Source organism: Blennius ocellaris (genome assembly GCF_963422515.1).
Source record: "Blennius ocellaris genome assembly, chromosome: 3".
NCBI lineage: Eukaryota > Metazoa > Chordata > Actinopteri > Blenniiformes > Blenniidae > Blennius > Blennius ocellaris.
Window position 1 is genome coordinate 5624992 of NC_137652.1, and position 144179 is coordinate 5769170.

General features: G+C 41.3%; 9 protein-coding genes across 9 annotated transcripts; 5 read left to right on the forward strand and 4 right to left on the reverse strand.

Annotated features, from left to right (window-relative positions):
* Positions 1–3145: 3145 nt before the first annotated feature.
* Positions 3146–9815, reverse strand: plrg1 (pleiotropic regulator 1). Its single transcript, XM_080521182.1, has 15 exons — positions 9681–9815; positions 9372–9478; positions 8512–8645; positions 8360–8413; positions 8176–8269; positions 7449–7539; positions 7256–7354; positions 7075–7167; positions 6077–6226; positions 5882–5983; positions 4689–4791; positions 4464–4572; positions 4054–4193; positions 3739–3932; positions 3146–3647 (listed from the first exon to the last, which is right to left on the reverse strand). Exons 1-15 carry the CDS (start codon positions 9696–9698, stop codon positions 3588–3590), a joined length of 1548 nt encoding a protein of 515 aa, XP_080377308.1. The 5' UTR covers positions 9699–9815; the 3' UTR covers positions 3146–3587.
* Positions 9816–12662: 2847 nt separating this feature from the next.
* Positions 12663–16503, reverse strand: fgg (fibrinogen gamma chain; the record flags this gene model as incomplete). The annotated part of the gene is made up of 9 exons (XM_080520993.1): positions 16434–16503; positions 16294–16341; positions 16002–16185; positions 15693–15777; positions 14530–14660; positions 14036–14169; positions 13410–13594; positions 12977–13254; positions 12663–12847 (listed from the first exon to the last, which is right to left on the reverse strand). The coding sequence occupies exons 1-9, from the start codon at positions 16494–16496 to the stop codon at positions 12663–12665; spliced, it is 1293 nt and encodes a 430-aa protein (XP_080377119.1). The 5' UTR covers positions 16497–16503.
* Positions 16504–25399: 8896 nt separating this feature from the next.
* lrata (lecithin retinol acyltransferase a) lies at positions 25400–27590 on the forward strand (the record flags this gene model as incomplete). Its single annotated transcript, XM_080520674.1, has 2 exons — positions 25400–25954; positions 27268–27590. 2 exons carry the CDS (start codon positions 25400–25402, stop codon positions 27418–27420), a joined length of 708 nt encoding a protein of 235 aa, XP_080376800.1. The 3' UTR covers positions 27421–27590.
* Positions 27591–28351: 761 nt separating this feature from the next.
* Positions 28352–30000, forward strand: LOC308149039 (lecithin retinol acyltransferase; the record flags this gene model as incomplete). Its single annotated transcript, XM_080520675.1, has 2 exons — positions 28352–28837; positions 29845–30000. 2 exons carry the CDS (start codon positions 28352–28354, stop codon positions 29998–30000), a joined length of 642 nt encoding a protein of 213 aa, XP_080376801.1.
* Positions 30001–39491: 9491 nt separating this feature from the next.
* Positions 39492–41696, forward strand: npy2r (neuropeptide Y receptor Y2; the record flags this gene model as incomplete). The annotated part of the gene is made up of 2 exons (XM_080520995.1): positions 39492–39578; positions 40563–41696. Exon 2 carries the CDS (start codon positions 40587–40589, stop codon positions 41694–41696), a length of 1110 nt encoding a protein of 369 aa, XP_080377121.1. The 5' UTR covers positions 39492–39578; positions 40563–40586.
* A 7708-nt stretch (positions 41697–49404) lies between these two features.
* On the reverse strand, positions 49405–60673 carry LOC308145533 (PDZ and LIM domain protein 3-like). The gene is made up of 8 exons (XM_080516997.1): positions 60541–60673; positions 60208–60367; positions 54021–54172; positions 53594–53678; positions 53286–53473; positions 51700–51827; positions 50676–50787; positions 49405–49873 (listed from the first exon to the last, which is right to left on the reverse strand). Exons 2-8 carry the CDS (start codon positions 60298–60300, stop codon positions 49684–49686), a joined length of 948 nt encoding a protein of 315 aa, XP_080373123.1. The 5' UTR covers positions 60301–60367; positions 60541–60673; the 3' UTR covers positions 49405–49683.
* A 2616-nt stretch (positions 60674–63289) lies between these two features.
* LOC308148623 (uncharacterized protein) lies at positions 63290–110550 on the reverse strand. The gene is made up of 27 exons (XM_080520306.1): positions 110508–110550; positions 105126–105270; positions 94736–94791; positions 91951–91977; positions 91703–91827; positions 89746–90171; positions 87621–87747; positions 87228–87403; positions 85166–85232; positions 83076–83126; positions 82762–82972; positions 82440–82554; positions 80141–80212; positions 77848–77904; positions 77212–77261; positions 76189–76364; positions 72021–72100; positions 71732–71778; positions 71278–71392; positions 71013–71141; positions 70506–70700; positions 68256–69299; positions 67238–67708; positions 66791–66871; positions 66467–66504; positions 65830–65936; positions 63290–64573 (listed from the first exon to the last, which is right to left on the reverse strand). The coding sequence occupies exons 3-27, from the start codon at positions 94743–94745 to the stop codon at positions 64512–64514; spliced, it is 4059 nt and encodes a 1352-aa protein (XP_080376432.1). The 5' UTR covers positions 94746–94791; positions 105126–105270; positions 110508–110550; the 3' UTR covers positions 63290–64511.
* Positions 110551–130900: 20350 nt separating this feature from the next.
* tlr3 (toll-like receptor 3) lies at positions 130901–134370 on the forward strand (the record flags this gene model as incomplete). Its single annotated transcript, XM_080520996.1, has 4 exons — positions 130901–131341; positions 131457–131651; positions 131820–133675; positions 134133–134370. 4 exons carry the CDS (start codon positions 130901–130903, stop codon positions 134362–134364), a joined length of 2724 nt encoding a protein of 907 aa, XP_080377122.1. The 3' UTR covers positions 134365–134370.
* A 3554-nt stretch (positions 134371–137924) lies between these two features.
* Positions 137925–142696, forward strand: cyp4v2a (cytochrome P450, family 4, subfamily V, member 2a; the record flags this gene model as incomplete). The annotated part of the gene is made up of 11 exons (XM_080520997.1): positions 137925–138117; positions 138202–138314; positions 138931–139016; positions 139184–139374; positions 139461–139530; positions 139615–139741; positions 140025–140198; positions 140830–140932; positions 141381–141515; positions 142234–142413; positions 142521–142696. The coding sequence occupies 11 exons, from the start codon at positions 137925–137927 to the stop codon at positions 142694–142696; spliced, it is 1548 nt and encodes a 515-aa protein (XP_080377123.1).
* Positions 142697–144179: the final 1483 nt, after the last annotated feature.

Sequence of the window (144179 nt, forward strand, 5' to 3'; positions counted from 1 at the left end):
ACTGAACACACCTCCTGGCAGGCGGCGCGCCCCACGCTGATCGGCTCCATCTGTGAACCTGATTGCTTCAGATTTAATCAGGCCGACAGATTACCTCCGGTGCTCAACTGCTGGCAGGTGGCGCATAACGTGTCTGACCTGCTGGAGATCATAAAATGAGCTGCAGAGTTTGAGGAAATAATGACAACTCCGCATCGCGTTGAAGTTAATCTTGAGTAACCTGCATCTTATTTCATCAGGTGGGAAAGTGGTGAGAATAAAAAGCACATCAGGTGGTTTCATGAGATTCGTGAGTTTGGGCAGGAATCACATAAAGTGTTATAGTGGCTCCCTCTGCTGGTTAATATAATTAAAATTACTATAAAAGATGCCCAGCTCTCTGGTAAAAAGTTCTCCACTTCAAATTTTCCCACCACAACCTTACATTTTGGGTATAACTCTAATTTTTGCACGTGTCTGTGTTCCCCCATGTGGACTGACATCTCCAGGTACCTTCTATTGAACCTCTACACTGAAATGGATAAAGCAGCATGTTTTTGTTTTTTTGTTTTAAACTTGCAAACGTGCAAGAAACAAATAGAAGAAGTTCATTGTGGATTACTTACTACTAGTCATTTAATAATCTAACTAAGTTATGCACATTAAAGAAATTAATATAAACAGCCAGGGTATGACTCACTTGGTAACATTTATATGACAGAGGATCACATTTTTCAGCTGTGGATGTGTCTGAAATACTAAAGTACTGTAGTACTTTAGTATTTCAGACACATCCACAGCTGAAAAATTGTTTGTATTGTAATACAGCCACCAAACAGTCATCTTTTTCCTCCTCAGATTTTTCCTCCTCAGATTTTTCAGTGCATTCCTAAACTGAATTTAAGTTTAACCCGACATGTTTCAAACGGCTGCCATTATGATGCTATATGATAGGCCTATAAAAAAATTTTCTGAGCATGAAAGGGTGAATTTAACTTTTTCCTCTTTTTTTTTTTGCAAAACAATTTAGTGCACCAAGAATGTAGAAATAGGAAGTGTCTCCAGACAAAGCTGAAGACATAAGTTTATTTGCTTTTCTTATATTCCTACTTATTAATCTCACTCACAATTTAATTCAAGTTCAACAAATCAGTTTCACACTCGTTAATTCTTCATATGTATTTATCCTGGTAAAAGTATGGAACCCGTGATAATTAGTCCTGTAGGACTCAGTGGTAATAATGCATCCTCCCACTGGTGCCGGCAGGTAAAGTAACCAAGCAACAAATGCAACCTGAGTCGTACACCTGAGAAAACAAACAGCAGAACCATGCTGGTTCCCTTTTGTCTGCTTTCGTTTGTTCAGTAACTGTAGAAACACCAACTCTGAGGCGTCTCACAGGCATTTCTTAGACATTTTAAAAGAATAAATCATAAAAAAGCAACAAGAAATGCCTTCTCATATCATGCTGTCCTACCAGTGGGACAACCAGGCTCTGGTGAAGAAGGTGTATGAACGGCTGAAGGATGATGGTCTGCCTGTGTGGATGGATATCGAAGGAGGGGTGACGGGGAACGTCAATGACGCGTGAGTAGAAAGAGTCCAGCTAAAAATAATCCATATTCAATGTTTAACTAACTGTGTCACTGCACTCTTTGGTTGGGAAGGCTGCTGGACAAGTTGATCCATACAAGCTGAAGAGTTTTATAAATACGTCATTTTGTGTTTATTATTGGCACCAATGGAGAGCCAGACTTCCATCTGGTCCTCATTGACCTTGAGGTATATTATGTGTTAGTAAACTTACTGAGCTTCTACAGTGGATGCTACTCCAGCCATTGTCTGAAATAAAACTGGGAGGGAGACATCTGCAGGGAGGAGGAATCCAGACTCCTTCTCTCTATTCCTGTTAGTGTGTGTGTGTGTCTATCCTCAGGATGGCTGCAGGAGTGGAGGAGGCTGCCGTCATTTGTCCCTTCATGACTCCTGCATATCAGGCGTCCCGCAGCTGCAAGAAGGAGCTGAACTACGCAGACACGAGGGAGGTCGTCATCGTGCCCACCATGGTGACCAACGACTGGGAGGCCAGTGAGTGGCTGGGACTGATCACTGCCGGCCTGCTGTGGGTGGACTTCAGGTGGAGCAACTCCCCCCCCCCCGAACATGGGCCTGTAATGCTGTCCCCCCCAAGTGCTGACAAATGTTTGCATCTTGTAGGAATGCAGAGGAGAATGAGGAGCAGTTCGACTCGTGCGTCAGGTCTCTGGAGGAGGAGATCATGTTTAACGTCGGTCACCTCCTTGATATCGACGAGGCTCAGAGAGACGGCGTGGACGAGCCAGAGCCGGAGAAACCTCGTCTGAAGAAGAAACCCGGACGAGGGTTCCGTCATGCTCTCACAAAGCTCTACATCCAAGATTCAAGTGAGCCGGGGGTGGGGGCTACTTTATGCTGAACAGCTCTTTGAGGGTTATTCAAAAGTTATAGTTACGATTACTTAAACCTCTGTATGGTGGCTCGTGAATTAGATGGCTGCACGTCACATCATGGGGAAAATATCAAACTTATCCTAAATATTATCTAGAGTAAACATATTTTGTTGTACTTGCTACTTCTTTATAACGGGAGTGTGACGACTGCAAGTTGTAGAAAAGGAAGGAGCGAAAAAAAACCCCAACCCATTAAACTCGGATGACTTAATTATTGTACCAAACAAATGCATCTGCATGTTTTACATAGAATCATTTCCAAACTAAACCTTTAAAACAGGGGAAAGTTGCTCTGATGCAAACTGCTGGATTATCCTGTTCGGCACAGATAACACCTCGGATTATTACTTGTAGAAAAGACGTCGCGTTCCAGACGTTCGCTCTGGTCGACTTGTTAGCGGCGTCGATAATGTGCCGGCCTCTCCCGTGTCGATCTGGCAGGGGAGCAGATTATCGAGCCGGCTGAGGACAGCAGAGGCACCGTGGAGCTCAGCGAGACGCCCGGAGATCACACTTATTGGGAAGAGATTAAGGTGAACGGCTCTAAGTACTACAGGAACGCCGGCACCAGCAGATACCTCGGCAAGTTCACACTCATCTGCACTGTTCCACGTGAAAAATGTGGGTCTTTATTGAAACGGAGCTAAATAAACGTCACACTTAAAAGCCAGAAATTTGTAAAAAAAGGCGACATTTGCTTCTTTGTCTGTACAACTGGAAACTTTGTTGATTTAATGCAAAACATTTCATTTTCAAACGTTTTCATCCGCAGGCTTCGACTGCAGCAGGGACGAGGTCCACTCCGAGGCCCGACCCTCTGAAGCCGAAGAGTGGCTGCTGCTGGTGGACCAGACGGACCAGAGTCACCGCAGAGCCGTCGTCATCAAGAACAAACAGTCCGGGAGGTTCCTGGCCGTTCAAAATGGCCGCTTCGTTGGACTAGCGTCGTACGACAAGGACTGCAGATGGTATTTAGAGTAAAACCGACGATCGGGAAGCAAATCTGCCGTTTAAGTAATTGAGGGGGAGTTTGCTTGATGGATAAAAACTAAACTTTTAATGTGTTTGCAACAAAAGTTGGTAGAAAATGTGATGAAAGAAAAAAAAACAAAAACCCTCTAGAATCTTTTTCTCTTGAGGATTTCTGGTTTCCAGTTGATCGGGTGACTTTCTTCAGTCTGCAGGAGAGAAAAGAGTGGTCAAAGATCTTTCTGCTGCAATTACTAAAAAAAAAGTAAAACAATCCCAATAAACAATAAAATGACTTACAGCCGTGTCGTCTTCTTTGTAAACCTTGATGGTCTTGTCGGCCTCTGCTGTGATGAGTCGGCTTTCCGAGTTATCGAACAAACACGCGAATATTCCCGACTCGCTGTCCAGAGATCCGGGCTGCACGGCGGCGTGGATCCGCTGGAAGTTGTAGCCCGTCCTCCAGTCCCACATGTGGATGGTCCCGTTGTCGGCTGGAGAGGGGAAAGAAAACCATCGTACTGTCATCAAGCGTCACGTGTCAAACACAACTTAATTAAAAAAAATATACAAAACACAATAGTGGACAGTTTTCTTTCTTCCTTCTTGTTTTACCTCCAGACACTAAGACGCCGTCAGAGTTCACAGCCAGAGTGTTGATGATGGCGTTGTGGCCCGACAGGTTCTGGATGAAGTTGCCGTCTGGGAACATCCACTGCTTGATGTTATCGGCGGATCCAGAAGCAAACGTGTATCTGTGGAGGACAGAATACAGATTTATAATAGCGCAGGGGGGTCGACTGGGCTGGATTGATAAAATAAAGAACTTTTAAATGTAAAGCTTTTCTTTGTTGTGGCACAGAGTATATGTCATGACAATGTTTATATTTGCACAAAAACAAACATTTCGCTTGGCAGTTTGGCAGAAGTGAAGCCTCTTGCAAACCAGGTTTGGGCCACGGGCCTCATGTTTGAAAACGTGTGTGTGTGTGTGTGTGTGTGTGTGTGTGTGTGTGTGTACTCACTGTCTGGGGTGCAGCACAAGAGTTCGGACGGACTTCTTGTGGTTGGTCAGAGTGGCTCTGGTTTTCCCAGCGATCAGATCCCACAGTCTGATGGTGGAGTCGTGGCTTCCTGCACAAAGCCACCAACAAACCAGTCAGTGTGGCTGCAGCTTTAACGTGTCGCCATGTCGCTCTGTAGTTTTACTAAAACGTGAGGCGCGTCTCGAAGACGCAAAATGTACTGACCCGTGATGATTTGTGGTTCTGCTGCCTGGCATCTCACTGTGGCCACCGTGTTGGTGTGACCTGTGAGCGTGTGCACGTTGGCTTTCGTCCTGATGTCCCACACCTGAACACGCAGACGGAAAGTGCGGTGAGTGAAACGATTAAACCAAACAGAAGCTCCATCAACGTATCGGCGACTTTCTCTTATTCGGCAAAACTTTGTATTGTAGATGTTACTGTCGACACTCCGCTACTCAGAAAATATTAAATATGACCTGCAGCATAGAAAAACATATCAGAGCTGAAAAAATGGGGTCGGTAAATACAGACAACTTTGAGACAAGATGCTCATAAAAAAAAAAAAAAGTAATGTTTTCTATGTTTTTATATTGATGCTTCTTTTGAAAGAGCATCCATGACTTTCCTCCACCTGCCTCTAGAGGGCGCTCACATGCCACAGTTCATGTCCTTCACCAGGAGCTTCAAGCAAAAGCCAGACACTCCCAACACCATTTTCAAAAAAGAAAAACTGCCAATTTCAATAAATTATGTACTTCTGATCGCACTCATGAAAAGATGAAGGCGGCAGAAATTGACCCAAAAACTGCAGCAGACAAGCTTTCACATGGTTCTGAAGTTAAATAATCTGTTTCATTGTTTGGATAAAAAAGATTTAAAGATCGAAGAGCAGCCATAAACGGAGGACAATTTTTTAGGGCATTTGACTGTATCAGTCACCGGGAGGCCTCACAAATGTAAAAAAGAAGAAGAAAAGTGGGACTGTTCCTGTTTCATGATAAAAGTTAAAAAAATGAGGTTAACTTAGATGACTTTTTTTAATGAATTTTACCCCTTTGCACTAAAAGAAAGGGGAAGATTTGTAAGTTATCTTTTTACCGAGATCAGGCTGGACTCTATGTGACCACTGTAATAAAATAATAACACCATTGACCCTCAAACTGTCAGCGGGTCTGATAAGTAAAAAAAAAAGAAAAAAAAAGTGGATTCAATCGATTTGACAATAAACAGTAATAAGTCCGATCTTGAATATATTAAAAAAGCATAGTTAAATATGTAGGACTTTTTCATTATATTGTTCTTTATATTTTGACGTCTTTTATTTCCGAGAGGGGATGAGTTCAAGTTCCCCGTCTTGTGATAATAGTTTACACAGTTTGGTAGAAATGGTCAACCAGATCACAGATGTCTCTCACCCTCGCCGTGGCGTCTCTGCTGCAGGTCACGAGCACGTCGATGGTCGGATGTAGATCCAGATCATACACGGCGCTGAGGTGTCCGTGGTAGTGCCTGATCACCTGCGAGCACATAAGAGCACTTTCTCAGGAAACCCGAACCAATGGGGGGGGAATTACTGAAGGTTCAGTATGGCGGCTTGGAACACTGCATACCTTGTTGTACTCCATATCCCAGCATTTGACCTGCTTGTCCTCTCCACAGGAGAAGAGGTACGGGCTGCGGGTGCTCACCGCCACGCCGCGCACCGTGCTGATGTGTCCCGTCAGAGAGAGCTTCAGCTTTCCACTCGCCAGATCCCAGATCTGTCAAAAAAAAAAAAAAAAAGAGGCAGCCCTCAAGTAAACCAAAGAGTGTCACGGACTCCCTGTATTCAGAGTGCCACCTAGAGGTCAAAGACTGCACCTGCAAACACTAGAAAAGCTTTGGATAATCCTGAAACTAAAAGAAATGCGTTTAAGAGCAAAGCATCACTGCATCAATAGACCAGGTAAAGAGGTTCAGTCCTCAATGATGTACAACACAATCAACATTGTTAGAGATGCTGGGATCACGTTATGATCTCTCTCTACGACTCCCTAAACTGTTGCCTTGAAGTTATTATTCTATTATCATTATTACTACATTCAAACAGGAGCTTTCATGCTGACAAACACACAGGCTGGGCTCTTCCGTCCACACATCTTTAACATGTGTGGAAAGGTTGAATGATGTCTTTAACATATAAACAAATATAGAGACTCAAAATCATCACACATAAAACAAATATCTGCCCAAAAAGCAGCAGGAGTTTCTCCACCGTGTGTATTTGCTATGATGTGCTGTTGAAACACGTCACGTCCTGCAACTGGTGTATTTAGAGGTTTTTAAATCGGTCTGTGTCTGGAGTAAAATCTAATCCAGGAAACAGTTTGCAAGCAGACGAAGCTTGTTTTAAGCACAATAAAGCCAGTTTAAGCATTTCCAAAAACTGTCATGACAGCATACTGCACACTAAGAATTTTATATTGTTTAAGCTTGTGTGTTTTGTCTTTTTTTTTTTAATTCATAAAGATGAACATGTCTGCATTTTATCTGCAATTCATTTAGACAATATTTACAAGAACACTTCTGGCATCGATGGATGATAAAAGAGGATTTTCAGCAGATTCACCTTGATGGTTCGATCTGCAGACCCTGTGACAAACCACTGGTTCCCCGGCTCCACGGCGATAGACCTCACCCAGCCAAGGTGGCCGCTGATGACCTGCCAGAAAAAAAATGAGCAGCATTAAAAAAAAACAAGTCGGGACACTAATGCAGAGATATTCTTGCAAACGAGCCAGTCTTCTGACCCGAAACAGTTTCCACGGTGGGTGCCACTGAGGTTTGGGCATCGTTGGAGTTCTCCGCATGAGCGCAGAGTTTCTGGTGGCCCCTCCCTCCAGGAGAGACTGGAAAACAAAAATGCAAGCTTTTTTGTCGCGCAATTCTTCGCCGTTAAATGAGTCAACAGATCCAAGTGAGAGAGGAAACGTGGCGGCCCACCACTGCGGTCGACGGTGGGTGAACTCTTTCTGCTCCGCCTGCGTGTCGATGGATGTCTGCAACACTGGCTGCTGTGCGAATGGCGTCCTGCCTGGAATTAACAATATGGGGGGGGGGGGGGGGGGGTGGGGGGGGTTACACGTAAAGAAACGAGGAATTAAATTAAGGATAATACTTTAGCTTTTTACAACACAAACTACTATTCCACATGTGTCAAACTCAAACCCTGCGGGCCAAATGTGGCGTACAATTTGTATATGATTGTTCATTAATGTGTGTTGTTCCGATCAAATGAATAAATATTATATTACCCGTGAAGATTGCAGAGTATAAACATCAATGCAATTTTCAACAATCCCAAAATGTCCAGGAAGAGAAAAATGGATGCAGATGAAAGGATGTTTCATGAACGACGGGAAGGAGAACACATGTCTGTACTGTTTGTCTTTTGTGTTCTGAGGCGTGTCGGTTGTCAAGGAGACAATATAAGTCCACATTTTGACACCAAGCAGAGCGAACTATGCCAAAGTTAGACTTAACACAGCAACTAATATTTGTAATATGAATAAGTAAAAAAGTCAGTTATTTAAAATTGAGTAGTTACGTTTGTTTTACATGATATTTGTTTACATTTAGTTACATTTGGCCCTATGCTGATGTGGCCCTCGGTGGAAATGAGTTTGACACCCCTGTATTAGACTTTTACGTTGCATGCCGACACGTTTACCTGGCCTGTGAAGGCGGTAAAGCCAACGCCATGGAGTGTACTCCTGCCTCACTGGGATTCCTGTGCATCTTTGTCTCTGCAGTCAACGCCACTCCTGTGCAGCAAAAAGTAGTTAGAAAAACCGAAATGATGCCGATGCTGCTCACACAGAGGCCGAAAAACAATTCATATAATCAGTATTTACCAGGTCCAGAGGGATAAGCATGTGTCCCAGTGATTAAGTAATCTGGATCGTCCCCTAAAGCAGAAAGTAGAAGTTTATTACAACACATTCTTAAGACAGTATTTTTTCCTCCTAAATATGAGATGGAACGGGACACTATGTTATTTACACACCTGGCTGAGCATAGTCGCCGGCCCCTTGCAGGTGAGGTGGAAGCTGTGGTCTGCCTTTCGCTTCCTTCAGGATCGGCATGTGCAGAACTGCACTATAATCGGCTTTTAATTTCACACCAACCTTCAGCTTGTGGCTGTAAATACAGGAAACAAATGGTGCGCCTTGATCAAAACCCCCGTGAAGCTCATTTTGGTTGATGGAACCAGAACTTTTTCAATGTATGGAGCGGTGCTAACAGAGCCTTCGGTCAAGTTCAAGAGGAAAAGCTGTTTCAGAGGACAATATTTGAAGACATAAACGGAAAGTTTTTATTTATATTTTTTATGCTCACTCTAACATTTGGCCATTTCCCCCCTCCGAGTTATCATGTTGCTCCATTTTCCATCTAAATTAAACACCTTTGCAGTAAAAATACATCAGTCTGTCACTGTATTTGGGGTGACAAGATTTTTAGAGTGGAAAGGTATACATGGCGTTAATGTTTACAATATCGTTTTAGACTTCTGTATATAACGAAAGAGAAAGTGTACAAAAAACATTTATTATGTGGTTTGTGTGCACTTTTTTCTATGCCATGGATTGTTTGTTTGTTTGTTTAAGTTGCTATGTTTGTGCTTAAAATATTATTCACATCGTCTGTCACCACGGAAACCAGTGGATCACAAGATGACTTGATCCACCACACCACTCCTTCCACCATTTGTCTTGGTCGTTGAATTAATCCATGTTGCAATGTTCAGGTTAAATTGTGTTCTGTTGGTTAAAGTTCCTGTGTGTTGGCGTGAGTTTAGCTGAGAGTGGAGTAATGAAAGTAATCAAAGCAATGTAGAAAAGTGCGATGATGATGATGATGAGTTACCTTTCTTCATCCTGAGACACAGGTTTCGCATGGTCGGACACAAACATATCATGACTCCTTTTCAAAGACCTGAACACCAGGGTGTGGACTGAATGCTTCTGCACATCCTGCGGACCACATTAATACAAACACCATATTAGCCAGCACGAAGAAGACACCGCCTGAACGAGTTAGAATGTATATCATAATACAATAGGTAAACAAATAGGTTAAACTAAGTAAGCGGCTCCCAGGAAATAGACGGCGCCGGCACGCGTGAGCTCGGCGGGAACGACAAGCAACAAACTAGAGATGTTAAAAACGTCTCACCTCAGTCATTGTGCTCATAAAAGTTATCCGCTCTTGTCGCAACTCGTGATATTATTCCTATTTGCCGTGTAAATCGCTTCGCTAAACTCGCTATTCTTCACAAACGTAAAGCCATGAGCACTGGAGAGCGGAAACGGAACCCGGAAGTAAACATCACAAAACAGTGCCACAGATTAACGAGCGCCCCGACAGGCGCGGATGTGTAACTACAACCAGTCATGAAGTAATGCAAGTGTTCCGTTTTTCACCTATAGAATGTCTCGCACAAAAAAGTAAACATTGTGAATATTGACTTTTTAATATGCACATACAGAGAGGTTTTTTTTTTCAGTGGTTGTTACAAATATGTGACTGTTTCACCTTTTGTACCACATTCTGTTTACACAACAAATAACATTGACTGTTCTCTATCGAATCCAAAAGTTAACAGAGATAGTGGAAGGTTTTGGTACAGCCAAACATTCTCTATTCAGGCCCAAAACCAACCTTGTTCTAATGGTTTAAAAAAATCTGTAATAGAATTTTGTATTGAACCGACTGAAGAGGATTCTGAGAATGAAGAGTAGGAAAGAGTCGAGGTAATAATATCGATATTACTGTTTAGTTTTTGAAAAGAATTTCCCTCCAGTTCCCAACAGCACGGTATAAGTGAAGTCCATTTACCATTTGTTAATGTTGTCCAATTCATTAAAAGTGAAGTTGATACGGGACTGTTTTATTACAAATGACCAGCCCTTATTAACAGCAGTTCAGAGTCTCCCATTGTAATGATTTATCAAAAAGTGGCCCAGTTTTACTGAGTCATCCAGTGACCACAAAATAAAAATTACGAGAATGAAACATTTATCTAAATGAACACCACAGATGCTTGGTCACTAACCTGAGTACTGTCTGAGTACTATAGTGCTCCCCTTCTGGATCTCAGACGGCAGGAGAGCACACACCACATTAGTGAGGCAACAGAGCCATGCCAGCTCATTGGTACACTTGTTTAAACTGCCTCATTCAGTCAGTTTATCGACAGTAAATCAATGTGGAGAGATTTAATCACATCCTTTAAACCAGGTAACAACTTGGGTAGAAGACTTTTGCACTCGTTGGAGGAAAGAGAGCTTTGATTGATGTTAGAGCAGGGGGAGGCTTGCCATGATTAATTAAATAACAAAGCTTGGAAAGAATTTTTCTGGATTCTAAGAACAAAAGGTGGTAAAACACAATTAGATTTTTCCACCGTTTATTGGGTGAGCCTCAAAAATGAAAATCGGATCAACTCAAACCCCAAACCACTGAAATGACAATTCATTGTTAACTCCGTGCCTCCAGGGAGGCTTTAGAAAACATGTTTTAGATAGTTTATGTGGTTAACTATATAAAAGGTTTTTTTTGGGGGGGAGGATGTTATGTGTCTGACATCAAACCAAATAAAGTGTATTGATGTTCTGATGCATTCATGAAAATATAAGCGAGGTGGAATTGAACCTTACGGCAAGGTGATGGAAGCAAGGTCTGATGATGCGTGGGGACAAGTACAACCAGTGCAAAGCAAACAAAGTACTGTGCAAATGCGGATCAAAATAAACATGACAACCATGATGTTTTGAGAACACTACCAAAAGAACTTGGCCACAAACGGTTTTGGTGTCCTGAAAAGCTGACCGCACAGTTCAGTCTTACAAAGTGCAACTCCCTGTGAAGGGCTTTATCAGGGCAAAAGCAGAGCATGCTTATAACGTCAAAGCTGGCCCAGTATGCAAGATGAAATGTGAAGTTTAACTCTAATATCAGGATGAGGAAAACGAAACTCCAACAGCATTAAAGTATAAAATATATAATAAATGCCTTGTGATTGACTGGTAGCCTGTGCAGGGAGGATCGTGGCTTCATGTACAGCCAGCCACGATCACCATCGGCGACCTTGAATCCTGAGCTCAACCTGCCGCCGCAGAGGATGAATGGATGAAATGATGAAGGTTGATGTAAATTAGAACTATCAATTCTGTTTGGGTCACATGCGACACACTCAATAAATTGCTATTTTAAACTCATAAAGAGATCTTCAAACCTTCAGCCAGTGAGTTTCTATAATTATAAGTGTCTAAAAAGATCACTTATAATTTAATTTAAACTTTTAAAAATTATACTGGGATAAGGGAGCCTTTTCGGAAAGCTTTTAGACATATTGTGAAATCTGACATTTTAATGATTGTTTGATTCTAAGGAACTATTAAAGCCACATTTATTCAGTTACATATCTTTTAAATGTGGTATTTTATTACCAGAAGAGGAGTTTGACGTGGCCAGCTTGCTCTTATTATTCAAAGTAGCTGTCACATTTCAATATGTTATTTTCCCAAGCTGCTGTGCTTAAAATGTTGTAATAATGATCGAAATGCCATGCCATGCAAAATGTGATACAAGAAAACAAAGGGCCAATTTAACAAGTTGACATTTTGTTGTACACATATTGATGCTATTATACAAAAAATGAAGTGGAAAAAGCATAAAGTTATATGACAGTGTTTATTTAGTTTACTGGACACATGTATCATGACAAAGAAAATGAGGCCAATGAGTTGAGTCTATTCAGACATGTGTCAGGTATGAACTTCATTCGTTCAACCACTTTCTTCTGTTTAATCTCCATGTGTGTTAATAAAACAGCTGTTTGCCACCTGAGCTTTATTGCTGTTGTGAGTCCAGACTGAAGAAAGTCCAATGAAGTCATGACCAAAAAAATGTCGTAAAGAAAAGATGTTTATTTAGTGCAAAAGAAAAAAAACAAAACAGCACTGAGGAGGACGGGAATTTAAGATCATCCAGATCTGATCACCCTGCAGAGTCAGATTACTAAACCGTGCCGAGATCACAGAAAAAAAAACACATCATGAAGTCAGAAACTTTTCCATGGAGGCGTTTTATTGGATCTAAAAGGGGCTTGAGGGCTGTCATAAAGCAAACCAGGGCCGGCCACGACATCTGCTTTTAATGATCTCCGAGTCCTCCAAACTGTTTGGCACCGGCCTGCTGTCCACCTGCTGTGAGGCGGCTGAGAGGAATGATCTTCATCGTGGTCTCCTTCAGGGAGTACCAGCGGTTGTGCCATGTGACCCAGATGATGCCGTTGTCGTAGCCGAATTCACCCGCATCCTTCTCCGTGTACCTTCCACCTGGATCAACGGGACAGAGCAGGTTGGCATCTCGCGCCGATTCACACCCACGGCTCGGTGTGTTTTGTGTGCCTAAGGCAAACTGCACCATAAAGACTCTGGTGTTGGTTCATAGCCAACGGGTCTTACCCAGGTAGTATTTTCCGTTCAGGTGTGCAGCATGACATCTGTTCATCCACCAACCGGAGCCGTCCTGCAAAGCACAGTGGCCATCGTACTTGTCGTTGTCTTTGTCGAAGGTGCTGAACTGCATGCCGTTGTGCGACGTGTAGAACTTGTCGCTCGGGTCGTCTCCAAAGTCGAAGCCGTCGAAGGCGTCTCCGGCGTCGCCGCCAAAGTAGAAGCCGTAGGTCAGACGGTACATGTCGGCTTCCGAGCCAAGTCTGAACATGTTGTAGTCAGCATACCTGTAAGAAAACATATGACGGAGGCATCGGGGGGGTTACAGTTTGGATAACCCCCAGAGGACAACCTCATTATTGGAGGAGCCTGTTTGCTTTGTCGGCAAATCCCTCTGACCCCTTCTTATGTAATCAGTTTTAACATATGCGTGCGTATGTACTTTTTGTTGCCCTCCCAGTCTACAAGTTCTATCCTCAGCACGGTTGGCATGGTGTTGGTGGCCGTCAGCAGGTGGATCTTCTCGTTGCCCAGCCAGAACTCGGTGGTGTCGTCTGGGGAGAGATACCCAAAGCCGTTCTTGTACTGGTTCCAGTCCTTGTGGAAGTTCACGCTGCCGTCCCGTCTCTGTGGGCATGAGGAAGTGGCCGGAGTTAGGATTCACTGGCCTCGAGTGCGCCCATATAAAAAGAGTTTATGGAGGGGCTCCGTGAAAATCTTAAGCAGAATTGGGAGTTTCAAAAGGAGAGGTGACCATAGTTTTCTCGTTGCCTGATTCAAGTTCTCTTAACGTATATCTGCACCATATGTAAGGAATCACAAACTTGTTTTATATGAAAGCAAATTTCATCCGATAAAAGTAGAATATTGCTTTAAGCAATCAGAGGTCCTGTGGAAGGTCTCGCTTTTCAATGTTTATCATGAATCATTTAGTACCCAGGTTTACTAGCACAATAATAGCACATCATACATCCTTATGTAATTATTTTAAAATAAACAAAATTAAAAAAAATTACCTTTAGTGTGAAATGAATCAATAAAAAGGCTGGCACATATCTAATAGCATACCCTCTGTAGGACTGTGAAACCGCGTCCGAAGCTGTCAATCTCACAGTAGACCAGGAACTGCTCCTTTGCATTCAACGGCTTCACATAGTAAATTCCACTGGTAGTGGCGCCTTTGTTTGCAATATCCTGGCAATCTGATGGAACAAAAGTCACAATAAAAATCAGGGTGAAAAATGTGTGTTTGACTGGTATAACGAAGGCATCTGGTGTTAAATGCAGGCATAATGAGTCATGTTCATAATTTCCGCTTGCTGATTTGAATAGTTTAATGATTATACGCGCTGAACATTTCAGTCTCAAAGTTTTAAATGTGTGGGATGTGTTTGCTCTGCACTGATGCCTCACATTGATTTTTGTCTCTGTGTAAATACTCCACAAGGACACATTTTGTGTAGATGAGGCAAGAACTGAGAAGCTGCTTGGGAAATAGGAACGAACGGCTGAGGGTCACACGTTGTTGTTTTTTTTTTTTTTTTTGTATTTCTTTGCGTTACCTGTTCCTGTTGTAGTTTGGATCTCCACAGTATCTTTGCACGGTTCAGTGCACTTCTGCTGCAGCTGAACGGAAAGCTGTTTCAAGTCTCCCATTCGCCTCTCATTGGATTCAATTAGATTTTGAAGTTCACTAAAAAGAGGGAAAGAAATATGAACTGTAGGCACCATCTCCTGAGTGGATAAGTTCCTGGATTTCTACACAGACATCAGAAAACCATGACAGCTTTCAGAGATAAAGAAATAATAACCTTCACATTTATGGAAAGAAAAAAACTAATGAAAAAGTGTAGCATGAAAAAAGGAAAAAAACGACTATGTGAAGTGGTGAGGCCAGCAGAGGTCAACAGGGGGAAGATGTGTGGGCGGCAAAAGAGTCCATGACCTCTGTTCAGGTTGGAGTGCATTGACCCGAGTGTGTGGGCAGCAACGGCACCATGTTGGCAAAAAAAAAAGGCCACTTATAAGTACAATCCTGACTCATAATGTGACGAATAGTAAAAGAGCCTTCCAACTTTTATATCAACCATCCTATCACTTCATAGTGGACTTTTTGTTTTTAACTTGCAAGGAAGCATTTCAATGTCACACCTGGAACAAAATACTGAGTTTAAGTTGTAGGAGTGCATCAACGTTCACAAGCTTTTCTCATGAGCTGTTGAGAAGAAGTTTAATGAGGTTTCAGGGAAATGCAGATTACCAAAATTACTTTTTTCCCTCCTCTGAAAATCTCACTAAACATTGGGAACTGACACTATTCACTGTCTGGATTTATACTTCTATGGCCAATGAGCCACTTTCTGAACAATATTGCTGAATTGATTCTTCAGGTGAAGAAAGGGAAAGAGGCCTGTTTAACTGCATTAATTCTCTATATCAAATGTAATTACAATATTGCGAATTGTTGTTTGAAAAATTTCAAATACATACAAGCTGATGAACTTTATTTATGGGAATACAGTTTTCTTTATTTACTTGATAAAAATGTTGCCATAAAAAGTCCTTATTGAAGTCGTCGGTCACAATTTGTCTATCTGTAGTGAGGATAAAACTTTGGTGGCTTTCACAGTCGTGAACTATTATGTACAACTAATAAACGACATGAAAACCACTCTTCAATTTCCTGATACTGCATGGGAGGATGTTTCGTTTGTTGTTAACTTACAATATTTGCTGTTCTTGTGCAATGATGGTCTTCTCAAATCGAAGGACGTCATCCAACATACTTGTTGACTTTTTGTAATGCGCGTCTGAAAAGAAGAAAAAAAAACAACAGGCAGTTTAGTTTATATATATGAAAAGTCTATGCGTACAATTTTATTCATAGTACACATTGGAACAAATACCAACTTATGTGTGTTACAAATATATTCAAAAAAAAACTACAAACAAAAAAATAATGCAGTGGTTTCCAGACTAGTGTTGATGGTGATTGTGAGGTGATGAATTAGTGGCACCAACTGAAGTCCGTTACCTGGCTGGCTCTTTTGAGCTGAAGTCGTTGAGTCTTTCATGTAGACAATAGTTTCTTCCGCCTCTTGGGTCAAATTAGTAATCGTTTCTAGTGCCTTTTGCATCGAGTCCAGTTCATGGTCTGCTCTGCTCCAATAATTCAGCATGTAATCGGCCACACCACACGTAGTGGGACATTGTTTCCCCTACAACAAAGCACAAAACTAATTCAACACTCCACCAATGAATGTTCATGGAAACATAATTCCCACTGCAACACTGTACGAGATCATAGTCTATACATGCATACTTACAAAGCCATCATTCGGATTGCATGTTGCAAGGTTGTCTCCTCTGATTTGCTACACGAAAATAAAATAGATATTATAATATCTATTTGTTTTAATGTTCACAACAGTTTTTTGAAATAAGAAATATATCGGGGGTGACTTACTGCTGACGAGAAGGAGAAAAGTAACAAAAGTCCTCCTGCTGTTGCAAGAAGTGATGGAGCCATGTTGTGCTTTTTGTCTCTGCCTGGACTGACGGCACTGCGCAACTCTGCGGGATATTTATATGACCAAGGTCCTCTGTGCAGCCCCTGATAAGTGGCTCAACAAACAAACACCCCGCTGACTTTGTTGTGAAAAACCTATGACTCAAACGTCTGACAGTAGTCATTTCCCCGATCTGGCAGGGTCAGTCAATGGCTATGGTTTAGCTATCAGGAGAGGGTTGTGTGCTAAACATTGTACATTTGTACACATCTCCATGTCGGTAATGATGACTCAGGTTTTCTTAGTCCATATTTGCAGGTGAAGCACACAATGACATGCCAGTTTTAGATTGCTAATAAAATGGAGATTATATTCAAGCTAAAAGAGTGAAGGACTCTTGTTGGGATTTGTCTTTTGATCATGAAATTGACTCCAGCGGTACCCCTCTTTTTCTTTTTTTCCTAACTAAAAATGTTAGAGCTACTTGGGTGAAGTTAATAGAAAATGTAAAACTTTAATGCTACAGTGTTGTTGTATCATGGAAGTAGGGCATTTAAGTAGAAGCACATAATAGAGATCCCTTCCTCTGAAAGAATTTCTTGGAAAAAAAAGCCAATGGTGGCTTTAAAACAACAATAAAGGTCAATGTCTCAATAACGTCTCATGTTCCTTTGACCATCATTTACAGCTTGACAATGACATTACAAATGTAATGTGAAACTGGCATTGTTTTATTTGAAATCCTGAACTGAATGGAGCAACCTGTTATAAGATAAGACAGGACTGAGACTGATAACACGTTGGAGGAAAAAAAGGAGATCAATCCATCAAGGATGTTGGTTTTTAAACTGATAATATGTCACCGGATGCCTGTCATCTGCTTATTACATCTTTAACTGAGAAAAAAAGACATTTAACTGTTGATGAGGTTCAACAAGTGGTCACTGATCTTGAACTTACGTAAAGAGTTATGGAAACATTACTTATGGAAACATTTGTACATTTTTTCCCTTCACTCTTTCCTCTTTTCAAGATTGTATTGTGTATATAATTGTGCTTACATACTTTCTGACTAGTCCTTGGGCCACACGCACAGACACACGCACTGATATTGAGATATGTTTCATGCAACAATGTATTCAACCTGAATTTCACTGCTGTCAGACATTGGATGGGCTGCAGATGACATGAGATCTACAATAAATGCTTAACCGTGTTTCTTCCAGTCAGTTTTATGGGCCGTATTAAAGGGCAACTATGAACCCATCCATCCATCCATTGGCTACCGCTTTATCCGGGACCGGGTCGCGGAGGCAGCAGTCTGAGCAGAGTTGCCCAGACTTCCCTCGCCCCAGACACTTCCTCCAGCTCCTCCGGTGGCACCCCAAGGCGTTCCCAGGCCAGCCGAGAGACATAGTCCCTCCAGCGTGTCCTGGGTCTGCCCCGAGGCCTCCTACCGGAGGGACATGCCCGAAACACCTCCCTGGGGAGGCGTCCGGGGGGCATCCGAAATAGATGCCCGAGCCACCTCAGCTGGCTCCTCTCGATGTGGAGGAGCAGCGGCTCTACTCCGAGCTCCTCCCTGGTGACTGAGCTCCTCACCCTATCTCTAAGGGTACGCCCAGCCACCCTACGGAGGAAGCTCATTTCAGCCGCTTGTATCCGTGTAACTATGAACCATTTGAGTATTATTTCTGTCGCACACTGGGTGGCGGTGTTGAGTCACTTCAACACCAGTGGGTACTTCACCTGGTTTCCTCAGGTTTGGTCAGACTGGGTCTGGAGGGTGAAAGGATTACACCCTCTTATCAGGCTGACAACACATGCAGTGTTATTTTACTCCAGTTTATTCTGTTATTGGCTCAATACACCACCTTGTAGTGCAAACTTGTATTATAAATGACACAAAAACATCACATACCTTCAATGCAATCTTCCTACTCTTTTTAATCATTGTGAAATATTGATGGATTTGCACCAGTGGCATTCTTCTAAGTTTCTTGTACAGCATCCTACCTGCATTCACCAAACTGGACTTTATATGATCTGTTGTCTATATTTAATTCTATTTAATTGGTTTATTCTATAAACTTTCTGCCTACGTATGCTGCTGATCTTGAGTAACATATTTATTTGCATGAGAAATAATGAGAATGGAAAAAGCAATAAAGACCTTGAACCTTTGTCAATATGGGTGATGGTTTTATTTATATGTGTCTTGCATATGTCTATCTCATCTGTATTATAAATGATTTTTCCTGCAGTCTGACTTTCTGGGAGCACAAAGAGGCAACGTTACGGGCTTACTTAGTTAGAACAACATGTGCAGCTGACGTGTTGTTGACTGAACTGAAGCCAAACACTCTCCGAGGCAGATCAACAAAAGAAAGCAGAGAAAGAAAATCCTAAGAGAGCGAAGACATGGCATGAATATTGGCAGCATTCTTTGTCAAATTATCAACAGACTGCTTGAACTTGTCATTGAACTTGGCTTTAAAGAATGTTGTTTTTTTTTTTTTTTAGAAACTCTTACTCAGATGTACCTTCATTTTTATCCAGAAAGAAAATGTCCATGGTATTGGTGCAGTGATTTTATATGTAGAGCTCCAGCAAAAGAAAGTTTCATAGAAATCTCTGACCAAGCTAAGTGATTAAAACTAGCTAAATCCCAATAGTTATATGCAGACATTATGTGGGGTTGTAATTGTCTACATTATATAATCATAATGGCACCACAAATTGGCCTTGAGAATTTTTATGTTCGCTGAGGCTGCAATAAAATCATCAGTGTCTATTTATCTGTCTGTCTGCCTATTAGCAAGATTACGTCAAAACTGCAGAACAGATTTCGTTGAATTTTCTACCACAGATAGATATTAAGCCATGTGAGATTCCATTAAAGTTAGGAGGTGGTCTGGATTCTGGATCATGATTTCATTTTATAGGCTTTAACCGATTATGTCAAAACTACATGTCGGATTTTGACCAAATTTCTGAGTCCAAGTCAACGATTGGTGGTTGTCAGAAATCTCTGATTGCTGTTGTGCTTATTACTGTCCCCACCCTACCATAGTATGGTACTTCCAGCCTTGCATACAGTCTGTAAAAAAATCACAATATGATAAGCTGTGAGTGGAGGAGAGCTGTGAATGACACTGTTGCTTCACAACAACAAGATCAGCTTTGACCTCAAGGCTTTAAAAAATGTTTTAGATGTTTGAGTGGAATATTCCTCCTTAATACAACTGCATTCTTGTCAAGGTAACTGATCTCTAAATTGGTCATGGGTATGAGGTTGGCATGTGATTTTCAGTCTAAAGCTATTAGCCAGGTCAGGGACTGGTTAGCTGTCCAGCATGACCTTTGTCTTTCGCCTGCAAATACCTGGAATTGACTACAATCCCACCCACCTTCCGAGGACTAAGATGGCATAGATCAGAAATGGAAACAAAAAAAACCCACAAAATTAACTTTACAACATCACTGACATCATCAATCAATTAAAACAAATGGGGTGAATAACAGTGAGAGTGTTAGTATCGAACAGTTTTGGACACAATTGCTGCAGGAGTTCACTGTTTCTTATTCTGGTAAAAGTCAATGTTAGGAATGCAGGCTACTATAACACGTTCAAGGGTTTCTTTAGTTTTTGGGAAACAATAATGCCTGCAAACAAACTGGCACCTTTAAAAAAGTCGGGTGACTACAACAATTTTGTCTTGTTGTTTGCAAAGTGTTTTAAGCTATACCGACCTTCAGTTTGCCCCTCACATAGCAACAAATCAGTGTATCTGAAAAGAAATTACTTCAGATGTTCAAAGTACTCTCAAGGTTTATTAACAAAATATGTCCTGATCTTTAGATCACATTGTTGGAGGTGCACGGATTCCATTCAAGAAACAGATTAATTGACTTTACAATCCAACGCTGAGGACCTGAAATACTAAATGTATAATTTATCGGCAGTTAAAGCTTAAGTTAAGATCCCTGGAGTTAGTTTTACTTCACTGAAGGCCACTGTACTGTGGCTTTGTCCTTTCAACATCTTCATGTGCATCACAGTTTGAAAAAGGATGCATTGTTTGACAATGAATAATCTGTGATTATTCTTCAAGGTGCTGCTGGAACGCACACCCTCTTTATGAGACCAAAACAAACAGTGGAGATTCATGTGATGAAATAGGTTCATCTGTTGGCCTTCCGTTGACACTGGATGATAAATGGTACCTTGACTACCTCTGTGTGACCTGGTTTTATTATGTGGAAAGAAACAGTCCCTGGACAGATATAAAGCCTCGCTGACCTGAGAATGAACTGCCAGGCCCGTGAACCTAAACACTGCTGAACTTTTGCTGAACTGGCCTCTTTGTGTCGAAACACCAGATGGAAAGTGTCTCTATCTTTCTGAAAGTGCAAATGAAGGAGCAGGCGTTCTCTGATCGCACTGTGTCCGGGATGTTTAAGATCTGTCTTGCCGTGATGTGCTCAGACGCTGATGCCCAGGTTAACATTCCTGGAGCTTCTTTATCAGGAAGCAATGCAACAGAAAACCATTTCAGACTTTCTGGTTTTTATTAAGTGCCGCTGCTGACATTCCAAAACACTCACTCCATAAAGCGAGGCGCTGCGGTATGGCGCTGAACTGATTTCCTGAAAATATTTACATCTCGTAGAAGTATGTTCATGTGGCTGTAATCAACTTAAGTTTCAGGGCTGCAAAAACAAAGTCAGCACAGTTCAGAGGTCCGAGTGGGAATTACATTTAAAGAGCCTTGTTAGGGTCTCCTATCGGTCACAACTATAAGTCTGGAGCAGTTTGACCATGGTGTAAATCTCCCCAGGATGAAGGGGGTTGGTGCAAAGGTTTGTTTTAATGCCACGCCAGGGTTCAGCCTGCGGCCACAGACGGTAAGTCGGCTCAGCTGAAAATGGTGTGATCTGGTATAAAACATACGACGACATTCAGTTTTGTATCGTCGCGTCGCAGATGACAGGAACGGATATAAGCAGTCGTACGAATCATGTTTGGGCTTTCAGACCTGTTCAGTCCTGATCTCTGGTTGCCTCCAAAAGAAACGGTCGTTTGATACAGATGAACATGTTTCAGTAGATGGAATTCACTCAATTGTCGTCTCTCAATCGGAAGGTTGCAGGTTTTATACCCCATCTCCACCTGTCGAAGTGTCCTCGAGCAAGACACTGAACCCCAAATCGACCCCAAGAGCTCGATTGAGTCAGAATGTCAGCTGCTTACATCGGGGTGTGAATGTGTGCGAATGGGTGAATGTGATTAAGCGTTTTGGGACCGGTCAAACACTTGAAAAGCACCCTATAAGTGAAATCCATTGACCATTTATATGGCACTTGAGCAGCCCCCAAAAGAGCTTTAACTATGTTCCTCACATTCACACATACCGATGAAGATGGCGCATTCCATCCATCGGGAGGAATTCAGAGTTTTGTGGACAGTGGGAGACGTGGAATCAAACCTGCAACAGGCACCTTCGGCATTAAGAATGAAAAAAATACATAAATTGTACATTCAAAGGATGCATTTGTTAGGATTTTATCTTCTCCTATTGTTATTGCAGATGAACACAACAAAAAGACCAGAACCAACACTGAACAGTTTGTGCAGCTCAAAACCTTTTTCTTTGTGAGTATCTAAAGCCATGAGATGTCTGTTGGCTTTGGCTTGTCCCTGAGGAATTCACATCTTCTCTTATTGTTTGCAAATATGTATTTTTAACAGGTTTTAACAGATGATGATGGTTGGACGATAGACGACATTCTGGGGACTGAGGAGCAAAAAACAAGAGAAAAATCTCTATTATCTTCACTGGTATTAATCAGTGTAAACAGTAATAATCACTTCCTGATGAAGTGTGGGAAGAGGGATCATCACAGGAGGGCTCATCCTCGTGTAAAACAGTTATCTAAGGTTAAATAAAGGATTTCTTGATGTTTTTCACATTGTGATAACGCGTTCTTGAGAGCCAAATTCCAACCGGGATCTTGTAGAAGTCACAGTCTGGTAAACTGCAAATGTGCTCACCTGGTGACAGTTGAGTTAACTCATGACGGTTTATTGTGTGTTGGTTTATTTTATGATTTTATGATTCACCAATAAATCCCTACAATTTCACTGAAAAACACAGTTTTTTCAATAAGTAATAAGGGATTTCCATGCATTACAGTACTGTACATGTATTTTATATACAGTATAAGGGATGTGTTATAGGATCATTTACTTAATTTCTTTCTACAAAAATTTGTGCCCAATCCTTTGAAATTGAAATTGATGTTATAATGAATTTATGTGAAAGCAAGATATGGCATATTTGAATTTAGCAAGTTTGCAATAGGTCACTCCTGGGGCAGTAATTTCAACTTTCTTTCAAGAAGCCTGTTAATTACATATATATAAAACCAGAACGCTAAGCCTGTTAGAGATGTGAGGAATTTATGCAGTCAGCATGAAACATTAACACTAGTGGAGAGGGTATAGCCCTGTCTCATATGCAGCGTAAAAGCATCTTTAACTAAAAACGAGGGTGTCAGATGGCTTTCACGACCTCGTGTTTCCATTTTGCATCAGTCAAGAAAACAAGCTCCTGTTGTGAGTGGAAGATTGCAGGCAAATTGAAAATAATCACAATGTAGAGGTTCATGCACTATTGCTGAATTTGCTCCAGCTTTAACTGCATTTGAAGAGACTAGTCTTTAAATGATGCATAATGATATAATATTAACTTAATTCAGCAAGGGGTCAATTGGTTTTAGCACACCCACTGTACAAACAGTGATATGAGCGCACGATCCTGCCTCTGCTGATAATTTATGAGCGCAATTAATTTCTTGTAATGAAATGCACAGCATGGAGCTATATGCTCATTAATCACACACACTTCTTCAAATGTGGGGTATGCTTTGTGGGGCAAACCCACTTTCCCATAGACAGAAAAGCAGCTGCGCTATAAGCTGGACGGCGGCAATCATCTCTCCACTTTATAAGAATGTGGGTCAGCAAATGCGCTGTTACAAATGATCCAGAGACACAAGATCAAAAAGGCTGCAATGTTTCTCACAGTGTTTGCTCAGTGAAAAGATGTACAACTGAGGGCTGAAGGATTAAGGTAATCTTGTCAAAGAAATGCTTCAGTTCATCTTATGCAACCTCAGTGAATGTGGACAAAGTCTTTTATCATGGTTGATCCAGAACAGGCTCAGCAAGCCTTTATTTTGGTGCTTAATTAGCCTTAAATGTCTGAAGTAGAAGTTACATGTTGAAACATATTGAAATTAGATAATTAAACAAAATGAGAAAGTTTTCAACCTCCTCTAGATTTAGTTAAATGCAGTGAAACATACAAGGCCATTGATTGAATTTCTGTTTAAAATGCATCTGTTGAAAACAGATCTGAACAAGCACAAGTTTAAAAAGTAGTACATTTAAAAAAGTTTATTGTCGAAATAAATATAAATTATTCACAAAAAGAAATCCCAGCTATAGTGAAAGTGAATATGTAATACTGTTAACTGTATGAAGAAAATCTAAATCGGGAGAAATAATTTCCTCATTGTGATCAATAAACTGTCTTTTTTTGTATCAGTAGATGTCATTTGTTTACATTCTATTGTGACATTAAGGGATTGAAATAGGACTGTGAGTTTTCTTTACTGTTTATGGATGAAGTTGATGAAATACACGTTTTATAAAAAAGGTTTTAAAAAAGTAATGACAATGTTTTGGTGGTACAGAAAGGCCTCACTGAGGGGATTATTACAATAGGCGGTGTTGCAATGATGAAGGAACCCCTTTCTTCAACGACAATATGTCAGGGTTTCCCTAACTCGAATGCTTGCTTGTGGTTGCTGTGTCGTCACTACATTGAAGTCTTCCATAGATGGTTGAAATTTGATTTATGACAAAGGCACAACTTGAAATCCCCTCTGATTGTAAAGACACATTGGGGATCTTCCTGCCACCCGCTTGTGAGGCAAGTGAGCGTTTGTCTTCCACTTAATAGGTCGGTTTGTTACCTTGTCCGTCTATATTTTTCCTGACCACTGGCCCACATGACATGCTAAATCGATGAAATGTTTTGGATCATTACAGAGATGTAAGCATTTCCACCATGTCTCGACTTCACTGTTTCTGTCAGTTGTGCTGTTTGTGATAGAACCAATTTCAGTGTAAAAACTGATAAAATCCTTTTTCAGATCAAGCTTGTACTGGGACCGGCTCACTGGACTCGCATTGATATTAGTGGTGTGATATTTAAAGGGTTTTGCAAAGGCTTGGCAACGTTTGTGAGGGGACACAATGTGCATATTGCATGGCGCAAACATCATGCATGTATCTTGGGGATACAGCTTTTCAGTCAGAAATTAATTATAGTTTATTTCATCTTTTCAATGGCTACTTGTTATTGTTGTTTCCCCCCCCCCACGAATGCTCTGTAAACTCAGCTGTTATGGAGAAAACAATTAGGCTTTTACGGTGGATTAGAAAGCTCACGTGCCTATTTTCATTTACTCAGCCTCACGTGAAACACTTTACTGTTGAGAGGTCAATAAGCCCGTCATTAGCATTTATAATCACAACGAATTCCCTCATATGCATCTAATTCCTGTCGCGTTTTGCATTTCTGGGGAGTCGAGGCAAAGCGGGTTAAGTGAAAACAAACGCACATCTGTGCACCAAAGGGGCAGAAATGCGGGAGGAAATATTCTCAAGATGCTCGGGAGGTCAATAAAGGACAACGTGCACGTGCACACGAGCCCCTGGCGGCCAATCGTGTCCTCGTGCCTGATTTCTCCTCCTAGTCCATGCGAGGATAAAAAGAGTGCGACTGAAGCACTTGTGGAAACTTTTCTCCTGGAAAAAAAAACAACTAAAAACCCCCCCTAAACTCTCGCCATGCTGCAGCTGTTGACATTCCTGGTGGAGAAGCTGTTGCTCCTGTACAAGTTCAAACTTTTCGAGCCCACTTGGTTGGATGGCGAGAACCGGGAGAACCGGGAGAACCGGGAGCCCCGTGCGCACAGCAGCGGGGCCCCGCCCGCCATACGCCGGGGCGACCTGCTGGAGGTGCCCCGGACCCTCTTCACTCACTTCGGCATCTATTTAGGAGACAACAAGGTGGCCCACCTGATCCCCGACATCCTGCCCGTGCTCACCGACGACAACAAACTCACGGCCTCCGTCATCACCAACACCAGACTCATCTTGGGCTGCGCCTTCAGGTGCGCCACGGTGCGCGTGGACACGCTGGAGGACTTCGCGTACGGCTCCAGCGTCCTGGTGAACCGGATGGACAGGGCGGCGAAGACGCAGCCGTTCTCCGGCGACACCGTGGCCAGGAGAGCCGAGAAACTCGTCGGCGCGTTTCCCTACAGTCTGCTGTGGAATAACTGCGAGCACTTTGTGACCTACTGCAGATACGGATCCGCAGCCAGTCGGCAAACAGAGAAGGTAAAGCGTCTTTCAACGAGCGCACACGTTGGCGATAAGCGTCTGCTCAGCAGGCGTCACGCTGCTATCTGCAAATTAAATCGAGTGCATGAAAGAAATTAATATACCCTTTAACTGTGTACTCACCAACAACCACTGCACTATAATGGCTTAAAATGAACTAATCGACACTCACCTGATTAAGTCTGCAATCAGTTGACATGTCTGTGTGAGGCGTGAAAGTCAATGCAAATAATAATGTTAATAATAACACAGTTATATTGTGCTGTATTTAAAATGGGTGCGTACATAAACCAACATTGTACCATATGAATACAGTGAAGAGTTCTTCACTGTTTTCATATGGTACAATGTTGGTGAGGTTCATACTTCACAAGAAGTCTTACCTCTGAGGGAGGTCCTGGAGTTCAGATATTCCTCTCACCAAATATGTAGATCCTTATCAGTTTAATGACTACCAGATTCCTGCAAAACACCAATTTCTTCGTATTTACTGCTGTTCCTGATGCAGAGTTCACTTTCTGTTTAGGAAGAGGTGTGTTCATAAACAACTCTGAAAATCAGATCAGTAAATCTCAGCATGCATGAACATGGGCTTATAGGGCTCCTAATCTAAATGAGCCCCATGCAGGTTGACCCTGGACCTAAGTGTTTTCACCAAGTGATGGAGTGAGCCATAGTGCTTATATCTGCTTTATTCCAATTTACAGTGGTAATCCCAGTTGAACCTGTCCAGATACATTTTCAAAGTGAAAAGTTGATGAAAAACTCCACAATGTAAGATTACGTCTGGCCCAGGATTGTCAAAAAATATTAGTATAACTTATACATAATGACTATCACATCTTTCTCCCTTTGTTAAGAGCAACTAGGTACAAATATATTCCGAAAAACAAAAAAACTTGATATTTAATGCAGCTTTTGCACAGACTATAATCTTTGACACAGAGATTCTCTTCTTTCTTCTGTATGCATGCATATTTTTGCTTTTAAGGCTGAAAAAGAGGTTCACAAAATCCCAATAAAAGTATTCTAATCTCTAGAAAAAGTGGTAGCTTTCACTTGAGCAGTTTCCTGCAATCAGCTCTTCAGTTCCAGGTTTTTGTTGTGTGATTCCTGCTAATTGTGTTGAAAGAGTCCGACCCACAAATCGGGTACAGCAGTTACTTTCATGTAAAAAAAAAATTTGCAGTTCATATCTTGTTTAACCAAATCGATTTTGACCTTGACAGCCCTGGTCGGACGCCATGTATCCTGCAGCAACTAAACAACGTAACCAAATAACCACCATATTTGTTTTCCTCTCCATGCAGTTCTGTGAGTGCCTGAAATCAATCATCCGAGACCAGCGCAGTGTCATTCTCACCAGCCTGCTTGGATTTATCTCCATCGTCTACTTCGGATTGGCCCCTGCGACCACACTGCCCACAATTCTTGTTCCCTTCACCTTGTGGATGGCCGGGTAAAGGGGGCGGACTCAAGGAAATGAACTGAACTTTGGCTTGTCCAAGAAGAAAAAGACCAGAGTCTATCCAGCCGGTGTCTTCTGCTGTACAGCTGTCCTGAAAATGAACGTGCAGACAATGTTGAATGTTGAATGCAATGAACCAGTTCTCTCATAAACGTGTGTGGGAACACATGAAATCTTTGATTTGAGATGATTTATTTTTGCTAACATGTTGTGTGTCGAGAGAGGACTAAAACAACTCAATGTGTACAGAGATTATTTTACAGTAGTATATATACTTGTTGTAAAGTTGTGTGAATATGACAGTTATTGAATAAATGTATTTTTACTGATTGCCTTGTGTGCGTCTCACTACATCCACACTGCAGAGGGGGCGGAGAGGAATTAATAAAACTGATAAGAAAAGATGTGAATAGAATTAATGAGATTGTGTGCTCACATGCACTGCATACTATTATTCCATTTTGGGCACACTCCCAAAGTGATGAATGAATTTGGGATGAATTGGCCACAATTTGGCACCAAATTCACAACGTTCTATTTCTAGCGTGGTCTGTCATCGCGAAATAGCCCAAATAGGCCCAAAACATGCTGAATAACGATGATACGAACTCAAACAGTGCCAAATCAGCCGCTGATTAACAAAGGTCATTTAATTGGGGTGGCTTAAGACCCACAACCTTTTCAAATGAGGATTTAACTTGTTGCCAAGTCAGCCTTCTTAATGAGAAGCCTTGACCTTAATACTCCACAAACAAGGAGTTTCAACATCCAGCGACCACAGCAAGGTGATTAGAGAAAGCTCCTTTATTATTGTCAAAATGGAACTAAAACATTGGCCAATGTTTAATCCTGCAAGCCACACCAGATCCGCCCACTTCCAGCGTGGATAAAACGCTCAGGTGCGAGCTGCGCCGCACACTGCCAACATGTTCCTCTACCAGCTGCTCAGCTTCTTCTTCGCGGCATCCAAGAAAGAGGAGGATTCCAAATATGACCTGTCTCTGTACAAACGCGGCGACCTGCTGGAGGTGCCCCGGACACTATTCACACACTTTGGCATTTACTTGGGCGACAACCGCGTGGCTCACCTCATCCCGGACCTCCTGCCCGCGCTCTCCAAGAATAAACCCGCCATCGCCAAGATGGTGACGAACAACCGGCTGCTGCTGGGGGTCATCACGAAGGTCGCCAGCGTGAGGGTGGACTCGGTGGCGGACTTCGCCTACGGCTCGGATGTTCTGATCAACCACATGGACAAAGTGTGCAGCCAGCCCCCTCTGGACGGCGACGAGGTGGCGCGGCGTGCCGAGAAGCTCCTGGGATCCGTCACCTACAGCCTCCTGTGGTACAACTGCGAGCACTACGTCATGTACTGCAGATACGGCATGGCCATCAGCTACCAGACGTACCAGGTGGGGTACCACGCTACACAGCGTTTCACACAAAAGGACATACTCAAACTTTAAATGATATTTCTTTACTGACTGATCACATTGACGGCATCGACAATTCTAGAATACGTCTATTTGCATCCAGCGAGGATATAGAAGAAGTAACTAACTACCTCAAACTGAAAATTGTGGGCCACATTTGACCTGCTGGTTGTCACAGAGCAGCCTGTGAAGGGTTAAATAGTAAAAGAGACTCAATCTATGCATGTAATACAACTCCTTTGTTTGTATTTTGAAGACAGAAACTATTTGACCAGTGTCAGAAGTTCATGTGTGTGTGGGTGTGTCTTTACTTATTTCACTGTTAGATGATCTTTTGAATTACTTTTATCATATCAAAAGGGGATATGGCTCATTCATATGGAACAGTACTATTTAAAAGTAAACCCTGGTTAAATTCTCTATTATTTTGAGTGTCTCTGTGGTCCTCGAGGGAAAACAAATCATTATTAAGAACAGATGACCATAACTTTTAAAATCACCCTTGTCGGAGATGAACTGTTCTCCTGGTTGTGTGAAGAAACAAACATTTAAAAGGCTATATTTTATATAAGTTTGGAGAAATGTGACAGATTTCCATTAAAAGATGGAGCCATAATTTTAGAAGTTTGATTGTGAACTATCAGAAAAAGGTCATATGCAACAGCTCATGCAACAGTTCATGAGAACACTGCGTGTGTTCACATGAACTTGTGAGGCAAAAATAAAGGGTTTTAAATCTGTGGCAATGAGGACTCTTAACTTTCAAACTCAGACCGACTTAACATGGGGTCATATGACAATACATGACCATTTGCTCCCTCCAACCTGAGGTTAAAGTCAACCAGAACGTTTTTTGTGAGGCGGGTAGCTCCACCTAGTGTTCATTTGTGCCCACAATAATGTGACTTTATAACATCCATTCATTAATTTCTTGTTGCTTAAATCATCATCTAATTCTCTCTCCCGTTTCTTTCCTCCCCTCCCAGTTCTGTACATTTGTACGAAAGCTCCTGTTCAGCAGAATGAGTGCGTACCTGACAGCTCTGTGTGGAGCGTTGGCCATGCTCTATGTGGGCTGCATGACGCCGCTCATGCTTTTATCCACCGTGCTCATCTCCTTCACCATCTGGATGGCCGCTTGAAGAGTCACGACAAAAACACAAAGACTCTGGTGGAAAACCCAGTTTCTCTCTGTGGAAAAAAAAAAAAGCATATGGGAAACTTGCACATCCACTCTTGTAAAAAAAGAAAAAAAAAGAAAAAGATGTTATTCTTAAATTGTAGATTGTTGAGAATGTTCTGATTGTTGTTTTGTTTGTGTGTGTTTTTTTTTTTTTAAACGTGTATTATCAGACTTGTTTCACATTAATTTGCCTTGCACCAAATAGCTGTGAAGCTATGAGATGAATATATTGGTCCTTTTATTCATCATTAATGCTCAACTTTGCTCTAAAATTCAGCAATATTTCCATTTAGCAGTAGCAGTTCATATATTATGAATGGATTCAGACCGCTTTGGCTTCATAGACTCAGATAAAGTTCAGCTGAGATATTGCAAAGAAGATATTTTGTTATGCACACATTCTTTTTACGTGGTGGAAAGTCACAGGACTTTACAACCACCCGGAGAAGTAGTCAGTGTGAGACCACTCTCTCATCGTGCTGTAGGTGAAACGCTGGCTTGGACACAGTGCAATACATTTATTCTTCTGTGATATAATTGTGAGAAGCAGTTGTCTGTTTGCTGCAGTTCATTAAAACATGTATTTCTACCCGATTTCCCGTCCTCGTGTGAAAGATCAGACACTTCTATCATCTTGTCGTCTCAGCAAAAGTCATGGTTATCAAACACTTGTGAAACTCACTGGATTAAAGCAGCTGGTTAAATCAAAGGATCCACGCATGCTGTCAGATAGTGATTAAAGCTACTTCCCCAGCACCCCCCCCCCCCCCCCCCACACACACACACACAGCTGCTTACCATTTGCACAACTTTGCACAATGTCACAAAAAATGTGTCTGAAAGCTTAATATCTCATATTTATAAGCAATTAATTTTACTTAACTTGCTTTAAGTTTGAATGCATTTCCCATCGTTTTCACTCTCTTTGCTTTTTCATCTGATTTCCATCTATCTTTGTGTCACTTCATCTGCACCTCGTCCGTCAAAAACATTCACATTTCTGGACTCATCGCAGGCTTGACCGTTTACACAGTTGAACACAAACTTTGGGAAAAACTAGTCACAGACAGTCTGAGACAGTTAAGTAGTTTGTTGCTAATCCTGCAGAGAATGTCGTTGCAACAGCGACAGCGCCGGCACACAATGTGGCTGAGCTGCTTTTCAGCAAACTGGACAATGTAAATAAAAAGGTCTTTCTCATATACACACACGTATGCACATGCTCATGTGCACACATGACAGGAATACAGAGGATGCATAATGGTGATTACTCAAAATGATTAAATCTATTCTTTTGAGCAAAAGAAAATACATTTAAAATGGTTTCATGAGTCAAAAGAGACACTCAGTGGTGAACAAAGAATACTAATACACGCCAATAAATCTTCATTATAGTTTGTTTTGGTCCATCTGTCTTTGTCAATGTGACATCTATTTCTCTGGAGTCTTGCAAAGGATATATTTGACAATCTTGGAAAACAAGTAAATAAAGCCCCAGTTGAATTGTTCTAGCGGTCAGAAGTTACAATGCTTTTGTACGTACAAAACCTGAAACTTAAAATGATAGAATCAGAGAGAAACATAAAATCTCTCCACATACATTCCCACTGATGTTCAACGCAGGCCTGCAGAAATGCAAGACCAAAGAGAAAACACAGAAGTATAAGGACAATTACAAGCTGTTATTTATGTGGTGGCTGTTCGGCAAGAGCTGAGTGCAGCCGGGACACTCTCAAAAGGCTTTGGCGTAGAAATCCCATCTTTCACGTGGCATAATGTTCATGTTTCCAGTTTATACGTGTTATGAAAACCAAATGGACACCAGCATCAATTAGTATTCGAAATGCTGAAGCAGGTGTCAGAGGATGGCTGAGAGAAAGATGGAGGTGGTAATTCACATTTGAAAAGACACCATTTCACCTCTCCACCATCTCCATGCCAAGAAGCCAGATAAGCGGGTTGTAGATTTACATATTATGGGTTCATAATACTGGTTATGTTTACATTTCTATAAGATGAATTAATTGATATTTACCAATCAAATAATTCCATAATCCTATATTTTATATGAACACCAATCACAACACTGCAGGGTTTGATTTCACACTTTGCTTCTTACACGCCATATCATCAGCACCCAGGTTCGACATGTGCATGGTTGCACAAAATAAAGAAAATTTTTAAAGAAGGATACATTTTTGACTTTTGCACTTGAATTATAACAAACTGTGAGGATGCAGCATTTCTAAAGTTTATTGTGTCATTTGCTTGGTCTGTTCAGGGCTCGTTGGCTTCATTGACAGTTCAAACTTTATTTAATCTACTAATAATCTTTGTTTTAGCTGCTTGATTAATATACAATCACCAAATGGCTTTAAATAGCGTCCAAACCAGGGTTTGTTTCATTGGCACCAAATGTGATGAGTATGAAAACAACATTTTGCATCATGAAGAGTAATTTAAACTATTTATTTTGATTATCAGCGGCTATCAACTTTCATATGAACTTCACTTATGCGGAATGAAGTTTAAAGGCTTTGTCAGAAAAACAGCAGCAGTGAATCGTATTTAAATAAGAAAACAACTTTAAAATGGTTATATATATATATAGTGAATCCTCCTCCATGTAAAAAAGGCAAAAGCATTGTCTTCAAAACAGAGCTAATGCTCCTTTATTTACATCTTATTATTTGGTTTATTAGTCCTTGAAATGGAGCTTGATTAGATTGTTTGTTTCCCACATAAGTCACAGGTATTTTACCATCATGCACGAAAAAAAAAAATCCACATTCAGTGTCAGTTTGCCTCTCACGTGAGTAACACAGGTAAACACTATTGCTCAAAGATTATAATTGCCTTTCCGTTACACCTGGACACGGATCATACAGAGAAGCACATACTATCAATTCAAGAGAAGCTCGTCTAATGGATTGAACCCCCACAAGTGGCATTGAGCCGTGCCGAAGTGGAGTCGCAGGACTGAATTCTCTCACATCAAGAAACAAACACTTTCAAGTCTTAACTTTGATTCACGAGTGAGAATTGGATTTTCCACACAGCTTTCTCACACATGGTCAGGTGCTGCTTGCAGAGCCAGCAGTAACACGTCAGGGTGAACATCACATACACCTGCTGTGTAAAAGCAAGTGTTTTGTTTCCGTGAGAAGAAAGTATAGCCAGAGCACTCATGGTCAACAAATAAAAATAAAGACAATTCCCACTATTCGTGAAGGCAGATGGCACCGCTGATGCTTTTTTAATCTAAAGTATATCACTTGGATAATTGTTTGACATAAATGATGGCGTTTCACAGCTGAGAAAATATGCGCTGTTGAGATAAGCTTTCTCCTCTCCTTACTGTAGGCTATATAGTTTATGAAGGCTCAAAGAAAAATCCATTTTAAACATACCTAATGTGTAACAATTCCCAAATCATTACAAAGTCCCCATTAATAAAATAGAATAAAATTAACTAAAATAAAATTTAATTAAATAAAATGACCTAACGCTTTTGGAAGCAATTTCCTTGAAAATCATTGAAAAAGATTCTGGTAACCTTTCATGCAAATTCACCTCTTTATCACCTGAGTGTATAAGGTTGTATTAACTGTATAAAAAATAAAGTCATGGCTGTGGTCTCATGGTCACATTGCATTTCAGATGGATGAGGGACTGGACACTCTCAGGTGGGAGTTCATAGAAACTCTTCTCTATAAATAGTGATAGTAGAAAACACAATTTGAACCCACTTTAATGTATTGGTGGTGCAGACAGCTGTTTACGCCATCCATTCATCCATTTTCTATCCTACTATTAGTTTCTGGGGGCTGGATCCCATCTCAGCTACCAGTGGTTGAATACAAAATACACATTTGGGCAAATCCACAGTTCATAAGTAAACATAAAAATTGAACTACAATGAGTGTTTCTGCAGTGTCAATGGAAACGAGAGAAAATGAGATGTTAAGAGATACATGAGTGTATTTTTACTCATAATTAAGAACAAGGAGGCAATTTAACTGTATTTGTACTTGTGGATAAATATTCACTCGTCTTTACACTTTTGCTACTGTGACACAGTTGTTATTAAATACTTCAAACTATATGAATTCTGAGTTTTTCAGTGAAGTTTAGAAAAATCAGCGGTCAAAGCCCGGAAATGTTCAAGGATGATGACAGCGACTTTATGAAACAACATCAAATTTCCTTTTTTAGTGATTTTTATTGAAATGGTCGAGCCATAAGTCTCTCATCGTGTCGGCAAAGATGAACTCACCCAATGAATGAGATAATGACTATGTGGGAACATCCAGTGCTTTCAGTCAAATTTACATTATTCTATAACCGTCTTAATGAGCCTGCATAACACATCGTACTTCACGGCGCGTCCTGGCTCTGGCCTTTGCAGTATAGCTCTCGCCTGGAGGTTTGAACGTCTTCATTTTAACACGGTCAAGCACAGTGCAGAACCTGCGAAGCTCAACTTACATCAAGATTAACTGTAATTGTTGCTTCACGTATTTCGTCTTTGAGGCATAATGGAAGTCGTCTTGTTGTTCTTGCACATCTCTTTGACCATTCCTATCAAACTGTAGAAGTCGCACGATGCTCTGTTCAGACTGACGCTGGGCACTCATGGTTTCCCGCTGCCTTGTTGGTCTCGGAGGGTTAAACCTTGGCACTCCGACATCTTTGGGGTTAGTCAACCAGCTGGCCGGTTACACAAGCGTGAGCTGAGTGTATGACACATCTGAACACTGACGGGAGCTTCATTGGAGGCTGAATGAGAAAGTGGGACAGCTGGGGCTGAACTGGAATCATAATAACCTTATTTAGATTCACCGTGGACTCTCTCAATGTACAGATTTCGACTGAAGTAAACGCCTCCAAAGGGGTCAGACCTGCTTCGCCATGTGAATAGAGGATTCCTTTCATCTCGCCGCCGGCCACCGAAACAAATGTAAACCTGTGAGCTGATTGAAAAGATTACAGACAGCAATGTATTTACACAGTTTTTGTGCGGATTTGAATATTTGTTTCGTCACACCCTTGATCTCATTCCTTTCATTTCCTGTCACCGCCTGGACAAAAGAGGAGGCGTCTTTAAATAGACTGTTCATGAATGGAATGATGTCAATGATATTACGGCATAGGTTTTGAATTTTGACAAGCTCACATGACGTAAAGTGACAGAACCAAAGCGAAAATATAGGTCAGCGAATCCAAACTCCATTCCCATTTGGTTATTTGGTAATAAAACAGTGTGGTGACGTCTTGGGTTCACTTTCAGCCTCCGGGCCTCTCATCATTCATCCTGTGTGGGTTTTCTCAAGGCCACCACCCAGTGTTTTAGGTTAACTGCTCAATCTAAATTGCCTGTAGAAGTGTGTACGTGAGTGTGTGTCGATGTCTTTGTGTTTCACTTAAATAGATATGGCCTTCCTGATTGCTTGATGGACACTAAAATTAAGTTTCATTACATACAGTACTGACATTTGGCCCTCATAACCTGTTGGGTTTTTGCAGCGAGGAACAACTGAATTTAAGTTCATACATTTTTTAAAAAATGGATCCATATTAAGTAGCCGCAGGCATGCGGGTTTAGCATATTTAATGTATTGTGCCCTTCAGAATGGTTAATGTGCCGTCAGCTTCTTTAGACCTAATCCAGGAAAGGAAACACAAAACAAAACAAAACAAAACAAAACACACACACACACACACACACACACACACGCACACACGCACACGCACACGCACACACACACACACACACACACACACACACACACACACACACACACACACACACACACACACACACACACACACACACACACACACACACACGTTCCATTCCATTCAGTCATCGTAATCCTCTACTCTGAAGGTTGTTGGGTTCATCTAGTAAAAACAAATAAATAAATGGCTGTATGATAAGTTCAGGAAGCAAAAAGAAATCAATTTAATCACAGTTCAGTTATAGTTAACAGTTGACCATCTTTTCGGGTAAAAAAAACAACAACTAAGTGATGCAATAATCACATAATTAGGACTTTTAGCTTTCTTTCAATTTGATTACATCCGATTGGAACACTTCATCAATGTGAAAAATTTGTCATCAGTCTCTATTTCTCTCGTGATTTTCAGAAACCAGTGTTGACAAGACAAAAACTGCTCTGACGTTGATGTAGTATATGTAGTAATATCTGTTTGATAACATAAAAAAGATGCATCAAGGTAATGGACATGCTAATATTTACGGTAACATGAATGTGAAAGTTGCTGAAATCTCAAATAAAATTCATTTCCAGCAGCTGTTTTCATCGAAATGGTGCTTGAAATCCTTTTTAAGTGCAAGAGACAAGACATGCAGACAGACGTGCTGCTGTGCAGGTGTCGGCTCATTTGCAGGTAAATAAAAACATTGTTTGAAAATTATATCTAATTAATAGTATGTTTTTGCACTCACGAAAGTTACCAAAACTAATCACTGCAACACATTTGTTTTGTTCATGCTTTGTATTTATTTACATTGGAGCCCCCCCCCCCCAATCACATGAATGGGGTTAACAGCACTTCTAAAAATGGAAGAAGTTGGATGTTATTGTCTCAGTGTAAATGACTCCAGTGGGAACAATTGCATCAGCAAACTCTCCCTTTGTTTACTTTCCCTTCATAAATTATATTAATTCAATCTAGTTCCCCTTCATTATTCCCCGGTCCTGTAACCTGCATAATATTATTTCTTCAATGTAAACAGGAATACATTTTCTCTCCCATATATCAAAATACAGTCAACATTTACTCTTGGCTTGGCTTCCAAGCATTGAGGGGGGGATTCTCCACATGGCTGCTGGTTCAGGGTTTCCTGGTTTTTGTCATTACTTCACCATCTGTTGCACTGTGAGCAAAGTGGGCGTCGGCGGAGGAGGCTGTTTGACAGTAACTCAATTTGTAAAAGCAGCACGGTGTCTTGGTTTATTACAGTGGTAATCAAATTATTACAGGCCTAATGTTTTGACAAGGACCAGCTCCATAGTGCAAATGTAGACACTCATTGTCATAATCCAGAATGGGATAACATAGCAAAGGGAGATTTTTTTTTTGAATCAGATAGTGGTGGAGTAAAAGAAAGCTCCAGTTGAAAAGATTTTATGGGAGGATTTTCTAGCCTCTTTGCATCGTATTACTCTGTGTTGTTTGATGTCATTAATTGAGCAATGCAAAGAGAAAAAAGTTAAGGTGAGCTGCTGCTGGGTGGTGAAACTGGAAACCATTCCCCTCATGACATCACTGCATCTGTTCAAAGTGTTGTTCTCATTTTAGTTTAGTTCATCTAAAATGACATGAAGAATAATTTTATATCAAATATTTGCCTTTGCTTTAGATCAAAGAAATAGGAATTCATGATTTGTTTAGTTCATTATATTTTTAATATATCCTTAAAAAGTTGAAACTTGATCATGATATCGACCCCAAGGCATTTCTTAACTCTATCCTCTAGAGAAAATATAATGAAATCACCCCCACAAATAAAATGTATTTTTATTTGTGGGGGTTTATTTAAATAAAATAAAAAATAAAAAATAATAAAATAAAATAAAATAAAATAAAATAAAATAAAATAAAATAAAATAAAATAAAATAAAATAAAATAAAATAAAATAAAATAAAATAAAAAATTTTTGTCTGTCCAAATCTGCAGAAACATCAGAAATCCTCTGTGACGGTGTTGGACTAATGTTACCAGAAAGATGTATGTTGCTGTTCAAGTCACAATACTTCTCAACTTATTATGATGAAATAAAATAAAATAAATTTTTATTTGTGGGGGTTTATTTAAATAAAATTAAAAATAAAATAAAATAAAATAAAATAAAATAAAATAAAATAAAATAAAATAAAATAAAATAAAATAAAATAAAATAAAATAAAATAAAATAAAATAAAATAAAATAAAATAAAATAAAATAAAATAAAATAAAATAAAAAAATGTTTTTTTGTCTGTCCAAATCTGCAAAACATCAGAAATCCTCTGTGACGGTGTTGGACTAATGTTACCAGAAAGATGTATGTTGCTGTTAAAGTCACAATACTTCTCAACTTATTATGATGAAATACCCCCCCCACCCACACACACACACACACACACACACACACACACACACACACACACACACACACACACTGTAAAGAGCTTGCTTTCATGACTGCTACTCCCCCTGAGACACTGTTGCCCTGTGCAATCAAACCACAAACACCAGTTAGTTCTTCCACTTAATTTTAAGGTACATGGATCATCCCCTGGCCTGGATCTGGTTTTGTTTCGGCTCATAGGTCAAATGCTTACAACACAGCATTAAGTCTCATGACAAGAGTCAGGCACATATCACTGTTTGGACAAGTTATGACTCAGGCAATTATGATTTCATGTTAATGATAAGAGCTGTGTGAAATGTAGAAATGAGGGTCTGGATCCCATTACCTCTAATATATAATTTGTTAATCCCATCCCGTGTACTTCCTTCCAAATAACCGTCTCTCAACATTGACTTGGAAGGCTCACTCTTGTTTCAAACATATAAAAGAAATTAACATTCATCACTTCATCTCACTGTGCTCATCGTCATGTATAAATGAGAGGTAATATAGATATAGATTTTTTTTCATTACATAAACCACTTTGAACTCATCTCACAGGTTGAGGTGATGAATAGTTGAGTGTGTTGGGATTTTTTTTCTTTTCATCTGATTGAGAGATTTTGTGCTTTCATTTCTATTAACTGTAGATTACTGCTACTGCATGACGCAATGCTGAAAGCAGTTATTATTGATTTTGAAGACGTGTCTATTCTTTTCTCTTCTGTTCTATTGAGTCATGGATTTCTGTGTGTAACCTATGTATAAATACATAACCCCTGTTTTAGTGGTAACCAAGATATTTTCCTCTCAGAGCTCCACATCGCATCATTCTGGTCTGCAGTTGCTCCCTGTCAGCTCACAAATTACAACTTGCATTGATTTTAGTATTGTCAAAGCATTTTATTATTCCCCTCAAAAAAAAAAAAAAAAAAAAAATCCTCAGTCCCCAAGAACAGTCTTTCACCGAGGATGGACAATAAAATGTGCTGCACCTCCATCGCTCATGACGCACATTTTAGACTCAGTCCAGAGGCGAGGTGCATTGATGGAGCCGCTATAAGACACGTCTAAAAGGATGCGTGTCAGTGGGAGACGCGTTTCCTCTCTTTCTCCCCTCCCGCAGCGCTGCAGTCGAAGCGCTGGCGGTGAAAAACGGACGCTCTGCGCGCGCGGGTCCCTGTTGCTCCTTCTCCCGTTACGCACGCCTTTCCTTCCCTGTGAGAAGCGGAGTTTATTCCCTTTCCCCCCCGTTTTTTTTCCCTTAAGACTGTTTTTAATTAGTTTCGCTAGATACAACTTGAAAAAGAAGAAGCATTCCAAAACTTTTTTTCCGTAACGTGGGAGGAATGTAAAAAAAAAAAATAAAATAAAAATGGACTTTTGGCACTGAGGTAAGTGGAATCTCCAGGATATTATTGGGTTGTTTTGTGGAGTTCCATTAAAGTTTAATTTAAGATGACAGAAAATCTATAAAAAAAAAAAAAAAAAAAAGAAGTACAGGGATGCACAGATTGGAACAAATGGATGAAAGAGGATGATTTCCAAACTGAATCAGAGCATTTCCTCACACTGAGGACTTCAGGATGCTCCGAGGTGCAGAAAGTCTTTCCTGCCTGCAGTCAGTTCATTGTGTAATACTCATTTGACAAGTGTCTCTGGACATGCTCGTTATCTAATTGTGCATACTGTACTTCAACATGTTAAACTTGTAATTTGACATTTTAAATCTTCTGAACATGTATTTTCCGTCTTTTAGGTATTTTTGAAATGCTGATATTTGAATACTTTTTTTGATGGATCAGTAATGTATTCATTTTGACATTTAAGCATTTTCCTCTGCAAAACAAGCATTTTCAAAATCCACCAGCTCATAAGGAGAACCAGTCATCTTACCTCAATAGAACCACATTTAGTTTGTTTCTTATTATGAGTTCTTGAGCTTTATTCCTTTCAAATGTGAATATTGTTACAATTTGTTGCTATGTATTGCACCTCTTGGAGACATGAAGAAATCTGGGGAAAAAAGGGATATTGAACCTTCCGCTCAAGAGGATTGGTATAATCACTACTCACACTATTCAGGACTGACATTCAATTAAAAACATGAAACATTAATGCTTGTAATGATTGTTAGTAATACTAAATAGCTGATTTATCTATAGATTGCAGCATATCTGAATGATGTTATGTGATGAATTCCTTCTAATGTTCGCAGCTTAAGGTACACCTGCACACTTTAATTCAACAATATAACTTGGAAAATCATTTTCTGACAGGATATATTTTTAAATCTATTAGCTTAATATAGGCAAAGAAATATTTTATGATGTGTCAGAGTGTGCATTTCTCAAGCTTTCCTCCTTGGTTCTTTGCAGACTGACTTATGGGGACGGTTAACAATGGATAGCGAGCATCAACTCAACATGACTCAAGTGGAAAATCCTCAACTTAAAGTCAAATCCTCCAACTGCTGCTCGTCAGCAGGAACAATAAACGACGAGAGCTTCCTGAAGCTGGAGGACAGCACCAAGCTGGTCGGAGTTCAAGTTATTCTCATCCTTGCTTACAGCATGATCATTTTGTTCGGGGTCATTGGGAATTCCTTGGTGATATACGTGGTGTACAAGTTTAAAAACCTACAAACCGTCACCAATTTCTTTATCGTGAACTTGGCCGTTGCCGACCTGCTGGTGAACATGCTGTGTTTGCCTTTTACTCTGGTGTACACGCTGTACGGCGAGTGGATGTTTGGCCAGGTGTTGTGCTACTTGCTGCCCTGCGCCCAGGGCATGGCCGTGCACGTGTCCACCATCACTCTCAATGTCATTGCCCTGGACCGACACCGCAGCATCGTCTACCACATGGAGACCAAGATGTCCAAAGACATGTGCGCGCTGGTCATCGCCATCACGTGGGCCGTCAGCTCCTTGTTGGCCCTTCCCCTCGCCATCTTCAGGGAGTACGGGTCCTTTGACCTCTCTCCGGACGAGTCCATCCAGGTGTGCGCGGAGAAGTGGCCCGGCAGCACCATGAACGGCAGCATCTACAGCATGTCCATGCTCCTGCTCCAGTACGTTCTGCCCCTGAGCGTCAACTCCGTCGCCTACATGCGCATCTGGAAAAAGCTGAAGACCCACGCGGCGTACAGCCGGAACGACCGTCACCAGCGCAGGAAGAAGACCACCAAGATGCTGCTGACCGTGGTGGTGGTGTTTGCCGTCAGCTGGCTGCCTTTCCACGCCTTCCAGTTGGCCGCCGACATCGACAGCTCTATGCCTTCCATGAAGGACTTCAAGCTGCTTTTCACCGTGTTCCACATCGTGGCCATGTGCTCCACTTTCGTCAATCCCATTCTGTACGGGTGGATGAACAAGAACTACAGGACAGCGTTTCTGTCGGTGTGCAAGTGTCACTGGCCTTTCAGTGGCGTGTCGAGGAGCTCAGAGGGGAGAGACACTCAAAAAGAAGACGACAGGCCATGTACGGACTGCAAACTGACCAACGTCTAACACCTCATTCACGTTTTCAGTTTGGGTTGTATGATTGTGAAAGTCACACAAACACCAAACCAATGAAACGGACTCTATTCCAAACTGTAACGCAGTTTTATTGAAATGTGAACGCAGTGTGGACCATGGATAGGATGACAGGCTTCACTTCACTGGTGTGTTTAAGAAAACCATTTTTAGCTTTTTTGAAAAAAAAAAAAGAAGAAAAAAGAAAAAACATGTTACAGCACAACTCATGACCCAGAGGCTTATTGATGTTAAAGAAGCTATAGAAAGTCTGTTTTTAATTTGTAATTTTTTGCTTTTAGTGCTTCAAATTCTCAGTGTGATGACAAAATGAAGCTGAACTGGAATGCTGTTGTATAATTTTAGTTCTGGCTATGTGAGATAGTGTTAATGCACCTCTTAATGCACACACAGAGATGGCTTATTGGCACGTATTGTGGAGTGTGTCATCATCTTCATTGCGATTGTTCAAGCAAGACACTGGAGAAAAATGCATCTGTATGAACATTAAAGAAAAGGCTCATAAGAAGCTACACCATCAACATTTCATTCAGAAAAACGCTAAATTGAATGAATAGTTATTCACAGCTTTTGTGGTTTTGAGTCAAACCGTATTAATTGTTGCTGCAGTTGGCGTGTCATTCATGTTCAGGCGACTAATTTTATGTTAAATGATTGGAAACATGAACTTGGGTAACAGTGAATCATCTCATAGACCTGGAATAATATTATTTCTTCAAAAATAAACACCTGAATCTCCCTAAGTAGCCAAGATTGTGTTTGGCATTATTTAATCTATTCTATCTTTGCCTCCCATGTAAAGATGATTAACACTCAGCAGACCCACTTCTGAGCAAACCTGTAAATAGCAGTAGTAATGTCACGAGTCAAGTTGTTTTCACTGAAATGTTTCTTTCTGTTCTACTATAATTGCTGTCGAAATCTTTTGACCCTGCCGATTATGGAAGATATGATTCTCCTACCAGTTTCTGCTCAGTAGAATACATGTTGATGAAAAGTCTTTGTGTGAAGTGACATTATTAAATTGATAACAGAAATGTGTCAAGTCGTGCTTCCGAGATAAACAGATTATACATATTTTTTTCCCGCGTGATGTGGCTATAATTCAACTCCAATTTCTGGTATTAATTAACCTGTTGACCTTGATAGTAACTGTGCGTCAGCCTTGAACCTGCTGTCGCAGATAAGAACGTTGCGTTTCAGTTTGAAAACAGGATAAAATCAAAGGGATAATTTGATTGTGTTGAACACAGCGCTTGTTAAATAGGTTCTTGTTCAAGTTTAAATTTGACACTCGCGATTTGTATTTTGTATTGCAGCCAACAGAGATACAATAACTGCGCCTACCTTAAATTACACAGGTAGGAAACAACTAACGGCGCCGTCATTCTTTGAGCAAATCATGTTCGTCAGCCGTGAATTGTAGGAAGAGGACTGAGCCGTTTGACCTTGCCGTCTCCCTTCATTTCAGGAGTCAATTATTTTCTATACCTGCACATTTGACTGGTGTGTCTTCTTTTTTTTTACGCAACCCTCTCTTCTTTGCCAAAGCCACAAAAAATCTACTCTGTGGAGAGAGAATATAATGAAATCATCCACCTAGATAATTACAAATGATGACCTGCTGCTCCAGAAGTCATTCTTAAACACACCTTTTCATTCGGGGTGGAAGTTATATAGAACATGCTGCACCAAGGCAATTTGGAAAAGAGATTTATTCAAACTACCCTGGGTGGTCTGAACAGTGCGTGGTGGAAATGATAAATGCCAGCATTTCAAGCAAATCAAGCAAACTAATTCATATGCAACAGGGGGTCTGTGTCTGTCCAAGCCGGTACGCTGCCTCCTCTGCCGTCGCTCCAGCCGTCCTCCCTCTCCAGTTCTCCTCGGCCTTTAGCTTTATGCCTAAAGTGTCCAACCTTAGCTTCTCCTCTGATCCGTTCATTTAAAATCCTGTCCATTGGCTTCACCCTCCCAGAGGAAATCCCTTCTTCTCTGACACATCCAGCTCAGCCTCGAGCCTTTGAGGCAGGCCGACTGTCGCAGAATCAAATATCATAGCATGTAAGCCTTCCCTTTCACTTTTCCGAGTGTAACAATAATAATTCCAAACCCATTCAGATGATTAACTTTTAAGATTCAAAGAGCTATCCCATCTTGTTTCTTGCTCAATAATTTTTTTTTTTTAATCAAACTGCCATTGTTTCCTTGCTGAACATGTTAAATGTTAATGAGGATGAATTTCACTGATTTCCATCTGCAGGGTGCACGATGATCTCCGGAAGGAACGATTATGATGTCAACACTATAGAAAGTGGCAACAGCGTATTAAAAGTTAAGAAGGACAGAAACCGAATCTCAACACCCCAACCCTCATGCAAAACACAAAGTTGAGTGTGTTTATTCACACGAGTACAATACGAGTTGATATGAAATATATTTTTGAGGAGCGCAGGGATTTAGCGGCCATGACTCGCGGAAATGTACAGGCTTTGTATAAACCTTGTTCAAACGTGCCAGGGTCTCAATATTTTGCAGTGGGAGCTTCTGTATTTGAAACAAGGCTTTAATCCAAGGCTAAACTATTCCAAAGAAGCCATATTGAATTGGCATACTTCAATATTTGTGGTCATCACAACAGGGATTGCAAGTTTAAAAAAAACAAACCCCAAAACAAATCCAAATAAAACAGAGATCGCTTAAATAAAACCCACATTTCATCAAAACAAAATGCCTACTTTGAATTTAATGACTGTAACGTCTTTTTAAAAAATTGTTGGGACAAAAAAACCAAAAAAAACCCCACTGAACAATATTTAAAAGCAGCATTTTAGAGACTCGTGGTCTTCTAGGAGTGATAACGATCAGCCCCACGGTTCAGTTCAAGCTTGAAGGGAGTAAATAAACAGAAATGTAAACATTTCATTACCTGCATGAAATCACATCATTACAGCAATTCAAGAATCCAGAGAAACCTGGTTAGAAAAACCAATACTGGATTGACCGTGGGTGACCGGTGAGACACGCCGCGAGGGAAACGTTTAAATATGTGGTTTTAATAATTAATAAGTTCATTTCAATGTACTGTATTCTTATTGGCAGGCTACTGAATGTAATACCCAGTTGGTGTTGATTTTTTTTTTTTAAATTAAACACCACATAACAATACTATACTCTACATCATTTGTGCACGTGCAAGTATTTATGTATGTATTTCTTTGTGTCACCTTGCAGTACCATAATGTGAAATTTATATATTTTTTTAATCAACTCACATTTCAGCATCAGTAGCAACATGCAAAATGTTGATCTACAAACTTTGAGTTTCATCAGATGCAGCCGGAGATCTCCGACCAGTGGGAGAAACCTTCATCACACACTCTGCGTGTGCTCAAGGCTAAAAACATCTGGTTAGTAAAATGAAATCCCAGCAGCTTTGAAACAGCAGTGAGCACTGCCTCTCAAATGCACTATTCTTGCTTTGCGGACCGGAGAGAAAATGTGTGTTTTTAAAACACGTTTCTTAAGAGTCACGGACACAATACGACACGACACCGAGACCCGAGCTGAGACATCAGTGATGACGATGACATGAAAAGCTCATTAAACCTCAAGGCATTCGCCTCAAAGCCCCGTTGTCAGGTTGAGTGTGTAAAAACATCCATAATGCAACAGCTGCAGGAGAAACCTTTTTAACCACTACACAGAAATTTCGCACCAGGAAGGTATTAAAATATGCTTTATTGCTGAGATTGTGCTAATCTTTGGTCGGAATTGTTTGTTTTTGCTAACATAGAGACATTTTCATCACGTCTACTCTGCGCAACATCAAAGAAAAGGTTTGAAGTTTAAATTTAAAAGTTATTGTGGCATGATTTTATTATATCAGATGCAGCACCACTCAAGATGACATTGGCCTGGATGTGGCCCTTGAACTAAAAATATGTTTGACCACCCTGCCTTAATCGTTTTTATGATTGACCACTTCATCATATCATTCCGCAGTTAAACATTGGAAATCTTGAGATATAATTAAATATAACAGTACGCTTTGTCGTCTGGGCTTCAAATGTTTTGCTTGGAGCCTTCCCAGATCTCTGATCACTGATTTCCCAAAGCATTACAGTCAAGTCACACCTCAATAGGTCAACCCGTTGTTCTGAACATTACGACTTCACAGCAGGGAAAATACAAAATCAGGTGGAAGCAGACAACTTTCTCCCTCCCCTCCCCTCCCTCACAGTTTGTCTTTGTTTTCGACGAACACTGTAATCATGACCGTTTACTTCTGCAGTGATTACACCGGTGCTCGGATGTTGTAGAGCCCTTCCTGTTGACCACGACCTCACTGATTCGCTTTGTGTGTACGTGAGGAGACAAGGGATTGCAACATTAGCTGCAGGTCTCCATTTTTAGTCAGTCGCCCGTGCTGTAATCAATAATGGTTTCTTAAACTGTCTGATGCTATTGAGCTGCTGCTGCAGTCGCAGCCCCCAGGATGAGGATGCAGACTAATTAAGTACACCCAACAATAGGTTTGCACTAACTACATTTCGCCTGTGCTCCGTTATGCTGGCGTTCATACAAGAAAGCACTTAACTCACTCCCCATTTCATGGCGTTCCATCCATATGTATTAATATTTCATTGGTGGTATATTTGCGTGGCGAGTATTGATTTTGTCAGTTGTGCGTCTGCTGTGTAATAATTGAGCCAGTCGGGAGCCTGACAGGGTATTCGTCACACAAAAGGCTCAGGGAGCTTGACATGATGGATCTGTGGCCACTCCAGTTTAGTTAAGTGGCTTTCTGTTGCCGCGTGTGACACTAATGTGGGATGGTCAATGCGGAAAAGGTTTGGCAATATCAATTACGCACTTGAGAAAATCTGCTGAGGAGTGACAGACACTGTGCTCATGAGCAGTGGGCGTTACTTAGAATTAGTAGGCAACTTGATGAACGTTATTACTTCAGCGCTTCTTGATTCAACTCGAGCAAAATCCGGGTTCAAACAGGTCACCAGGTCATCGCATCCACACCCGAAGAAAACCCACACACGCGCAGGGAGCACATGCAAACTCCCAAAACTCTCGCAGTTTCTCACAACTTCACTTAAAACTACTGGGAACTATTTATCTCGGTATGTCTCTCAATTTCTTCATGATGCTCACATAGTGTAGCCTTGCTGTGACTCGAGTTGAGCTGTCAACGGTGTACATGCTAGTTTGATCTGGTTGAGGGAATTAATGATCGTTAAGATATTCTGAACACTTTTAAGCTCGGCTGTCGCGCAAAACGCAGCACAACAGATATAAACTATAGCAATGTACAGACAGTAAAATATAGGAAAATAAAGTTTTATTCAACGAGGCACTTACTTCACAGCTAATGACACCCTATTCTCAAGTCTGATAGTAGTCAGGTGAAATATTCACACTGAAAAATGTTAACTTGACCACTTCCCAATAGCAGATGAATTCACCCAAAGAGAATTCACTGGCAAACATTTGTGAATGAGAAAAAACCCCAGCAATAAATGGTCTTATAAAATTTAATCATAAAGGCTTTTATCAATTCTTTTTTGTAATTAAAAAACTGTAATCACCCAAAGGCTTGGGGGATTACATTGTTGCTTGATAATTCTAAATTAAACTAAGATAATTGCCTTCATGTTAAGATTTAAAAAAAAAAAAAAACAATATTTGATGACTGCAGTGAGGTGTGAAAAAGGTTCATTTGCAATCTATTAGCCTCAGATGTCATAATTCAGATTATAACAGGTGGAAAAAAAATAAATTGCCTTTTTCAGCCCACATGGAATTAAAGTCCAATGAGCTTATACAGACATGGCTTGAGATCCCCCGTCCCCATACTTTGCAGTCCCATGAATTATCGATTTTACAAATAATGGTAGGAATATGGTAGGGGAAATTATTACAAATTACTGTCTTGCTGGATTTATATGAGGTAGAAATGATCAAATACAGCCATACTAATTGAAATAAGAGACATACTGTACAACTAAACCTTATAATCAGTCACCATATCCTCATAAATCCTTGAGGATGACATTTCTGCAGAAGTTACAGTGATTAAAGCTGCCACTTCCTGTTTTAGTAACTTACATATACATAATTGTTTTCCAGATATAACATCTATTATGTGTAAATGTGAAACAGATGTCAAATGGCTTATAAATATAGTTTGCCACAACAAAAGGCAATATATGGCCTTGAGGCGTAACAAGTGAAGTCTCAGTTCTACTGTCTGAGCTCTGATGTTTGTTTGTTTGTTGTAATGATTTGTTGGCATTTTCTGAAAGATGCGAAAGTGTGAAGATAAATCACAGAAGATAAATGGAGCAACTGCAGATTCAAAGCTTTGTTTTGGGTGATAAGTGCTGTTTGAAATACAAGTTGCGTTGACTCAGTGACTGATTTTCAACATGATCTATTTTCGCTCATGTCTAAATGGATGTATTGCAGTGCCTTTAATCACTTGTTTCGTCCGTTTTGCTTGATTTCATAATGTTTTTAAATCGAACACAAATTCCCCACGTGTGGATGGTAGAGATTTATGTGTCTGTATTCAATCTGAATCTTGCAGTGATAGTAAGCTGATAGTAAACTGCGTCTTGACCACATTGGTCGGTGTTCGTGGCGCGGCAGCGCCCTCTGCTGTCTCAACGGCACAACAGGCGACAGAGAGTCACGCGCTCCAAACTCTGCACAGAAAAGATCTGAGATGAGGTTTATACTTATTTTTAGAGTCAATGTGGCGGGATCCAAGGGGAAAAATAGGATTGGCGATGCAAGTATATGGAATCCAAACATTTCAATGACAATATTATCTACCTCAAGACTATTACCTTCTCTTGTCTGAGACACAAAGTTGGAGTTTAATCCTGGTAAGTCTTAATGTGCCAGGAGGAAGAAAGAGGGATGAAAAGAAGGTTTTGGATCCGATTAGTCAGTACATGCACACGCAAAACATTTTTCACGTGATTCGTATGAGCAGATTTGCTCATGTGTTGTTTGCTGTTCTCCCACGTGGAAATAACCTATATAAACATATATGTTTTAATATAGGTTTTGAATATATGTGACATATATAAAATTGGCCGGTTTCCTATATTTTATGCACATATATGTACATATATGCACATAAATGTACATATGTGTACATATATGTACCTATATGTACATAAAATATAGGAAAACAGCCAATTTTATATATGTCACATATATTCAAAACCTATATCAAAACCTATATTAAAACATATATGTTTATATAGGTTCTTTCCATGTGGGCTCATTCCAAAATGTTTGAATGAGCCACAATCACACTTTATCACATCGCATTGGGGGTAATAATGTATTATTATTATTATTATTAAGGCGATATTAAAGTGACTTGTACTAAAACATTAAAGGAATTGGAAACGGTAAAACAAATTCACTCTTGAACCTATTTCTCACTCATTTAGCTGCTTATTCACTCCGAGTAAATGTCAACAAATATAGAGTGACGACTGTTTAACACCCACATGCTTCAAGGTGGAACATTTTTTTATCCCACAGCAAATGAGAATCTGCAGATATACGTCATTCATTCTTTAGTTTATTCAGATTGTTTTTCTGTTTCTCATTTGGAGCCTGCACTCAAACAGACGTCCGGTACAACTTGAATGGAATTTTTTATTGGAAATAAAACAAATTACAACAAGTTTTGGGGCCCTTTTTTTTTTTTTTTTTTGTACATTTTTTGATTTATTTATTTACTTTGTCCCTTCAAAAACCAGACTGCTCAGTTGTTACCAAAACAAAACTTCATTTTGTGTCATTTCAGATCAGAACATCAGGCTCATAAATTCAGAAAGCCGATTCAAATATTATTGCACACAGAGCACAGAGTGCTGATGACGTGGGAGGCGTGTGTGTGTGTGTGTGTGTGCGTGTGTGTCTAAGCAGAGGGAAACGTGGTGATGAGGTCGTGGCCCTCCGGTGGTCTCATCCTGGCCCGAGCATGAGCCTCGCAGTACAGCTGCCCCTCCACGAAGAAGTAGCCCTTCTGTTTCAGGTTGACGTCGCAGTCGGAGCACACGAAGCAGCCGGGGTGACGGTATTTGTCCCGGGCTTTCACCACCGTCCCACTGTGGCACAACAAGGAGCCAAAAGAGACACGCCGAGTGAAACATCTGGAATTTTGATGGCCTCATCAACTCACACGCTGTCTGTCGTCTCTGGGCAAAATGTGACCACAGTAGATGCTTTTATTTGAAATATCAGGTCATGTCTTTCTTAATGGCCAAGGTTATCCACTTTTTTTTTTTCCGCTGAAGGTATTAATAGCACCTCATGCAGGCAGCCCCCCCCCCACCAGTGATATTGAAGAGTCAAGAATCCAAAAATATAAGTCAAAGATTCTAGATGTGAGGTGACTGAACTTGAATCAGCTTGGAGACGGCGCTGGATTTTTTTGTCGTTGTTGGTTACTCAAATACCGAAACTAATTATTCTCATATTCACTCAAGAAAATTACATTATTAAAAAAGGTAAAACATTTTTGGATATTTTTTTTAAATGATCTTTTAAAATGTTCTGTTTTCAAATGTTGCATACTTTGCATGCATTGATGTGGTTTTATCATTGTGTTCTGGATTTTTATGCTTCTATGTCTACATATATACACTATATTGAACTTGAAGGACAATGCCATGCATGATTATAGGATTTGAGTACAATGTAATTTAAACAATGATGAAATAAAAACAAAACAAAACACTTATATAACAGTGGCGACAGTCCAGCAATAGTGATCTACTATTATCTCTGTACGTTACCATTGATGGCGTTGCTGCAGCGGCCTGCATTGTTTTCAGTGATCTTTATGGGTCTTTATGTTTGGGAGGATTATAATGAGAATACCACATGCTTTGCTCTATTTCTACTCACACAATCCCATTCCCACACTTGTCGCAGATGGGCAGCTTCTGCAGGTTTCCTGTCGGCTGACTCAGTTTGGTTGTCGGGGCTTTCACTGTCCGAGTCACAATGGGACGAGTGCCTGAGAGAGAGAAAGAGAAAGAGAGAGAGAGAAAGAGAAAGAGAAAGAGAAAGAGAAAGAGAAAGAGAAAGAGAAAGAGAAAGAGAAAGAGAAAGAGAGAGAGAGAGAGAGAGAGAGGGGTAAGTAATGGAAGGTGTTAACTCTCAAAGAACAAGGCCTCTTCAGCTATAAATGGCACTTATTTGTTGCTGAAAAGCACATTTCACCTTTAACGGAACACAATAGTTATATTCAGGAAGAAGGATTCACAAATATATTCTACAATTTCTATCTAAATGTGTTTTCACGCAAACAAAATTCAACACAAACAAACAAAAAGTTCGCAGATTTGTGAGATGCAAATATGCATTTGTGTATTTTGTACTTGTAAAAAAATGAGGAATGTCTTGTTTTCAAAGCACCGATCTTGCATTCACGAGCTGGTTTTAATCTCCACCAAAGCATCTGGACTGACTTGCTGCTGCTGCTTGAAAACTAACCAACATCTGTAAAACGTCTCACATCAAACTGATGTTATTAAATTCTTCATTGGTTACCCAATCGGGTTGACAAGTCCACATAGTGGACTATGAATAGCTTGGCTCCATTTTACAAATTCACATTCATTTATTTATACTTTTTTTTGAACAAGACGCTTCGCTCCTTAAATGAGACTTTTACAAATCGCTGTTCTTCTCAACTTTCCTCCTTTGGATGTGATCTTTCAACGTGTCACCGAGGCCATCTTTTGTACTCATTAGAGACCATTGAACGACATGCTGTGAAATCAAGGAGAAGAAATCTTCATTAACGCGTCTCCTGAATGGGCACCGACACTCAAGGCAGAGAGCACGACTCTGGCCTGCGAGACGCTTTAAAAGGGTTTTTAAAGGAAGTGCGTCGCCGTCGGAACGAGGGAGGAGAGGAGCTCACCATCGCTGTCAATGAAGTCCTGCAGGGCTTTGAATGAGCCAGACTGCCGAGGCTCCGTGTGGTCGTCCTCGTCCCTCTGCAGCATCCGGTACACATCCGAGTCCTCAATGTTGGTCAAAGGCCGAGGACTGAACTCAGCATCCACACACACACACACACACACATACAGATTCAGACACATATAAATGCAGATTATTTTGAAGGTGCTGCAGCAGGTTAGAGACCTTATTATGACAATTTCAAGCTGTTTTGCCCTGAAAGTGTGTGTGTGTGTGTGTGTGTGTTAAATCAGCTGAGAAGAGCCAGACGGAGATTATTCAGCTCAATGAGCCTTAAAAAAGGAGAAGAAATATTTTTTTTTTTAAAAGACAGAGAAAAAACTCATGAGAATAAGACACACAGAGGAAATGATGCAGATTAGAAGAGCTAATCCAACTGAGATTTACAGGCCTGCTAATTATGACGTGACCCAGTTCATAAATATAGACGTGGTGAATTCAAACATCAGCCTGCTGGTTGAGATGAATGGACTGCAGAGATTGTTGAAGTCGGTGAAGAAGTGATTCGGAGAAAGTAGATTTGGTTTGACATGATTTAAGTCCCACTCCGAAGTTGCAGTTAAGCCGCAAAGAGATTATTTCCCGTCCGCTGGACTGATGGATGTGCAGAGTGAAGCGGCATGAATCGGGCAATTAAAGCCACGTGACCACACTCAAAGACTGAGTGCTGATATTTTACTGCAGTAGCTCACATCTGGGACTGACTGGCTGGATCATTCACCAGATGAGAGAAGTAGATCAAACAGTAGGTAAAACAAATAAAGGAAACCAAAACTACACTACAAACCGTACTACAGCGTCTTCTGAAAACCGAAGTATGTTAGTTTACAAGAAAACACAGCGAGGGTAGAATACTTTATGTATATATAAAAAAAACCTGTAGACAACTACAGTACAGCAGTTCTGGGCCATCAGATGTTAAACATTTCATTTTGTAATGTTATTATGTTTAATTTACACAAAACAAAGCATCATGACACACTGTGTGTTGCAAGATGAATGTATGAATGCATGTGTATGTGTGTGAGTTTATATATATATATAACTTGTGTTTTCAGTGTATATACTCTGTACACTGAAAAAAGAAAATAGTTTAAAAAAAGTTGGACCAACTTAATTAAATTATTTCAATTCAAAACTTTTAAAAGAATCGAGTTGTGTGAAAATCTAATCCATTAAGTTAAATGCATTCATTTAGATGTTACCGACTGAACCAATTCAATTAAGTTGGTCCAACTTTTTCCAACTATTTTCATTTTTCCGTGTACACAATATATATACACACTGAAAAAGTACATGATCCTTTTTCAGGGTATAGCTATGAGTTGAAATACGTTTATTTATGTTTTCCATTTGTATATTTGCATTGGGAAAAATGGAAGACGTGAGTTGAATCAGCTAAACTGTTTCATGGAGAAGGTTAGTTTTCAATAAAATATAACTTTTTCAATGGACAGGAAAACACTTTTGTAATCATCCATCCTGATTGTTATCAAACTGATTGGTGCACTCAGTAGTGCTGATCACCTGGCGGGCTTTTGGTGGACCAGCCCTCGGATCTGTCCCTCCATGGCATCCTGGATGTTGCCGGAGGAGTAGAGGCCAATCGGAGTGTTGTAGGCAGAACTGACAACCTGGCGCTTGTCATCCAGGTTCGCCGCCGCAACAAAGGGCTGAGCTTTGCGGTTGTGAGCAGCGCCGATTGGTTTGTACTCCTGAAAGGAGGAAAAAGGAAGCGACGGCACTGTTGAGGAAAAAAAAACAACCCAGAAAAAAAAAACCAACATCGACATAAAAGGACAAACTGCGAAGGAACCACCATCAATCTCTCGTACCTGCTGCTCTGCTTCCAGGTTCAGCTTATATGGGAGAGCTTTACCGTCCTCCACAACTCGGGGCGACCACATTCGGGATTCATTCCTGGGAATTGCAGAGCAAACGCGCTGAGGTGATGACCTTTAACGTGACTGACTGGCAATTGCTTCGTTCTTAAGGTTGAGTGTTGAATCCCCACTCTATAAACTGTCAAAGTTTAGCTCTTGGTTACATGTTGACCTTTTTCCCTGGAATGCCACGCAGGAAACGTCTCATGCATGTGTTATGCATGTGAATTCAAGCCAAAAAGCTACAAATCAATATGCACGTCAAGACGTCACACACTATAGTATGTCCTCTGGACACAACTTTTTTTTTTTTTCAATCTTTGGAAAAATAAAATCCTCTCGTTTTCACCATTTCTTTGGCTTTTGTTGGGTTTCTAACCTTTCAACCGTCAGAGAGAGGCGACTGGTGGACTCCTTTATCACGTTCTGGGCTTCAGAGTGCAGCATGTTTCCAGCGGGGACGCCCTCGATGGCCACGATCACGTCTCCGGGGCACAGGTTGGCGTTGGAGGCCTTGCTGCCGGGAGTGATCTGTGAGGGACGGCAAGAAACGGACGACATGAGAGAAGCGAATCGTGCTGGAATAAGGCATTAAAAACAATATGTTGACAAGGACGTTTCACTGCTTTGGCGCTCTCATTCCACGATGCAAGGTCATGTGTTTGCACGTTCCCCATGTGGACACGCCGGTGGTTCTTCCTCCTCACAGGGTTGAAGGTTTGATCAATGAACAGTGAACTGGAAATAGCGGTGACGGATCTGTGATCGGTCAACATTCAAGATTTATTTTTAGTTCTGGCCACAAAAGAAAAAAAAAAAAAACTAAAATGAAAAACGCCTCCTCCTTCTCATTTTCAGCTGACTGCTCTAACCTCAGGGGGTCATGGGAAGTTTGAGACCTAAACGGTCAGGAGGCAGAAAAAGCTGAAATGAGTCGAGCCGGTGGGGAAATAAGTGCAGTTTATTTTTGTTTTTGTTTTACTAATTGTATTGATTTTGTAAGTTGCCGCAGTGATTCCTCAGTCAGTGTACAGGCACGTTCAAACAAGGTTTAATCCTGCAGGGGGATTTCGGTTCCAACTAGATATCACATCATCACACTGACATTATAAATAGGCTCCTGCTTTTGAAATACAAGAACATTTCTCTGTTTTAAATATCACAAGTTCTCTTTGCATTAGTTCAGTTACATTTTGTTTACTTTCCAAGGGTTGTTCGGGTTCCTTTAAAATGCCTTAAGATTACTTAAAAAAAAAAAAAAAAATACCTACAAGTTATGTAAATAGAGGATCTTTTGTTTTGCCTGTTAGATCAGAATATTAAAATAATCATATGGTTATTAAACACCTTCAAAAGGACATTTGCTTCAGTTTCTAGATTATTGTTAATCTTCCACACTGGAAGTCAGTGCCTGAACATATCAGTACCGTAAATCAAAAGCCTGAATTGTAGTTATACTGAGTCAAATAGTTTACAAATGTGTTGTGATTTCACAATAAAAGTAAACGTACGTCAGATCTTGATAACTTCCTGGCCCCCCGAAAATTATTATTTTCTGTCTCATTAACATTAATTTGAGAACTGCTCGTCTGATTTAATACACAGATGGATAAATCATCCCGTTTTTCCATATTCAAACGAATCAGATAATAAATCCTCCTTAAACTTTTCAGGCCAACATAATTAGACAGATGGTGAAGCATCTCGTCTTGTTCTCACCGGTTCTTCATCTCTATTCACACCTTTCAGGGGTTTTTCAACCTTGATGACCAAAAGAGCCGTTTTCACGATTTTCAACCAAATCTATTATTTCTGGAGCCGTAAAACATGTTAATTATCTGGCACAAAGAAATAAATGTCTAAAAATATTGATCTATATATAAGAAATATTGCATTAATGAAGTGCTGCCTTATGTTTTAGTACATTTTTAACTCTTGTGGCTATTTTTAAAGATTTTTTTTTCCTCCATGTGTTTTCCCACTTTAGCCATTTTATACACCTTGACTGTTTTAATCTTTTTGTTTTTTTTTTGCTGTTTATAGCTGCTCTATATTTCCCAACATTCAGAGCGGTTTTAGCTGTAATAAACATTTTTTCTTTTCCCCCTTTTTTCTAGTTTCTTTATTTTCTAATTTTTATTTTTCTTCATTTACATTTTTTTTCTCGTTTTTTACTTTTTTCTTTACTTCTCTTCATTGAATTTTTTTCTCATTTTGTTCTTTTTCCCTTATTTTTTTCCTTTTTATTTATTTCTATTTTCTTCATTTTCAATTTAAAAACCTTTTTCTTGTTTTGTTGTTTTTCTCTTTTTTTCTTTTTCAAATCTTTTTCTCCATTTTCCCTATGTTTTTTTTTCTTTCCACCCTCTTTTTCCTTCTATTCATCATTTCAACGGTACTTTGCTCTTTTACCTCATTTATCCGTTTTTATCCTGCAGATTTGACATACTTTTGAAAATCTGCGTGGATCGCAAACAAAATAAGATATAATAAAAAGTATATTTATTTCCGTAACACACTGTGAAAGCTTCAGGGAGCCACTACAGAGGAGCTGAAGAGCCATGTGTGGCTCCAGAGCGGCAGGTTGCAGGCCCCCCGACCTAAAGGTTCAGGTTCCTGCAGAACAGTAGCAGCTCGGACAGCGCTGCCCAGGCTGGCGTCTCTCGGTTTGAGTCGCATGCCTCTTGTCATGGAGATAAACAAACATGTTCCTCTTCCCACTAAATGACAGCATCCAGATGGAAAATGTCTTCGGTTGGCCAGGAAGTGATTGGGATGATGAAGAGCTGCCAGTGGGGGTCACAGAGAGTATCTGAGAAGGGAAGCTTCACACACACACACACACACACACACTGTATACGCAGGGTATGAATGACCTATGCGCGGTCGTATTGCATTACTGGACATAGCTGCACGGAGACCCTCCATTGAAACGTAAAATGAGGTCATGTGCCTATAAATAACAGGATGAAAGCGCCGTAGGGATGCGTCATGCCGCCGAAGACAGAGCAGTGATTTACAGGGGAGCTGCTGTCCGTCTCTGCGTTTCACTGCTCTCGCGTCGGTCGACGACTCTGCTTTTCTTTTTGTTTTTTCCTTTCTGTTTTCACTTCAAACAGGCTTCTGTCCACGTTTCTTCTCCGTTTGACTGTTCCTTATTTCCACTCATGCCTCCCATGTGTCTTCAAACTTCATCCAAACGTTAATGGAGAGTAGTAAAAAAAAAAAAAAAAAAAAAGTATTTAAAGTATCAAGGAAGTACAGTGCAGAAGGAAATATCTCTGGCAGGCCTGAGATGTTTTCCGATGTGTAACAGCTGTTGCATTTTGAAAGTTCTTCTCATCAACAGATTGACCTTTGGATTCACTTCTTTCAGGATTTATATCACCAGAACTGTGATTTACTGGCATGTTTGTTTGACTTTTGGACTTTATTTAAACTAAGAATGCTTTACTGTATGACAGAGTGTAACTGTCCACAAGGCAGAGAGAAACATCGGAGAGATTAAACCGAGGAGCTCTAAATAATATCTCAAAGTTGAAAAGACTATTTTGATAAAAGTGGATTTAAATGTTTTCTCCGACTAGAAACGTCTTAATTCTACTGTAACAGAGTATTATTGACTGCGCAGAAGTGCAACAGCGCACATGACGACTGTTTAAAGCCTTTCGGATGACAGACAAGCCTTATTGTCGTATGCAAAGCGTGACCTTCACCATCAGAGACAACAAACAGAAGTCTGACACAGGAGGCTGTTTATTTCAAAGATAAGGTCACAACAACTGCATTTGTTCCTTCATCTCCCATCTGCATCTATTTTAACGAGACCGGGGGCATCAAACTCACTTTAGTGCAGTGGAAGAAAAAAAATCCCACAGCTCTCCATAGAGTTGGAGCAACAATGCGAGAGCATACAATAGCCTATAAACTTATTTTTTTTATATATATAAATGTTTGCAAAAGCCTGTTGCTTCTTGGGCTGTATGATTCCTGAACCTCATGGATTTCATACTGGCTAAAATGCTAACGAGCTTTCGTAGCATCGTCTTGCTCCTGTCAGCTGTTCAGTGTTTCACGGCTTTTTGTTTCTTTATTTTTCTAAAGGATCAGCAAAGCAGCCACCGATACAGCTCACAAAATAACAATGCAACGCACGACAGGCATATTAGTATTCGCGGTTGCTTTTTGTGTATTTTCACACTATGCAAGGTCACCTCTCTTCACCTCGTGGGCCTTATTATCCACTCAAACATAATCTACGTAAAAGTGGAAACAGTGACGACCACAGACTGCATCACAGACTCAATTCAAGGTAGAAAGATGCTTTTTTAAAGCTTGATCTAGTAACTTGGGTGACTCAGCTGAATGTTTTTTTTTTTTGGTTAAAACAAGAGTATTTGAAGTCCTGGCAGGGTGGAGTGTTTGTTTACAGTGAGTGAGTCGCCTCCAAAATCAATGCAAAAATAAAACCATGAACTTAAAGGCCATAATTGTCATACATGCTCACGTGTGTCCAGTTACATGCAAATATCTGCACATTATACACTTTTGAAGAAACCAGCGAGGATTTTGAGGTGTTTTTTTTGATGACGACTGTGGTGGTTATCGATTTTTAAAAATTGGTATTAAAACAGGGGACTTTACAAATTGTTCTCAAATTTATGTTTTGGTAGAAATGAATGATTCAATATAAGTAAGATCAAATGCAAATGCATATATTTACATGCATTTTTTATTCTTTTTATTTATTTTTGATGTATTTAGTCGAGCCTGCTGGCAAACGATCGTAAAAAAAAAAAGAATCCAAGAGCGGTGAGATATGCGTTTAACGTCTAATGAAGTAAAACCTTGTTGTCGGAATGTTTGCAGGGTTCCCCTTTAAGGCTGCAGCCTGCTGCTGAGGACGAAGATGATAATCACTTGTGTTTACTCTGAAGCCGCTGGGAGCGCCGGCAGGTCACGGAGGAGGATGTTCCTGACCAAACATGGCAGTGTGGAGAGACTCTCAACTCAATAAAGCTTCAATGCCACTCCTCGGTTCGTTCCATTAACATCTCCTCCGTTCATGTGTCTTGTGAACAAAACCAGAACTTTTCGTCACTTTAAATAAACTTGATACCTCTTCTTTATGTCACAGTTCATACTGCATCTTTTCCACCTCCCTTTGCGTCCATCCAAGTCTTCTCTCATCACCGTTCTCAAGTTGGACCGCCAAGTGTCCTCTGACACGACAGCTGTGAGCGTCCAGCACCGAACTATGTTTTTTTTTTTTTTTTTTTTTAACTCAGTAGTTCCTGAGGTGTGTTCCTAAATATAGATGCGTGTAACCCAGCAGAGCTCTACTCATCTGACCCCGGCTGACTCTGGGGACTCCAATGAGTCAAAACACTGATGGAGACACTCCAGACTGGGTGAGGATGGAAAACGTCTTGAGCTCTGTAATCAAAGAAGTTGCTTGGGAATATTCGGACGAAAGGAATGAAAAACCTCCTAAGGATTCGCTGGAGACAGGAGGACACTGACTCTGTAGCCAGCTGCCTAGCTGGCCTAGCTTAGCACAAAGTCTTAAAGTGATATTGAAACTTTTCATCGAGCTGCAGAATCCCAGTCGACCTGCACCTCTAAAGCCAAGATGATGCGTGTTTGAACAGAATCAGCCGAGGTATAAGCTGGTGACCGACACCGTTGCTCCTCTTTCCAGTTTTTCCAAAACGTTTGTTTTTCGATCCCTGTGCTCTGCCTTTGCGTTTAGTTAAACTGGTCTCCGGGCCGCGTGAAGCCGCGGTTTACTGTCTCCTGAACAGCTGCGGTGTTATAATAGACATATCACAAGAGTGTGCTCATCACTCCAGTCCATGGTGTGGACTCACACACGTCCTCTAATATGTGGAGATTCTTATAAGTGTGTCTCTAAAGATTGTATTGTCTTCATTTGATCAGATGTCTTTTTCTTCTTCTTTCAATCATGTTATTATCATTTGCATTATGTGCATTTCAGGAATATTTTCAATACTGCAAAAGTAAAATTAATGAAATGTGTGTGTGTGTGTGTCGTGTGTGTGTGTGTGTGTGTGTGTGTGTGTGTGTGTGTGTGTGTGTGTGTGTGTGTGTGTGTGTGTGTGTGTGTGTGTGTGTGTGTGTGTGTGTGTGTGTGTGTGTGTGTGTGTGTGTGTGTGTGTGTGTGTGTGTGTGTGTGTGTGTGTGTGTCAGGGCACAATGTAAGCTGCTATTTCTATCTAAGCCTCTTGCATTTACTGCGGCACAGGTGCTTCATACCAGCGCAGAATGCTTCTAGAATGAAGCCTCCTGGAAACACACTGTCGACCCTGAAGCTAAACAATGTCTGGACCAGAGGGGACACGCACACACACACGCACACACGCACGCACGCACGCACGCACACACACACACACACTTACAGTCTCAAATATTAATCCAAGCAGTGGAGTTGCCATCAGAGCTCAGATCCTGCGATATGAAGTGGAAACTAAAAGAAGGGCTGGAGAGGAAGTTGGTTTCCTCTTGTGTACACAGACATGGTGACGCTCGCTCGCTCACTCACTCACCCTGGAGATGGTCAGGGGCTGGTTGAAGTCCTTTCCTCCACTCAGTCTGAACCCCCAGGGGGCCGGCCCGTCCAGCACCACATTAACAGGCATGGCCCTTCAGTCCCCCAGCTGTCAGGACAGCCGCACTGGCAGTAAAGCGCTCGCTGCTGGGATCACACTTAAAGAGCAGGGGAGTATCAAAGTGATGGAGACTTTGAACAGAGGGGGAGCACAAGAGGGGAGGGGGGGGGGATGTCTAGGGGAGGGGAATGGGCAGACCACACCCCAACAGTGAGGTAATTGGTCAGATTTTGGGAGCTGACTCAGTGTGTACCACCAGAATCTGCTCACCTTAAACTGTGCAGCACTTTTCCTCTTTCTTCTTCTTCTTCGTCGTCTGAAGATCAGCCAGTGTTTTGGTTCGATCAGTCAAACCGTCACGTCTGCCTCTCGCGGCGTCCGATGACATGGATAAAACACACTGGAGATCTAAAGCAGCGACTTGTCAAGAGCAATGCCTCTCATCTCGGCTCACAGTCTGGCTCCTCTCGCTCTGGTTGACGGGTCTCTGCTGCTTCTGTCCTTATTTGGTCTGGAGGCGAAGCTGCTCTCGGAGGGCCTCCAGGTCCAACAGGCGCATTCCAGCCACTATTGATCGATCAGGAGGGCTCCACATCCTTCCAGCTTCTTTCTGGATTGGACTTTGCATCGACCATAATCTGTATTTGTTTAGTTTGGACTGCTTTCTTTCTCCTTTAAAATTAGTCATGCTTCATTTTCTTCCCGTCTTCCTCTTGCTCCTTCTTTTTCTTTTTCATACAGAGCTGTCCTGCAGCTGGATCGGGGGATGCGTGCCTTCCGTGTCTGCAGAGCCTCAGAGCTTTGAAAAGCACCAAATGAGCTGATAAAGTATTAAACGGCTCTGTGTCAACAAACGGTGACCACGGCATTGACATCGGCCTCGTTTTCATCATGTAAACTGAAGGAAGTAACCAGAACATACACCGTTAAATACACTCAGCCCAGTGAGGCATTTCTGTGTGGATCAGGTTTGTTTTGGTTGTCAAAGTAACTCAAGGTACAACCTTTAAAAAAAATTCTAAATACTGATAAACTGTAAATTGCTGCTAGTTTTTACTTCTTTGCAGCTCTCACGAGTTTGACTTCAAGTGAAATCTCATTAAGCAAACATGTATTGGTTCATGTTCTGATCTCAGAGTGGCACTGGAATGAAGGATCAAGGAGGAGGAGTTTGCATGTTCTTCCTGCAGCAGTCGTCCTCGTACGCAAGCTTCTCCCTTAAATCCACAGACGTGATCGTTACCCTGTCGTGGATGAAGTCAGTATAAAAGATGGAAATGACTGAAGTTGATCATGTTTATGCGTTAATGGTGAGGTTTTCCAAGTGCGGGGTGTTTTTAGAAAACATGGGAGGGTCAGAGGTTCCATTTTTCCCAGTAGGACTTTGTCCCCTGTAAATTTACCGGAGAGTAGAACTAATAAATTAATACAACCCATTGTCATAGGAGTTAACCATGAAATAGGCTTCAGTACAAAATAAGTAGAACAGATGCAGACTATATATGAAGATATATATCAGACAGCACAACAAATTGTGCTTTCATTGCTTTCAGATTTCAACAACATCTAACACCATCCTGTAAATCAAAAGGTCTTATTAAATCTGGCAGACAATTGAAAAAATTCAACCTGAAGAGAAATGGGATCTAATTCAAATTTTGTTCTTGCGGTGCCATGCATCTGTATGTACATTTGAGAACATGTTATATATTTTTTTCTTTGTAGGACTGCGTTGAAAGAACCATCTACTCTCTTTACTGGGGTAAAGTTTGAGTCTGAGATTGTGGGGAAGCGGAGGTGTCATCTAAGAAATGTCCCAAAATGCCCATGGATGATAAAAAAGGGTTACGTTTTTAACATTGAAAATGTCGCTGAAACACCTCTTTCTTGTCCTGCATGTTACCACCACCGGTTGACTTGTGCAACTGGAAACACATGTTAAAAAGATTTTCTCTGTTAATCCCAACAAACAGAAATAATTAAAAAGTATTTCGTCTACCAGCTGGATTTTTTTTATTAGCAATACAGCCCCATAAAATCATCCAACAAATGCTAAGATATTGTAGAAATACTTAGGTCCAAGAGTGTGCATTAAAGTTTGATATTACCATGAATAACATAGAAGATTTACATTTTCATTACACGTATAAACAAACCAGGAGTCAAATTCACACCTTCATTCCAAATCTGTTGTATCAAAGGCAGGCGAGCGGCCTTCTGGAGGGTTTGTGATCATGTTCTCTGCACACTTTCATACACTTTCTTGGTGTTTTCTAGACTACATATGCATAAATTATTTATTAGTGATATATATATATTTTTTTGCATCACAGAGGTTTACATACACATGGCTATTAAATGATTGAGCTGGACGTAAGGCAGCAGTCACCAACTCAAATCTACCTACAGTAACTTCAGTTTAAATAGCTCACAGACTCATAGCGGAACTAATCACTTGAGCCAAAGTGAGAAGGGAGAGAGAGAGCGAGAGAAAACAAAACAAAATGCCTATAAGCCCGGCTACAACAACAGCTTTCAGAGCTGTGGAGATTAGCACCACCGATGAGGAAAGAAAGGAAACCAAATGTGATGGCGGGTGACAAAAAGCTGACTTTATAAAGCAAATAAGCAAGTGGATGTTGGCCATTTTAAAGCTGTCATACAAAAGACTTACAAAAACACACACGCACACACACACACACACACACACACACACACACACACCAGCTGAAATAGTGAGTGACAGGAGCGAAGTGAAGGACAATGAATGAGAACACAACGTTAAGGTGCTTTAACATTTGTTTTGTTGTCAGTGTCTATTTTTGGTGAAACACAAGATGACAAAAAAAAATAAACAGAAAAACCAGATAAACATGGATCATGATGAATATGACATGCCAAGATAGAGATCGCCAAATTATTCCACACAAGAATACACAAGTCACTCTGAAGACCTGATTTTTTTTTTTTTTTCTTGAAATAAGACCAAATGTCTTTTTCCGAACCCCCCCCCCCCCCCCCCCCCCAACTCCATTACATGACTGAAGTTCTTCACAAAACTCTTCTTCACGTATCTAAATATTTTCGATTCATTTTGTTTATTACAGCCTATTGAATCATCATCTGTCGCTCTGTGAACCTATGCAGACAATGACACACGACGATAACAGAACAAATCTCTCAAACGTAGGTAGGTGCTGGTAAAATGTTAAAAAAAAAAAGAAAAGAAAAAAAAAGCAACACGGTGTTCCATATTCACTAAAATCATTTTACAGCACGGTGTGATCAGTCTCCGTCCTCTAATAAATATGAATGTCAGCAACACTTTCTACATGCGTCTACGAGCCCTGAAGCCCCCAAGAGTAACGTGTCGTGTGTAAAAATCTGAGGTGAGGCTGGAAACAAAGCTGATCTGTGTTCACGTTTTGTTAAAGTGCATCAATCCTAATGTGAAAATGACACAAGTTGAAGATGTCCTCGTATTGTAATCGTACAGCGGGTTCCGATGGCCGGTACAGCAGTGATACTGAACGTGTTTGAAACGGTTACGACTTGATGCTCGTCCAAAAACCTTTGCGAGACACCTCACATTGGAAACATGCACAGTCTCTTCCACATGGAACTGTGGGGAGTAGCGTGGTTTTACCTGGCACAGTGAGGCGAGAGGTTGGCCCCGAGTCCCCCGGAGCAGCTCACACAACTGTCCTGCTCACACAATACTGCTTTTATAACATTCTGCATTCTTTGGGGGGGGTGTTTGTCACTGAACACAGAAACACGCCGTAAGAAGTGCGAGAAAACTTGAAAAGTGGCGGAAAAACAAAAGAAAGAAAGTGGTTCTGGTGATCTCATTGCTCTTAAATATTTAAAGTAGAAAGGAAAATGTCACTGAAGTCCAACAGCATCTTTCCATCGCAGTTAAAAGATAAAGGTCAGTGACGGGGGGGGGTACAGATTTGGGATTTTTCCTTGATAGAAAAAAAAATAAGAGTAAAAAGATACGATTAAAAATCAATATCGTTTCACTGAAGTCGTCCATTAAAGAATGGCTAGTTGGAGCTAAATAGTCTGTGTGAAGCCGACGAGCCACACGTATACACACACGCACGCACACACACATATACACACACACACGCGCAAACGATGTGTGGCAGGTTTCTGTGGGTGTCCTGTGGCTGCTGTGCCAAAGGCGATGGACGCGTCAGAGAGCGATGTGGAGGAGGGGGAGGAGCCTGGAATTATTATAGCTGCTTCACGTAGTTTCCTGGAAAGGTTCCAAACAATTTGCTCCTTCGAGAGGTCCCTTCACGAGAGGGAGAGAGGGAGGGAGAGAGAGAGAGAGAGAGAGAGAGAGAGAGAGAGAGAGATAAAAGGAGACCGTCAGAGCTTGAAACACGGGCAGAAACTTGGCTGCAGCAACTGTAACTATTACCGGACAGGAGATTCTGGAAATGAGCCAAATGTGGAGATCAAACACGATTTGAAGATGTTTAAAGTGTTTCACTTTGCCGTAATGGGGTTGTTGGAGTTCAGCATTGGTCAAAGAGTGGCGGTGAAATGACACTTAATCTGCGACTGGTAATTTTTTGTCTAGTTTATAGCGCGACGGTGTGAGGAGGCCAGGCTGACGTGGGGCTGCTGATACAGATTTTTTTCACAGCTCAGTTTCAACCGGGGACAACTGGACTGACACTCTGTTACTGGGCTGGGGCTTGCTCTTTTTTAAAGTGTTGAAGAAAACCTATCCTGGCCTGAAAAAAAAAAAAAAAAAAGCTCTTTTTGACGAGGTGGTATGTATATTTTAACCTTTTTCAAATTGAGAGCTTTTTAAAGGTTATGGACTTATACAAAGGAATATGTGTTTCGGTTGTCCTGAAGAATAAAAGGCCAGAATTTATTGACATAAAACATTTCTATATCATAGTGTCTCCATTCTATATTGTCATTTAATTTGTACTGATATGAAAATGTTGTCGATTCATAAAGAACTGCAACAGAATTAAAGACAATTTGAGATCTTTGTGGTACTATTTTAAGAACATGCCCCGTGACTCAAACAGTCACAGTGGACGAACAACATATTCATACTCGAAATTAAAGGAGGCCTTCAAGGAGGAGTTTGTTTCTGAATGATACAAATTCACAGTGTCAGGTGATTAAATAGAAATACTAAAAAAAAACAAGTAAGAGTTCAAGCCACAAACATCACATGGTGAAGAAACTACTCCCATGGGAAGCGGCACCTAGTTTCTATACTTTCACAATGTGGAATGGACTTTCTGCTAAACCTCTCAGCTATTTTGAATCAGGGCCTAAAAGAATATTGTTTACAGCAGTAAACACAACAACTTAAAACAACTCTGTTGCTACGGCTTTCATGTATTTTTCTTTTTTCTATTGCAGTTGTTTTAATTGACAATTTGTTCAATTTCCCATCACTGAACACCTGCACGCTGCCTTTTTAATGAAACTTGAATGGAACATGACGGACAATGTTCATTTTTGTCGACGTGGGGTAATTTTTTGGAAAAATCCGTTCCAACGAAAAAGAAATCTCACCAACAAACCAGCCATCGTCACACTTCTCCATCACGTCAACGATGTCTCCCTCCCTCAGCTCCAGCTCGTCGTCGTTGCGAGGCATATAGGTGTACAGAGCCTGGAATCTAGATGATGGATGAAAAGTGATTATTTACCATAATATATGGACATAACATATATTGTGCATCAGTAATGTTTTTCGTTATCTCGACAGTATCTCAGCCTTCATACATTTTTCAACAATGACGATATTAATAATTCATCTGAATCTTTAGAATCCAATAAGAACAGATCGGATAAAACACTACGAGCACCGACACCTGGTAGTTTGTGGGACATTTTTTTAAACATTTTTTCTCAAAGTTGATGTTTTCAAAGCAGAAAAATAAGTCTATTGCATCAGTCTCCAAAAATGCAACACCTGTGAGGCATTCATGAAACCTTCAGTGGCCTATAGACCAAAAAAAAAAGAAAAAAGAAGTGCATGAGTGACCAGTGTGGTCCGATCAACATACAAATTAATGTAGCTCACGCTGGTGTCTGATATTAAACTCATGCAGATCATCCACATTGCCCATGCTGCTCATATAATTATGGCTGATCTGTGTTCATTTAAAAAACAAAAACAAAAAAAGTGAAAATGAATGTCACTTACGGCTCTCCTCCACCGTGGAGTGCATCCTGAACTAATCGCTGAATAAAATAAAGAAAGAAAGAAAGAAACAGACAATTAACCAAAATGGAAAAAGAAAAAAAAAAAAAATGGAAAAGAAATTGTGAAACTTTTGTCAAAAGTTTGAGTAATGGACTTGTTTTTGGTATTTGAAATGACAACATTTGCTTCTTAAAACGTATGACGGGAGTATTGTGAAGATGTAAGGCAAAGCGTTGAGTGATCAGTTATGAATGAATGATTTTTCCTTCTCTCAGAGACAGCAGTGCAGTGGGAGCATGGTTGAATGAAGGCATGCCCTCCTACCCTTCGACCTCTAACGGGTGACAGGTAGGACCTCCGGGTCAGGATGGGGCTACGAGGAGGTTTACCACCGACAACCGGATCCTGCTTCACAGCAGAAAGACCAGAGGCGACACGCCTATAACCTCACACGGCGGTTTATAAGCCGAACACGTCCAACAAAGTCTAACGACATGCTGTAAAACAACATCCATCAACATGCCGACGGACCGGAGGACGCCGCCCGCACTTGCTTATTTACAGTCACTGGGGCATGCGCCATACGTCACTCTGCTGCTACTCAGGCATTAATACGCTGGGTTAGTGTACCACACACTTATTCAAGTTGTTGATTTAGTTTTTAAATCGTCCGCTTAATGAAAATCCAAACATTCTTCAGTTGTAGCCGTCAGACCAAATCTCAACCACACAATTCTGATCGCAACCAAAAGCCACCGCCGCCACGTTTACCTTCACCTTAGGGGACCTGCGTCCTGGATGAGGCGCGGCGTGAGGGTTCGGGGGGGAGCGTGGCGTGGAGGGGGGAGGAGAGACAGGTTTAGGGGGAGAAATGGGAGGAAGGGGAACAGGAGACTCTGAGGGCGTGACTGAGCGAGGGAGCGAGGGAGAGCTTGCGGGGTGAGACTGGAGGAGGAGCGGGGGGGGCGGTGAGACAGCGGGGGAGAGTGGAGGCAGAGGGGATGTTGAGAGCTGCGGAAGGGACGGAGGCCGAGGGGAGAGAGGGGGGCAGGGGGGCAAGGCGCTCCGGTCAGGCTGCTTTGACCGGGAGGGGGGCGACAGAGGCGAGGCGGAGGGCGGAGAGGGGGGGAGCGCAGAGGTCAGCGGCAGGGGTGTGGATGATGAGGTGAGACTAGGGTGAGGAAACTGTGTCAGTGTGGGAGTGGGAGGAGGAGGAGGAGGAGGAGGAGGAGCGACTTCAGCCTACGGGGGTAAAAACATACACATGAATACTGAAGCTGAACCACATGACAGGTGAACTCTACAAAGCTTGAAATCGTGTGTTGATCGTGTATTTGTATGTCATTGAACCCCAAAAGGGACATGGAGGAATCCCACCAACAAAGTCACAAGAGATGAAATGAATGAAATCTAACTGCAAAAAGCAAAGAAACATGCCAATAAAAACACCAAACACCTTCCCTTGATTTAAAACTGTAGAAATAGCATAAGACTATTATAATTGAATTACAATCCAGACTCCAATAAGTTAGAAACACTCCTCAGCATCTTTCATCATGCGGGTTGCATACTGTGATGAGGCGAGTTGTAATTTAATCTTGTTTACTAGTATAATAAGCTCCTAATATGGCTGGAAAAACCCATGAACGGTCATGATTTTGTTGCTCTTTAGAGATAAAATACATCAATCCAAGTGTAATTTGTCTAAGATGAACACACTTTCCTCAATATCCCCTCCAGGTACCCGCAACAGTGTCACACACGGGATGCAGCGCACACCATGCTCTACCTGTGGTCTGAGTCTCTCATCTAAAGCGCTAACGTCCATGTCTTTGTCCTGACTAGCTTCTTCCTCTTCCTCAATGAACAATTCAGTGTATCCCTTTGTTTTTCCCGAGGGCGGTCTCTGAGCACCACTCAAAGGTTTTGACTGCTCATCCCGGGGGACGGACAGGGGCTCCACTGTTTCAGGTTTGTAAACCTGCAAATCTAACCAAAGGCTGCCGGAGTCGCTGTGCGACTCCGCTGCTGGGTGTTTCGCCAACGGCTGAGGCGGCCCGTCGGCTTTCTGCCGAGATCTTCGGCTTTCGCAGTCGGTGGACATCTTCGCTGGAGCAGAATGTACCGGAGGCGACCTGGAAACGTTGCGGTCGTCTGTGGTGCCGGAATCCTCCAGAATCATGGACAGCAGCTCGTCGTAAGGGTCTTGCACTTGGAGTGTGATGTTGGGTGCATTCCTGACTTTCTCTGCATGCGTGGTGGATTTGTGCGGCTGTGGAGAGCGCCTGGCCGACTTTGTTGGCTCTGATTCTACGCGGGACAAAACCTCTGACGTGGCGGGCGCTTCAGTGATAAATAACCCTCCGCCACTAGTACAACTAAAGAAAGAGGCAGGCAGTGGAGGCATGAATGATGAATGAGGAGCGGGAAGAGGAAGAGGAGAGGGAGGGGGAGGGGGAGAAGCAGGTAGAGAAGGAGGAGGAGGAGGAGTAGGGGAGGTCGGTTGAGAAAAAGGCAGCGCCAAAGGAAAGCTCCTCTCTTGAAAAGTGGGAGTTCTGGACACTGTCTGGGGTGAGAGGGTGAATCTCTTCTGTGACAGTGCAGGTGAGGGCGCTTTCGGCTGGTGAGTGGCGTGGAAAAGTGCAAAGTCAGCGGGGAGCGGAGGCGGCGTGGGTGGTGCTGGGGTGGCGGCGAAGGACCGAGCCGGAGCCGAAGGGCCCAGGGTGAGGGAGAGCCACTCGGAGGTGATGGAGTGGAGGTCGAGCTTTCTCGGAAGGGGATGAGGTGAGGGAAGGTCGTGGGTGGCGGGAGGTGGAGGTGGGTGATAGAAAGGCTCCAGGAGAGTAAAATGAAAAAGGAGTAACAGAGGGTGATTTATCAAAACAGATCAAAGAAAAGCAAGCGTGTGAGTGTGTGTGTGTGTGTGTGTGTGTGTGTGTGACTTCTCAAAGATGAACAATGCAAACTTGCATGTATATTCACATACATTCATTCTGTATTCAAAAATGATGCAATCAGTTTGAACACAGTGAATGGAAGGGTGTGCACAATACACATCTAAAAAGTTGAAACCCTAACATTTTAAATATGAACTTTAAAATGACAACATATCAAATGCTGAAATTAAGAATAATTTATTGATTTTGTGAAACAAAAACAAATTGTAATGTAATGCATCTGGTGTGATACCACCATGAATTGGGTTACTTTGAGACTGGTCGGTCACATGACTTGCTATAAAAAGATGACTGTACGAAGGCTGACTATTTTAATCTTTGTCCTATTTTTCATTTAAATGTTGTTCAAAATGTCTATCTCCTTCCGTCAAACCCCACGTTTAAACACTGGCATAGCTCCCCTGGAATTGAAGGGAGGTTTTGGGGGACTTTGGATGTGGAATTCTAACAATTCATGAAACACTGCCTTGTTAAGTATTTCTAATTCTAATAGTTTTAAGCTTAAAACACACCAGCTGCAGCTACATGGGAAATAAATAATGTTTTTGAGCCCTGATCGGTTTGAAATTGCATCATATAAACATTTATTTGATTGTTTAGTTGAAATAATGAATGCAATGGAGGAAGTAGTGTAACTCTTCACAATGTGTCAAATCAATGAGAATGGCACATCAGATTGTTTACATTTTAAAGGCTTGACTGTTATGTAACATAAAAAAACAGACAGCTGCTATTTTAACATACGAGGTATGCACATGTGTGTATGTATAAGTGTGTGTAATATGTATGTTTAAATATAGATGATCTATTTTCTCTGCACACGTGTGAAATGCTACACGCCTGAAATTAATTAATAAATGATAATAATTTAAAAAAACATTATGGGATTGATCCACAGACTGAATGGGATGATATTTTTGGTCCATAAAAACCTTTTTACCCATCTGATAACTTCATTCAGTGTTCATGTAAATTTCAATGTGATCTCTCAATTAGAAATAAATTCAATGAGATTGAGAAAAGGAGTGAGCGTGTAAAACACAGCGAGTGCAGACAAACACATTAATCACAGGCCACCCTACCTTGGTGGGTGTGGAACTTGGCGTCCTGCTGCTGGGGTAGCCATGCGGCTCGATGAGGTGGGAGGAGCTCCGGGCCGGGGAGCGTTTGATGATGTCGACGTAGGACACGGGAAAGATGCCTTGCTTCGTTGTGTCTGGGATCTTCCCCTCGTACCAGTTCTGATCTACCTGCCTGATCACAATGACCCTCTCACCCTGCACACGTGCAACAAACAAACAGAAAACGGGCACCAATATTAGCTGGAACGCAACATTTCACTCCCAACATTTGGATTTGAGCTCGTAAATCTCTTTCAGTTTTAAAGAACGAAAAAGTCGCGGCCAGTATAAACTCGTTAAAGTGGAAAAAAGAAAAAGGACCATCATTAAACACAGTGATACATAACCATCCAGTTTACAGAAAACCGTTCTTTCAGTGTTTCGTGCCACCCAGAATATCAGTTCGACCCGAAGTTGAATAAAGTGGTAAGTAAAATACTAAAAGATGGAGGGATGCCACATGGCTACCTTTCGTAGCGAGAGCTCCACGTTTGTGTCGGCATTAAAGTTGTAGCGAGCCACTGCCTCTCCGATTTCTCTGACATGCGCCGGAGGCGGAGGACGGGTTGGCTGCTGCTTCTCTGTAGACGCCATTTTCTGCACAAGTGTGGGGAAAGACCGCGTCAACAAGTGTGTGTGCAGTCAAGATCGGGTGCCGGCCGCTTCAATACCAATCAGCAAAAGGTGCAAACGTGTGCAACATGTGGCACTGACAGAGTGGCATCACACTTACTTCTACATATGATATGGGGAATATCCCCACCCGACCACGGTGCTCTCCTTCATACCAGTTGTTGTCTATCTGCCTGATGATGTTCACTGCATCACCCTTTTTAAATGTCAGCTCCCTGTAACACAGTGGTATTAGCAAAGCCTGCACCTCCACGGACTTTACAGGAACAAGAAGACAGGAGCCGAACGGAATTTCATATAAACAGCCATCGGCGTAAAGTAATGTCAGCCAGTAAAACAAAACCAAAAAATACCATCCAGCACTATGTTTTTCATGCATACACTTAAAGAGCACAACGAATGGTAAAGTGAAAGCCATCCAGGAGCGGTGATAAGAAGCAACAATCAAGTTCTCTGAGATAATAATAGAAAGTGTATGCAAACAGAAAGCAAATAGCTATGCAGCAGTTGAGAAGTTCTGATGCGCAGACATTCGTGCTCGGCTCGTCACTTACTTAGCCGTCTGTGCCTTAAAATCATAAATGGCTCTTGCAGGCTGTTTCTGATGGAGGAGAGAGAACAGAATAAGTTGTGTCATCTGTTTATGGGAGACCTAGAAGAGTGGAATGAAAGAAAGATTGGAAGCATTACCAGGCATAACAAAAAAAAAGAAGAAACAAACAATTCTTGATGAGATTTTTTTTTTTTTTTTATCAAACTTCTATCCGTTCTTCTTCTATTGATAGAAAATAAAGTGAATGTTGAAGATACACGACCAGACAGTAGACATTATTAATGATGTACCTCTCTGTCAGGTGTCGGTCTTCGACTTTGTGGCGTGTGACGTCCGTCCATGGTGGAATAACTCCTCGAGACATCCTGGTCTGTGATGAGCAGACACACATGAGTTACCATGGTAACCACCATTAGGCCAAACAATTAGAAAACAATACAAAAAAATAAAAAAATAAAAAAAATGCAGCAATGATGCCATTCCAACAGGTAAATGAGGGGATGAAAGTTCAGGTTCAAAATGTATTTTATTTCCATTTCATAGGAAAAAACAAACAAACAAACAAACAAAGTGATCGAACCTGTAGCACAGCACAGCACAGATAGACACATGCGATCCAAAATAACAGGAACAACAATGGAAACAAAGGGAATAAAGCAGCAACACATATGATAAAAACAAGTAACAGACAAACAAATGGCTTGAGGGGAAGAAAATGATTCTGCAATATTAGGATGACTCTTCAAAACCAAAAAAAAAAACAAAAAAAAATACCAACAAGGAAATAAAACATAAATAAATCAGATTGACGAACCTTTCTTTACTCCAACCTGTAAACGGTCACTACAAAATTACATTTTCTATATGTATATTTTCTACTTTTTATACAGAAAATGGCTTATTTTTTCAAAGAAACAGATCAAAGACAGAATAACCTTTCACTTTTTTGAAATATCTAACGTATTCGCAATTGAATCGTGAAACCCTTTAGTCGTTGTAGGAAAGCATCATAGTCTGCTTCAATATTTGAGACATGAACTGAAACAGAACCACATTTTCATCCAGTGCTTTTCTAACCTCAACTCGTATTTGGACAACCACAAATTATGTGGGAGTTGATTGCCTTCGATACTGATGCAACACATGAACACGATATTAAAATAACTAATGCAATAAGAATAAATATTTTAATGTGGCCAGTGATGACGCTGCACCAAGAGGTAACTCATAAATAGAAATGTAAGTGGAAAGGAGAACAGAAAAGGAATTTACAGGAGACGGTCTTACAACCTGAGAAAAATCTCAAAATATGCCGTTCATCATTTGAACAAACTTGTTTTATCTTATTTATTTTTTACAATAAAAACACGTCTGCTTGCTAAACTTATATATCACTTGGCCTTAAGTGGAAGTCTTTTACATGAAACGGTTTCTATGTCTTAGTTTTAACTAATTAGCTCAATCTAAAGTCAAAGACAAACATTTCTATAAGAATATATCAAATAAAAACCCTTTGAAAGATATAAAGGGCATGGTCCTCCCATTTTACACTGAACAAACTAAATGTGGGGGTTAAAATGAGAGAAAAAAAAAATAAAAATGTCTGCAGACCTCTGATGAGAACGGGGCCAGAGGCACAGCCAACACTGAATGAACCACTTAAATAAATGTATGAATAAATGCAACTGAGGATGCATATCTTCATATAAAATGCACACAAAAAAATAAGGAAACTTGTGTTTTATAGTGTTTTCTGTTGGAATTACGCTTCTTGGCAGCAACTCTCACACCACTGTAAACACTAGATATTTCCCTTTTTAAATGGAGCCAACTTCAGGCATTTGTAGGATGTGTACACTTATTTGATGTTGTTTTGTAGATTGGATTTTTAAATTTCTGATAAAGAAAAGGACATAATAGTCAGCACACCCCAAACTGATCCCACAAATGCTCAGTGGGCTTCAGATCTCCACTTCTCCAGTCCTAAACTCTGGAGATAGAATCTAATAAACCCTGCTTTTATCTTGAAAGACATGGTCTGGTCCCAGACACTGGTCAAAGAATCTCTCCTTACAAACAAATAATTAACTGTGGCCATTTTTAAAGGGGGGAACTAAGATTTCAAAAGACTTAATACCAAGAAGCATTGTTACAACCAAGAAATAATGCACCAAACACAAGTTTCCTGCTTTCTGTACTTTGCTCATTCATTTTGGAGAGCATGCATGTGTGTCAGTATGAGTGAAGACAATACAAGGTGCACATGTTCACATTTGAAATATAAAATGTGTATCATCTCCACCTGAATAACAGAGACCATTTCCATTGCCCTGATCTTCTCCATATTCATTATTTGTCGCGGCCTCCGAGTGTCGTCCGTAACAGGCACTGACGGGCGACTGTAACCTTGGTGACTGCAACAGCGGTGTGGAGGACTCCCCTCGATATGAGGCATAGCCCGTGGGGCTCCCGTCTGGGTACAGCGATGCAGAGGTGTGGCCCCCATGCCAGCAGTCCTTCCTCCCCCGCAGAGAAGAACTTCGTTCAGGCACATTTGGCAGCAGTTCGGCCAGGATCCTCCTCAGGATGCTGTCGTCGGGGGGCCTGGCGCTTCTGTGGCCTCTCTCCGTTTGGATGTGCTCGTAAATGTCTCGCAACGCTGCATCTAGTGCTTCATAAATAGCCTGTTTGGACTTGGGTCTGCTACCTCGACCTCCGCCACTTCTCCTAGAGGTAGGTGGTGAGCCCTTTTTTCTGCGGAAAGGCACTGGGCTGACCAGGAAGGCCAACTTGGACATCGCTTGCTGGGATTGTGAGCTCTGGATGAGGGAGTGGCTGCTGCCGCCCTGTTGCGACGGTCTCTGGTGCTCCTGCCGAGCCCGCTCTCTCTCGTGGCGCAGCATGGTTGTGAAACGAGTATATGAGGCTGGGCAGCGGCCTTTGCAGGTGCTAATGAGGTGGCGGTGCTGGTAGCCCTGGCTCTGACCTACGCTCTGGTGACCGGGATGGTGGTGGTTGTGGTGATGACGGAGGTGGTGGTGGTGGTGGTGGTGATGGAGGGTGGAGGAGCCGTACAGGCTCTCAGAGGAAGTGAGAGAACAGTGGTCAAAGTCACTCTCACTGCAAAAAGAGGAGCCCTCCACTTGAATGAAATCACTGAGGTCCGACGCAATGGCATCTTGTTCACTGTCAGAATAGTCCGGATTGGCTTGTGGGCCTTGGGGAACTGGCGGGGGAGGAAAAGACCGCCCCCGGCTGGGGTCCGGCCCAACTCGAGGCTGGCCTTCAGGGGGGCTGCGCGGTCGATGCAAGTGGTCCATGCTGTGAGGCGCTGCTCCACCGTTGCCATTGTCTTCCTCCAGTAATGACTCGATGGAAAAGCGGCGTTTCGGAAAGCTCGGTGTGCCACCGCCACCGCTGCTCGCTCGAGATGACGAGCCTCCGGGTGTGGTGGTGCCCGAAGGCGCTTCACCGTCGCCCAGGTTCGGCATGGATTTGGACTTCTGAATGAGACGCTCGTATTCGGTGATGCGAGTTGGCACCATATCACGTGGCACTTCCACGCCCCAGGAGGGCGTCCAGGGAGAGAGGCGGTGTCGATGCAGGTGAGGCTGGCGCTCCAGGTCCAGGATGCGGGCCCGGACCGAGCGGATGACGTCAGACGGGATGAGCTGGGCTCGGTCGATCTGGTGCATCTTGCGATAGAGCTGGAGGAAGCCCGGCGAGTCGTGCGCCCGTCGCCGGTGGAGCCGCGGCAGTGAGCGGGTGGAGGCCGACGGCGTCGATGGGATCCCGTCGCACAAGAGCGACCCGGCGCTTTCTGAGCGGGTGGCGTTGCGCCCACCTGAACCAGAATGTCCGTCGTTGAGCAAGTCATCGCAGCTGCGGGATTTGAGCTTGCCAGTGGGGGGGGGAGGCGCCTCTTCGGCGCTGCTCCACGTCCCGGCGTCCCGGCATTTTGTCTGCCAACTGTTCGTACAACAGCCGGACTGCTTAGAGGAGGAGCTGCCCTCCTGGCTGGCATCCTCGCGGCAGTGGGCCTGGTCACACGGGTCAGGGGGTGGAAATGAGCCCTGACAGGGACCCGGGGAGGTCAAACTGTTTAAATACATGTTGCATGCGTCCCCACCTTTCAAGACGTCCGATATAAAGCAGCGTGGTAAGAGAGAAGAAGGAGGAAAGCCGGTTAAGCAAACGTGCACAGCAAAAACTTGCAGAAGAGGTGGGGAGAGGGAGAATATTTAGGGAAGATATGGGATGGAAAACAGATGGCTGGATGTTTGTTTTTTTTTCTTCAGACTGCCACCTATCGGTGAACTGACAACCACACCAGCAGAAATCGTATTGTGAGAAATGTATCAGTCGATGCGACTACAAGAGGGAAAACGAGGGGAGAGAGAGACACAAAGAGACATTTCCACGAGGAAAGAAGACACTTGTGTGTGTATAAATGTATACCTTTGGCTCTGGAGGGTGAGGATGGTGAGGAGCGAATGACGGGTTTCTTTAGGCTGCTGCTGGGTCTGTAGGCATCCACCGGTTTAGAGGGAGCTACCGCTCTGCTCTGTGACTGGGCTTTCACTTGGGAACTCGAAGGCTCCGACTTCCTTCTCTTCCTGTAGTCGCTGGCAGCACTACGACACAGACATTGAGGCAGCTGCTCTGAGAACCGCGCACACAGGATGCAGAAGGATAATTGAATTGAGGGGCTATAAATGTCGTGAGGCTGCGATGTGTCTACGTTTTTATGTGTTCAGAACACATTTTGAGCTAAACGATCATGAATTACAAGAGAATCCATTTTTCCTAATGACATTTTTGCTTGAGCAAGATAAAAAGAAAAAAGCAAGTAAATTCTGTGAATGTGATATTGCTGACTAAAACACTTTTTGTCATCAGACTTCATGGTGATTTACAGATTGAGAGAAAGTTACTATTTTAACTTTTGGGAGTGCTTTCAGGATCATCCTAATTAACAGATGTGTGGTACTTTACTGAGGAAAAGACAACAAAACTGGTTTCTCTATTCAGACCAAGCGCTTAATGTGACTTACATGAATTACTTGGCCTATTCATCTCCCCCTATTCTGCCCTTTCTGTTCACCGAAGAAAATGGACTGAATAAGCAGGCCATTGGTGAAAGGGAGCAGACTGAGGGGGAGAAGAGGGAGGGGTTGAGCCAAGGATGAGAACTAAAGGGCAGAATCAATAGATTTGCTAGGTTAATTTATTCAGGCTCTGTTAGCAAGAAAGAGATGCAAAGTGTCCTGCCACCAGGAACAAAAAGCTGAAGAAGATAAACAGTAATCCTTGCAAATCATCATTAATAGCAGACGCGGGCTTTTTGCGTCAGAGTGAAGACAAGAAAGCGCAGAGTTTCAATGCTGTGCTGAATCACAACAAGGACGGCTGCCGTTGAGGGGATGGGGGGAGGGGGGGGATGAGGGCTGATGCGGAGGAAAATAAAGAAACAGCAGTTACCTCGCAGGTCTCTCTGGAGCCTTGTCAGCAGGAGCGATGTGGAGAGACGTCTGAAATGGGGCAGACAACAAAAGAGAGAAGTGAGTCCCGCATGAACAAAGACTGGAGGCAGGGCAGCTCACAACGCACAGCCTGCATGCGGTTGTTACTGTGCCACGCTGAAAACCCTCCCCCGGTGTGAGGTGCGACGGACGCTGGTTCCACATGGCACACCTGACCGAGGAGAGGACCGCCGGCGCAGGTGCACGCAGCGAGGATGAGCAGCTGGTCACGGTCTTGACTGCTCTCAAAGATGATGACAATGGTGATCGAAGGATGTTGTGAGCTAAGAGGGCAAATGTGGCCCCGCAAAACCTGGTGTGGATCAGCTGGAGTGGGTCTTGGTGGTAACAAATGCTCAATAGTGTTTGATGGCAAAAGTGAGGAAATGCTAACCCTCAGCTGCAATCAAACAACAAATGCTTTTTAAAAACCTAAAAGAAAATTATACCTTGAACTCGAAAAACATAAAAAAAAAAAAAACATTTTCTTTAACAATGATATAAAACAAATAGATTACAGTCTTGTTTTGATTCCAGCAATTGGTTAGAAATTGTGAAATTGACATTTCTGAAACACTCATGAATGTGAGATTACCTCAATGCGTTGGCGAGCGGAGATGTCTGGATTATAATCCAGTCGTTTTTTAGGAGGCTTGAGCCCAAAGCAGCAGCAGTGAGCAGGTAGGGGAGGAGGAGAAGAGGAGGAGGAGGAGGAAGGTGAAGATGAGGTGAAGGTGAAGCAGTGGTGACACCATGGGGAGAAAACAAAAACAAAAAAACAAAATAAAAAAACAAAAACAGGAAACATGTGAAGAAAGTGACACTCGTTAGAGAATCTGAGCAACCAGATAAACTACTTCACTGCACATGTGCTTCTTTCTTTCAGAGTTAACTTACGTCGCGCATGTGCGCACACGCGCGCGCGCGCGCAGCGCGCGCGCGCGCGCGCGCACGCACACACACACACACACACACACACACACACACACACACACACACACACACACACACACACACACACACACACACACACACACACACACACACACACACACACACACACACACACACACACACACACACACACACACACACACACACACACACACACACTACTGTGATCTATTTCTGCTTTGTCCTTTTGTGCACTTCAGAAAAAAGCCAGTCTGTCGATACCAACATAAAAAAAGACTCAAATTCACCTTTACGCCACACAAGTACTCACAAGTGTCCACACACCACACACCACACACACATGCAGGGCATAAGAACAGGCTGTGAGCAGAAAGCCAAGTGAAGCACAAGCTGTGATGTGTTTATTCGGGACGGCAACACACTGCACAATCTAATGCCGTGATCATGTGTTGTCTTACAGGTGCACATCAACGAGTGCAACTGGTCGGTCCCAACATATTCTGACTTTATACCTTGGGAAACATTCACACACAAAACATCTGGTGAGTTTCAGTCCTGGCTGACCCGTCGGTGCTTGAAGAGAAACCGTCTACACTCTTAGGGCAGGGGTGGCAAACTCAGTGGAGTTCAGGAGCCGCATACAGTCCAGTAAAACTGCAGCGTAACAACCTTTATTAACAAATCGTGGAACAACTCAAACTCCTAGGTTTAGTGCAAAAAGGCGCACAAATACAATATTTAAGAAATTACTTTTCATTCAGTATGTTCCCTCAAAATCAGAACAAGTTGAAATTAAACAATAAGCACTTTTTTTTTTTATAATAATGTCCCTTTGATGCTAATGCTACTGCTGTGACTCCACTGAGCCCTCAGCTTTGGTGTGTGACGTTTTCGACTTTGTACTAAAACGGTGCTCTCTGCATTGAATACACTAGAAACACAATTTCCTGTCTTTCCAGTTGAGATCTCCTTTGTCATTTTTACACCTTGCTGTGTCTTCCTGCATGCTGGATTTCGACGAATTTGGCCAACAGGCTGTATGTTTGACACCCCTGCTCTCAGGGCTTAGTGAGTGAAGCAAACAGTGCAGGCAGAAATCTCAATACGCTGCTTAACATCATCGGGAATGATGCCAGCTCAGTATGTGAAATTCTCTCCTTGACGTTTCAAAATAAAGCCTATTGAGCCATCACTTGGTGTCAAGCATAGACAGAGGTGTGCCCTGATGACACTGTAACTCAGTCAGTGTGGGGTAATATGAACCTGTATCTGTGGCTGGAGGAAAGACGGACTTGCCCCGGGCCACTGGGATTCCATTACCACATATATTCAGCAGAGGGCGCCAAAGCATTAAGCTTGACAGACACTCGGCATTCAAGAACGGCGAAAAGTGGAGATAAAAACACCAGCAGGCATGACTAAATGATCAACTATGTAGACTTAATGAAAATCAGAGAAACTGATGCGAGACAGTGTGTGAAAAAAGATGCCGAAAATACCTCATATTCTGTTTGTTAGGGCAGTGATGTTCATTTAGGGAAATGTAATAAGAGATGCATTAACTGTTTAGATGTTATGATCAAGATCGGCTAATATCAGGTCATATCTGCGGCACACTGCCTTTTCTTCATGTTCATTTTAGCAAAATGCTGAAATAATTTAAATAAAATTGTCCATATTTGTGTGTGTGAGAACATTTTACTGCCTGCTAGTCACCCGACCCCCCAAAACACAAAACAGCAACAAAGAGTCAAACCAAAGGCCGTCACAAGGGTGTGTGTGTGTGTGTGTGTGTGTGTAGGAGGAGGGGGGTCACAGCACCAAACAAATTCCACATGCCCAAACAACTAACCCCACCCAGTCTAACACTGGAAGACATTGAAAAAAAAAAAAAAGTCCTGGGTGGGGTGGAGAAAGTGGGTGTACGCCTACGGCAGAGTTGTGGTGGAGGGACTAGCTAGGCCCTCACTTACCGGCCGCCCAAACTCCAGCTCGGAAAAGAACTTATACCAAGGCTCGTTCTCTAAATCTATGTCATCATAGGTCTGGGAAAGCATGACAGCGATTGAGAGAGAGAGAGAGAGAGAGAGGGAGTAGAGAAGGACAGAAAGAACAGGAGGCGTGGAAAAGTGTCACACAAAGAGAGACATGAACCCCATGGTTAGAAATGGGCAAAGGTGGCACAGGGAGCAGGGCACAGGATGAAGACTGAGGCTGCTGCTTCATGGGAACAAAAAGTGGCAATGAAAAACCAATTTAGCGCTTCTTTTAAAATCTTCGATCGTGCAGATTATGAAGTGTCAGACAGACAGCCAGGTCACGGATGTACACCAGTTGTTCCAATACTCGTGTCAGGACCTCCGGTGGGAAGAATCATAGGTCATGCAGGGCCCGAGGATTTACCTGGTCTGAGGCTGTCAAAATTGGATTTGCACTGAAAAGTATCATGAACCTGCTCATTGCTTCCACTTTGTGTGTTTGTTAGGGTGGACAGTTGGGCTGTTTGTCTCCACTGTAATATTTTGTCTAATCACAGATTGGAAAAGTGGTCTTATTGCATTTTTTGGCTTTGGTTGGCTGAAAATACAAGTGTTGAGAATCACTTCCAAAGTCTTTGATATTCTGATTGAGACACAGGTAAAATGAACCTTCATAAAAAAGTAACTGTACTGCAAAGCAAAGCTTCTGCACTGCCGTTTGTTTTGACAACATGAATCTTCCACGTTTCTGAATGATAAATATATATTTTTTTAATAACACGATTGAACTTGGATCACCATGACATGAGAAAACTCTCTTTGATTGAATCTAAGTCAAACCTAACCAGCATGAGCACATCTACCACAAGAAATGTAGAGATGAGGATGTTTCATATATGAATTATGACCGACACTTGGGTCCCCTCATCAAATATTACCGGCTGAAAAATACCACGGAACGTTCGCAAGATGTTGCAGGTACGACATGTAACGTGAAGTAGAGTATTAACTCTGTCAATGTCACGTCATTGATAACAGAACTCGATATACTTACTCCATGTGATGCAGATGCATTTTCATATTGAGCCAATGTGCCACAATTTTGTTTACATAAAGCAAATCAATGCAATATTTTCACAGCCGTCACTGTGAGCCAAGTTAATAATTGACTCTGTGCAGTTGTAGGTCTGAGCAGAAAAAGCACATTCTTCTGTTTGTTTATTTACAGACAATATAGATTGTACTTCATTTTCCCAGTTATGTTGTTACATAAACTGCATGGTGCTTCGACAGTTTGTCTGCTCTTCCTCACCCTATTCCCACATGAAAGCGGCGTTCTCGTGCCATTTGAAACGCTGCCAGGAGACGCTTTGTAGGTGTAGTAGTGTTCTATCTCCCTCCAAAAAGAGATTTCAGTTTTAGTGTAAGATGACTCACCCTGGAAAAAAAATAAGGCCGGCAGCAGAAACTGACAGTCACACATGTACAATAGATAAACACAAAAACATGTCAAAAGAAAAGGTGTGTGGAGGGAAAAAGACCTCCATGTGGTGACACCTGAGTACCAAATCAAATGTGAAGCAAGGATTTTCTTCGATTGGTTGATGGAAAAAAAAAAAAAAAAGGTACTGAACAAACAAGACATTAGCCAACGTGACTCTCGACAGATTACTCGGTTTTTTTTTGCCTCTTGTCTGTGAGGATGTGACTCATGCATTATTGCCCTGAAACTGCTCTCATCACATTAAACATCTGCGAGGGCTTCACAAGAGGCTCTTTCTTTCTTACTCGTCGAGCAGGGCTCCTCATCTGTCCTGATCACAGCTACCTCATGTCTATTATTTTTACCCCCGCCTCCTTACATGGTGATTTTCTCTACTGTCTGCCATGTCCTTCACCCCACACAGGAGTTAACAGCCAGTACAGTTACAGGAAGACGCAGCGCAGAAATTATTCGCTTTTTACTGCCCACGCTTTGTCCCTGATGGAAGGAAATGGCCCGTGATATAATCACAGATTGAAGTCGACCAGACAGAAAGAAAGAAAGGTATATTTTGAACTCTATTCTCACTTCAACCAACCAGTTGTTTTTGTACATCAATCCCTGTAAAATCACTGCCTAATATTCAGTTACACATCTCAGACATGGACAGTAAGTTAAGTAAGATTCAAAGTAAAGCTGAGCAGAAACATTATTTCTTTGTTATCATAGTCCTAAATGATAAAGGACTAAAACAAGCATTTTAAATGTTTTACTTGATTTTCATTGAAAAATGATTTGGAAAACACTCACCGGTCTCTCATGCTCCAAAATCGAGGACTTCCCAGGCTCATATTCAAATATACTCTTGGGCTCTGCTCGGTACTTTCGTGTATCAACTTTCCTGTCTGGAGGACCCCATTCATTCCTGGTGCAAGAACAACAAAGCCACAGCTTCTCAGGATACAACCCGGTCGTTCACATGGACGTCAGTATAGCACAAGCAGCGCCGAACACAACCAGCTTCTAATTAAACGGCTGAAAAGTACGTATCCCATTTTGTATTTCTCGTACTCATCAAGACCTCGGCTCTCACTATTGGTGAGGTGCGGCGAATGAGGTCCGTTGGTCTTACATGTCTGCCTTCTCGCGCTCACTGTCTCTGGCTCTCAGCTGGAGGAGGGACGGCATCGGTGGAGGGGGTGGGGGGACGGGCGATGGCGAAGGGTCACGGGGCCCCAGGTGGCCTCCGTTGTCCGAGGGGCTCTTGGACAGAGGCCTGTACGTGTGTGTCCGGGGAGCCGGGTGAACCATGGTGGTGGCGTTGGAGGACAGGCCGTAGTCATCTGCTCGGGGGAAAAGAGAGAGAGGAGCGATAAGGAAAGGATCGCACCAAAGCCAGACAAGTTTATTCACCAAAACTTTGGTAATTGGAATTGCTGCTCTCACCATTATTTATGAACGCGTATGTTGCATTGTACGTGTCGGAATAGTCGTCATCTGCGAAAGAAAGGAAGAAAGGCTGATTGAGATGTACGCAGACACACAAATTGCAGCACTGTTGCAGTCGTTTAACACCGGCACGGTGATTCTGCTTCACACGCAATCAATAACTCGAGTCATTTATAATGTGAACAGACCTTCTGGGAGGAAATGTCGGCCGTGATTTTTAATCATCGAAAACTCTTTTGCCGTTCGAAATTTCGATATTCTGAGTGTGAAACCATGACAAATAACACCAAGTGCTGTACTAAGTGATGCTCCTGATTTATAGCTGTGTTTTGGATATTATGTATTAAACCAAAAAAAAAAAGGAAATAGAGTGCTGTCTTCTAGTTGCTCTTAAATCATAGCTTTTTGCTATTGTAAATGGATTTGTCAAAAAGCGGAGAATAATATGTTTCACACAAAAAACAATCTGCTCGAGCCTGAAATAGAAAATCGCTTTTCTGAAGGACTGAGATCGGCCACTGCATCACAAATAAACTGAAACTGTACAACAGCTTGAACAGAAAGTCAAAACCAGCTCGACTTAGCAGTTTAGCTTAAATCATGCGTGGAATAAGCAAAGTGTAAATGCACCGTGTGCACAGGCAGATTTGGAACGCAAAACCTTCGTTTTGTGAAAGCTAAGAGGAATGGAGGTGGGAGGAGGATTGGAAGTTATTTTCCACTTCCTGACATTTCCACTAGAAATGGTGGTGAAAGAGAAATCAGTGGAGTTAATTGATCAAAAAATACACATTGAAGTGAATGTAATGTAAACACATACATCCAAATGATAAAATAAGAAACAGTGACAAAGCAAAGTCAGACCAAAATTTGGGAGAATTCGTTTTCTCTTCTGTTTTCCTTTCCAGCTCAAACATATTTGACCCATTATAACAAGTTAAGTAGAACAATGTTGGTCTGAAAGTAGCAAAGACATTTTCACAGTGTGTGTAACAGGGCTTCAATAGTTCACGTTGCAATAGAGAATCGCATGGAAAACAAGTGCGTTCACTCTGCTATATTGTAACAGTCCTTGACACTGTGGGGACCAACGTGAACCTCGACCAACACTTAGAAGATGAAAACACTCGTATTTGAACAACATGAGCGAACGAGGAGGAATCTTCATTTGGTTTGTGTGGGTGTGATCCCTGGAATGACGATGTTTGATGAGATAACTTTAAGGAGTGCTACTACACAGCATTTTTTACATTTCATCTCAAGTGTTTCCTTCACTGTGTAGTTTCTACTGGTGGAGCTCTGGCCTTGACAATGTCTCACCCTTGTCTTGGTCAAACCAGCAAAACAGAGGAAAACACACTTTGAATAACGAGAGAGCGCCAAGACAATTTCTCTCTTATGAATCATGGCCATCAAAATCCTCATTTTATTTTACTTTTGGCATACACAATTAAGAAATAGTATGTATGTGTGGAAGTGTGTGTGTTTATTTGCATATGCGGTTCCAAAAGCCAGAGAAGTTCAGAACAAACAGCCCTTGTACTGATTGAGAGTCTGTCAAGCAAACAAAATTAGAGCACATTTCCCAGGATGGCTCTGTGTCTATTAGAGGTTTCTCTCGTCCTCTTCCTCCTCTCCAAACTCTCTTGCTTGCATCTAATGAGTTTTGGCTCAGAGGTTGTTTGGGATCTTTGGCTTAACAAGAACTGGCATGTATGTACACACACACACACACACACACACACACACACACACACACACACACACACACACACACACACACACACACACACACACACACACACACACACACACACACACACACACGCACACACACGCACACACACGCACACGCACACACACGCACACGCACACACACGCACGCACACACACGCACACACACGCACACACACGCACACACACGCACACACACGCACACACACGCACACACGCACACACACGCGCACACACACACGTGCATTAGCAGCATGCACAGATGACTGATTCCACTCAGAACGTCTGATGGTCAAACCGCGGGAACACAATGGGATGTTTCAGCCGTTCGGTCCGCTTCCGTACAGACGTACCTGCTTTGTGGACTTTGTGAATCTGTTTGAACATTGTTTTGTACCAATCCTTTGGCCTGTCCACCGTCTGTGGAGGGAGAGAGAGAGAGAGAACCATAAAGATTTATGTGGTGTGAAATGCAACATAAACTGGGTAGTTGAAGTTTCGACCTTTAAAGAGCTCCCACAGTTTTACAGGAGATTACTGAGCCTGAAAAAACATTATTCCCATTACATTGTCCGAGAGCTGAACCCATCACTTTCTATATTGAGATTTATTAATTGAATTTAGAGACACTTTGAACTGTAACAGCTGAGTCACAACATTTATGAAAGATGTGAGGACTAATCCACCTGCACATACAAGAAAAGGACCTCAAATAAAGAGTAAGATAAACGTCAAGAGTATAATTCTCTACGCCACTTTATCGTAATCACATTTAGGGAAAGAAAATGTACTATTTTAAGTGTTAGAACTCTTTAGTCATTGTGAGAATTTCTGCACTACGAGCCTTTATGTTTAGAGTTTGCATGTTCTCCCATGTGTGGGGGTTTTCTCAGAGTAATTTAGGTTAATTGACGACTATCAATTTGAGAGGGTGTGAATGGGAATTTATGGGACTATCTGTCTGTCTGTGGCAGCTCTGTGATGGATTAGCGCAAACCCCAGAAACTGGATTAGATAAAGCGCTAGAGGAGCACTAGAGAATATGTATGGATTATTTTTTTAAATTTATCAGCTAAACTAGAAGCCACAGTCAAGCAATAAAGAGGTCCACATAACTCCTATATTTGAAATATTAATTCCAGATGCTTAATAAATTCAGAATTAGTTTCTGCACAAATATATTTTGTCATTTGTCATCTCAAACTGTTGATACCAAAATTCAGAAAAAATAAAGCAGTTTAGACTTTGAGCGTAATATCTTAACACTGACCCATATCACTCTTTTGAAACATTGACATAGAAAACACATACAATAAGACTATTTAAGCAACAAATCGCCTGTAACAAATGTTTATACTGTGAATAGCATTTATAGTATTGAATAGAATAGAGTATTTACCAACAATATTGGTACAAATGCAAATGTGCATGCATGTCTTAAAGCGATCTAGTGGTTATAAAAACTATTCATGAAATATTTCAAGCATCAAACTATAAAGAGCTTAAAAATGACAAGGTATGAAGGGTCATTGAGGCATCACTCAGGACGGGAAACAAATTGAGAATGGTTAGTTAAGCATATGTTCTGAGAGTTCTGAAAAGTGATAAAGAGATACTTCCATGCGAGCAGGTGAAGAAGCCACGTTAATCCAAAACAAATGTTGCTGCGGATGAAAACTCCAAAGGGAAAAACCCTGCCGTCTTTTGGGCCAACAGTATGGATCATAAAGCCACTTCGAAAAGGGCTATCGAATGGCAGAGAGAGTTAATCCTTTCTTTTATTCAGTAGCACTAAACACTGTGGCTGGATTCTGCTCAGAGAAAAGGCAGTTTGGCTCCACAGCGAAAGAGTGCGACTATGTATGTAGCGCTGGCACAGCCAAGAGACGGACCAATTACCGCTTCGCTCTCCCCGGTTACCACAAAGAGGGGACACAAAAATGTTTGTCTGCGCGCAACAAGAAGCATCTGTTTTTTCATCTCCTCTGCTCAGTCGCCTTTTCAGCTCTTCTCTCTTCTTTTATTGCATGTCCTTCATTCCTCTTGATTCTCTCTCGGTCTGTGGTTTAGCCCGTCCACTTTTCAACCCTGCCCTTCAAGAAACACATCACCGAGGGAAGTGCTAACACATGGGAAGCTTTAAGGCTGATAACCCCGAGGCTCTCGCACTTTGGCAAGTAATCAGCAAGGACTTTGCGGCACTAAAGACTTGAAAGACGCAACTAGCACACGGAGACAAAGTGAAAGAGCTACTGAGATAGTGTGTTAAAGACGGAGAAAGGCCTTTAATATGGGGTCAAAAACCGCTGCCAGCTGAAAGGAATTCCTTTCCTGAACCTGATCACATATCAAGGCAGCAGAAATGGGTCAAAAGACAGTCTCGCGCTGCACTAGCTAAAGCAGTCCATTACTTACTGTGCGGATGGCGATGGGGATGCCCGACTCGTCCACGGGGCCGATGCCTTCATAATGGGGAGCTTTAATGACGGAGACTTTCTTTTCTTCTTCTGAAAAGCGAGCGATGGGCACGGTGCTGCTGACGCTGGTTCGTCCCGACACCACAGACTCTCGGGTGAGCGACTCGCTGCCCTCTGAGCACAAAAGAGCACAGGGGAAAGGAAAGGGGAATCAGAAATTGAATGACCTTCCGCCCAAACATCCATTAAATTTACAGCTGATCAAATGAGAACAGACAAACGGCATGCCAAACTCGAGCACGAACACTTCATCCTGTCCGACTGAGTAATGACAGGATTGCTGGCAGAAGCTCAGCTACCTGACGCTCCAACAAAAGGACAAAGGACTCACCTGAACTTCTGCTCTGCCTCTGCGGCCCAGTGTGGAGTGAGGTCGGGGGCGGAGGATAGGCGGGTGGAGACAGGGGCCTCTGTGGAGGGCCAACACTCCCGTTCATAGCATGAGAGAGGACCTGGCCCTAGGAATGACCCACAAGCCAGAAGACAGACCAGTCACAAATTATGCCAAAGCAGCGCGGCAATTTTGTAGATCAGAAACGGTAGATCAAGAATGTAAATGTCAAAAAGTAATTGCATCAACAAAATGATCTGACATTAGTCATCATATTGCTACAGCCACTTTTAAGTGGTAGAAGAACAGGGTCTAATAAAAAGAATTTGTAAACAAACAATAGGAAGCGCTAAATTTGAAATGACTGCATAATGTAGGAGCGGTTAGTTGGGAAGAGGGCCACTTCACTTTTAAAACAGACAGGAGAGAATTGAACGGCAATGATGAACGCAGACAACCTCTTGGCATTCACATTATAAATTAGTTGACAAAAATAACGACAAACACCACAGTGGACACGGTAATAATGGGAAGCTTGTCAGAAAAGAAGCTCCCATTCAACAAGAGGCAGAAAGAAATTTCCTCTGGGAAAGAATTGGAGAAAAAAAAATACAACAAAATACCCAATACATTGTATTTTAAGCTTTAAGGCTTGCGTGTTCACACCAAAGATTCATGGTGACTGGACATACAGCCATCTGCCGCAGCATTATGACCAGCGGTCCAATATGCTGTAGATCCGCTTTGGCTACTAAAGCGGCCCTTATTCATCAACTCCACAATAGTTCTGTCGGTGTGCTGTGGTATCTGGCAGAAACGAGTGAGCAGCAGACCTGTATTTTGCAAAGTGGGGCTTCTTTCTATTGGACCACATGCATTATTGATCACTTTTACTTCTTTGGACCACTCTTGATAAATAAATACTGACTGCTGAAATTTGGAAATACACCACAAGAGCGGCAGCTTTGAAGAAGCTGACCCAGCTGAGCCATCATGATTTGTCCCCTGTCCATTTCTCCTGCTTCTAACATGGCAACTTCCACTTGTGGCCTGAGATGTTCCACTCATTAAAAGATGCCGTGACAGAGAAATATTTACTCGTCTGTTATGGCTGATTGCTGAGTATTAAAAGTGATCTATGTTTTCACACGCATTACACAACTATTGATAGTATATATCAATGAGTTCTGAATGGATAATTCAATGAAAGTGAGTGAATTAGTGCTGCTTCCTCTGTAATTATAACATTCCAACTAACACAGATCAAAGCCTGTTAACATAATTGCTGATCACTGACGAGATCTCAGTTAAGTCAACAGGCCAACTTCTCGGTAAAGCGCAGGACAACATACAGACTCAGGATGTTTATCACATCTATGCACTGATGGAAGGTGCAAGTCACAAAGCTTGGAGAAAATAGTAAAAATGCAATGATATTTTGATTAGCATGACACATCCCCACAAAAAGGCTCAAGCAAAAGCCAGATAAAAAGATGCAGCCTAACAAAATAACATCTGGTTTCAATATCAGCATAGCTTGGGACACAACATGCACATGCATTTCCATGTCATAATGTGGAAATATAAGATTAACTGTTAGAAATAGTTCCATCTTGGCCAAGGATAATATAATGTTGTATTGTAACGACAGTCCCAATACATGTTGCCTCGTTCAAAAGTAGAAAAAAAAAAAAGAGGTTTAATAGCAGTCTTGTATGATGCTGACATCCTCTAACCAAGGGTTTCCAACAGGGTACTTCACCTATTGCAATGCTATTGTCAAATCATGAATTTTTGATATGAACTGGCCTTAAGGGAGGGGCAACTGCAGAGGTTTGCAAGAAAAAAAAAATAAAGGCATAACAAAGAGGAAAAACACAGACAGACAGTTTTAAGTAGCGTGGACACATTAGCATTTTAACGGGACAAAGTGGGCAGGATATAAATTTGGTGCCCGACAGGGAGGGCGTAGTTGATGGTTAGTGAAAGGTAAAAACAGGTAGTAATCACACGCTTTGTGGATGTTGAGCCATTTGAATGAGAAAGCATGGCTGAGTGGGAGGGCAGAAACCATTTGTTCTTGGAAATGGTGTGTGTTACGGAGGTGACTTGCTTGGATAATTACGTTAGTGACAGTGGCTGCGGCGGCAGTGGAGGCCACAGAGGCTGTTAGCGCATCGTCGGGCCCAGCAGTGGATGTGTAGGCAGAGACATGGCTGAGAGTAGGCGACGGCGTGGGTGAGGCGCCGGGTGAGTCCAGGCTACAGATCTGCAGTTCATCCAGCAGACCCGCCGTGGAGGACGAGTAGTGGCTGAGAGCGGACACCGTCACGGGGGAAGCGGAGGGCGACACGCAGCCACCGATGCTCACGCTGCTGACTGCCGTGAGGCTCTGCCCGCCGACCACGCCGGCTGCGCTGCCCGCTCCGCTAGGAACGTACGGGGTGGGCGACAGGGCCTTGGGCATTGCGCCCGACAGGTAGTCGAGTGAGTCTGAGCTGTGGCAGCGATAGGGGGACCGCCGTGCTGCGGGGTCAGGGGAGGGAGGCCCCTGGTGTTGGAACACAAGGGAGTCGTTTGGAGAAGGGAGGAAAGGAGGAGAGGTGCTTAGTGACAACACTTATGAGTCACATCCCCATGACGGGGATGTGTGGAAGCAACGCGTGATCCTAACAGAAGGCGGAAAGGCTGCTGTGAAATCACACTGTGTCGCAAGGCCGCGGCTTCATCTTCTGACAACATGATTCATGCTGTGAATTGAAAAGGCTCTGTTAGTTCAAACTCTGTGGAAGGCAGCCGGTTTTACAGACAGTCACTGGGCTGGGATGGAAAGTAAATGAAAACAGAAAGGGTTATCAAACAAAAGACAAGTTCACAGTTATGTACAATAACAACTTAGATGGTTTGGCAGCAGCGTCGAGACTAACAAACGAAAGGGCAACACACACATGGAGCATGAAACATGCTTTAAACATCTATGCCAATATTCATGGAATAACAAGTAAAAGGCAACACAACAGACAAACGGCAATGTCTGACTCCTGCACTCCTCCCAAATATACATTTACTTCTGATGTGACGTACCTAGAATGTAACCCATTAATCACTATTGATGTCACCAGTGATATAGTGCACAACATGGCATCTGTAATGAGTTATGTTGTGACAGTATGTGGTTATGTATGTACCAACAGTTCTGCAGCTGAAGGTCTTGGTGGGATTTCAGGAGGGGGCTTTGTCGTCTCCGCCTGAGACGGAGCTGCAGCTCGATTTGGGGCTGGACCTGCGACCTGGAGCTCCACTGTGGGATCTGAAGCTGGATTTTTCACACTGTTTGTGCCCAAGCGGAGAATAAGCGAAGCAGTCCGTGTCGGTGGCTCAAGGGGGATGGAAGCCCCCCGTGGGGGAGGGGAAGTGGCTGGAGGGGAGCCTGTGGTCTGCGCCTTAGTTGGAGGGTCAGCGTAAGAGATGAGGTGATCAGGGGGGTCAGGGATGGTGACAGGGGTTAGTTGAAGTGTTGACACCTTCCTGTCTTGTACATTAGCGGAGGCCGTTGTACTAACATCATTAATGCCGTTTGGGTCAGTGGAGTGATTTTCCTCTCGGAGTGTGTTTGTATTGCTTTCAGAGTAAGAATAAGAAGAAGAGCTGCTGATAGTGTAGGACTCTTTCAAAACCGCTTTCTCCTTCTTAGTGAATGTTAGTGTCCCGGGAGTCAAATCATTAGCCAGAGCAAGGAGAGAGTTGTACTCTGCTGGATTAGTGTCAGTGGGTGAGAACTGAAAACTTTCTCTCCTGGGGGGTGGCAAAGGCACAGAGTTGATATCCTTGTTAGCCAATTAGGAAGCAACAGCCAATGTAAGTTCAAACAGAAACGAAAACAAGAACAAGAAGAAGAAAAAAAAAAAGCATGACTACAAGCTTGACGTCATAAATCTATCTCAGATGTATATGCTTTGTAAAACATTGTAAATTATTGATATAAAATATCAACACATCACGATACAAGTCTTTTAAAATTCAAGCCTTGATAGAAGTAAAGCATAAAACACTCCGTCAGTCTACTGTGTGAGACGTTTTACCTGTGTGGGCGACCTTTTGTCCTGCAGGTTGGGTCTGACACTGCGGAAGCCTTTGGCAGCGAGAGACGAGCCGCTCGCGTCTCCATTTTTAAGGCCGTCTGTTACGCTGCGCGACCGCCAGGAATCTAAAGAGAAATATAATGATGTTAACGTCAGGCGGTATGCTATGGGTTTAATAGGTTTGGTGATCTCATGTTGGGCATTGTCATCATATGATTTCCCAACAAAATACCCAAACAGACACTCACCCAAGTCTGATGAGTGAGAATCACTCCCTGAGGAAGAAAGAAAGCAACAATAAATTACAAGATTGAATGTGTTGTTGTAATCATTCTGCAAAGAAATGGCAGTACACATACTGAGTGGTTGTAATGTTGGAGAAAAAAACCCCCAAAGCTTTTGTTATAAATATGTATAAATGACTTTAACACGGACAGACAAGTAAAGAAGTCAGCAAAAAGAAAGAAAAGGTAGTCAAGGAAAGAGCACAGAAAAGAGTAATATTGCTTCAGGATTTTTCGACTTCTCCTTACAGATTACCCGCCTGTTATGCCACAATTATAGCATTTACAAACACTCTGAAATCTCCACCAAATAGACATTTCCACCTAAGCTAATCAGAGGTCTGAGACATTCTTGGTATCCTAAGAAATTCCTATAAAGTCCTCATGTATTTGTATTCAATAACCCAACCTAACATTTTAATTTAAAATGTTTCCATTGTATGAAAGAACAAGCTTAAACATCCCCCCCCCCCTGAAAACATACTTTTCTCATCAACATTGTGTAATGTCAAGTATGTCAGTGGTTATGAAGCAAAAAAGTTAAATAAAACGAGGAAAAAGCACAGCCAGATAATCCTATTTCACAGATAAATAAATCAAATCAACTGTCCAGTCATGGAATGAGATGATATGGGGAAGTATGAAAGATTTGCATACGGTTTTAAAAACAAAGTCATTGCGGGTTCACAAAGCACGACAAGCCAAAGTGAGAAGAGGTTAAACCAGAGGGCGAAAGGAGGATGAGAAGCAGCATCCTGCATTCCTAACACTGCGGAAGCACACTGAGGGAGCAACAGTTTATCTGAGAGTCTTTCAAAGATACTCGAGACATAAGAGCTTGATAAAGGACAACCAGGATTTTGTAACAGCAAGCCACCTTCTGAATACTCACCTCAGCCTTTGACCAATACCAAAGCCCAGACAATAATTGGAGTCGCTTGTATTTCAAGTGTGATTTTAACTGTTCGAACATGTTGATTTGTGTGTTTGTGAGTGTTAGTACCTGTGGCTAGATTTGGTGAGCTCTGGACCCTCTTCATGGGAGAGAGTATGAGTGACAAAGCCACACTTTTGCGAGCGTATCCGCCGCTATCTGAGAAATCACAGCCAGGCAGGAAATCACACAGGCAGCAGCATAAAGCACACATGCACATGCACGTTCATCATGACACATGATACACACAAACACACGCTCACACTGATGCAATTCAACCGGGGAAAATAATGCAAACAAACCAGGGTGAAGCACATGCTCCGATTTTTTTTTACTGCAGCTTATGTGGTGCTTGTTTAATAATAATAATTACAAAAAAAACCTCCTTGATGAATTCATTAGATTCTATCATATTAGTCAACAAAAGGTGTTGGGAGCTGTAAGTGGAAAATGAGCTAATTTTAAATCAAATAGTCAGATGATTATAAATGAGGCCACAAAACTAAAAGCAATGTCACAAATGACGATGAAATTCTTACAAGCAGTAGCTGCACTTACAGATACTGCAAAGAATCCAATTAAACACAGATTTGTGTCATATTTACACATAAATCTAATTATATGTGTCCTATCCGATTGAAATTATGATCCGATCGACATTGTGGTATAACCCTGTTTACGATCCAATCAGTGTTCATTGAATTTCCTCCCGCTGTCGGGTCTTTGTCCATTTGTACAGTCAGACACATCACTAATGGCAACGACAAAGCACAACCGTCAATACAGGAGATAAAGCTTAAAAAAAAAAAAAAAGTTCCCTATGCTCCATACTGACTGAACGAGGACAACGTTTCTTTGGTGTTGCAGATTGTGAAGAAACATAACAAGCTTGATTAGTCTAGATAATAAATAAATATTCAACACAGCCATTATGAGCTGGATCCACTGTTTGAATTGGATGATCCTCTTGGTATGTATAAAACTACACAGCAATCTGATCACTTTAGTCCGTGTTTACATAAACAAGAGAAACTGAACAGTCAATCAGACAGAACTGAATCCGATTCATTATGTAAATGCACCAAGTCTTGACATGTTTATTATTTTTTCGGGTATACTGGCTCAGCACACAATCCTTTTAAAGTACAATTGAACAAACATCCAATAATACACCACGATTGCGTCGATTCTGCTTTAAAAAAAAGAAGAACTAACGAGAGCTTTTGTAGTGTTATTGGTCTTGCAACATGTGGCAAAGCTGACAAAGTGCTATTTTTAATGTCTTATATTTTGTAAATATGGGCAAATGTCCAAAAGGAGTTGAGCTGGCACTGGCAGACGCGGTGTGTTGGTGTGTGGTGTGTGTGGAGAAGGCTCATTGATGAATTACTCATCAGTGGCTCTCAGCCTGAAATACGCAGCTCAGCTCCCGAGCGGCTGCCAAGTTTCGGACAGAGCTCTGGAAATGTATTGCCACAGGAATACATTACTGTGGTTAAAAGCGACAGGCTTACTATGCCTGATGCTCCAAGTCACAATACCCCAGGCCCAAAATGGACCCACATCATAGTGGTGAAACGGGGTCAGGATTAGAGTTACAGGCTCATGCCTGACACATAGCAGCTCATAAAAATAGCTAGGTGGGCTGAAATGTGGAAGCGTGTTGACTCTTTATTCCAGCCAACTAAATATTTACAGTAGTTTTCAGTACTGAAGAAACAACAAAAATGAAATTGTTATCGTTTTAACTTTACTAAATTGAACACCTGCTCAGCAATGTTGTATTTATATATGCAACGGACGTTATAAGCATACCTGTATTCATTGTGAAGAGCACGTCTTAATGATCTGCTACAGGGGGACACACTTTCCTGCAATAGAAACAAAATAAAACAACAATAAAGTACAGTTCAAGTGAAGAGTGAGTGATTAATTTGTCAAAGAACCATCATTTGTCAAAAATCAAAATTTTTTCAAACATTTAAAAATCTTGATTTCCTTGAAAGTGATCAAATCAATAACTGATAAAAAACAGGATCAACTCCATTCATTATGAAAGAATAAACTTAAGAGGTCAGAACATATAAACACAGCAGACTCTCCTGTCAAACGTTTTGTGTGACAATATTCAACCGCAGTTGATGAGCTGAAGATCCTTTCTTTACTCAGAAAGTTTGCAGAAAAACTCACAAACAAGCTGGAGATGCTGAATCTGTTTGTTCACGCTTCAGGGCAGAGCAGTAACCATGCTGCATTAACCACAAGAATGTGGCTATGATTAGCAATTCTTGAACAACCTAATTTAGGTCTCTCAGAGAAGTTAGAGCCGGTGAAGGGTAAGATGGGACAACACTAAAAACAATAGCTACTGTCCTTTAGAAACCAGTCGAAACACGCCTGATCGGTTCAGATCACCAGGGACAGACCGTCATGAAGCGGTGAAATTATTTACGCCAGTGTATTTTCTTGCTCTAAACTCTAATCCAAAATGAAACTTTATTTCAAACCTACTTCATCAAAGGTTATGACAATGTGTTTTCTACAACATTATGCAAACATTTGCAATTCTCATAAAGTCATAATGCAAAAGAACTTGGACAAGGTGTCAGATTATGTCAGATTATAAAAGCAAACGTTTGATCTTGTTATGAAACGGCACTTAAAATCATCATTAATTTAGTGGTGAATCTCTTGATGATACTGTGGATACTATTGAGCAACTCTATATTGAAATTCAAATAAAGGTAACATTTCTTTGCTTTTAACCTCTAATATGTACATCCTGTTCTGTTCATAATAAATTATGGCTTAATGAGTATTGCTTTTTTTAATTTGTGTTTTACATATCATTCCCCAAAAAAAGACTATCTTCAAGTTGTGTATATTTTTTTGCTCTTTTTTTTTTTTTCAACCCGACTGTTAAACTAAACGTCTCTCCTCGTAAAGTGAAACTCAGCCTGCTGTCTTCAAAAAGCTGTTCATACCAAGCCTAAACTCATGGAAACCAAATGCTGAAACATGACTTCTTTCAGCTGCCCGGGAGATATCAAAACCATAGCCAGTACTTTATGCCACACAGACGAACATAAATAACCAAGGTGGCGCTGATAAATGACACAAAATACCATGTTTACATAAGGCAGTCCATGCGTGATGCCCGTCCCGAGCTATGTGGAGTCCGTTACTTGGAACTGTTGCAGAAAGAAGCGTGATTGATATGAACGGTGCACACATCAAAAGCCGGAGGCAACGTCCAGCCTGATGTATCGCCGTGTGAATACATGCACATGTGTGTCAACATGGGTCTTAGTGCACATGACAGATACTGCGAGGGGGAAACTACAATGGCTGCAGCAGGGATCAAACATGTCTGGTATGTCAGTAACTGTGACATACAAATGGCTGACATTGCTTAACACACAGATGCTAATATAAGCTATTATCTCACAGCTGATTCTCTCCATTTAATAGAAAAAAAAAACTTTTAAGCCATTAAAATCAAGTTATGAATACAGAACATATTCAACTTCATTGTGGTGCGATTTGACCATTACTTAAAACTTCTTAACGTTACTAACAAATGGCAAGTATGGGGTTTGCTTCACTAGTAGGACGGCTTCGGGCCTCGCATTGACGAGTAAAGTCCTGATAATTGTGGCTGTCATTTCCTTGAGCTTATTTTGGCACAGGTATGCAGCCATATTCTGACATGAATGTGTAAACCGTCTTCGGAGCCGGCCGCAGTGACGAGTGGTACAGGATGGATGGCATTACGTTACCATGTATTTGGCCACGCTGACAACTTTACACGTAGCACAAGTGATTCGAATAAGAAGATGGTAAATGTCTAATCATGGCGACTGTTCAATATCTGAGAGCTCTTGCACATTAAACCCCGACGCTCGTGAAGACTGACAACGGACTGGATCAAGATACAGAGTCACCAAATCAATGTGTAGTTTCGACTTGTAACAAGAAATGTGTTTCATCATCGGAAAGTTTTAAAAACAGCCCTCTTTTACACTCAGCTCTTCACACGGTTCAAAACAAACCAGAATGAGATTTATCGTCATCATAACTTCACTCCCCTTCAGGTAAATAAACAGTAAATATGTCAGGAGAGTTATTTTGGGTTATTACTTTCTAAAAAACATTTTTTTTTTTTTATTACACAGTGCACACAAGATAGATATGAGAAAAGTTACATTTCTGCTTTGTGAAAGATTCTACATGTGTTTGCATCTAAAACAAATCAATACAATCAATCCTCATTGGACGGCCGACAGCTGTGGCATTCTGCATCAGTTTCAAATTAAAAGCCGCCGTCTTAAACGACATACCTGGGAACATTAATGTGCACTGTTGCTATGGGCGCGCCTGGATTTAGCGTGTTTGAAGGCAGCTCTACATTTGCAGCGGCAAAAATGATTTGTGCAAGAATGATTACCATTACTCCATGGCTAGGCTCGCTAACGTGGCTAAAAGCGTTGTTGTCATGTAGACGTAATGTGCCGTATACTACTAAACATCATATTAGAGACATGTCATTGAACGCATGTATAATTAAAAATAATACAAATTATTTCATCTATTTTTCTTCAGCAAAACAGAAATGCTTTAATGCTTAAAGCCCAAATAACAACATACTCAAGAGCAAATGTAATTTATGCGACTAAAAGTCGGGCTACTGTATTAACATAGCACCGCACAAAAAGTGAGAACAACCTGTAGGACGAGGAAAAACAAATATATACCGAGTGTATTAAAAATGCTTCTGACACGGATTTCTCAGCCAAACACCAATGAAATTGACTCAAACCTCCAGAGACTTTACTTGAATTTCATCTGAAGTCTCAACGAGTGTAACCCAGAAGCTCTGTAAATTACACAGGTGCTGCAGGTAATAACTTTCGTTACACGGTACTCACTGTTCTTTGTATGTGCTGCATCGTGTGTGCCAGGCACAGTCGACGTGAGTGAGAAGAAAACACTATTAGTTATTGGGCTGCGTGAGGCCAGGCATCATGGGATACTTTCTGCCCCTCAAGACCTAATCCTCACCCTCATACAGTACGTCCTCATAAATCTGTCTCTACGAAACACACACACACACACACACACGTAGACACGCGCACAAACACGGGGGTAAATCATGGGTCTGGCGTCGCAGGCTGTCGGCGTCCAAATGATGGTCAGATTATAAACGGCATCATGTTTCTTGGGGACAGATCAGCGGCGACACAGCAGCTGTGGCCGTGGTGTAATGTTGTGGCTAGACGCAGGAAGAGAACGCTTCGGGCTCGACACCTCTGACCAGCTCCGTCTATTTGTTCGGATCGACCTTTTTATGGTTTAAGATACAAAGTGTGTATCCACCTTTGAAGCCGGGGATAGATTTTTGGCCGTTAGCCTGGATGTCGCTGCCTGTGATGAATGTCTCCATTTATATTCAGTAAATACTCTGCGGAAAAGCCGTACTGCATAACTTACAAGGCACTGGGTGGGAGCGATTACAGAACCAAACATTGATTCAGTATTCAAACATTTATTAAAAAAAAAAAAAGTTTTAAATAAATAAAAAAATAAAGGGAAAATTACAAAAGACCCCTTTATTCCTGCCCAATTGTCTTTCTACTATTTAATTCAAAAACATTTTAATTGCAATTTTACAATGCTGAAGATTGGAGTGTGTGTCATGAACTCTGGATGACTCATTTGGATGAGTCTCTCTTTTTTTATTTTTATTTCTTTTCTTTATTTAGTTTGTTTCTCTTGTTTCTTTTTATTTTACATGTTTGCAAATAAATAAATAAATAAATTCAAGTCTAAATGTTTAAATCCCACATATCTCACACAGTTTTCTTCCAAGTTTTGTTTTTACAATGGTTTATCAACCAGCTGTAATTTAGGCGTTGCTTGGTCACTCGTGTGTGTGTGTGTGTGTGTGTGTGTGTGTGTGTGTGTGTGTGTGTGTGTGCGTGCGTGCGTGCGTGCGTGCGTGTGTGTGTAGTGACTGAGTGTAATAGCTGTGGGACTACAAATATACAAGTCGACGCTTTAAGCCACAGAAAGCCATGAAGTCCAACATCAAGCCCGTCGGGTCTCTTTACCCCGTTGAGTGACCCTCTGAGACCCGCTGGCTTCCATCAGTGGAGTGAACGACTCCCAGCGTCAAATATGTAGAACACTGCAGCAAGGACGCTTGTAAGCTTTGTCCCATGTCTACATTTGAAATAAAACTAAAAATGACATTAAAAACTCTATTGCTGATGTGAGTTTTAAGATGAGGACATTTAAAATACCTGATGTGTTGTTGAAGAATATCTTTATATTTCAGGACTTTAGGGTCAATAAAAAAACACTACATGTAAATTATACAATCAAAGTCTGACAAAGTAACATAAAAATGAATAAAACCCCAGATATTAAATAATTTCTAGTTAAATTCTCTAAAAGAGTTCTAGTTTCTCCACAAGACTTCCTGTACATAATCAACAGCTAAGACCTTGTGTTATTTCTGAAAAAGTACATGAGACATGACTTTAATTGATTTGATGTTGCTTTACAGTTCAAATGTTCAAGTACAGCTTTTTACGTGTTGTCATATTCTTAATTTAAATGCATCAATCATGGATATTTACTGGGAATAGGAAACATTTTCCTCAACCAAAGCTGCCAAACACGATGGTTTGATGCAAATAGGATTATTGCAAAACTAAGACCAATATCAATCATTGGCAAAACTCTTTATTCTGAGATTTGTTTCCATTTACCATTGTCAGTTTAGAAAGAAACAACAGATGGACAAGATACCAAATTTAAAAGCACATTTCATTAGAATCTTCCACATTTAGCAAAGACAAAACCACAACAAATTAACAAGCAGATAAGTCAGCATTCCTGCAAATGTCTTTGCCAACACAGATCTGAGAACAGCCAGAGGCAGAAACAGTTGGCACCTCTCAATAGAGGATGACAGTAAGCACTGGAATAACATTACAGTAATGTCACAATGTATTTTATTTTTACTTAGTTTCTATTTGTGAAAATAGATTTCTATCATTATGAGGTCATTTATGGAGACAGATAATTATATCTGTTGTTTTTATCTATACCAAGTGTACAATATATTGCAAATGACCATTTTTTTAATCTTTTAATCTACAGCATCAATTTTTTTTTTTACAATTTCAGACCTGTGTGTGGTGTGTGTGTGTGTGTGTGTGTGTGTGTTAGGAGAGAGTGAACAGTGATTGGAGATAAACAGTCTCTGGGCTCAGGGGTCCTGACCCCTGAGTGGTCACTCCGGCTGAGACATACTCAGAGGATGTCGACAGATTAAGCTCCTTAGCAAATCTATTTAAAGACCTAAAAGACCTCGAAGTCATCACACAGACATGTTCTATTTGCCCCTCCAAAGCAGAGCGGTGCGTCTGCTGTTAAAAGCTTCATAATAACAACAGCATTAGTATACAACACTCTCTGTGAATCTGCAGCGGTGCTCCAGTTAAAATAGGTCACAGGTGAGAAATTCGACAAGATGAATATGACACTAATCTATAAGAGAAATTTGTGCTTTCGCTGTGATAATCTGAACAAAGAGATCCATATCATGCCAAGAAAGCACAAGGTCCCAAGAGACGTGGCTCGCCTCAATCCAAACTGACCGCTCCAAAAAAGGCAGACGTTGGAAACGTTCCATTCTTTAATGACTGAATTGAAGCCAAGTTATTTTTAGTGGAGCATTTTTGTGGTTAAAGGCAGGACTATGGTGAGAAAAACGGCAAAAAGCTTTGGGGATAAAAGGAATGCAGCTATGAGGAATTTCCCCCTGCGTATTAAAAAAAAAAAAAGGTACGGTACTCAAGTTAGACATCAGCAGGACAAGTAAATATTTCAACTGGATGATTGAATATTATCATTCCACACTGGAGCTCTGCAACGGTGCAAAGCCAACAATTTTAGGCTTTGTCACTGTGTGTTTGGAATCAAAGAGTAGTCATTACACATAATAATCTTGTACTGCAAGCAGAAGAAATGGTAGAACTTTGGGAACCATGTGAAGCCTTGAGCTGTACAGTGTTAGTCCAAAACTGAAAGTCAACCAGCCTGTCAGTGACAATTACTCGCCTCTCTATTACATGTATTATTTTCTAATCCTTGAAGCTGTGAAAACAGCAAGTCGAGAGAAAGTAGAACACTAAGCAGAATCTACAGGATTATGCCTGAGAGACGAGCAGAAAAGAAGACAAACCATGTTCATCCCTGTAATTTGGCTAAACCTCTGGTGATGTCACATCAAATAAAGCCTGCAGACAGATGACTAGCCATCGTGCTGTTATCGCTGTTCACCTTACTATTCTGCTCAATTTAAGAGACATTAAGTGTTTTAATCATTTTTAACAAAGAGCTATGTGTCAGAACCCATTCGTCAATCTTTAATACCGCTTTATACAACATAAGATCACAAGGGACTGGAGCCAAGCAGCACAAACAAGGTCCTCCTAACGCAACGCAGGCTTGAGACAAGAGCGTAAACCACTACACCCCAGTGGAGGAGTGTCACAACACATCCTGATTCTTTCTGAGAATGTTTTGGGGATATCGTCGTGGAATTTTCAGCCTGATCCTGAATCCAAACCAGCCTGTGTGTGGACTATGAGAGGACGTCCGGGCACATGCACAGCGAGAACATGGAAACTCCACAGAGAAAGGCCATGTCAGTATTTGAACCCGTATTTGAGCACTAATCACTGCACCGCCACGCGGCCCGGCTAAAGCTTATTAAGTAGAAGTGACCTTTCTTGGGCTTGAGAAGTAGCCATTTCAGGACGCCTCAGCGGTTACATCGTTTTTGAAACTTCTATTTGAACGGAGCACAAAAATCCCACCACTAAACATAAATCAACATCAATAAACAAGTGTTATCTTCCTAAGTCCTGATTGTAAACCCGTTTTCTCTCTCACACACCAGTACAAAGCCTCGTTGTCACACACTGGTTACTTCACAAGGAATTTGGGTATTTTTTTTTTTTATCAGTGCCATGTAACTGTTCTACCACCACATTACTGCCACTAGGTGAACAACAGCCATCCCCAACAAAGTCTCTCTTATCGGCCTTGTTTGTTCAACCTTGCCACTCATTAGCAGACCCCCCTCTGGCCGTATGAATGGAGAGGGGGAGGTCAACACGCTGACCCTGCGTGCCCACTCGCTGCCCATACCGCAAACAACAGAGGGCCATGTGTTTGCGGGATTGCATCACAAGCGTGCTAACGAGCAGAGCCACTGGCCTGAGAGGGCTAATGCAATTATGTAACACGAGCCCTGCCACCGCGAGTCTGGGGGTATGGGAGAAGGAGGATGAATTGGATGTGACACTCTGTGGGTTTGTTATCTTGCCACTTCTGCGGGGAACTGGAGATGAGTTCATGTGTACAACCCAGCGCTGTGATGTGCACAGGGAGCAGGAATAACGGGGAGAAAAAAAAAAAAAAGAAAAAGCATAGACAAATAATATTTTAGGGAGAAAAAGATTTTAATTGCAGTGAGGAATAAAATATGTTTGGTGGGAATATAAAAAAAAAAAAAATGAGGTCAACTTCAAAGGATGCAGTAATTCATACGGAAATGCTTCCTTATATATCTTGTAAGGCCGATGACATCCGAGGACACAGCGTCACCACCAAACAACACCTCTGCCAATGATTAGTCTGCTCCATATAGAGTTGACTAATCAAGGACAGTGATTACAATACCGTAAAACACCAGGCTTCCAATGAAGAAACACACGATGAGGCAGCGAAGGCACAGGCTACAGGGAAACAACAGGACAAGTGAACTGAGTAACGGCTCCACATAGCGCTGAATGTCAGAGCGATTTCAAATACCGAGCTGGAGCCGATCCTGACTCGACATTTTGACGCAGTGCTATGGCCGGCCTCCCGAGGCGGCCTCGACTTTTTCAGATGGTTGAGTGAAGGAGGACGACCGTCAGTCAAATGGATATCTCAAGCAGTTTGTGAGTATGACGTTTAAACTGAAACGCTGACAGCTGAAGGCCGGTATGACCTCGAGATGCAAACGACGGGCTCATTTAAAACGGCAAATTCAATTGATTGACTTCAAGAGCCTGCTCAGCTCTTCTGTCTTTTAGAAGCAGGCAAATTATGGTGAGTGGCAAAATGCTACAACCCTCACCCGGGATCATAGAATATCTCTAAACGACAGCAAAAGACATTAACACGTAGCCACACAAGCTTCACTTATTATGTACATGTTGTACATTCCTACAAACACTATGAAAGGTAGCTACTTTAGTGAACCACAATTATTTCCACTCCAATTTCATTCAATCCAACCTCACACAGGCACAATGAAACCCTGACCAGATAGAGTGCGCTTTATTAAAAAGGCGGTATTGAGGAGAAAGCTTAAATTAGCACCAGGATTGTAAACACTGCTACCCAGAGGAGGGAAGATGAGTGAGGATGACGAAGCAGCACCATGCTGTTACCCTCTCTCTGCCCTTCCAGCTAAATCTCTGGTAAACACTAGTTATTATTAATGAGGTTTGTGAGGAAGGTAGTTCTCCGCCTCGATGAATAAGAAAAAACATGTTTTGAAGGAGTCAGGTTATAAAGAAGCAATATGTTGAATAAATTAACAAATTGCAAATAAATGTATATGTTTTTCTTTTCTTTCTTTTTTTTTTTTTTTAAACAAAAGGACTGGAAGCAGACTAAACCACTACATTAATCAGCTGTAGTAAAGATTACATTCCTCATTTCAGAGTCTGGATTCCCCAGGTAGCGGCGCTAAGTGTCGAGCATTAAGATAAGAAGAACTTGATGAGCAGGGGTGCTATATTTACTGCCATTAGACGAGACCCTTGCACCTCTGAGGAGGTCCCAGGCACCAGGAAAATCTGTGCATTTAAGTCAGAATTCCATAAGATCCACGACATAAAGACACTTGATCATGGCAACATTTTTACCCATGAATTAAACCTGAGGTTATGGAGACACCTCAACAAAAACTGTTCACCAAAGTAAACAATTCAGTTGGTAACTATTAGTTTGACAATAAGAACAAACAACTGAGTCACCTTACATTTAAATTGTTGTCATTTTGTGTGTAAGATCAGTCATCAATATGAAATGTTGCTGTTCTTGGATAGCTTTGCTGATTTTTAAAGTAACAAGCAACCCGTCAGCAAAGGGCAGCATAATCAACTAATTTTTCATCGAAGTTTTAAAGGTGTATTTCACGTGTATTTCACTGTTAAGTACCCAGGGGAGGGCCAACTGAACCGAGGCTGAAAACGTCCCGTCACTGTGCACTCGGGAGGTCAAGGTGACATTCCACAACACCTCTGAGACCGGCCTAATGGAGGGATTGGTGCATGGCTTTTGTTGAATGGGAAATAAGAGACCGCGAAAAGCGGCGTAACAAGAGATGGAACTACGTAAAAGGAACAGAAGAGGGAAGGGAGATTCTGGGGCAAAAATGTGTGGAGAGGCGAGAGGAGGCCGGGGTAACGAGGAAAGGGAAGCTCTCGAGAGCTGCGCTTGGATTTATTTTCCTAATATTTAGAGTTATCAAGGTAGTGACACAATAACTGCCTTTTTGATGTCTTCTTCATGATTTTATTTATATCAGTATACAAACATTTTCCACCCTGAAAGTGTAATCTAAGTTATTTGCTGGGCTATTTCTGAAGCCGCAGTGGTAAAAACCACTGTTCGCATTCGACACTACGTCTCCTGTCCAGTGTCACAAAACAGAAAAATTCCACACTTGGTCTATAATTTTGGGTTTTGGCAAAACAGATATATGCAATTCCTTTTGGTGTTTGGGTTGTAAAATCTATTCAAATCGGTTTTATTTTGTGTTCCCTTTACAGTGTCAAGTGTTCATAACAAGTAAATATAGATATGTGACAACTGAGTCGACCGGGCTTCAATTATCGGTGTGTTCAAAAGAAACATAAAAAAAAAAAGATTTGAACACTCATGAAAGAATAAATGTGGTGTGCTTGGAAAGAGAGACAAATCAATTGCACTCTGCGTTTTTGCATAAATTGTACTTGCGCATCATTGAAATCTAAACCTGGACCATGACCATCATTTGTAAACCAAGCCTAACAAAACAAGGGAACACATGTCACAACGGTCTATGAAACCAAGAAAATGCAACTCTTACCGTCATAAAACCAAAAGACTGGAGACCTGCTGGGAGGCGTCAGGTATAGGTGAGCCGCGGGTGCCAAGACCTCTCGTCCCTCAGCCCGGATGAGTCTCTCTCCCTCTGGTCGAGCCTTATTCCCAGATCTCACCCGGTTTAATGCCTGGGGAGCACAGAGACAACAGATTGAGGAGAAAGTTAGAGAGGGACAGCCAAAGAAAGAGAGGGAGTGACGGGTAAAGAGAGTTCCCTGTTTGGGTGAAGCTGTGATCAGATACGGCTATTTTCAGACTCAGGCATGCTCGTCTATGAGACTGGAAAGTTACCCCCCCCCCCCAGTCTAGATGGGTGGGGGCTAAGTGACAGGGCCGACTATCTCTATTTTACCACATGCACACATGTTTGCATGCATGCGTGCATACCACGCAAATGCACAACGGCAACACCCACGCATCCGCTCACTGACTCGATGAACGTCAGTAAGTCAGACATATGAATTGTAACTCTAAATCCCTCGTTACATCAGGGAGACACACCTCTGATGAGTTTGGGTGAGCGGCGGGTAATGAGACTGTCAGAGAGCCTGTTTCCCTCCCGGGTTTTAATGCCACAGAGTGCCGTCAGTGTGCCGCTATGTAAAGAGGCCTTCCCCACACGGAAACTGACAGGAGTGTCAAACTGTTCTCACATGACATTTTCTTTCACTTCGTGTTGCTGACGGTTTAACTGCCTGCCAAAAGGGCTCGGCAACAAATGTCCAAATGGACACACGTACACACGGCACACACGTTCTCTGTTTTTTTATCCACGCCAATAAACCAGAAGCAGCCGGTGTCATATCAGGTTGTAAATATAAATACAAATGATGCGCCCACTCACCTGTGTCACTAATAATCGTATTGCTGTGTAATCCATATGAGGATGTATATTTGGAAATGACCACACACACACACACACACACACAGACACACACACACTTGCACACAGGCTGAATATACACAGGAGAGAGGTCAGCCAAAAGCACCTTTAGACCCCAGACTCCCTGCTATTCCCAGAATGATGATGTAACTGCTGCTATTAGCATCTCATTTTTAGAGCCTGGATACCTAAAACCAGCCATGCAGCTACTGTGCAATAAGCTATTTGGACACCATCCACCTCATCCTCATCCCTTCAAATCCACATGTTTTCTTGAAAAAGGGCACATAAATCACTAACTATCAACTCAAAGTGGCAGGACTCAAAAAGGTAGAGCACGCAACAAGAATGATTACTAATATATATTTTTTAATAAATATAAGTTTTTTGTGACTAAATAACTACCAGTTAAAGTTAAAGCCCCCTGCTGTGAGTCTCAAAACAAGTCCACTGAGGTCACCATCAGGTATTTTGGTATAAAGCCACACTAAACTCATTCATTAGCTCAGCCAAGTGCCAACCTGTTGCCAGCCTTTAAATCAAACACAGACGGACTCAGTTGAGTTGTTCTGGATCAACACTGCTCGTGTCCCCTGTCGTCGTGCCAGTGATGAAGTGGTAATGTATAAATCCCATCTACATGGGCACAGATGGGCCCCAGTGATAAGCAACGCTGCTGCAAACTATGCCCACCCAGACACCTATATGGCATCAGAGCTTGGGGTTTCCAAAAGCCCACTGCAGTGAGTGGCAGCGGCCAGACACCGTCGTATGGCAGCTGGTCCCCAGAAACTTCTGGTCACAAGCCAAGGATCAGTTAGGTATGGCGAAAAGCTGACAACTGACAGGTGCTAATGATGCAACCTCGGGGCCAAAATCAGTGCAGCATCAGGGGACCAATAAAATCCCGGCCTAAGTCCTATTACAGATGTTATCAACTACAGACATTATCCTATGACCTCACTGTTGGTTAAGAGAAGATGACCACCGAGATCAACAACAACGAGCCAAAACAAAATAGTTCCTGCTGTTTGACATACAAAATCCTTACAGGTCATCTTGGTTTGAATGTATATCTTGCTAACTTTCACATGTAAAAAAGTAAAGCCATCCAAAGTAGATTTTTTTTAAAAACTATTAAAACAGACAGAACACTGCAGCAGCTTAGGAATGATCTCATTAAAGTACCAGAGCAAACTATTTTTATAGAGCCTGACACAAAGTCACACTCAAACACACCGATACTTTGACCTCTGTGCCACTCCGGACTACAGTAGCCGCGTCGACATGGTCTCACCCCAACAGTTTCAACACCTAATTCATTATCAGCTTGTGCAAGGCCCTGCCATACCCAGCTAAGTAAGTGGCAGGATATAAAAAGCAGAAGAAGAGCTGGTCATGCTGTGAGTGTCTCCAACTGGACAACACTTAAACTTGGGAGAAAATCAAAAATGTAAATGTATATTTATAATTACATTGTACTCTTCAACACGATGTTGCTTGAAATGAATGCTGCAGGAGAAAATAACTTACAATACAAACTTAAACAAGTCATGTCTCAACAGTTTAAAAAAAAAAAAAAATGCACAGGCCATATTACGGCACCCCAGGGAGCTGATGGAGGTCAAGGGTCTTGCTCAGGGACCCACAGCGGTGACCTGTCTGCAGTGGGAATCGAACCTGCCAACTTCTGATCCCAAGACTACCTCTCTAAACGAGGCCATCACTGCCCTCCAACTGTTAAACCTCGTCTCGAAGTGCGACAGTGTGGCTGTGTTGTAACAATCACCTGCAAGGTTGTCAATGTTTCAGTGGCACACTAACAAATGGCAAGTTTCTCATTCTGTGTTCAATGTCACAATAATGGCAAGATTGTCATTTTGTCCGCAGCGTAGTTAAAGCCTGATTGTGCCTCTGCTACTTCGGAGTAGAAGTAAGTACAATTTGTCGAAAAACAGAATGACAAAAAAACAATCTTGTAAAAACAATTCTGTGACATGATTTCCTTTAAGCCAGAGGTTCTCAAAGGACACACAGCATTATGCCTCCACACTCCTGCCCCCTCTCATGCCCCATGTATGGTTTCATACAAAGTGGTAACTTACAGTTGACTTATACCAAATTTGCAAAAGATTTTCCTGATAAGATGTGATTGTGATTTGTTTCGATCCACTGGCAATAAAAAGCACACGTCTGCCACTGCTAGTTAGAGGAATTTACTTTTATTTACTTGAAAATCTGGTAGCAATAGTCTGTTGTAATTGACCACTGATCGTTTTCTAACACGTCTCTTCCTATAAAAACAAGGAAGAAAATTGATGATTTTTATTTTCTGCTGCTGCATCCCTTAAAGCTCTCTGGTGGTACCCAGGGAGAGCCACTGGTTTAAACCATGGTTAAATAAAGACCACCACAATAACACAAGTTACCCAACACATATATTTTCAAGTTTCTCACTGAAGTCCCGTTGACCTTTGAACAAGTACAAAGCATACCAACCTATTCTTGCAGCATTATTCTATGCTTGTCATTTCAGCAAAACACAATTACCTCAATGAGCATCCTGTAAACAAAATCACTGGCAGAAATTAAAGTGTCTCTATTCGATGTAAATAGACCATGATTTCCGATAACAAGTGATCTTGTTAATGAATAGCTCAACTTGGATTTCAAGGACTGAAATCTTGACATGCTAATTAGAATAATAACTGCAAAAAAAATTTGAAAACATTTTTGGTAACAGAGAAAAATGGCTCAGCATTTCTCATAAAAAAAAAAAAAATCATCACCAAACAGCATGGTGAACACTAAGGGTCATCAGGGAAGCTTGGGGAGCAAGCATGTCCTCCAGCCAATGCCTTTTATCAGCAAGACTAAGAATTAGACAAGCCTTTCACACACCACTTGAGCCATGACATCAGCCTCTGAAGAAGGGCAGAGAGAGGGGGAGATAAAGGAGGAAGCACTGCAGAGGTACAATGAGAAAAGAAAAGCCACAAAAGGCAAAGAAATGAGCTGACAAAACACAATATAAAAGGGACGTGTGAGGGAGAGTGTGATGGAATGAAACACATTGAATTTGTAAATTATGTTCAGTACTGTGAGTAAATGTTTCACATTTTACTGCCCCCCCCCCAAACCCAATAGCCTGTCCCTGGACACAGTCTCTCTAAAGTGTCAGGTGCAACCGAGTTGACAGATACATACTTTCTGGCTCATTGACCATCAATCAAGTCAAAACACTCCGATCATTCATTGTGTGTGTATATAAGTCGTTGTGATGGGCTGTTTATTGGTGCCGCAGCCCCCCCTGCCAGACAGGCAGCGGCCAACTGTTGCTCATCATATTGCATCCCGCTGTGCTGCTTCCTATCTGTCAGACACAAGTATGCAGTGTCAGAAATACATGAAATACTTCATCAAAACCACAATCCGGCGAGCCCACGGTGGACACAAGCACACTCACTTACAAGGTACAGGCCTCACTGGGAGTGGAATGAGGTTCCCGGACTGATAGTGTTACCCTTTGTGCACCCCGGACCCACTTCCCCTTGTTCAACCAGCATTTGAATGGGTTTTTTTTTTTTTATTCAGACACCCTCCATTGCTGCTTGCCAGTTCATGTTTTTTTTTTTTTCTTCTCCTCATGACATCATCCTCCATCCAGCAAGACAACAGCACTAGAGCTGATTGCAGAGGTGGTCTAGTTCTGTTTCTTACATGCCCGGTGGAGGGTATGCAGCTGGAGGAAGGACAGGCAAGAAAAGCAACAGATTGCACCAAGATAAAAAAAAATAAATAAAGAAAAGATATCTCCTTGCTATCTATACATGATTTAAACATTATTAATGGCATGTGGTGAATGCAGTACAGCAGAGATGAGGAAAATAAACCGCAACAATACATTTTACAGGCTTAGTGATACATACAATCACAATAAATGTGTGGATCATGTTGGTATAATAAAATAAAGTAGCTCAAGAGACCTGTAAAGACAAGAGGGTATGTCTTCTATTATTATTATTATTATTATTATTATTATGACTCCAGATTATCCAAAGTACTACACTGCAACACTGGACATGTGCAGTCAAACAATAGAGATTAACCTCAGCATGGGGGATATAGGTTAAACATGGATATTTCAGTTCAAGCTTACTACAACCAGGCGAGAGTGTTTGCTGTGGCATTTATTTATCCCCTGCTGTTGGTTGAAAGTGCAAGTTAAGTATATATCTTTCCACGGATGAGAAGTGTCGGTATTTAACATCTCCTTCCTCTAAACGCACTGGAAACAGCAGTCCACGGGAATGGACTTATTCACGCATTCACTCTGGTGGTAAATGGCTCCAGAAACACTCAGACACGATGGAGGTTCATGTTTTAAGAGCGGTGAAGTGCGCGCGGCGAGGAGGTCCGGGCTGCTGTTGCTGCAGGGGCCGTAGTGACAGACATTACCGGACCGACACGGTGTGGACGTACCTCGCGAACAACGACCGCCGTCTCGCGCGAGAAACTCCCAAACACATCGTCTCGTGCTGAGAAACCTCCATGTGAAAAAAAAAAGACCCCCGCAGGTCCTCTCTGCTCCAACCGGCGGGGCAGAAGCAGCGAAGACGGCGCGGCTGGAGGGGGGCTCGGCAGCTTTTTAGTGGCGTGTGTCCGTGTGATGAAACCGAACACCTGCTTCCAGACGCGCATGGATGTTGCCGGTGTGGGTCGGCTGGCTCAACTCCCAGCAACTCCCTCTATCGGAGGTTACCGGGCCGCAGACAGCAGACACGGTGGAGCTGCGGCGGAGTCTCTCTGGAATACATGCGGCAGACGCAGAAGCACCGAAAGCAGCGCGCGTTCCTTTATGTTTTTTTTTTTTTCTTCCAGAAATGGACCGAACCTGCCTCCCGTTTCCGTTTCTTATTATCACTGAATGATGCCAGGGCCCCGCGCGCAAAATGGCCTCTTGTGTTATTTCCATTCAGCCCGCCGCGAGCTTCTCATTGGGTGTCCGCGTCGCCATGGCAACGCCCGCAGTTCAATCAGCGCTGACAGAGGTCGCGAGGCAGGCTTGTAAACAGCTCTGCGACCGCGGAGACGCTCCTCGACAAAAACCAGAGGGTAGATCAACACATAAATAAAATAAAAAGCAGGTGCTCAAGAAGGCTGTCCTGGAAAACAACAGCAATCCGGGGAGTTACAACGCTTAGACGCTCAAGGTTTGTCAAAATGATCAGAGAGGATGATCATAATTGGCTATTCTGAATGTAATGAAGCCAATGTCTGAGAGAATGTCGATCAGAATATAATAGAAAGTGTTTATTATATTTACATTACATTAATACCTCCGCAATGAATGACTATGCCATGCACTGTACCTATATTTGAAAATGAACCCACATAAAACCCAATAAATACAATCCCATTTATGTGTCATTACATTAAATGCTGCAGTGATTACATTTTCAGTGATTTACAAAACCAATGCTACTGCAATCATGTAATAACTTGTGACATTATTGTCAAAATGTTATTATATAATGGATGAACTGCCACCCAGCCATCCATCCACCTTCTATACAGCTTTATCATATATACAGTCATGGGGCGCTGAAGTCAATTCCAGCTGACTATGGATGAGGGCAGATACACCGTGGACATAGAAAATCAAAACATAACAAAATTGAGAACTTTCCTATTTGAGTCTCACTGGACAAAATGATCAAGATATGAAACAATGTTCTCCAAAAGTATTCAGTTTTTCTACAATTCAGCTTTTAAAAAAATCCCTGACAGTATTTTCTCTGCAATTGGATAATCGATAGAACAGCCTCACAAAGATACTAGAAAAACAAATCATTTATACACTTAAGTCGTCAAATTGGTAAGTCTGTCCTCTGTTTTTCTGTAAAGCAGCCAGATTTCTTTTGTGGGCAGATTGAAGGCAATGCTTTTCCGAACTATTTGCTGATATTATATTATCTCTGACTATTTATGAATATAATAGTGCATATGCCACTCATCAAATCACTGTTGTTCTATATGTAAAACTCCAATGAATGTCTATACATGTCATTTGAAAAAACATGAAAACAAATGAAAACAATGTACATTTTCATGAATTTATGAAAATCATCTTGGATGTCTTGGATAGCATGTAAAGAAACAAAAAAAAAGGCCAAACACATTTCACCTGTTTCAACGTAATCAAATCTATAATGTAAATGCTTGCCAATAGCGCAATAAGGTAATTGGTCTGACTGTGCATTTCTGTGTATAGTTTGTTTGTGCTAGCAAAAGGAGACATTTGGTCTCTAATCGAGATCAAACTGTAATTGCCCTTATTTATTATGTTGTTGAGAGTGGGTGTGTTCAGCAGCATTGGCGTCACTGTACTGTTTTAACAAATCAGAGTAAGGGAGATGTTCATAGACACATGGTTATTTTACACAGTAAATAAAGACTGGTAGCACAAAGCAACAGGACACAGTTTACAAACAATCACTCATGCAATGAAATCAAATTCTAAGACCAAAATATCCAAAAAGAACCACTCTGGTGTGACTGCTAATACCCTGATATGGCCTATATATAATACTTCTTCAGAAAGCAGACTGTATCTGCGTACAATACTGAAAACAAGATAACGATACGGGCTCAGGACCCTAAACCTAAGTTAGGGACTGACTCACAGGGTCATGCCAGGAATCACTGAGAGCTCTGCCAAAATTTATATCTGTATGTTTCCCTGGTGGCATATCATGCTGTCATCAAACTATTCCAAGGGAAATGTGAGGCTATTGATAAATGGCAATTAAGTTATAGCTGGACGAGACAGTCCCACAGAAGTAAATGTGTTGAGGACAAGGTTAGAAATTCCTTTAAAGCACTGCAAAAGAGCTGGCTCGATGAAACATTGAGTAATAATAGTCAACACATGATGAAGTGTTTTTGTTTATCAAAACAAGCTGATGATACCCTTTCACAAAGGAAGAAAGATTTTGGACTGAAGGTGTCTCTGTAAAGATATCATGATCCATGTGCTTGTGTAACTCCACTGCTTTCTTCAGAAATATCTTAAGTAACCATATTTGCAGTTAAGTACAAATGACAATTATTTTTAGGCAGTATCATTACAATTGTGTATTGTATATGGAAATTTGAATTTGAATTTCAGTTCTGCTCAACATATCCATTACAAAGTAGAACTGATATTGCAACTTTGGCTTTTAGCACCATTAACCACAATTGCAGTTGAAAATACTGGACATAATAGTGACTCAAACAGACACGAATAAGGTGTTTACCAACTTTTGAGCATCTTAGTTGAACGTCGTGAGTTTGTCAGACATTAAACCAACTCGTACAGTGCTGGCAGCTCAACTCCAAGCTCAACTCTTATAAGGGGGGTGACATTTTAGGCAATCATGCACTACATGCAAGATACAACTCAGTGACTAAATAACAAGAAGAAGAAGCAGCAACGAAAACAAAAACAAGTAGCCCGATGTTTATTTATGATCATAATGCATGTTAGCTCACATGTCATCGCTTTCTGGATGTGTTTGTGCATGTTTGAGAACAGTTGGAAGCCCTCAGTGACCTGCTCAATGAGCCGGCTGATGGTGTTAGCCAGTGTGATCTAACCACCAGGCCCCCCGCATCCAGTGTCAGTCATAAAAGGATTCTATCGCCAGATGATTACTGGCTTTCAGTCCAACAGAAAATCAGCTGTCGCGAACAACACTACCAACATTGGCAGACTGCAATGTGAAGACAACAGTGGTAGACGTGACTTTTACTATCGAATAGCAAGCAAACTGAGATTCAGATTCAAAGGAGAATCTGGATACGGAACCAATTCTCCACTATCACCAAATACATGACATTACTATGATCTAAATCTTACATCTGTCACCCTTGCGTCATCTTTATGTATCACACACAATTTTGCTTTAAAATATTTTGGTCTTTTCTATGGTCTGTTTTGCAGCCAACAACCACAGCTTGTTTGTTTTGTTTTTATTTTACCAGGTCAAAGAGCTATATTGCTCACATTTTGACAGGGCTGACATGACTCTGTTGTTGCGAAATCCCTCAGTGATAGATGTGGATTTATGTTCACCACACCAACACACCGTTACATTTTAGGCACTATATTTAGGATATAAATGAAATTTTTGCCCGAAGGTCTGTTGGCGTTTCTGGGTGGATGCCAGAAACTGAGTAACTTTGATCTCTCCCCATTTAACCAATCCATATTTAGTTATAACAGGATTTTCATTCATCAAAGGAGCTGGACCGTGTCTTGTTTTCTGTTGAATTCTCCCCCTCTCTCTCTGTCTACCTCCTCCACTCCCTGACACACAAACAGCAAGCTATTAAATTATTTACAAAGTTCATCTAGTCCTTTTTTGCCAGTGTGCTAGGTATCCAGTAACCACATCTATCTATCTATCTATCTATCTATCTATCTATCTATCTATCTATCTATCTATCTATCTATCTATCTATCTATCTATCTATCTATCTATCTATCTATCTATCTATCTATCTATCTATCTATCTATCTATCTATCTATCTATCTATCTATGATAATCTTCAGGCTTTGAAAGTGAAAGCATGTTGCTTTTTTCTCATATTCTTGATATTTTATGTTGGCATGTTAGAGGTGGCCCACTGACTTGACATGAAATTAAAGCTTAAAAATACCTCTATTGCAGTAATGAAGTAGTCTTTCAGTAAAATCTACAGTTTGTGAATGATATTGTAAATATGTCTAGGCTATTACAGTAGTAAACTAATGACTCCAAATGCACTGATCTTATTTAGTGGAGATTAGTGTATGATGTAGTTTCTGTTTATGTTACAGTAAATTACAGCTTTAAAGTCTGACGAGTTCATAGAGTATGTCTTATTGTTCACTGCTTGACGCCGGAAGAAGTTGTAACGTCATTCCGTGGCTCATTAGAGTAACTTGTCATCCTAAAAGCTACATTAGCAACAATCACAGTCAACCCTGCTAAAGCCTCAGTGTCATTTTGTTTGTGACACATGCACAGAAAGCCCATCTGTCAACTTTAAAGGTGCACAAATTTAGACCGTTATTGATAGTTGACCTTTGTGAGGTGTCAGTGAGACTGCATCTGTGTGGGCGGGTGTGTGTGTGTGTGTGTGCACGCACGTGCATGTGAGCGTACATGCGTTTGGTCTTTTATCACCAACTCTTATGTGCTGTAGGAGCCCTCCTTGGATCTTACTGTTGTCAAGAGGGTGTCTTTTTATAGGTGGCATGCTATCCATTCACATGCTATCAGCCGTTCTGACAGGGTCAGTGGAGATGATGACGATACATTATGTCTGGTATGCAGAGATCCATGGGTGATGCAGGTGTGGAAATATTAAGGACAGCGCTTTGGCGCTTATACATGCACATTATAGAGGATGAAAGATCGACTTTAAGTTTAACAGACACAAATCTTTCCAAACCTCTTTTAAGAGTCGAGAATGAGCTTTAAGTAGAGGTGACCACCATTGTGCATCATTCATTTAGTGGAGTCAAGTGTTTCGGAGTGCGTGGCTATAAATACAAGGCACACAAAGACCGATTGTGTTCGAGAAGGCCTGACATCACAGTTGAGGCAAGATATTTCATTTTACCGCGCTAGACCTTCCACCAAATGGAGTTTATTAATAATTGCTGTGGTCACTGCCAGATTTATCCCACTACATCATATCAGCAAATATCTAACACAAGCCCAAACATATACTACCAAAACACCCCCCCCCCCCCCCCCACAGTCTGTCTTAGAATAGCCCTCAATAAATGACTGCAGGCTGGCACCCAGATCTTGTGAGAAAATAACTCTTTTATCTGAGCAGTGGCACGCTGTCACATCTTTCCACTGCTGCTTTCCAAAGAAATCCACATTTGGAACAGCTGATACTGGGGTCCACTCATCTGGCCAGTGTCAAAGTTGCACAGCGGTGCTGAATGAGTGGATTGCACACAGGAGCACGAGGACATAGCCAAGTAATGACAGCATGCGGCTTCCACTTCCATTGTAGACTTGCTTTGATGTCTGCAGGGCGACCAGGTGAAATGAAATGTCCCGGCAAATCCGTGAGGAGATTCGGATGTTGATGCTTAATATTGCTAATTTTGCCTGGTCGACTGAAAAAGTGCAAGGATTTGTTAGCATTTGACCTCCTTTTGTTTTAATTAAAAACATATTTCTGTTCTTTGACCTGGTCCAGGAGCTACCAGCCATGAGTCTTCACACATAATTCAGTCTACCCCTAATCTAACATCATGGCCACCTGACCTGCTCATATGTTCTATAAATCCAACAGAGAGAACATTACCCAGTCAAAATGCCATTGTGGTTCATAGGTCTGAGATTTATACAGAGAGTTCTTGCTGCGGTGTTATGGCAGATGCTGAGAAAATGCTGACACAGCATCACACTGAAAAATAGAGGGTGAGATATGCTGAAGGATAACACAACAGGAGATGACAATGAAAGGGAACGTTGGCAAATGAAGAAGCGCTGATGTGAGTCCACGTCATCATCAGTCTACCTGTCTGGGCACGAATACCTCTTGGGAAAATTCGAGGCACAACATAGCACATTTAAGCTTTTCATGGAATATTTGAACCTATGTTGCTTCATATAAAAACCCTGCATATGAGACATTGGTTTTTTTGTGCTTTAATATCCAAAAGCAGAAATGTTCACTTATGGATGACAGAATCAGTCATTTCCCCCCATTTGTAATAAAATGAATAATGTATAATCTTCTGCAATGTTTTGCATGAATTACCTGGATTCATATGAAAGATAATGAAAAAAAAATGTGTTGGGGGAGGGGGGGGGTATCTATTCTCTCTATTTCTAGTTGCTCAGTAGTGTGGAAAGCACTTTACCGACTGAAGACAGAGATAGAGGATACAGGAGTAAATTAATTTTCTGTAATACTCGTGCTGTGTATACTTTCCCTGCTGTGTAGCAGAGCTTATGAATACATTTGTTTGTTTGATTTTCCGCAAAAGTACAGGCTCTCTCTTTGAACTGCTTCAAACATGCAAAATTTGTTAATACAAAAAAAAATATTGATCTGGTGCTGTGTTATCAAAAGGTCAGATGATCAAATCTCCAAAGCATTGCAGTCTGGCCTATGAAACATATTGAGCTTTTTATGCTGATTGTTGCCATTGTTCTGATTACACTGCTAATATATTACGCTGGCATAACTCCCCATTCATGGAGACACAGCACAAAGTAGCAACAAACTGTTTTCTCCTTGTTCAAATGAGTCAGCAGCTAATGGACATTCAAAAACAGCTCTCAAGGCTGTAGTTGTATAGTAAACAAACACTGTAATTACATCAGCAAGACACAAGGATGCTCTTATGCTAAGTGCCTTTATTTGTCTCCCTTGTGATTTGTGAAAGTGTTAAGCTGTGCATCTCTGTGGATATATAGGCAATAGTTGATATACCTACTCTAGTGCTGGTTGGGCGCTTTCAATTAGAAGATCTGGTTAGGTTTGATATATAGTCTGCATCTGTCATGACTGTGAAACAGCGAAAAACTTCTTGAATGGCTGAAATACTCCAATCCCTAGTAAAAATAAATAAATAAATACATACATAAATACATAAATACATAAATACATAAATACATAAATACATAAATAAATCTTTTAATAGTAAAAATTCCGGTCAAAATGTCAAATGTATCCGCCTGGCACTGTCCTGACATGGGCTGGATTTGACTCCATGGTTCACCAGGTTTGACTCGTCAGTCATTTGTTTGACACCCTTGTTCTGAGGTCACAATGGTATCCTACATGATGAAAGTTAATTGTAACTTTGGTATTAATCTGTAAGAACCGTTGACCTTCAACACCTCGTGTCTTCAGTGGATTGTTAGTATGAAGTCATTCAGCCGAAAGCTCCACTGTCAGGTCAATTACATAGTAAATATACAAATGACATTGACCTTGCTTGGCTGATTAAACATTGTTTTTATTGGTGAATACAGCCACTTTATTATCCAGGCAGCATGTCCTGTGTCTAAATACATCTCTCGAGACTCCTCTTTTCACTATACTTCATGCCTCTCTTCTCCTCTGCAGACTGTAGTCTTGTCAGTACGACTCCCACTGTGAAACTACTAAATATTATGTTACCCAGTCCCGATACTGGAACACCTAATCTAACTCTTGAAACTTACAACCACATCGTCCTGACTTTTTTCCTTATCGGGGCATGAGGGGAAGCTAAAGTAGCCGGTGCCTGTTATGTAACGCGGCTACTTCTTCATGTTTCCCACGTGTGTCTCCCAAAAAACAAATGCCGACAGACAGACCTCTCAGGAACACTTTTCTAATATTACTCTGCACTTCATGCGCCTCACTAACCTTCAGTGCGGGTATAGGCCAGACATCTCCTGCGCGACTGCCTCGCGGATTGATAAGTGGGGTTGTGGCTGATGAAATGTTGCATAGCTGGCTGCTGATGCGATGTCTGCCAACTCACCCCCGAGAAGAGCATCGCACAGGGAGGACCAATATCGTGAAGATGAAACCAACGTGAAAAGATTAGAGTCCAGGGAACTCCGAGGAAAAATAGAAAACAATGTGTGAGGAGAAAGTGGGATGGGATGGTATGGAGAGGGATTGAGGTAATCTGGGCACTATGGGAAATGACGGGATAGAGTATGTGAGAGACACTGGTGGACGAGATGCCAGCTGGCTCGCAGTGTTCATGCTGCTCCACGGCGAAGTGATCTGTGAGGACACACAATCCCAGCTTAGTGTGTGAGGGTCTCTGGATGACTTTGCAAATGAGGCTATGTCGATCACAGATGCCCTCATATGATGCTTATTATCTGCTCTCTCTTATGCAATCAAAGCAATACTTGCCTTGTTGTCTATATTTTGTAATAATGCAAAATGTGGATTCAGCATCTTTTAAATTATGTATTTATTGTTATTTATCTCAAAACAGTGAAAATACAGCGATGTAGAAAAAATAGTTGTACTGATGTCTTGGGGAAAAAAAAACATCTATTTCATTTTTTTTTATTGTCAGAGTAATTGGCTTGGATGATATTTCAATACCTGCAGAATATATTTAACTGCACCCTGAAGGAAATGCATGACCCACAGCTTGAATTACAGAGTGGATTATGAAACTGCTGAACATTTGGAACATCACCCAAGCAGTTCCTGCAGTTTTTTTTTGTTTTTTTTTAACATTTTGAAGATTGTTTGAAGGCATACAGCTCAAGAAAACATCTTCAATCTTCAATAGAGGTTTTTTTTTCATATTTCTTTTGACAATTATAGTTACTAGTGCATACATCAGACAATGTTTGTTGTGAACTGAAGATGGTGAAATTTTACCCTCTGTAGCTTTTAGCATTTGCTGAATTTACAAACAGAAAAAGAAGCTTCAGCCTCTGGACAACAAGTATTGAAAGATTTCTCAGTTTTAAAAAAAATCTCTTGACATTTTACCTGCTTCTTTCATTTGAATGATTTATTTGATTTTATTTTGCATCCTAACTTCCGTTTTATCTTGTTTTTAAAATCAATTATATGTCCTTTGTCACCTATATATTAACATTAACCTATATTACAACATCCCATGTGTTTTAAATTTGTTTAATTTTGTTTTTAAACATTACTTTTCTCTTGTTTTTGGTATTTTAATATTAATCGTAACTTAATTGTCTGTCCTTCGATTTTAATTGCACCAAGTTTCTTCTTTCTCTCTTGTCTTGTATTTGCTGTTTTCTTCTTGTCCCTTATGTCTTACCAATCTTAATTCAAATCACTTTCAGTTGTACATACATGAATGAAAAGTGCTTTTCGAAATAAATTTTGATTGATGAAATGATCAATAATTCTTCAGTGTAGCTGCATGAGTCAGATAAGATAAGATAATATAAGATAAGATTAGATAAGATAAGATAAGATAAGATACGATAAGATAAGATAAGCCATTATTGATCTCACAATGGAGAAATGTACTTGTTACCTTCTGCTCTTAAGGACTCATGAGTAGGAAAGACAAGGAATGTGCAAACAGTTAGATAAGAATAGAGGTATCTTATATACAATGACTATCAAGAACTCTAAGGGCCAAAAGTATTTACAGTAAAAAGTAATAATAAATAAAATAAAATTGGACTATGTAGTCAATGAACATGGGGCAGTAATTGTAATTTTACTCTTAATTTCACCATCTTTTGACCCTTTATGTGCCATGATGTGTGAAGTATTACATTGGTGGAGCTGAGCTCAGTAAATTACATTTTGGGATGACGCACAGGTCGACATATCCTGTAGAGGGCAGTCATTCAACCTATTTTCCTCCTGCCCTCCTTTGTTGTTCTCTAATAAATTGCTTGGTCACACCCAAATATGACATTAGTCACCAGTTAACCTTAAATACAAGAGAGGAGGCAGGAGTACCCAGAGAAGATCCACATACTCACAGGGACAACATGAAGACTTCACCCAGATTCAAACAGGGGATGTCCGCCATTAGCGTAACTTAAGATCAATGTTTCACATTGTATTTGTGTACACATAAATCTGTGGTGTAGTAGCTCGCCAGGAAATGCAACTTCTTTTGTTGAATTATGAGAATTTGACACAAAACCATAAAGGCAAAACTGAAGCAGCTGTCAGTTTTCAAACTGACATGTTTTGTCTTTTTGATGCTGGACTTCAATTGATTGACAAGTGTATGCTAAAAAAAATGCCTAAGTGAATAATACTTCCTTTATGTACCCTTTGAACGAATTTAGAGCAATTTTGAGTTACCTATTCGTTTTTGACACTTTAATAACAGGCTTTTGTCACTCAGACAACAGGCATTGTGATGTATCCTCTCATACTCAGCAGTCACAGGAATGTTCTATTTCTGCACTGGGAAAAACAATCTAGGTTTTGCAGAATCAACACCATCGCCAGCTCTCTCCTTCATCTGCTTGCTAATGAGCCTTTCAGCGAAAAGCATTTATGAAAAAACGGGAGAGAAAAAAAAAAATCCACTTCAGAAATCTGCTGTTGATTTATGGGCAAAGCTGTAAATCCTTTTTCTTTTTTGGGGCCCGTAATTAAGTAATGGCTCAATTAATCCTATCAAACCTACATTGCCAGAGAAGAGAGGAGGGACATTCATTAGGAGCCAACGGGGGGAGATTAATACACAATGGCTGTGCCACACAACTGAGTGGACACAGCAGCTCAGATTGCAGTGGGTTTACATATTTGATCGAATAAACTACAAGTCTATTTTCAGTGACTCCTTATACGGTGGACACAGACGGGAGTAAGAGGGATGAAATATTGTTTATTTTTTCTATAGTTTAAAAAGAATAAGCTGCTAATAAACTGTTTCATCAAGACATTCTTAATTTTGAATTCCAGTCATTCATGGCCACTCTGGTTAGGGTTAGGTCGTCTTATAGGGAAAAGAAAGCTGTTAAATCTTCTTTTTTGTGTGTGTGCGCAAGGAATGTGACCCCTGATTCTCCCTATTCCTTGTTTGGTAACAACACTGCTTCCTTACATCAAAGGAAGACAAAATCACTAAATCAGTTCACATCACATGACCCAGGGAAATATTTGTGTATTTAACTAAAGGAGATGAACTTCTTACTTGGCAGGGAACTAAAACAAATGCTGGCTGCGGATTTGCTTGTTTATCTGTAGGTAGAAAATACATAATAAGTAATTATTCCATCAAGTCAGAAAACTGGCTCTGCTGCAATTTGTTCTCTTATTATCACAGCACATATACAAGAAATGATTATATTAGAAGGTCCACGGCCGCCTCAGCTCAAATTAAAGTCTACAAACTCACAGCACATCGACAAACAAACAAAAAAAAAAAAGAAAATCTCATGTAGTCTGCATGAACGTGCACATTAAGCAACTATTATACCCCAGCATTCACTTAACTCTGATGGATTTTTAAATCACAAAGACATTCAAACCCATCTGTTAACTATTACTGACAGGCGATGCCAGATTGCAGCCTGAGCTTAAGGTGCTGGCACAAATCTCTGCCGGCCTTCTTTGCATTCAGGCCAGTTTTAGAGAAGTGTAATCTCCCTCTGAAAAGGCCACTTGTCCCACAGCTTTTAACACACGGTCAAAGCTTCAGTCACAGCTCTTCACTGAAAGGGCTTTCATGAAACCAATGGCCAAGCTCTGCTCATCTCACTGTCAGTGCTGCAGGCAATTATCACACCACCAGTGACATTAGAGCAGAAGCTCCTTCTTCTTCTTATGAAAGCACGTACAAATGACAGCAGTTTGAATGTTCTCGCTCTGGCAGGCTTTTCTTGGGCGAGTCCAGTGTCTCTCCATTATCCAAAAACATGCACCTGAGACTAACTGGCCTCAAATTGGCTGAAGGTGAGAATATGAGGTGTCTAATTCTCTGTTTGACTCATAATGGACTGACAACCTGTCCAGGCTTTACCTGCCTTCCCTTGATGGAGAGATGGATGGATGGATTGACACCTTTGGATCAGTTCATAGACACTGAAAACCAAAATAACACTTGAAGTGTAATGTGCTCTCCTTAAGAGTTTGAGAGAAATGGTGAATTACTGAGTCTTTGTCGTCATGGTAACAATAAAAAGCACATAATTAATGTTGTGAAACAGAAGCCATTGAGTTGATTACTCCTTTGGAAAGGACCATGACCTGGGGTAAAATTAAAGGCAAGCCTTTTTTTGCCATTTGCTGAGTGGAATGGATTGAATAACCCCCCCCCCCCCCCCCCCCCCTCCTTCTGGTTCATATAGTTCCCTCTGCTGCTATTTACTTTTACAACAGGGAGAGATAGACTTAAGCCCTCCTGCATAAAAGATATAGCAACTCAACCATCACACTGGTGAAACAAATTGTCAAAAAGATTCAATTTAACAGATAAAAGCAGGGCTGCTAAAAATCACACAATTAATTCAAACACTACACGTTGTCATTTTTGGCTGAATTCTCGACTCCATGTGTTTTTACAATAAAAGATAATGGCTGTTGGGATCAGCAGAGAAAAATAATGTCACGACATAAAGCCAGGCAATCATTGAATCTGTTACACTTATGATTTTGTCCTAAAGCCTATTTTATAACTGTAGTTTGTCTTTAATGTAGTTATTAATGGTATACACATCAGTTTATAACTCATCACAAAGTAAAACTAAACAAGCTTTTTCAGACAAAATGGAGAAAAAGGCTGACTTTTCTATGACTTTCATGCTCACATAGCATAAGACACAAATAACAATTTGTTGCCGAAAACTGTGTCATTTGATTCAAACCCTCCGTCTGTGCAGGAGGTGTTTGAATCAAATATCAGAAGACTAAAGAGGATAATTGATTTGACCACCAATAAACAGTCAGCCTTCATCTTTTAGAAGGAGAGCTGGGTTGGCTAAGCAGCCTGAACCTACAATTTATGGGCAGGTGAAATAACGGCGTCATCAGACATTCTAATTAAGTGGTGAATTATTAGAGTTAGGGCAGACAAGCTACACCTCCCCACACCCCTCACAAAGGAAAAAAAAAAAAAAAAAAACGTCTCTGTATGGTTTGGCAGGTTTGAAACTGTGCTTCTCACATACTAAATTGTCTCCCCCAGCATTTTAACCGTGCTGCACTGCAGAGAGTGAACAGCACAGTAGTAGATCCACGCTGCTGATTCCAGTTCAGTATTGATGTCCTGTCAACCCTGGGGACCACTTATAGTGAGAAGAGACCACGAGTCAGCACTTAGTGGACATTAGCCAGTGATGAGAAATGCGCACCGTCTATCTATAAGCACAAAATAAAATTCAATTAACATTTTGGAGAAAATTTTTTATTTTTGACAATCAAAGCCTCCATGTCAGTGTAACCCTCAATCCCGAGGCTACGTCCTTCTAATGTGACTTTGCTTTTTTTTTTCTTTTTCTCCTTCATCTCAAGGCATCTGCCATTTCTGTGTGACAGATTAGATGACGTCATCTATGTGGGATGTATTCACGTCTTCAATAAGCGAAATGTTGAAGGTGACTCTAGCATGTGATTGATGTCAGCATGCACATATATTGCTTTTAATGATCTGCCCTTCCCTTCCTCCAAGGTGTCACAACCACTGTGTCACTGGCTGACACCAGTAGCAGAGCTGGGAGTCTGACCTCCAAACATCATTGGTCAGCATACTGGGAGGGGGAGACATGCTGCAGTGTGTGTCTGTGGGTGGGTTTTTTTTTCTTTCTGCAGTGAGCAGACAGAACATGCTACAACATTGCTGCTACAATGCCTGCATCATCCATTTGATTGCCTTCTTTCCTTCTCTAACAATGTTCTTTTTTAAAAAACCTCCTCGTCTCACGCATGCAAATTTTCTGCTTCACCAGCCATGTGTCAAGATACATTCATGCCCCATCAGCTTAAACAAATCACTGCCGCGTCAAATGAACAAAAGCTTCAAGTTTTCAAGGAGTTGGTGCAATCCAGCAGACAATGCGCTGATATGAGTGTGCAATTCACGATCACAAGGCACTCCATCGTGTTGTGGGAATGAAAGATGGAAAAAGAAAATTGAGAAATTGACAATACCCATAACAAAACAAGTCTCCTTGTGTGTTGTGAACAATCAGCAAAGGTACAAGCAAAGGTTAGTGTGGTTGGGATTTAAAACACTGACAATTGAGTTTGTGTGCGTGTGTGTGTGTGTGTGTGTGGTAATGCACATGATTACATAACATTGGGCGATGTCCACTATATGCAGAGCCAAGAGGGAAAACTCACCTTTTGTTTCGAGGCATTCCAACACTCCAGAGACTCTGGCTTCAAATGAAGCAGAGGGGATTTACCCCCAGCTGGTAATATGAAGAATGTAACACAAACACTTCCATTGATGGAGCCGCTGCTGCCCTCAAGTTATCCCTTTTGCATGAATGCATTCAATCACACGTATGCATGACATGCAGCAGCATGGCTACGGCACTGAAGCATGTGCAGGAATCCCTCTCACTCACTCACTCTGACCACAGAACAGTAGGGGTGTTTCTCTTGATCCCTAATCCCTCATTCCCGTGGCAGGTTATTTCACCCCTTTGAAATCTGTCTTGTAATCGATTCCTGACAGCCTCCATGTGCCTGAGATGTTGACAGCGCACCTCATTGTTTTAGCCGCTGACATTTCATAATAAGGTGGTTGCAACAATTTCCTGCTGCATCATTTGCTCCATGTCTCCAAACAGCTCTTTCTGCTCTGTGCCACTCTGACCTCGGCTCATCCCAATGCACTTCGTCTTTCTTTTGTAATTATGCTCACATTTCCACTGCTACAGTGCTGACCGGCAAGGCTGTCCCCACTTTTTACGAGTCTTCAGCAATCCAGCCACTGGCACAAAGCCCTCTAAGCTGCCTCAGCTTATCGGTGGGATAAACCAATCAGGTGGCCTGAGGTCTATCTCAGGAAGTACTGACTCTATTTAGCTGAATGAGGGATAAGAAAGGGGACATAAAGGTGTGCTGTCCTGTGTCTGTATGACCACTGAGAAGAGACGTAGTTTAAGGAATTTCTTCCCGCATAGCAGCAGAGCTGTCATTTATTGCCGAATGAATCTATATTCCTCGTGAGAGAGCATGCTGGGTTTAAATGTCCCAGCAGGTTTGGTGTCAGGCCTTCATAAATCTCTGCATAATCAATCTCGGCAACACCCAATAACTGTGCACAAAATGAGCAGCGGCGAATGGAGGAACCGATACATTGCAGTATTTATCAAACTTTTATACAGAAATGATGATCCTGTGCAGTTTTCCCCTGGTGGTCTTGCACTACTGTGGAAGCCTGTTATTGTGAAGAAGTTACACTCAGTTTGCCAGCTTTGAGTAATGTTTGCATTCATGTCATTGCAGAGAATAATATTTAACTAATTATCAAACCGTGCTTGAAAGTGTTCATGTAATAATAAAACCTTGAGCAGAAAGGCAGAGGCTTTTTCTAAAACTAAGAATTCTTTTTTGAAGTAAAACTTCAACTGAAAACATGAAAGGGGTCATTATATACAATATTCACTTTCTAAAGGTTTTCCAACAGTAACCATACCTGGCCCGACGCCCCAGAAGTGAAGAAAGTGTGTCCTCTCTCTCCTTGGCTGGTTTCAGGTTTTAAAAAGTGTGTTGCTCCAACCAGCCAATCAGAAATCAAACCCTATATAGTGTCATCCGGGGGTTTAGCCAATCACAATCAAGTTAGGCTCTCCCCTTTGACTCCTCCTACAATTAGGCAGCTCTGCTCTGGCACATGGCACCACAAGAGGTAGTACTTCCTCCTCTTCCCATAAATGGGCGTGTGTGGGCGGAGCCAGTCCAGCTAACACAGGCACAGCAGATTCTCAATGCGTCTCCTATGATCCAATATTCAAATGGAGGAAAATCAAGGAAAAGCTGGATTTGGAGAAATAAACTTTGAATATAATGTTTTTGTACCAATGAGACAATGTGAAAGAGTTGAAAAGCTGGACAATATGACATAGATGTACTGTGGCTGAAGTTGTCACGGACTCATTTAGCATCAGAAGCAGCAGGTCATTCATTGCTGCTTTTACACTCCGCCTGACCTTTCCAATAGATTTGACGACACGGTTATTGTCTGACCTATTGAATTCTATTGAATTCTAGACTGCCTCACTAATGCACTTAAATGGAGCCTGAAAATGCATCGATACACATACACACGAACAGAAGAAAACCAAAAATACTACTTAACTCCATTGACTTGCAGTGCATGCTTTTGGAGTGATTCATGGACTTTTAAGGCTTCACTTTAAACAGCACGATGCTCCTAAATTCCCTGAATTAGCTGGATCAATTTAAGCAACAAAAAAAAAAGAGCAATAATTAAAAGACAGCAGAATATTCAACAAGATTTACAGTCATTGATTAAGTGCAACAGAGCTGGTCAGAGTTCCACAATAAAGGGTGATATATCAATTACTATATGGGTGCTGTCACAGGCGGAATTGGATGAAAATATAAATAGGAATCATCTTTCAATGCATCTGCAAATGTATCTACATTGTGTGATTATAGTTCCAATTGAAAGTGAAGGATCATGCAGTACAGCAAAAATAAATCACATCAAACAGGGAAATTCAATTTTGGGCCCAGCACGTTTGCTACGTTATCAACCAGTTATTACATTTAGGGTTTTATTACATTATAACAATATCTAAATACACTCACCTCTGAGTAATATTTAGCAGAGTGATTATATAGTAGATATCAACGTGAGTGTGGTGGACTGATGAACTGTCAGTGATGTGCCCTGCCTTCATTGATCCTCAGCAAAAAGTATTGAATGATTGTTTCTGTTCAAATACACCAAAATTATTATTTTAACATATTTTTGTATTGTAAATTCAAAAGGTCCGTAAAACCACACATTTTTGTTATGGCCTTGCGAGTGGCTCAAAAGCAGTGTTTTACTTCCCTCCAGTGGTCGTTTCTTTTAGTGAACCCTGCACTGTTTTGGATTCGTTTGTCTTGCTGTAGGAGCTTTTGACGAGTCATTGTCAGAGATATATAAAGAATGAAATATCACCATGAGGGGGAAATAGGTAAGTAAGGAAATAGGTGTCAGAATGAAAACTTCAGACAGGAGATCATTGAAAGACTTTAACGTACTGAGTCAATGTCTTCTTGCATGGAGAGAGAGAGCGAGAGAGAGAGAGAGAGAGAGAGAGAATTATGCTTGTTTCCTCTGATCTTGGTATACATTCTTCAAAAATTTAATTTTTACAAAATGCTCTCTAAACTTGCAACTCATTATTATTATTATTATTGCTTTTTTTTTTTTTTGCTGTAACATCAACTTGCTCAAATTACGAGCACAAAGGAATGAAAGTGCATTTTTTTAATCTCCGAAGAGTATAATTTCACTTTTTGCTTTAATGGGGAAAAAACGTGTGCCTTGGGCCTTGTTGTGGAAAGCTGTCGTCGTTACATGAAAAAAACAAACAAAAGAAGAAAAGAAAAAAACCATGTCTGACTCACATCTAGACTTTGAACCACACAGGTACAGTTGAACATGTGATTCATTCAGACATGGTTGTTTGCAAAGCTGGCAGCAACAAAGACTTTGTGCTTCCTCCCTGTACTTAAGAAGACTTTTCAGGTATTTGTGCTTGAGCAATTAATACGTTTACTTACTAAATTCTGCTCACTCTACTCCTGAAATTTTTAAAATACACTCGTTTCTTCTTTGTTTTTTGTTTTTTTACTTCAAAGAGAATGACTCAGAATCCCAGTAAAAGGCAGCTGATTGTCACATTTATCCACACTAATCCTGCAGAAGATTAGGAATGCAAGACTGATCAAAGTACATCAATACTGATTTGATGATAAGACTTCCTGCCTCCCTACCAGTGTATTCAATACATGACTAGGCTGGCGAATTCACACTAACAGACATTGAAGGGAATAGAATAGAATAGAACAAATGTTTATTGTTGAACAGAGCACATGAGCTGGTGCATGTTTAAATGATCTTTCATTGCAAAAACTCACAAGCAGACTGGTATAAAAAAACTCATATTGTAATATTGTAGTGTGTGTGTGTGTGTGTGTGTGTGTGTCATAGTAAAAATACATCACAAAGATCGCAAAGTTTCCGTGCTTTTCAGAAGCCATACTTCTCTTTTCACTTTCACATAAATATTGAAGTTGAAAGAGTTGTAACTATATTTATGTTAGGAGATATGAGCATTTTTTTTCACCATATTTTCCTTTTGAACTAAAATAACATTTGACTAACTATAAAATACCCAAGAAAGAATGTTTTGTTAAGGACACATGAACACCATCTCGGTTTAATAAGCCTGCTATGAATAATAATCCTGTCTGTCTCTCTCCTGACAGGGAGAGTTTCCGCTCTACAAATTACTAACACATGTCCAGAGGAACATTGACATTGTATCTGGACAACAACACAATATCCAGGACGTGCGTATAAAATATGTGAAACCTGTTGATCCAGTTCATCCAGACGATTCACTCTTGCATGAAACAGTTAACACCTCAGTGGTAGACTATTGGCGCGTGGAAGTGAAACCGGACTTGTGTCTTGCTCATTTCCTTGTTTACTTGCTCCCTTTCCCCTGTGTCTGCTGTCCAGAAACACATGAGCCACAAAGCCGAAGAGAGTATTATCGAACAGGCGTCTGCAAGTCACTAACATCAGGGATCAGCACTGATTGGTGAGTAACCTTCAAATCTAAAGTACAGGCATGTTAGAGACTGACTGCAAGTCCTTGCAATGACTTTTACTCTGAAAAAGTAGCTTCTGTCCATGTGTAGAAGTTATAACTCACTTTAATATGAGCAGCAGCAAAGATTCTCAAATACCTTTTAAGTAACTTGAAGCGGCGCAAATAATTTTAACAGCCATAATGCTCAGATACAGATTCAAACGCATGTTGCAGTGATGAATGCAACAGACAAAAAGGTCTTCTTTACTATTTTCTATTCATTAACAGTTGTAATAGATTGTGGATTTGAGCCTTGCAGTCGATTTTATTCAGTGATTTGTTTTTAAAAGACATTTTACTACATGTGCTTGGACTGGGTGAAAGTGGACACTTTGTTTTCTTGTCCTGAGTAATGACATTATTAACCTCCCACGACGTGGCAACCACATATGTGGACATTATTTTGGGTGTCTGAACCACAATACAAAATTAGTTTGGGTCTTTGGTGGTAAAAACTGCAGCCTTGTTTGTCTATTGAAGGAATGGTGATGAACTAGTGACAGTGTCAGGGGAGGCCGTGATGCATGTTAGTTGTGAAGATCAGCACATGTGATCCAAACCAACTGGTCCTGATAGAAAAGTGTCAGAAGAAACTGTACAATGGTTCACCTCATAGGAAGTCAGTCATACTGTTATGGCTGATTGGTGTATGCTGGACACACTGACATGCAACCTAAACACCCACAGGAATGTCTTGTTTATAGATATTAGAACATTTCTGATAAAGCTGCAGCAGAAATCCAAATCCAAAACATCAGAACAGACAAGACTTTGGTGAATATCAAAATAATACCCTTAAAAAAGACAAAAAAAATTGGGTTTACACTGTGCTACATACTGTACATACAGAGTTATCTGCTCCCTTCTTCTCTGCATTGCAGAAGATGTTAATGTTTCTATTATTGTATCCACTTGTTGAGAGAAGAAAGAAATATACAGAATGCATCATCATTACTGTACATTATAAGTCTTGACTGTTTAAATACACTTTAAATAAACTTCCTCTAATCTAATTTATACAAGATAAATCCATTATGAGGTGTAAAACTGATGGAAGTTGCACATAATCTCTTAACCAGATACATTTTTCATACACTATAGAGTTGTTCTGCCTGACAGACGAACCCAAATATAATTTAGGTGTTTGAAAATGGACATGTTGTCATTTGAACAATGCATATAATCAACGTGTTTGTCATATAGAGTTTTCAAATGATTGCAAGTGCATTTCTAAGGGGCACTGACTTTGACATGCAAAAAGCTCATAAAAAAGAAAAAGAAAAAAACCACTGGCTTTTGGGTATAACGAGAAGTTTAATACAAAATAGATTACGCCTTGAAAATCACAGAAATCCTATAAAAGCATAATTTGTGGTAATGCTTGACACAGCTAATTATTTGAATACTCAGTGACTTTCATCAGTGTATGTGTTCTTGTCAGTTGCTTGAAGCAAAGGAAAAATGTGGAAGTTGCTCAATATGGTCTGATAGAAGTTTAATGCTCATATTGATTTTCCTTCCCTTTTTATGAGGCCATTGAAAAGATGTGCTCCCCCCGTGCCTGCCTTCCAATATGGATCTTCATCACGTGGTGCCAACACTCCTTGGTGTCCCCAAAGAACGCCTCCTGCAGCGTGCAAGGCGGCAGAGCCGACTGCAGCCACTTGGGTCTCAGTAAGATCCCGACAGATCTCCCAGGCAACATCACAGCGCTGGACATGTCTCACAATAGACTGGTGGCGATCGACCCCGCGTCAGTAAAGCCGTATCCACACATCCTCCACCTCAACCTAAGCCATAACAGCATCACCAAGCTGAATGAAGGCTTGTGTGAGATATTGCCTCTTCTGCAGACACTGCGTCTGGAGCGAAATGAAATCTACTTGCTGAAGAAGGAACATCTAAGCCAGTGCAACCGTCTTACTTTACTGAATATGGCCAGCAACAGGCTGAAGCTGAAAGGAGAGCCCTTCAGCGGTCTCCAGGTATGGATGTTGAGAAGAGTCCTACAATGAAACCAATAATAAAAGAGACTCTGAATTTGGCTTTGGGTAGTCACTTCATTCTACGTATTAGTAAATGTAAATGTTTTTTTCACAGAGCCTGACATTGCTGGATGTTTCCCTGAACAAGCTGCAGTCCGCTCAGCTGGGCTCTGAGCCTCAGCTGCCCAGCTTGGTGAGTCTCAATCTGGCATCGAATCTTTTCACCGAACTGAAGAGAGAAGACTTTTCCTTTTTGAACCAATCGTCTTTTCTACAAGTCCTCAATTTGTCATCAACTCCTCTCAAAAAGGTAAGGAACTGACCTGCAAACGGGAAATGAAATATTCTGTAGAAGTTAGTTGCATCGGTGGAAAGTAGTTATCACAGCAGCTTGGTTTCAGTTGTCTTTTTTTGTGTCTTCCTTTTTCTCATTTTTTTTTTTTTTGACTGACTGTCATTTCTGCTTCTCGGTTTGCAGTTGGAATCTGGCTGCTTCAAGCCCGTTTCAGGCCTGCGCACTTTACTACTTGATCAAAGCAATTTTGGTACTTCAGTCATTTCAAAAGTCTGCTCTGAGCTGTCGCAGACCGCCATTGAAGCTTTGTCTCTTCAGAAGATGAAGCTCATCACACTGACAAGCACAACATTTAAAGGACTCGAGGAAACAAATCTGACCTTCCTAGATCTGTCCAGCAACAACCTGACCAAAATAGAAGAGGGCTCTTTCAGTTGGCTGCCCAGACTCAAAACTCTGATTTTGTCACAAAATAACATCAAGCATGTGACCAAGGGGACATTTCAGGGCCTCAAAGGATTGAAAACACTGCAGCTGACTCGGGCACTGGTGAAAACTCGCAGCTCCGCTGTGCCGATTATCGATGATTTTTCCTTCCAGCCGTTGAGTGCCCTGGAGAGTTTGATGTTACAGAGGACTTCAGTGCGGGAAATCACGGAGAACACCTTCACGGGATTGACGAGTCTTACCGAACTTGACGTGAGCTGGAGTATCTACGCGTCCCTGAAAAACATCAACAAGGAGACTTTTCTGTCACTTTCTAATTCGCCACTGAAAAGGCTGAACCTTGCAGGCACGGCGATAGCGCATCTTTATCCCGGGTGCTTCTCCGTTTTGAGAAACCTCACGATTCTCTTCTTGGATCACAACTTCATTAACCAAAACATAACGGGCCAAGAATTTGAAGGTCTCAGTCACCTTGATGAACTCCACATGAGCAATAACATCCAATCCATTCAACTCAGTCCTCTGAGCTTTGCGAATTTAGCCAGCCTTAAAGTTTTGACTTTGGGGAAAAGTCTTCGCGTCACGGCCTTGAACATGGATCCCTCTCCATTCAGATTCCTATCCAACCTCGCTTTACTGGATCTGAGCAATAACAACATCGCTAACATCAAAGCAAATCTGCTGGAAGGTCTATGGAACCTCAAGGTGCTAAATCTCCAACACAACAACTTGGCCCAGCTGTGGAAGAGTGTCAATGTTGGCGGGCCGGTGTTGTTTCTCAAAAACATACCGAGGCTGACAACCTTACAGTTGGATTTTAACGGACTGGATGAGATACCAACGGAGGCTTTGAAAGATCTGACCAACCTGAAGGAGCTCAGCCTCAGTAACAACCTCCTGAACAGTCTTCAGGACTCTGTCTTTGACCATCTGAACTCACTGCGGGTTTTAAGACTGGCGAAGAACTTGATCACAACTGTGAAGCCTGAAGTGTTTAAAACGCCCACAAGAAACCTCAGCCTGCTTGTCATGGAAAGAAATCCCTTTGACTGCACATGCGAGAGCATCCTGTGGTTCGTGACGTGGTTGAACAGCACAAACAAAACCAGCGTACCGGGTCTCGAGCAACAGTATGTTTGCAACACTCCACTGACTTACTTCAACAGGGGCATCATCCATTTTGACCCCCTGTCGTGTAAAGACATGACCCCATTTCAGGCTCTGTACATATTAAGCAGCACAGCAGTTCTAATGCTCATGGTAACCGCTCTCCTGGTGCGCTTCCATGGCTGGAGGATTCAGTTTTACTGGAACATGCTGATCAGCTACACATTAGGATTAAGCGATGCCAAAGTGGAAGAGGGGAGACAATTTGAATACGATGCCTACGTCATACATGCTGCGGCGGACGCCAGCTGGGTGGAAAGGAGGATGGAGCCCTTGGAGAACGAAAGGTGCCGTTTTTGTCTGGAGGATCGGGATTCCGTTCCTGGCATGTCACAGCTTGAATCCATCGTGAACAACATGCGCAAGTCCAGAAAAATACTGTTTGTGATCACGGAAAGTCTCCTTCTTGATCCCTGGTGCAGACAGTGAGTCATGTTCAGCCATCTGCACACATACTCTAATACATAAAGTTAAAATGAAGTGAGGACAATATGTGTGCAGCTTGTAAACAAACTTTCTGATGATAGAGTAAAGTATTTGCTGGGCCTTTTGTTGACTTTGAATCCGCTGCAATTCTCCAAATACACAAGTGATAACTAGTTTAATTTAATCTTCTCAGAAATATGACCCAGATATATATATAGTTGATGTTGTGTCTTCATACACTCCTAAACTGACTCAGAAGCATTGAATACCAGACCTTTATAAATCCAGAAATCCAGTTTTCTGTATGTTTGGACTTGTTCTCTTGATGAAGATTAAATCTCAAAGCACAAAACTGCATATTGAACCTTTGTTAAGTCTTGCGCAAGTATATGTCATTTCTGATGAGAGTTTCCAAAGTTGTCTTGTTGTCCTTAACCTTTTGCTTTCCCCTTGCAGGTTTAAAGCCCACCACGCCCTTCATCAGGTCATTGAAGCAAGCAGGGACTCAATCATCCTTGTCTTCCTGCAGGACGTGCATGACTACAAACTGTCTCGCTCGCTCCTCCTCCGCAGGGGCATGTTGCGATCATGTTGCATCCTGGACTGGCCCGTCTACAAGGAAAGGGTGCCGGCTTTTCACCAGAAGCTTCTCATTGCACTTGGCATGACTAATAAATTGCAGGAGTAATTGTTTTTCATTGATAATTAAAGACTAGTCATGACAGTATAATAGATCATTTTTACGACCACTCCCAGTTTTCTCCACTTGCTTATTGTTTTTCTGTAAATATTTTGTATATCTGCATTGTTTGTACTGCTATGGGTTTATCATAAACTATCATGAAACAACATTATTGTTTTAATTTCACTGAATGCTTGATTCTAATGTAGTAAAAGGGGTGTGCAAGCATACAGGAACTGAATAAAAAGTACAGTGTACACACAAACACACACACTCACACACACACACACAAACACACACACACACACCCACACACGCACCCACACACGCACACACACACACACACACGCTCCATGGATAAATTAAAAGTGCTCCAAAAATAATAATAAGTTTAAATAATAAAAAGTACAGTGTACCCACACACGCACACACTCTCCATAGATAAGTTAAAAGTGCTCCAAAAATAATAATAAGTTTAAATAATAAAAAGTACAGTGTACACACACACACACACACACACACACACACACACACACACACGATCCATGGATAAATTAAAAGTGCTCCAAAAATAATAATAAGTTTAAATAATAAAAAGTACAGTGTATACACACACACACACACACACACACACACACACACACACACACACACACACACACACACACGATCCATGGATAAATTAAAAGTGCTCCAAAAATAATAATACGTTTAAATAATAAAAAGTACAGTGTACACACACACACACACACACACACACACACACACACACACACACACACACACACACACACACGCTCCATGGATGAATTAAAAGTGCTCCAAAAATAATAATAAGTTTAAATAATAAAAAGTACAGTGTACACACACACACACACACACACACACACACACACACACACACACACACACACACACACACACACACACACACACACACACACACACACACACACACACACATACACACACACACACGCTCCATGGATAAATTAAAAGTGCTCCCGCACTGACATCTAGTGGCCATAGTGAGAAATGGCCACAATTAAAAACAAACCAATTCACGTAAAAAAAAACATGCAGAACATCTTTGCTTTAAAAAGGGTGATACGGCACCCTGAGTTTATACTGGCGTTGTAAAAATGTAAAGAAGATGTGGCTACAAATTGCATAGATTTGCAAATAGTTGTTGCACAACAAACATCTCTGAGCAAAAGTTAAGGCTGCGGCCTGCCATTGAATGAAGCATTTCTTCAATAATGGTTGATGGTTATCAAGCCCAGATCCTGTGGGACCTCAAAATATGTGCAAACAAACTGGTGTTGGCGAACCAACTGGACAGGAAGAGATGGAAAAACAGTAGGAGGAGCGGCTCTAGAAAGAGAAGAGAGAGACTCACGACGAGGACGTTTATTCAGATGCCACATTTCCCCAACAAGGTAATGCAAATCAACAGTATCAAATCAACAGTAGCAGTGAAAGAAATACTGAATATAGAACAAACAAAAAAAGTACAATAGCATTTTTTAAGTCAAAAGAGTAATCACTGTCATGCATTTAGTTCAAAGACATAAAGTGCAGAAGTTTATATGTTCGTGAAGTAAGCATTATAGGGTGTGTGTGGGAAAGCGAGCGGAGTGATACATCACCTCCGGAGAGGATCGGGGTTTGTTTCAGCGGAGTGAGTGCTCTCCTCGCTCATAGAGGATCTTTGTTGCAGACAAGAGAGCGGAGGAACTCTCATAAATACGCTGTGACTCTCTAAATATTTGAACCTGGGAACATTTTCGTCTTTGTAAGTATTTGTGTGCCAGAAGCACTTAATTAGAGGTCGGGAATATTCTCAGATGTTACTTTAAGTTGTTTTTTTTTTTTTATTATTATTATTTATTTTATTTATTTGAGCAGTACACATTCTGCTCAAAAGGAGTGGGCTGAAGCAAGAAGCTTATGAACGCCCACCCCCAAACTCAGAGCAACAAAAAGTACATTCCACACTAGAATAGAAAGAACAAAACATCAACAAAAAAGAACCTCCCACATTTCAAACGACTATATCAACATGGACCAAACTTACAACACACACTCACACACACATGCATACATATACGTTGATCCTACTTCTCCTGGTGGCAATGCGTTTCTTCTTCTCTGTATGTTTCAAAAATCTTTTGTTTGTATTTGTATTTGAAGAGGTGCATGTTTGGGCATTGTTGATGTTTGGGCATGTTAATTTACGGTTTGCAGTTTCTTTTGTATTATACATGTGTAGCGAGTTATTTGTGTTGTTTCGCACGCATGCACGTGCATAAGAATTTTCCACTAAACAAGAAAAGTAAGCCTTGTGTGTGGAGTTTTTCTTTAATTGGTTCGCTGGCTGTCCAGCAACACAGAGACACGTGTCGTGAGGACAGCACAATCACATTAAAATTATACAGATTACAATACAGATAAAAAAAAGAAAAGTTTTCCTGAAAGGCAGCCAATATTTGACAGACAACAATTGAAAGCAGCTTCGGTGTGTTTGTTTTGAACAGTTTTGATCCGATGAGGTCTCGATGGATCCAAACATCACAAAAGATAGCAGCTTAGACAAAAGCAGAAAATATAAAACATGTAATTACAGTTCTGTGTTCTGATATAATACAGTTCAGGGTCTGCAAACACACGAACCTCTGGAAGTTGGTCTGCTATTTATTTATTTTTTTAACACAATGGTGTTGTTTTGGTCTGACCGGCTCAGTAAATGTATTTTGTCTGAAAGTAATTTGATATGTTTGTTTGACTTTGGTTACTGCTAAATGTGATATAAAAAAACAACCCAGATAAAAACAAATGATTTTATTGTAACGGGAATCTGTGTATATATTATTATTATTATTATTATTATCGTCATTCTTATTGTTGTTGTTATTATTCTATTATTATCATAATTTCTCTTTCTCATTTTTTCTTTTTTACTTGTATGTTCTTTTTGTTTTGTTTTTGTTTTTGTATTTTTTTTTTATATATATGGAACTGTGTCTGCAGTAATAAAGTCCTCAATAATAGGTTGTCTCACTCAAATGATCTAAACTCACATTCAGAGGTTGTAACTACCCTAATTGTTATAGTTATGGTGATCATATAAGACTGTAATTCATTTGCCAGCGGGGCTGGACAGGAAGTGAGAGAAAGGGACAAAGTACAGGGCCAATCAGCCGTCCCACTGTGAATAAATAACCATCATTATGAAATGTGTGTCAAAACAGTTTTCTTTGTTTTGTTTCTTCTTATATTTAAAGTCATCATTACTCCATGGTATGTACGTGTCATTATATATCTTAAAACATCATTTAAAACAATTAAATAAAAATGTTTTCCTGCAATATAAACAAGCAAAAAAAAAAAAAAAAAAAACAGCAGCTTTTCCTGACCCACTTTATTATTTGTGCCTGTAGGACAAAGTGGAGGAGGAGTGAAGTGAAGTTCACCGTGAGTCCCCTTTGCAGTGCTGGGGCAGTCAGTCTGAGGCAGATTCTTCAGCCGTCAAGCAGACTGGAAACCCACTCACACACTCTCAAAAGATGGCAGTTTTATTAGGCAGCTATACAACGCCCTTACTTGGAGTTACCATATTCATTGCTGCACTGACTTACATCTCTTACAAGCTGCTGAGTGAATATCTGCACAAATGGTTTGTGATGAAGCCCATCCCGGAGGTGGCAGGAACATATCCCATCATTGGAAATGCTCTGCAGTTCAAGACTAATCCAGGAGGTAAGAATGAGGAGGCTTGCGAACCTTTGAAGCTATTATCTTCATAATGAAACAAAATTAATGTTTTGTTTTTCTCTGCTTCAGAATTTTTTCGTCAAATCCACGATTATACTCAGGAGTTCTGGAATGAACCACTTCTAAAGATCTGGATTGGACCTGTGCCATTCGTGGTCCTGTTTCACGCTGAAACTGTGGAGGTATGCTGACTGACACACACACACACACACATACACACACACACACACACACACACACACACACACACACACACACACACACACACACACACACACACACACACACACACACACACACACACACACACACTGATTTGTACACAAGAATAGGTGAAGGATGGTGTTGCGCTTTAATTTACATTCCAGAGAAACACAGCTTCAGTCTACCAGCACGTGATGCAATGGAAAGATGCAGCTTGTAATTGAGCTCACGGACATTGCTGTGTTTGTGTCTTTAACCTTTAAGATGTTGTTGCACTTTAACATGCGCCGGTCCACTGCTCTGAGTGCAGAAGCCCAGCACGATTCCCCCCTGATCAGTAGCTCCCGCTTTTAAGTGGAGTCTGCTTCTGTGGTACAAATTGCAAGTTTTCCTCAGGTCGCTTCACTTTGTGTAGAAATCCCACCTGACGTGTGTCTTCTGCTTATATTCAGACGATGACAGAATAATACTGAGTGTTTCTGTGGTGGCTCGAGGAGGGTGTCGTAATGCACAATGTGCATTTTGTGGTGGATATCTCATTCCCAATGTGTTTCTTTTCATTCATGCGTTCTTTTTCCATTCTGTTGTTTGTAGGCAATCGTGGCCAGCTCAGTTCACATTGACAAAAGTCAATCATATGAATTCCTCCATCCTTGGCTTGGGATGGGTCTGCTCACCAGGTGACCCTCCGTTCTATCTATCGGACTCTGTCATTCATGTGATCATCCGTTGTACAACCTTATCTACTGCTTGTCTGGATATATGTGTGTGTGTGTGAATATATAATGTGAATCATGTCAGTGTACTTCCTCTTAAATCGTAGCTGATGTCTTCTCCCCTCGATCAGCACCGGGCGTAAGTGGCGCCAGCGGAGGAAGATGCTGACGCCCACCTTTCACTTCTCCATCCTGACGCAGTTCTTGGAGGTGATGAACGAGCAGGCCGAGATCCTGGTGGGGAAGCTGGAGGAGCAGGCTGGGAAGGGTCCCTTCAACTGCTTCAGTCACATCACCCTCTGTGCTCTGGACATCATCTGTGGTGAGCAGATCCACCATAGCGTGCGACACCAAGCAGCACGAGGTTTTCAAAAAAGCGTCGAATGAGGACGTTGAATGTTGTTTCAGAGACCGCGATGGGAAAGAGAGTTTACGCGCAGAGTAATTCTGAATCGCAGTATGTGAAAAGTGTCTACAAGTGAGTCCCTTTTCCCCCCCCCCTCTCTGCACACATGCAGGTAATGATGATGATTTGATCAGTTTATTCACTCTGCGCCCACAGGATGAGTGACATCGTCAGCCGCCGACAGAGGACGCCGTGGTTTTGGCCAAAGTTCATATACTACTTCTTTGGCGAGGGCCGGGAGCATGACAGGACTCTGAAGGTCCTCCATTCCTTTACAGCCAAAGTGAGTAGCCGGTGCCATGCTGTCTGTCCTGAATCATTTTAACAGTCTTAATCCTAAAAAAAAACCAAGGGAAATTATGGAACATAAATAAAAACATGGGATTAAAAAGATAAACCACACAGTCACAATAGAAAATGTGCATAGTGAATAATTTTGTTCCTGAGACTTTACAGTGGCTCCCAGGAGAGAGGCAGTATTGTGATATAGATATTATTCCCAACAGATTAAATAAAACTCAAACAGGTGTTCAGTTCTTTTTTTTTGTTTGTTTGTTTTTTTTCAGGTGATACGTGAAAGGGCAGAAATGATGTCCAATATTGAGGCAGACAGAGAAGATGAACAAGGACAAAAGAAGCGGAAGGCCTTTCTGGACATGCTTCTGAAGACAACAGATGAAGACGGAGTCCCAATGAGTCACCAGGACATTCAGGAGGAGGTGGACACCTTCATGTTTGAGGTGGGTGTTCAGAAAAAAACAACCCAAAACAACTTTTATTAATGGACCACTTTTCAGTGTTTCTTTATATATCATTGTTTCAGAGATCCATTACGTTATGAAGTCAGATAAACAGTTTTTACAGGCCTGGAAAATCTTACTTATTTTTCCCAAAAAAAGACATTTTTAGGGGGAAAAAACTGCTTTTTTTTGTTTTTAAATGAAATATGTTTAAATTTCAACTTAAACAAGTTCCACTAATTAAAAAAACCTATGCCACTTAGAATAAAATAAAATGTGAAAAAAAAAAACATTGTTTAATTGGGAGTTGAGTATATAAAAAGTGCACGTTTACACTTTTAAAGTACCCTAAAATCCAGTTATTGTTTTTTTAATCCGATTTCCTGCCTGTGACTCTTACAGTTTAATAATGGAAACTTCAAAATGTTATTGAAGTAATTTATATAAACTACATTTTTTGCCTCTTCCAACATATCTTGTATTGTACTATATTTGACACCATCTTTACAGGACTGAATTGATAAAACTCAAGGGACAATTTTTGCTTTTGAGTTGATAGAAACTGAGCTTCACTGGAAGATAAGAATGTTGTGACTCATCTGATTTGGATTGTTGCATTTTTATGTTGCAGGGTCACGACACAACGGCAGCCGGGATGAACTGGGCCTTACATCTGATTGGCTCGCACCCCGAGGTGCACAGCAAACTTCAGCAAGAGCTGCAGGAGGTGTTTGGTAAAGTAACATGTTATCTCAGTTTTTATTTTTTTCCCCCCTTCCCTTTCTTGTTCCTGCCCAGAGGCGTCGAGCTCTGATCATTGTCATTCAGCTTACACGAGGGATAATCACTGTGAAAATCCTTGCCATAATACAGAGAAGATAATTGATTTATTATCTCTGCTGTGTGGATTTATCATCGCCTCTGTGCAGTTTTTGCGTGATGTAAGAGTGGCGCCATTTTTGTGCTGGTTCAGGGGTCTAAAACTGCCTTCAAGTAATGAAGACATGATTTTATGATACAGTCATACTACAGTGAATTAGACAATCATACCACAACTTGTTATTCAACTGCCACTAACTGATATTTTGTCGTAACCAGACTTTGTTCATCTTTACACGGTGGATTGTTTGAGATATAACCCAAGCCCAGGCGCTTGAGCAGCCTTTCTCTCTTGTGGCAAAGGTTCATCCGACCGCCCCATTAACATGGACGACCTGAAGAAGCTGAAATACCTGGAGTGTGTGATCAAGGAGTCTCTGCGACTGTTTCCCTCCGTGCCTTTCTTTGCCCGTACCCTCTGCGAGGACTGCCATATCAGTGAGTTAACACATCAGTGATGACACTCCGCTGAAACATCCTTTTGTAGATCTCAAATCCCACAGGGTGACAGCGGTAGAGCGCTGAGGAAGCCGGGCTTCCTCCTATTTAAAATCTGTCTTCCTGACAAACCGAACACATAGTGCGGCGGCGTTGCAGACTTCTGTGTCACTCTTATTTAGTCTTAATTATTCAAACAACGGGGGTATTCAGAGCATGTATCATCACAGTGGATGATACATGGTTAGCAATAATATATGAGTTAATACTGGATGTACAAGTAAAATTCTATTTTTTTTAATGAATTAGACTAATAAAAGAAAACATTAATTATGATATCATTCAATTGATTGTCAAAGTTAGCTGCAACAATTGACTGTCTTGGAATTAAAACAATACTTTAATTAATGATTTAAGGGGAAATAAAATCGTGTAAAATAAGTTATGTAGTAATGGGTGGAATAGTAACTGTTGCTGGCAATTAATACTGAATGATAATTAACTTCAATTATCAAAACGCGAGATGTGAGAAAAGGAATTTGTGGCATCTGGACACACTGAATGTGTTCATTAGTTGGCAGCCTTTCTCTGTGGTAGAAAAGAAATATTGTTATTTATTACCATCACTGTGTATTCAGTCGACGATGCAATAATGTGTCAGAAATAATATTTCAATATCAGTAGATTTCTGAGTTCATTCCTGTTATTTGGTCCTCAGAGGGTTTCGAGATTCCCAAAGGTGCAAATGCAGTCATAGTGACCTACGCTCTTCACCGTGACCCGCGGTACTTCCCCGAGCCCGAGGAGTTCAGGCCCGAGCGCTTTCTGTCTGAAAATTCGGTCGGAAGACCCCCATATGCATACATCCCCTTCTCAGCAGGACTCCGCAACTGCATAGGTGAGAGCATCATTGATTAGTGCCATGAGAATAGACACACACACGTAATATATGTCTCATTGCGTGCTTGTGGCTTTTTTTTTTTGTGGTGTTTTTTATTTTTTCAGGTCAGCGTTTTGCACTGATGGAAGAAAAAGTGGTCTTGGCTTACGTTCTGCGCAACTTTAATATTGAAGCTTGTCAAAAACGCGAGGAACTTAGTCCAGTGGGAGACCTGATCCTCCGGCCAGAGAAGGGCATCTGGATCAAAGTGGAAAAACGAACCCAGAGAACCTCACAATGACTCTACATGACGAAGATACTCCGTTTGCACTCAAAAGTGAATGTGACGAGACCGAATTTGAAATTATGCAAATGGATCCAACAGCGGAATGATTGCAATTAATTGGGATGTTAATGAAAACATTGAATTTGCAGTGCGGGACTGAATAGGTTTTTATAATAATCAACTAATCACAAGCACGTCAATGACAATTAACTGGGGGTAAATACAATATAGGGCTCGACTGGATTGTATTCAGTCTCTGTGGTAAACAATAAAAACATTCATCCTAATTGAAGTTGATTATATTCGATGTCATGCATTCCTGTTATTTTCTGGCTTCATAGGGCAACAGCAAGGGGAATAAAGAGTGTGGGACATAACAGAAACACGATTCAAATGTGTAAGACACTTCACCTTTTCAATATCTTTATGCATTCTTTGGAGCATTAATCATGAAATCCTGAATCCTCTAAGTCACAAGTGTGGAAGCTTAAAGTAAAATCCCTTACATATTCATAACATTTACCAACATTGGAATGAAGATACACTTTTCATTTGTGCAGAATTTCTCTGAATGAAGTTAAACAAAACTAAATGCCATGCTTAAAAGTTTTTCATTATATCATATTACAATCAGCTATTTATCATCTATATTTACTTACGTATTTCTTAAATATTACAATAAAACAGCCTTTTTTTTTCCAATTGTGACTCATTGCATCCAACATATTTTACTATGTTACATTGAGGAAAACAAGACGGACAGAATATATTTATGTTCTTTTGTTCCAGGGCATCAGTTCTGCTTTTTCACTTGAAATAAAAGGGGAGTTTATTGCTTTAACAGTGACCATCATCATTCAGGAGAAAACTCAGAGGAAAACAAACTTCACCATAGGGAGGCAGAAAATATCCCAAATCACAGATCATAAAGTTTAAGTGGCCTCCCTACAAAACCAGGAGACGCACAAAACTATTATCATGCTTTATTTCCTGATAAAAAAAAAAAAAACTTTACTCTCCAACACAGGATTCTCCTCCACATCCATAAATAGTGATGTTCGTCGTGATCCCCATCGAAAAACACAGTGACATTTTTTCATCCTGATTTGACCTCCAGCGCTGCTGTCGTCTCCAGTATTTCCCAAAGACACTAACTTACCTCGCCATACATAACTTTGGATGGTCATCCAACCTCTGACCCATCCGTAACACCCCCGTGAGACCACATTCTGGCCCACGATGGTCGAGACCAAAGCTCATGACTCCACAACCTCACATTGGGGTCAAAAGGCTTTGCGGTGAGAAAAAGGTAATCATAGCGCGACACAGTTACAAATGACCCCATTCATTATGTCTGAGAATGATTTAGCTGGTGCGCCAGCAAGGGTCATTGCCTAACGCCAGAACGACTTGACTGATGATGAATAGCGTGCTCTGTTTCCAATGCTATTATTTGAATTATTGAACACATCTCCAATCAATGGCTTGAGAGAGTGGA

What these genes read in the sequence shown, in the direction of transcription:
- plrg1 (XM_080521182.1), bottom strand. An exon ending in TTACCGCCTTCACAGGCCAG is followed by an intron (nt 7,540 to 8,175) that starts GTAAACGTGTCG and finishes TGTTAATTCCAG; the next exon opens with GCAGGACGCCATTCGCACAG. An exon ending in ACCCACCGTCGACCGCAGTG is followed by an intron (nt 7,355 to 7,448) that starts GTGGGCCGCCAC and finishes TTTGTTTTCCAG; the next exon opens with TCTCTCCTGGAGGGAGGGGC.
- LOC308145533 (XM_080516997.1), bottom strand. Translation starts at nt 60,300, where the DNA reads ATGCCTGTTAATGTGGTGCTGGACGGGCCGGCCCCCTGGGGGTTCAGA. An exon ending in AGCCCCTGACCATCTCCAGG is followed by an intron (nt 54,173 to 60,207) that starts GTGAGTGAGTGA and finishes CGTCCCTCACAG; the next exon opens with ATCACTCCCGGCAGCAAGGC. An exon ending in CTCTCTCTGACGGTTGAAAG is followed by an intron (nt 53,679 to 54,020) that starts GTTAGAAACCCA and finishes TGCAATTCCCAG; the next exon opens with GAATGAATCCCGAATGTGGT.
- LOC308148623 (XM_080520306.1), bottom strand. An exon ending in TCCCCATCGCCATCCGCACA is followed by an intron (nt 85,233 to 87,227) that starts GTAAGTAATGGA and finishes CTCCCTCCACAG; the next exon opens with ACGGTGGACAGGCCAAAGGA. An exon ending in TTTAAGGCACAGACGGCTAA is followed by an intron (nt 71,393 to 71,731) that starts GTAAGTGACGAG and finishes ACTGTGTTACAG; the next exon opens with GGAGCTGACATTTAAAAAGG.